This window comes from Phascolarctos cinereus, unplaced genomic scaffold (assembly GCF_003287225.1).
Source record: "Phascolarctos cinereus isolate Bilbo 61053 unplaced genomic scaffold, phaCin_HiC Scaffold_5;HRSCAF=322, whole genome shotgun sequence".
Lineage (NCBI taxonomy): Eukaryota > Metazoa > Chordata > Mammalia > Diprotodontia > Phascolarctidae > Phascolarctos > Phascolarctos cinereus.
In genome coordinates this window covers 151,481,405-151,600,038 of record NW_027555958.1, presented here as the reverse complement: position 1 = coordinate 151,600,038, position 118,634 = coordinate 151,481,405, and the positions used below count along the sequence as shown (strand labels likewise).

Genomic DNA, 118,634 nt, shown 5'->3' with positions numbered 1-118,634 from the left:
TGAGGCTTCTGACTTTGGGCCCAATGATCTATCCACTGAGCTACCTAATTGCTCTATTTTTCCACATCCTCTCCAACATCTGTCATTTTCTTTTTCTGTCATGTTAGCCAATCTGAGAGGTGTGAGGTGGTATCTCAGAGTTGTTTTCATTTCTCTAATCAATAGTGACTTGCAGCGATTTGTGTGTGTGTGTGTGTGTGTGTGTGTGTGTGTGTATGTGTCTCCATCACTTTCTTAAGTCTAGGTGTAAATGCTCATACTAAAACTTTAATAATCAGCTCTTAGGAGCTAGTTTGAGCTGTCTGTAGCACACCTCTAGTATGTTGGCCTAACTTATACTGCTTGGTTGTTAGAGTTCATTAAGGTTATGGAACTTCTCTTCTCTGGTGTCTGTGCTCTCTCCATTTGCTTTTCAGTAAGTTGTGGAACAGAGAGACTTTGCTTACAATCAGGGCAGGTATGTCTTTGCATGAACCTTGGTGACAGTCTTTTTCCACATAAGGAGGGTATTATTTTCCCCTCTTGAAGGAAAAAGAAATCTTTCTTCCTCTTTATAAACATCCAGTTCCTTTTTTTGCTTAGACAGTTGGAATTAAGTGATTTGCCCAGGGTCACACAGCTAGTAAGTGTCAAGTGTCTGAGGCTGCATTTGAACTCAGGTCCTCCTGACTCCAATACCAGAGCTCTCTCCATTGCACCATCTAGCTGCCCCAAGCATACAGTTCTTACCTATCATGTTTACTAATTAGTCTTAAATAAGATGGTGCTCCTTATTGGGAAGCAGCTAGGCATAATGGAGAGAATACTAGACTTGGGATGGGAATGAGTGGATTTCAGGTTTGACTCAACTACTTACTATTAATCAATGATCGATAAAAAAAAAATACTTATTAAGTTCTTACTACATTCCAGGCACTGTGCTGGGAAGCAAGAAACAAAAACAAAAATAAAACAGTGCTTGCCCTCAAAGAACTTACATTCTATTAGTAGACATGTGACCATAGTCAACTCACAACTTCTCTGAGCTGGTTTTCTCATCTGAGATAATAGCAGACCTGTTTTATGGGGATACTGGGAGAAAAGGGAGACGTGGATTAGAATTTGACCTTAGATATTCCCTAACTGCATGACTCTGAGTAAGTCACAACTACTTCCTTTCCTCCCTCTCACCTTCCCTTCCTCCCTCCCTTCCTCCCTCCTTCCTTCCTTTTTTCCTTCCTTAACTTTCTAGTCATGTACCTTATTCTCTGCCACACACTTTTACTCTCCTCCAGTGCTTATTATCACTGGCCTCATTGCTGTTCCTCTCATGTAACACTCCATCTTCTCCCAACTCTCCTGAGCATTTTCATTGGCTGTCCCCCATATCTAGAACATTTTCCTCCCTCATCTCCTTTTCCTCTTCATTTCTACCTCCCAGTTTCCTTCAAGTCTTAGTCAAAGTCTCATCTTATACAAGGAAGCCCTTCCCAATCCTTTATCTTAGTGCCTTCCCTCTGAGACTACCCTCGATTCTCTCTCTCTCTCTCTCTCTCTCTCTCTCTCTCTCTCTCTCTCTCTCTCACACACACACACACACACATACACACACATACACACACATCTACATATTATGTAATATATTATCATTATAGATTTTATTTATATATTATATATTACATATTATCATGATAGCTTTATCTGTATGTATCTCATTTTTACCTAGTTGTTTTCATACTGTCTCCCCCATTGGACTGCAAGCTCCTTGATACAAAGCTTTCTTTGTATCCCTATCCCTTAGCATAGTGCCTAGCACATAGGTGCTTAGTAAATGTTAGCTGGCTAGCAGTAAATGTAGATAGGCAAATACCCTACTAATTTATATAATGTATAATATATAATATAATAAAATAGCACAATATATAATAACTTCTAATTTTAACCCATATGTGGTATGTGTCAGAAATGGGTCTTCAGTGTGAGTTTTCCTGATTTCTGGTTCAACCCTCTATGTGCCATATTATCTCTCTGCTTTATATGTAGTAATAAAGAAAATGAATTGGGGTCCTTTACAAATTTATCAAGTAAAATAAGCACATTTGAATAAAGAAATCATTAGTAAATTAGACAAAAATGCACAAGTGAGTTGGTAAGAATCTTTTGGTGCTTAGTTGTTATACCAATGGATTTATCAGTTATTTTTCTGTCTCTGTGCTCCCTCCTTCCTCTGGGGGAAGTACCCTCTGGGGACTTGGTTTGACCAGACTGATTCAGTTTCTCTTTCTCAGTTTCTGAAGCAACAAATTAGTTTCTATTTCTTCTGCCTCCACACCCAGAAATCTTCCTGAAGGGCCCAGCGTTCATTATTACAAAATAATCTCCTGCCTTGACTGAATTCTAAGTTTCTCAGTTAAAAAATAAGACAGAAATTTATTTTTTTTTTAAATTTTCTTTTTACTCATGCTTCTGTGTTTCCCGATTCCCTCTGCCCTGACATTTTCATCCATGGCTGAATTTCTTGGCCATCCATAGTCAGCACATTTCAAATTGACACAAATCCTCCAATCATGATCCTCATGATCTAATTAAAAACATGCTCTAATTTCTAAAAGTGTTAAGCTTTTTGTTTTACTACTATTGTGCTATGCATAAAACGTGAAAGAGAAATACAGGACAATCTTATAAAAGGATTTCTTGTTTTGAATGCAACTCTTCTTTGTTGAGAGGCAAGATGTAGAAAAGACTTGTCAGAGGCTATGCGGCAGGGGACTGTTTCTTTTCATCCTCAGAGGTTAACATGGTGCCTCTTGAGTAGTAGGTGTTAATAAACACTTGTGGACTTGACTCAACCATGATAACTCTCTTAAGACTAGGGGACTGCAGTCTGAATCACCGGTGGGACCCGCCATTTTTTGAAATCATAAATCCTTGAAATATTGAAGTAAGGAGGAATTAACTGAGAGAAAGAAACAAAAAAGAATGTGAAAACAGTTAACTTGGGGCCTCATTTCCAGCATTGCTCCCATTTCTATAGCCCTTTATAGCTTACAAAGTGCTTTATAGAGAACTTCATATAGATTAATCCATTTGAGCCTTGAATTTTGTAAAGTGGTTAGCAGCCTTTTACAGATAAGGAAATTGAGGCTCAGAGAGCTAAAAAGACTTGTCCAAGTTCATGTGGGGCAAAGCTGGGATTTGAGCCCAGATGCTTTGACTTAAGAGATTTTTCCACTGTACAAGGATATGCATGCTGACCACCATGGGTGGGGGGTGAGGTGGTGGGAGGGAGGATGGAGGGCTCAGTTAATGTCTATTGATGATACTTTTCCGGTAGGGTGGTGACTTCTGGGATTGTAGTCATTCTAGGCTGGTTCCTGAGGCGTGATGTCTCAGAAGTGGAGAGAGATCATTTATTCGCATTAATATTCTAGATTTGCTCTAATAGGCAAGCTTTAATCATTTGACAGGTAAGCTCCACATCTTAGCTGATGCTGGCTCATAAAGCCTCTGAGGCTGGGGGTGCACACAAAAGGAAGATGCTGACGAAAGAGCCAGAGGGCAACTCAACCTCAGAAATGACTGAGATGCATTGGTGAAGCTGACAGGTGATGTGAGTCTTCAAGGACACAGGAGGCTGGGAGAGGAACAGCACTTCGGAACTGTTCTATTTCATTAACGCCATTGTTTTCTCTCAGGATAGGGGAAGAGCAGCTGGGTGATGCAGTCGATAGAATGCTGGGCTCACAGTTAGGAAGACCTAAAGCAAAATCTGGCCTCAGACGCTTCCTATGTAACCCTAAACAAGTCACTTAACCTCAGTTTCCTCAGCTATATAATAGGGATGATAATGATAACAGCACTTACCTCTCAGGGTTTTTGTGAGGATCATATGAGATATTTGTAAAGTGCTCAGCACAGTGTCTCACACATATAAGTTGCTTAATAAAGGCTTATTTTAAAAAAAAGATGGGGGAACAGAGGGCTAAACAATGAAACTGTGGCTTTCTTAAACTCTGAATTGAGGATAGTCAGAGCCTGAGAGAGGCATAGCTATGTGGTGGCTAAAAGCTGAAGAAAGAGAGCAAGAAAGAGAGAGAGAGAGAGAGAGAGAAAGAAATATCTGCTCACTTATCCCCTTACCTCTTCAAGGAAAGTATATTTATTTATTTATTTCATGCCTGAGGACAAGTTTGGTTATTAAAATTACATAGCATTCAGTTTAAAAAGAGAAAGAAAGAAAGAATATAATTCTTCCTCTCTCTCCCCTCCATTAATGTAGTCACAGGATTTAGAAACAGTTGATGAGGTTTTAACAAAAGGTGTTCAACTAACTATAAAATTGTTCCCTTACTTAATGATCCCTTTATAAGGTGTAAGCACTTTTCTGATTGAGTGGGAAGGGAACTGATTGGGTAAAGAAAAATTAACCCCACCCCTGGAAGCTTTAAATAGCTAAACTCTAGAGAATTCAGGGAGGTAGAGGTTGAGAGTGGTTGTGGAGTGAGATTGTTGCAGGGGGGTTGAGGAGGGAATTTTCTCCTCCTCCTCCTTCCCCATCAGTTATGGTATCTAACAGGTACTTGCCAAGAGGGAGACACATCATCCAGATGTTAGAGAATTTGTCAGTTTGAGAGAGTTCAAGGAACAACTAAAAGAGCAGATCACAGTTTAGATAAATGTAGAAAAATTAGTCACTTGTGGAAGGAAGCTGGCCCTGGGAACTTGGAAGCAGAGAAGAGAGCCAATTGCCTCTAGTTCTGCCAGTCAAAAATTGAGCTGTGGAGAGGAGCAGACCCTGGAACACAGCGGAGCAACCTGCACAGTCAAGACACTGTACCTAAGGAAAGCTATGGGAAGACCCTATGAAGAAAGAGAGGATTTCTAGGCTTTGCAGTAGGAGCTGTGGGTTGCCTTTGTCATACACATATACTATACTTGTGCCTCACTGTCACTCTTCTGTGCCCACTTTTTCCATGGATGCTATACATGGTTGTAGGAGAGTATATCACAGGATTATGGAAGGAATACTGTTGAAATTTCTATTTTACTATGACATTTGGTAAATGCCTTTGCTAAAAAAAGAGCCAGTTGTGCCCACTGGCTAATTATTAATGGGAAAGAGACAAGTTGGGGTTTATGAACAATATAGTTTTAGACGTATAAACCCAAGGGATTACACCTAGAACCTTGATATTGTCACCCTATTGGGGAACCAATTTGCAAACCCATGAGTTCTAAATTGGACAGAGTATCCCAGAGGAGATATTACATAGATTTTATTTCTTTTGTTGATTTTTTTTTGCCTATGAATTAAAACTTTATAGTGGCATGTAATTCTGCTTCTTGTGTGGCTGATTTCATTATACCCTGTTCAAGTGACTAAGGTTCAATGAAATTCAGCAGATTGAGGGAGAAGGGAGAAATTTCGCTGGGATTGAGAGTTATTCTGATTGAATAAAACTGCATTGACTAGATTCCTTAGAGCAGTGTTTCCCATTTAGTGTTCTTGACCCTTTTGGAGGTTCACAATGATGGTTCACGAGTGAAGCTAAAAATTCGTTAATGGCACCTTAAGCAGTAAATAATCGCTTAATTATATTGCGAATATGTTTTCCCTCTGTGACAAACAGCAGATGCATATTTGAAGCATCATAGGATGCTCCTACAGCAATTTGGAGTGATTGGATGTGCGAAAATCATCTTAGTTATCATAAGAAATTGATGAATAAATCTAAAATAATACTATAAATAGTATATTAAATTTCTCTGGGGTTTATAACACATTTTTGTTGTTGAAAGGGGTTCATGGAACAAAGAAAACATTGGGAACTATTACCTTACTAAGTGGAGCCAAGTGCCGCCATTCAGAAAGTGGCAGAGTTGGGAGAAAGAGATTATCAGTACCAAGGGATTCGTGGGAACCGTATGTCCCTATGGTACACATGGGCATCATAAAAATTAGCACTTTCTGAGAGCTCCCTCTGGAGGAGCACGTAACTGCTGTTTCACATGGGACTTCCTGGTGCCTGGTTCTTAGACTGAATACTATCAGATTGGGACATCATTGCCCCCTGGTGGCTAAAATATGATTTAATTCCATTATGTGTTAATGGATAACCTATTGTTTAAAAGCTAAGACTACAAAACCTTAGTTAAGAAATCTTTGAATCAAGGGAGGGCAGATTAGGGGAAGGGGTATACAGAACGCATGCCTTCTTGGGGTGGGGGGAGGGATGAGATGGGGAGAAAATTTGGAACTCAAAATCTTGTGGAAGTGAATGTTGAAAACTAAAAATAAATTTAAATTTTCAAAAAAAAATCTTAAAAAAAAGAAAAGAAAGAGAAAAAAAATCTTCGAAACTAAAGGGATGCAACTTTCATTCATTTGTCAGATTGGTCAGTCATTGCTACAAAGTAGTTTGTACTTGGTGACAACAAAACTTGAAGAATGGATGGAAATTGAACTGGAATTTTAAACGTTCAGTTGAGAATTATCTCAAACCCTCAAAAAAATCAATTTCAGTTAAGCTGCCACAAAGTCTTCAAAGCATGCATGTACAATGGAAAGAGCACCTGCCCTTGAGTCAGAAGACTCTGGTCTTAGCCTCCTTGCAGCTTATTTTCCTCATCTGTAAAATGGGGGTGATAGACTGTATGGCCTCTGTGATCCTGTCTAGCTCTAGCCCTTCTAGTCTTCTACCTTATCCTAGTAATATATAAGCCACCAGAAGGTAGTACACAATATATTATTATGAGGGAGGGAAAAGTCTCTTCCTCCCCCTCCCCACCAACACAGTAACTAAACATTAATTAGAATTTGGGAAATTTGTAATCATCTGTAAATCATTAGAATCCTTTTCATATTTATAAATTTTTTTCAGAAATTAACATTGAGATATTTGGGGGAGCTTAGGAAAATTATAGAACCTTTTAATTTGAAATTATCTTGGGCTCATGAGAAATATTTTCCTATCAATAAAACATATTCCTTAGTAGGTACCCCTGAGTTCAAGATTTTGTGTTTTAAAAACTAATTTCTCCAAATTGCACAGAAAAATCATTACAAGAGAGAAATTTTACTCTGGGTGTTTCTAATGGTCACGTGAACTGTTTTTCACTCATAATAACCAATAGCTAAAGGTTCTATACAGAAAGAACGGATAAAATTGGGCTGATACTAAGGAAGAGGAGGCTGTCACAGCTGTACTGCATACTGGATATTGTGTTAAAGCGGCCAAGTAATTGGCTTCAAGTATCGTTTTACCTGGGCAAATTCATTAGTCCATTCATAACAAAAAATATGCTTAATGTCGGGTACATTCTCCAGTGACAAGTTTTTTTCTGCCATTGATGAATCATACCAAGAGCACTACAAAATATCAATTTTTATAAATAACATACTTTTTTTAGGGATGGCTTAGGGATCTCCTCTTAACTGAGCTAATTCTAAGTATAAGCAAACATTGGAAGACTCTCCCCTGGAGCTAAAGAAGCCATTAACTGAATGCATTTCTTCCATATGGTTGTATACTGCCATGTTTCTCTTTCATTTAAGCTTAATAAAGGTAAGTTCAACGTGAACACAAATGACAGAATGCTTTATTTACTTAGGGTGAATATTTTAGGATTCCAAAATAAATTGGGCTCCCAGTTTTTTTTTCCAAAATCATTTATTGAAATCTAGATAGAGATAATAAGAAAAGTAATAGTAAACTAGAGAAGGAAATCTTGGTCTTTATGTTATCAGCGATAATTACCACAGTCGATAATTCTACAAGTATATACTGGTCTTTCGTTCAGTGTGTCCACTACTTCCAGTATTTGAAGAACTCTTGTTCCTTCAATCAGTTGCCTATAGAGAAAAAAAATGGTAAAAATCAGTTAAACCACAAAGTTTCATCACTGATTTACTCTTATGGTCCTTTACCATGCCATTCAACTTAACTCGTTCAATTCAATTAGCATTGTATTGACACCATGTGCCAGGTACTATGCTAGAGACACAGGCCAGTTCTCAGAGAGCTTATATTCTCTTGAGGGGATATAACGTGTACAGAGATAAGTAAATTAAAAATGTATACAAAATTAATACAATTTCTCTAGCGCAGAGCAAGGCATTAAAGGGGAGAGAGAGAGACCTGGTATAAGAGTTGGCACTTCAGCCAAGCCTTTAAGGAAGCTTGGAAGCCCAAGAGGTAGAAGGGAGGAAAAGAGAATTTTAGGGATAGGAGAGAGCTGGTACAAAAAAAAGGAGGCAGGGCACAGCCTTGCTTGAGCTCTTCCCCAAACCCCTACAAATACCTGTAAAAAATGGCTCTAAACAAATTCTAAAGCAGTAGAACCCACAAAAAGATGGAGTGAAACAAAAGCAAGGAGGCGGGACATAGAATGTCGTTCATGGAGAACAGCCAGTGGACCTTTGTTTTTGTTTTTAAGATGATTTATATTTTAATCAGCCAAATATACAAATTTAATTTCTTGAGTGGATTTTGCCTGGGCTTTTATTAATAAATGAAGATTTTTTTCTTTAAGCAGAAGATAGGGTTAAAAATGGACACTAGAAAGAGGTGGAGGTGAGGAAAAAAATAAGAAGAGAGCAGAAGAGAGAGGGAGGGATGGAATGAATGAAGGAGGGCCACCCGTCCAAGAACACACAGGAGAATGGGCTCCCAGACATTTATTACTACACTCAGACTGCAGAGATTTCACGAGAAAATGTGCAGATGAATGCCATCAATACAGACCAGGGATTTTCATTAAGATCCTTCTATGGGTCACCCCTGGTCTGAGGTGGAATGATATGAAATTCGTTGGGAAAGGTAGGCTGGACCTAGAGTGTGAAGGATTTTTTAAATGAGGAGCTTATATTTTATCCTAGAGGCAAGAAGGAGTCATGTAAAGTTAGCAAGCAGAGGAGTGACACGATCTGGCCTGTGTTTGAGTACTATATGAGACACAGAGTGGGTGCAGTGGATACCTTATTGAACTTGGGAGCCAGGAAAACCAGGATCCACATTGCACCTCACATACATGCTACCTGTGTGACTATGGGCAAGTCAGTTAACTCGCCTAAGGTTTTTGTATGTGTTTTATTTATTCTATTTTTAATTTATAGAATAAAACAAGCATTTCCATAACATAGTATAACAAAAAAGATGATTGCACATGAAACTGCAAGTCTATTATGTACAACTTGCTATTCCTTTTAAATATATAATAGTTATGTAAATTTCTTTTTTCCCTCCCCCCTCTCCCCAGAGATGGCTACCATTAGACACAAATAGGTGTATATATGTAAAATTATCCTACACATACATCTATTCATCAGTTCTTTCTCTGAATGCAGATAGTATCTTTTTTCATATGCTCTTTATAGTTAATTTGGGTTTTTATAATGGTCAAAATGTTGACAGACAATGGGGTTAAATGACTTGCCCATGGTCACACAGCTAGTGAGTGTTTTATGTCTGAGGCTGGATTTGAACTCAGGTCCTCCTGAGTCCAGGGCCAGTGCTCTATCCACTGTGCCACCTAGCTGCTCCTAAAGTCATTCTTAAAACAATGTTACTGTTACTATATACAATATTCTCTTGGTTCTGCTCATTTCACTCTTCATTATTTCGTGCAAGTCTTTCCATGTTTTTCTACGACCACTGAGCTCATCAATTCTTATAGAACATGAGTATTCCATCACAATCAAATACCATAACTTGTTCAGCCATTCTCCAATTGATGGCATCCTTGCAATTTCCAGTTCTTTGCCACCACAAAAAGCTGCTATAAACATTTTAGAACATAAAGGTTCTTTTCCTTTTTCCCTAATCATCTTTGGAAATAGACCTACTACTGATATTGCTGAGTCAAAGTTTCCTCATCTGTAAAATCAAGGGGATCTGATGACCATTAGGGCCTCTCCCAGCTCTAAATCTACAGTCCTATGATATCAAGTTTACAACTGTGTGCAGAATGCATTGGAGAGAGGAGAAAATGGAAAGCAAGAACTATTTATCGAAGGTTACTGCAATAGTCCAGTGAGAGTTAATGAAGCTCTAAACCAGGACAGTGATTGTGTGAGTGGAAAGAAGGGACTGGTTGGGGGAGATGTTATAGAGACTGACAAAACTTGGTAACTGACTATGGGGGTGATAAGCTGAGTCAAGGGTGTCTCCACAGCCTGGGTGATGAGAAGGATGTATCAATCAATCAATCAATGAACATATATATTCACTTCCTCCTGGGCACTGCAGATACAAATGCAAAAAAAAAAAAAAGAAAAAAGAAACAATCTCTACTCTCGGAGCCGACATTCTTTCTTGAGATACGCTCAGATTCCTGAGTGAGTAAATAATGAATAAATGCAAAATGAATATAATAGGGAACTGGAAGGGTTAAGAAGAGCTTTCTAGAACAATTGGTGCTTTGCTTCATTTTGAAGGAAAAGAGGGAGTATGCAAAGCATGGATTCAGAGGAGAGAGTACATTCCAAGAACAAGTGAGAGAAGGAATGCAGTGGGTGAGAACAGAGATAAGGCCAAGGCCAGCTAGTCTGGATGACAGTGTGCAGAAAGGGAAGCAATCACAAAAGCTGGAAAGATGGGTTGGGGCCAGGCTGTAAAGGGCTTTACATAAAGAGGCCTTTATATTTTATTCTAGAGGTAGTAGGGAGCCACTGGAGTTTACCAACATAGATCATTGTTTAAGGGAAATCACCCTGACAGCAGTGTGAAGAATGGACTGGAGAGGGGAGAAGTGTGAGGTATGAAAACTAGGTGAATCACCTTTCAGTTGTGTTTCACTCTTTGTGACCCCATTTGGGGTTCTTATGGCAAAGATAATGGAGTGGTTTGTCATTTCCTTCTCCAGCCCCTTTTACACATGAGGAAACAGACAAACAAGGTTAAGTGACTCACCCGGGGTCACACAGCTAGTAAGTGTCTGAGGTCAAATTTGAACTCAGGTCCTCCTGACTTCAGGGCCAGTCCTCTATCCACTACACCACCTAGTTGCCCTCCCCAACATAGGCAGCTAAGTGGCACGGTATATAGAGTACCAGGCCTGAAGTTAGGAAGACTCATCTTCTTGAGTTCAAATCTAGCTCCAGATACATACTAGCTGTTAGACCCCGGGCAAGTAATTTAACCCTGTTTGCCTCAGTTTCCTCATCTGTAAAATAAGCTGGAGAAGGAAATGGCAAGCCATTCCAGTATCTTTGCCAAGAAAATCCCAAATGAGGTCATGAAGAGTACAATACAAATGAAGACTAGCTAGAAGTCATTAAAACAGTCTTGGCAAGAGGATTTTAGGGACTGTGCTAATGTGCTAAGGTGTTGGTTTATGTGAATAGAAAGGGTTAGATGTGAGCGATGTTGTAGATGTAGAAATGAAAAGATCTGGCAGCTGATCTGATATGTGGGGTAATCTCTTAACTGAAGGGATAGTCTCAGTTTGTTGAATGAGAAAAAGCTTTTTGGAAACAGCCAATGTGTGGGTTTGTTTTGCTTAACTACATGTATTTGGTGTTTTTTTTTTTAAAGTTTTGTCTTTCCTTTAAAAAAAAAACTGGGGACAAGCAATAATATATGTGCGTGTGTGTGTGTGTGTATATATATACACACACATATATATATACACACACACACACACATATATATATGTATATATATATATGTATATATATATATTATATATATATATATGAACAGGGTCATTGAAGTATTTAAAACTCATAGATAGGAGGAGAAGGAAGTTTAGAAGGAAACAGATTAACAGGACAGTTTTGAGTTTACTGCATTGAATTTACCATATATGTAAAAGAAAGCAAGCTGTATATAATAGAGATTCACAGTATATATACCGTCCACATTATCTGGTCTGCTTTGCATATGGGAATTCTCATTTTATTTGGTGTTGAATTCAAAATAAAAAAATGAAAGGCCAGATGAGATGGATATTGTGAAGTAGATGATAACACAAAGGTTATGAATCTAGAATACTTGAAGAATGGGGGGTGGAAAGGGAAATTTGATAAATGGATGGGTTTTGGAGAAAAGATAATGAATTCTGCTTTTGACATGTTGAGTTTGAGGTGTCTTTGGGACACGTCTGGTTTGAAATATTCAATAGGCAGTTGGTGAATTGGGATTGAAGCTCAGGGGGAAGACTAGAGTTAGATATATTGATTTGCATAGAGATGATAATTAAACCCATGGAGCTGATGAAGTTATCGTGAAAGAATATAAAGAGAGAACAGAAGATGATGATGGTACCCTCAGTAGGAACAGGAAATTTAGAAAGAAGGGTTGACTTGGAGGAAAAGATAAGGAATTCTGTTTTGGACTTGTTGAATTTGGAATGTCTGTGAGACATCCAAAAGGAGGTGTTTAGCAGGCAGTCAATGATAAGTGCCTGGAGCTCAACATATCTGAGGCTTGTTCCCTCAAACTAAGCTCAGTGAGCATTACCCAAGATCAAAGTGATGTTCATTTGCCTGGCTCTACAACCTCAAAAGAGTCTTTGGGGAGTGACTTAAAGTTTCTCCATTGCAAAGATTTCACACTAATCCTAAAGTGTGCCAAAGACCATCATTTACTGGATTAACAGGGCCAAAATTTTAGAATAGCTTAGGCCAGGGGTGAGGAAGCTGCTCCCCTGAGGCCACATGTGGCCTTCTAGATCCTTAAGTGGGGCCTTTCAACCAAATCCAAATTGTACAGAAGAAATCTTTGGATTTGAGGCTGGTACTAGGTAATCTGTTGTCCTGTGGAGATACTGACTGGCTGCTTATCTTCTCCTATCCCCTGTTAAAGACTGAGTTACATCAATGACCAAGAATGGAGTAGGGGGAGAAGAGAGACCACCACCCCATGACTATACTACTTTGGTAATGAGATGAGAGAGCATTTATACCTCCATCATCTCTCAGCTGTTGATCTTTCCTAAGCGGCAGCTGCTTGGCTCAGTGGATAGAGCCCTGGGCCTGGCGTCAAGAAGACCTGAGTTCAAATACAGCCTCTTATGCTTATTAGCCATGGGACACTGGGCAAGTCACTTTGCCTGTTTGCCTCAGTTTCCTCAACTGTAAAAAGAGGATAATAATTGCACCTACCTCCCAGGGCTGTTGTGAGGATTAAATGAGATATTTGTTAAAAATGCTTAGTATAATGACTGGCACATAGTAGGCATTACGGAAAAGTTTATTCCCTTCTTTCCATTCCCTTGCCTGACCTGTATCATGGCATGCTGCTTACATAAGTTGCATCTACTGAAACAAAATAGAACATTTTGCCAGCTTCTGGATTCCAGCTTTGCCAACCACACCAGAAACTTCTGTGGTCCACAGGGACATGGTATTTGGCCAGTAAGGGCTAGGGGTTTTTTTGTTTGTTTTTGTTTTTTGTGAGGCAATTGGGGTGAAGTGACTTGCCCAGGGTACACAGCCAGTAAGTGTCAAGTGTCTGAGGCCGAATTTGAACTCAGGTCCCCCTGACTCCAAGACCAGAGCTCTTTCCACTGAGCCACCTAGCTGCCCCTAATAAGGGCTAGTTTTGCATAAAAAGGTTAAGAAGCTTATTGGTGTTAAATGTTAGCTGCTTAGGTACCCAAGCCAATTTTGGACATGCATTTTCAAAGATCTGGAATATCTTAAGAGCAGGTAAGGTCAGAGACAACAAATACTCAGTAATGCATTAAGATAAAATGTTCTTTTCTGGCTGCAATCATGGCAGATGTGGAAGAAGATGCTGCTAGCTGCTCCAGAATCCCTTCTGAAAAGATGAAAGGCCTTTGCAGAACTGAAGGCCAAACACATGACGTGACCACTAAAAAAGAAAATCTTCAGAAGAAGGAGGAGGGTTATTCAAGAAGGAGCTAAAGCTTACCTACCATAAGGGATACAGGTGGGTGTACATTAGTGGTTTGACTGAAGAGAATAAAGTGAAAACATGGCAACTACATGTACTTGCTGAACCCAAATCAGCTTTTGTGATTAGAGTTAGAGATATCAATGGTGTCAGCCTAGAGGTCCATAAAGCATTGCAGGGTCTTTGCCAAATCTTCAGCAGTACTTTTGTTAAACTCAACCAATTTTAATTAACATGTGGAGGATTTTGGAACCTTAACCTTTGAGTAATCCTAGGCAATACATTGCTTGGGGTTACCCAAATCTGAGGAGAAAGAAGAATTTATGTACACCTACTATGTGCCAGGTACTGTGGTAAGAGCTTTTGCAAATATTATTTCGTACAATCCTCCAAACAACCTTGCATATAGGTACTATTATTATCTCCATTTTACAGTTGAAGAAATTGAGGCAAACAGAGGCGAAGGGACTTGCCCACAGTCACACTGCTAGTAAGTGTCTGAGGCCGGATTTGAAGTCATGTCTTCCTGATTCCAGGCCTAAGGCTCTGTCCACTATGACACTAGCTGTCTGACTTGAACTGAAGTGGCTATAAATTAAGAAAAAAAAGGTTGTCCTGGGGGCATCTAGGTGGCGCAGTGGATAGAGCACCAGCCCTGAAGTCAGGACAACCTGAGTTCAAATACAGCCTCAGACCAAACACTTGACACGTACTAGCTGTGTGACCCTGGGCAAGTCACTTAACCCCAACTACCTTAAAAAAAAAAAAAGGTTGTCCTGCATGGTGATGCCCTTATTGCAAAAATCTGTTGGCAAATATGGAATTATCTACATGGAGGACCTGATCCAAGAGAAGTAACAAAGGCTTCCAAGTTAACAACTTCCCTTTCTATTCCCTCCCTTCAATTATCTTTTCTGTGGGGTGGAATGAATTAAAAAAAGAAAAAGGCTCTGTTTTGTGGAAGGTGGAGATGATGGTAACAAGGAAGAGCAGATAACAGGCTCATTAAACAATAAACTAACAATAATAATATATAACAATATATAATATAAATGAATATAATAAATAATACAATATCAGTAATAACATATAACAATAATATATTGGAACAATAAACTAAAGGTGTCTAGCATGATTATTTTTTTCTAATGGTCTATTAATAGAAAATGCCCGTGATTTTAGGAAAAGGATAAAGGCTCTCTTGGGCTAGAAGAGTCTTTCTCAATTTGTTTCATCCCTGAAGTATCACAGCAGCCTTGGAATTTTGCAGGAAGATCTGTGACCAAGCTCAAGAATAAAACAGAAATACCTTCACATCCAGAAGAACTGTGTTATATACTGTGTTTTTTATAATGGGCTCCAAGCTTTCACTATTCATTCAGCAAAATTTTACCATTTTGCATCTCACCAAATATTTATTGAGTACCTACTATGTTCAAGATGTTGTAGGAAGCAGGCAAGAAAAATAAAGGATCATACCTCCTTCTCAGATAGTTGATAATTTAACCAGTTGAAAATAAGATACACATAAATAAGTATGACATGAATTTAGAATCTGAAAAGTTACACAGAGAGCGGAAAAAGTGCCATGAAAATTCAGAGGAGGAAGACCTCAGTATAGGGTAAGGCAATCAGGAGAGGGTTTACGGAAGGAGTAATACCTGAGAAAGGCAAGGGCATGGAAATGGGAAAGGGTAGGACAAGTTAAATTTTACTATATACAAGGTATACATATACTATATGCATATATTTATAAAGCCCTATAGAATGTTGTAAAATATATTAACAATCTATTTTAGGTCTAAGTGCCTAGTATGTTGCTATTGAACTCCTTATAATTGTTATTCGAGATATTTCAGTATTTATCATCACTCTTTGGCAACTTAATGTTACTGCAACCTGGATAGTTTGATCTCCTTATTGAAGTTAATGAGTTGTTATAAGAATGACTTCACTTAATGAGCAGAACCAGGAGACCATTGTACACAGTAACAGCAACATTGTACAATCTGCCTTCTCAGCAATACAATGATCTAAGACAAATGCAAAAGACTCATGATGGAAAATGCTATCCACATCCATGATAAAGTCTGAATGCATAGCAAAGCATATTATTTTCACTTTATTTTTTTCATGTTTTTTTTCCTTTTGTCTGTTTCTTCTTTCACTACATGACTAATATGGAAATATGTTTTACATGATTACACATATATAACCTAAATAACATTGCTTGCCATCTTAGGAAGGAGGGAAAGTAAAAATTTGGGACTCAAAATTTTATTTTAAAAAATGAACATTAAAAATTGCCTTTACATGTAATTGGAAAAAATAAAATACTATTTAAAAGAGAAAAAAAGAGAATGATTTCACTTTAAGGATTTTACCTTCACAAAGTTCTAGATTTAGTGATTCTAATCTAAACAATAGCTATTATAGAGCATATCACAGTAATTTAAGGCTGATTATTCACGGTGGCAGATTGAAGTGTGCCTTAGATTCATTGCAAAGGTAGTGCTCAAATGGTTTCAATAGTTTAAAAAGTTCATTTATACAAAAAACTTCATGCCTTTAGAAATGTGTTTCTTTTATTACTTTTTTCCAAATGTCACTTTTATCTACCTTATAGGTTATTACTGACTTTTTGAGTATTCATTTAAAATTGTAAATAGATAAACCTGTTATACATACCCAAAAGCTACATATTTTCGATCCAGATAAGGAGCTTTCTGTAGTGTGATATAGAATTGTGACCCATTGGTGTGCCGTCCCTTGTTGGCCATACCAAGAACCCCTCTTTTATCATGTGGCACTGCAAAGTTTTCATCTAGAAAAGATCAGTAGGTCGTGTAAATGCTGCTTTTAAATTAATTCACCACATTGTCTGTATTGGTAGCAACATATAATGAACAAAAAGAACATCACATATATTCTCATTTGTGTTTGTGAGTATATTGCCAAATTTTAAACATCTGATTCATTTCCATATTCTTTCCATTTTTCCAAATCGCCTCTAAGAAAAATAGATGTAAAATCTCATTAATATGGACTCTACTATTTTTGATATAAGGTGAAGTTAACCTAAATATTAATGGTAAAAAAGATGTTTGCTTATAAAATTAAGAGTGAAAAGAGAAAAGCTTAAGCTACTTAAGAATAAAGGTCAACAAACTTTTTATTTTCCCAGCACCACTTTAGTGGCAGTGTTTAAATTCAACCAGTCACCCTGCTGATTAAACATGATTCTTATCTAATGAAAGTATTTACAAGCTAAGCTAAGATTTATAATTGGTTCCTCTCTTCCCTTATCCCTGTCTGTAGTACTTTTATATGTAGTTTAAAGAAATACAACTTCATTTCCTTGGAGAATGTTTTATAAGTCATATTTTTTTTATGGTTTGGGCACTCCCTTCATTGATTACAATAGTCTTCAGAAAGTAATGATGGCAATAATAATATAATAATAATAATAATAATAATAATAATAATAACATTAACAGTAACTTGCTGGCCAGTCTTTGGGCTCAGCCTCTTGGAACTTAGCTTAGCTAGTCTTTTAAGTGAGTATTATCTGTTCCTGGATTCATACTCGGAAGCCTTTTCAAACTTTAGGAGGCCTGACAGACCTTGACGTTCCATTGGTTTAAGAACTTCATGAGGCAGTAGAGTAAGACTTTAGCTGAGGATGCTTTATTTTAGCATTTTTTTAAAAGGTTCTCTTTTTTTTTTTTAAGGTCATAACCTCATGGTCAGGCTAAGATCTCATGCTTCTGGTGCGTGGGTTAAAAGAAGTGGAGAGTAATGTCTTGTGTCCATCATACTTCTGTACATAATACACGTTCTTGCCAGATAGTAATTGCCTTTGTGCAAATAAGTCAGGCAATCTGAAATGGAGTGGGCTCCAGATTAACCAAAACAGGGGCCTGGCAGAAGGCTGAGACTGGCAAAGAATGCAGACATAATAGAGGAGGCTAAAGGTCATAAATGGGTAGATGGGAAGTGAAGATATGACCTAGACAGAAATAATACACAGAATTAATACCAGTCAGACTCTGTTAGAAGAAAAAGAGATTAAAAACCTCAGTAAAAAAAAAAATGCAGGGGCAGCTAGGTGGCGCAGTAGATAGAGCACCGGCCCTGAAGTCAGGAGGACCTGAGTTCAAATCCGGACCCAGACCAAACACTTGACACTTACTAGCTGTGTGACCCTGGGCAAGTCACTTAACCCCAATTGCCTAAAAGCAAAAAAAAAAATGCAATTGCAAACAAAAATGCTAACTTTAAATAAAAATTGGTGAAAGCTAAAATATTTGGGTCAAGAATAACTGAGTGGTTGTCTGCATATAACTTCAAAATATAAAATGAAGATTTCAAAAGATAATCCTAACATGATAAATGTAAAGCAGATGAAATTCACTTTTGAAAAAATTAATGAAAATGAAATAAATAACATTCTAAAGATATCAGGTTTCTTGGTGGTGGCAAAGTATTATGTCAATGAAAAGTAACTCAAGAGAAGTATTTAAGGAAGGTTTTAACTGGATTTTTAAAAAATCACCACAATATTCTGTAATCATAGAGAAATTTTTAGTGTAAGTAAGCATTTATTTTTTTCCTCTCTCCAAGTAATTTGTAATTGGTAATGAAACTTTACTTTTTATACTGTATTCAATCAGGGATTATTTGGAATATGATTGCTCATTTGTTAAGTAAGAATATCCAATGAAAACATGAGAAGGGAACAGAAAGGCTTTTAAATACAGTTATCCTCAGCAGATCACATCTTTAAAATCACAAAATTAACAGAAAAGTGCCAATAAAGAACATTCCACCCCAATTATTGTTGATTTACAAAAATTTCACTTGTTACAAAAATCTTATTTTGTTCATTACAAAAGGGCATTTGACTCAGTTGCCCCAAGAAAAGCCCCAAAGGCCATCATCTAATGCCTTATCTCTTATGCCTTTGTTAAGCTCCTACAAGATACCTGGATAAATGTAACTACAGAGATAATTCTAAGTCTCCTAATATTATTAAGCCAGGCATAAAAGCAAAGCAGTATATGCTCAACAATGGTGTTTGCCTCTATAATGGAGGATATGTTGTGCAAGGTCCAAATAGAAAAGATATTTCTTATAGATAGTAACAATGATAGATATTGTACTGATGGCATCAAACTCCAGGACATTATAGAGCTATGTGGATTTCAAACTTCTTCTGCTAACTGTAGGATTGTTTTTTGTTTGTTTGTTTGTTTTTGCCATGAACACTGTCACAGGAGAGTACTCAGGATACTCACTAATGGTACTCAGGATACTCACTAATGCAAATGCAAGTGTAAGTTCTGTAGCCTCTTATTAGCAAGGGGAATAATGGGAAGTGGTTTTCTTAGCTGGAAGGGGGGTCAGAAGGAAGTGTGCAAAGAAGGGAGGGATCAGGGGGGCTCTGTGAATGTGCCAACTGATTTCAAGTGAAGGATAGTGCTACCCTGAATTGAATGTGATTGTGAGCAGATGAAGCCTTGCCTAGCTCACTGACTTTGCTTCCTACTGATCTCCTAGACAGAATTTTGTGGCTTCCCAGATTGTTGCTGCTACTGGGACCTGGTGAATTTATCCTCTCTTTGCTTCCTCTCCCTGACTGGCAAACAGGCATATGGCCTCCTGGAGAATTTCTTGGTAGTTTTTTTTTAATTTTGTTTACTTGCTGTATATACTTTTTTAATGGGTTTGTCTCTAGACTTCAGATGAAGATGAGCTGGTTTTTATTTCATTATGAGCCAGTGGTTTCTATAAAAGAGTAAACCAGACAATGAGGAAGAAAAGGGGGGAACCCACAGATAGACTTGAGTCTATATTGAAATTTCTCTCTGGAGACACAAAGAGGGACTTTCAGTTCCATACAGTTCATGGCATACCTAGGTGAGGCACACCCTGAGCCTCTTTAATTATGTTTATTTAAAAGACACCAGAAGAAATCACCTTACAATCCACACAGGAAAAGCTAAATGGATGAAAAATGCTTTATGTCCAGTATATGACCTACAGTTAGAAGGCTATATTGGGGGAGATAAAATGTACATTAAGTATATACAAAATACGGGGAGAGGAACTGGGACCTGACTTGTGATTTCACTGGTATAGGGAACTCTGTGGGGAAGAAACAGCCTCCACCAATGCAGGCTGGCGCATTTTCTGCAAGTTATAGTTTTGGGAAAGTTGCCTACTGCAATGAGATGTTAGATGACTTACCCAGGAGTCATATGGGCGGGTCAGTCTTTCTGACTTTGAGACTGGCTCCCTATCACACTATTAAATGATGCTGCATCTCATGCAAAATAAATACAAGGCATGGTCTTTCTTATTTAGTTATCACAGTATACTTTATGCATTTATCATCCCACATTTACTAGTTCCATAGATAATTGAGCTGACTTTCAACCCAAATATAATGTTAGGTTCTCTAAAATTCTGGGTGGAAATTGTCAGTAGGGTTTATTTAAAGTTTTTGAAGTAAATGAACTTTTTAAGGGATGAGACAGGGAACAGAACAAACATTTATATAGCACCTAACACCTAGCAGGCATGTTACAATTATTATCACATTTGATCCTCACAGCACTTCTGGGAGGTAGGTGCTATTATTATCCCCATTTGAGAAAACTGAGGCAAACAGAAGCTAAATGACTTGCCCAGGGTCACATAGTACATATCTGAGGCTGGATTTGAATTCAGGTGTTCCTCAATTCACTGTGCCATCAGCTGCCTCTAACAGTTATAACTAAAATGGTTACTTTTTAAATGTTGACTTAAGAACTAAAGACCATCAGGTTCTTACTGGAAGTTTTTCGTCTGAATTGCAAAATGACACTTTAGTTTAAATGGCTTTCCGTAACTGTGTTAATTCCTAGACATTTCAGTAGAACATAAAAACATTCCATTCACTTTACAGAATACTGCAGTGAGTGGAGATCTGCCAGAAGTAAATATTAACATCTAAAAGTGGTATCTGTCACTGCTCTTAGGCAGTATGATTATTATTTTTTTCAATTCTGTTTAAGAAGAATCATTGTTACATTTAAATTTTTCTCATAATTTTGCTGCCTATGATTTTTCCCCTTCCATTCCTTGTGTATTAAAAGGAAAATCAACTGATTTCTAAAAGGTATAAATAGGTTGGGCTGTTGGTTAGAATTTTGTACTGGAGATAGTCATGGGGCATAAAAAAAATTATGCAAGCAGGAATCATTCCCTCTTTCTTTTCATCCATATTAGTGGCTGACTGAGCTGTCATACAGTATCAGATCAGCAAATGGATTGCAATTAATCTTTATACAATACTGGCTGACCCCAGGCAGACTGATAGTTGTGTCCTCCCAGTGCCAGGGGATAATGGAACAAGGTGGGCAGGGAGACTGGCTGTAGCTATTTCTTCTCTTTATTGACTTAACACAGATCGAGCCTAAACAGTAGTTTGAGTAATTTGCTGCTCTGAGTACACTGGGATAACAGCCACTGCTATGATTCCTCAGCCACTGCTGACAGCCTTTCAAAGGGAAGTGTTTCAGGTGGTAACCGAGCACCCTTTCCTCATCCTTCCTCCCTCCAATTCCTCAGTATTAGCACAGCACTTGAAATGGAGCAATCATCCTTTTTCTCTTTAATCTCCAATCTTTCCCTTATCTACTGGTTCCTTCCCAGATGCTTAAAACATGCACCCAAATTGTTTATATCCTTAAAAATACCCGATTTGATCCTACCATCCCCTCAAGCTACTGTCCCCTTTCTCAAAGTTTTAGAAAAAGTTATCTACAACCATTAGGTCCACTTCCTCTGCTCATTCACTTCTTAATTCTTTGTAATCTGGCTTGTGGCATCACCATCTGAAATTGCTCTCTCCAAAGTTATCGATGATCTCTCTCTTTTTTAAAAAACAAATTATTTTCAATAAACAAAAATCTATTTCTCTCTGTTACCAATGATTTCATCATTGGCGTTTCTGATAGCCTTTTCTCAGTCTTCCTACTTCTTGTCTCTTCTTGACACAGTTGACCACCCTCTCCTCTTTGACACTTTTCATTCTTTTCCTGCCTGACTGTTCCTTTTCAATCTATTCTGTTGACTCATCCCCATCACAACACTTAACTGTGGGTATGTCCTAGGGCTCTGTCCTGGGTCCTATTCTCTTCTTTACACACACTCTTATTTGGTGACTTCATCAGCTACCATGGGTTTAGTTATGGTCTCTATATAGAATCTCTCATAGCTATATAACCAGCTCCAGATTCTCACCTGAACTCTAGGCTTCCTTCATCAACCGTCTACTGGACATTTAAAACTAGATGTCTCACAGGCATCTCCAAACTCAACATTTCTTTTTTTTCCCCTCCACAAGGCAATCCAGGTTAAGTGACTTGCCCAGGATCACACAGCTAGTGAGTATCATGTATCTGAAGCCGGATTTGAATCCAGGTCCTCCTGACTCCAGGGCCGGTGCTCTATCCACTGCACCACCTAGCTGCCCCCCAACTCAGCTTTTCTAAAACAGAACTCATTCTCTTTGTCCTAAGACCTATCCCTCTTTGATACTTCACAATATCTACTGAGGATATCATCAAACTTCCAGTTTCCTAGTTTCACAACCTCAGGTCACAATCTTTGACCCCTTACTATCCCTCACCTCATATAACCAATCAGTTGCTGAATCTGCCTCTTGCTTCCACAAAATTTCTTGCATCCATCCCTTTCTTACTATTCCTATAGTCACCATCTTGACTCAGAATCTCTCACCTGGACTATTTTAACAGCTTCCTTTTTGCTCTTCCTGGCCCAAGTCTCTCCCCACTCCAATCCTTCCTTTATGGAGCTGTCAAAGTGATTTGCCTTAAGTGCTGATCTGACCATGTCACTTCCCTACACAATAAACTCCCTACTGCCTCCAGAAGAAAATCCAAACTCCTGCTTGGCTTTTATAGCCCTTCACACAATGGCCCCAACCTATCTTTTCCTGCCTCATTATATAGTAATTCCCTTCTTGGCTCTATGGTCTGGCCAAACTGGCATTCTTGCTGTTCTTTCTAAAGGGCTTTCCATTTCTTTAGCTTTGCACTGGCTGTTCTCTGAGCCTGGAGCATTCTTCCCTCTGTCTCTAAGAACCCATTCCTTTAAGCACTCTTTTCTATGAGAAGCTTTTCCGATATCCCCAATTGCTGGTGTCCTTGCTCCCTAAACTATCGTGTATTGATTTTATATTATTCTATATATTTTACATGTCATAGATGTATATGAACACATTGTTTCTCAGATAAAAATATATGCTTCTTCAGAGCAGAGAAGCATATATTGTTTTTTTATCCCCTACCTATTCTACTTCCCTCCCCAATATCTTTCAAGTTAATATGCAGAACAATATAATAAACACATATAAGAGAGGGCAGCAGAGCATAGTGACTTTTAGGAATGATTCTAAATTGTTTTCCAGAAGGATTAGACCAATTCACAGCTCCACCAAGTGTATCAGCCTGCTAGTCTTTCAATAAAGCCTCCATGCTGGCCCTGAAGCTAGGAAGAGGTGGATGCCTCTTGACACATAATGGCTGTGTGACCCTGGGCAAGTCACTTACTTAACCTGGGCAACCTTCTAAGACTATAAATTGCAGAGAAGGTGCCAACCTGCATTGGTAGGAGGAGTTTCCTCACTGGGAAATTTCCTATACTAATGAAATCACAGGTCTTGACCCTGTTCCTACCACTAATTCAAATGTATGATTATTTGAAGTTTAAAGATAAATATCATTTATTATGCAGAATGAAAGAACTGATCCATAAGTTCCTATGTTAAGTCAATCAATAAACATGTATCAAGCATCTCTGTTCAACCCTATCGTACTGTTTGTAACCTATGGAAAAGTCACTGAATGTTTTTATACTATAGAGCTAGACAACTTCCAGGGGCTCTCCTAGCTCCAAAATCTAGGAATGACTTATTGTATAATGGGAGGTGTATCCAAGGGACTTGGGGGTCCAACCTCTCCTGTGGCTTAGTGCCAGCTGCTCCTCTTCTGCTGGGAATGGCAGGCAGGCTTCAACTGGCACAACATGGCAGCAATACCTTACTCTGCAAGGGTGGAGTACGTCATCCTGACTGTCTGACTCTTCATAACCCCATTTGGGGTTTTCTTGGCAAAGCTAGAGTGGTCTGCCATTTCCTTCTCCAGCTCATTTTGTAGAGGAGAAAACTGAAGCAAACAGGGTTAAGTGACTTTCCCAGAGTGACAGAGTTACTAAGTATCTGAGACCAGATTTGAACTTGGGAAAGTGAGTCTTCCTGACTTCAGGTCTGGTACTCTATCCACTGTACCACCTAGCAGGGCAGCCTCAGAAATACCTACACTAGGAAGCTACATTTCCCAAGAACTGGGAAGTTTTTTCCTGCCTTCTTCCATTTATTCAATAAAAAAATGTCAAGGCAGCTAGGTGGTGCAGTGGATAGAGCACCAGCCCTGGAGTCAGGAGGACCTGACTTCAGATCTGACACATAACACTCATTAGCTGTGTGACTCTAATCAAGTCACTTAACCCCAACTGCCTCACCAAAATAATAATAATAATAATAATAATAATAAATAAAATAATTAAAATAAATGTCAATAGTAGAGTGCTGGGCTAAATAATGGAGGAGATAGTTTAAGTAAGATCTAGCTTTATAGTTTGCAATTATTTTCTTGAAAACCATTCATAAACATTGAATGAACTGAATCAACAAGTTTTTCAACAACAATAGGACACAGGCTACCCAGTGGCGCCATGGGCACAGGTGGCAAAATCAGAAGGAGGTGCCTGTTGAGGGGTGAGAGTGAACTCTTTCGTCTTTCTGTTACGCAGGCTTTACCTAGAGAGCTATGACATTGATTCTTTAGCCCGACTACAACTTGCACTCAGGGAGCAGAGAATACCAGAATAGTCAATTAACATTTTTTAAACACTTACAATGAGCCAGACACTGTGCTAAGCACTAGGGATACAAAAAGAGCAAAAGACTATCCCTGCCCTCAAGGAGCTTACAATCTAATTGAGGAGACAACAAACAAACAAATATATACAAACAAGCTACATATAGGATAAATAGGAAATAATCAAATGAGGCAGTAGCATCCAGAGGGATTGGAAGGCTTCCTGTTGGGAATTTTAGTTGAGACTGGAAGGAAGCCAGAAAAGGCAGTAGTAGGGAGGAGATGAAGAATGAAAGCATCCTCAATATGCTTCACTCCTTAATGACCTAGCAGGCCTAACATAGGAATTTTCTGCTTCCATATGTATCTTGATGGTTCTATGATTAGATAACCTAAGGAACCTCAAGTTACATAACAATAAATCTTCAGATAGAGCCATTTCATGGCATACATACGGTAATCAGACTAGGCCAGGGAGGAAGATTAGTAATGACACTACATGAGATAGGGTTCCTTTTTAAAAGAGCCCATTCCCCATGCATGCTCCAAGGGATAGCCTCTTCTATACAGTTTAAATCCTACTTTCTCTGTTAATCATTCCCTAAATTCTGTCTTATAATTTTTTTAATGTTGACAAATTATTTTTGAATTGTTCAATCTGCTAAATAATCGGTGATAAAGATTTAGAAAATGAATGTTCAGATACTGGGATAAATCAGCACAATAATGACATCTCTGTTTTATAATCAGGGTGAGTAATAAAAGTGAAAAGTGAAAGAAACTTTAAGGACATTTATAAGCTATGGTAGAAATTCAAAACCCTATTATTATATTTTCCATGATTCATAAGTTCCTGCCAGCATTTGCTACTTTACAACTGGATGTTACTGTTGTAGGTATTACTCTCTGGTTAAAACTGGTGGTATTTCTTACATACAACTCTATGTAAAAATTTAGCCTTTTTTGGTTTCTATCAAAAACCTTCATTTACATGATGAAAAATCACTTTTTCATTTTCATTAGGACCATCCTTAATTCCTGTATTTTGATGAGCTTTGCATGTTTATTTGATACATATGTAGACTGAACCAAAATGGAGTGAATATCCAGTCACAAAAATTGTAATTAGGCAATTTGGATATATATAATTTTCTCCATGTGGTTACATAAAATAACATGAAGGAAAAAAAACACTTATTGAGCAATGACTATATGCAAAGTATAACCTTTATTTCCTTAACCTACTACTCCTCAGAAGGGTATGATTAAATCAATTTGCAGATGCTGTTCCCTGGTATTAGTTATCTGCTATTTTTACATGATCTAATAATTCACAGAATATTGATTAGGATTGTACTCTTCAGGCCTGGACCTACTCTAAGTTACTTTGTAATTTTCCAATTCTTCGAACTTTTTTTTTCAATATTTTAAAAATGTCTTTATTTTTATTCTCTGGGTCTACTCCTCAAATTAGCAGATCCCTCTGAGTTTCTTGTTTAGAAAACATTACAATAAAGATCAGTTCAGTCATGTCTGACTATTTGTGACCTCATTTGGGGTTTTCTTGTCAAACATACTACAGTGGTTTACCATTTCCTTCTTTAGCTCATTTGACAGATGAGGAAACTGAGGCAGAGTTAAGTGACTTGCCCAGGGTCACACAGATCATAAGGGTCTAAGGCTGTATTTGGACTCAGAAAGATGAGTCTTCCTGACTTCAGGCCTTGCACTCTAGCCACTGGACCATCTAGCTGCCCCACAATAAAGATTAAATATATCAATTTTTATTTTTAAAGTAATGACAGCATAAATGTATGTTTAGCAAATCAATATGGGTAGACTAATCAATAATCTAAACTAAACCTTAAATAATAATCTAAACTAAATCTTAAATATCAATGTGCCTTTTTAAGTAACATTGTTTATACTAATTAAGAAAAATCAGCCGCTATGCAACTATCACAAAAACTATTTTAGATTTGCTGTTTTAATAAAATAAATATTAGAAATTAAGGGGGGGAAAGGGAAAAGGACCTACATGTATAAAACATTTATAGCAGCTCTTTTTGTGGCAGCAAAAAATTAGAAATTGAGGGGATACCCATCAACTGGGGAATGGCTGAACAAGCTGCGGAGTATGAATGTAATGGAATGCTATTGTGCTATAAGAAATGATGGGCAGGATGATTTCTGAAAAACGTGGAAAGACTTACAGTGGCTAGAGCACTGGCCCTGGAGTCAGGAGGACCCAAGTTCAAATCCTGCCTCAGACACTTGACACTTCCAGCTGTGTGACCCTAGACAAGTCACTTAACCCCAACTGCCACACACACACACACACACACACACAAAGACTTACTTGAACTGACGTATAGCGAAGTGAGCAGAACCAGGAGAATATTGTACACAGTAATAGCAACGTTGCATGATGATCAATTATGATTGACTTACCAAGACAATTCGAAAAAACTCATGATGAAAAATGTTATCCACATCCAGAGAAAGATTTGATGAAGTCGGAATGCAAATCAAAGCATACTATTTTCACTTTGTTTTTTTCAAGGTTTTTTTCTGGTTTTTTTTTGGTTGGTTTCTTCTTTCAAGCATGACTTATATGGAAATGTTTTACATGATCGTATATATGTAATCTATATCAAATTGCTTACCATATTTTGGGAAGGAGTAGGGGAAGAAGGGAGGGAAAAAAATTTGAAACTCAAAAATGTTTTAAAATGAATGTTAAAAATTATCTTTACGTGTAATTGGAAAAAATAAAATACTATTAAAAAAGAAATTAAGATGCTTAATAGTTTAATGACTACTAAAAATAAAGAGTTATGTTTATATTTAAGGGAGAGCCAACATTTGGAGACGCAAAGTTAATATACCTGAAATATTTATGAATTAATCTTAAATCCCACATACCGAAACTGGCCAATTTGAAAATGGGTCAGTCCATTTGCAAATTAGCAGGCAAAATGAGAAGCTTGATTCATGACTGTAAAAATTACTGAGTTTGTTGTTTTAAAAAAAGCTGAATTAAGAATCATTAGAGACTTTTAAATTTTCCTCATTTTTAGTTATATTAAAATTGAGGTTCTTTATCAATTATTTTGGACATAAATTTTCAATTCAATAGGGAGAGGGACTATATCTGTGATTCCATAGTATAAGGAACTACAAGGTGAAGAAACTCCCTCTATCAATCAAAGTTGCCACTTTCTTTGCAATTAATTGTCCTAGAGAGTTGCCAAGAGCACGTGACGTTTAAATGAAACTTGTACAGGGTCACATAACTATTCTGTCAGAGGCAGGACTTGAACCCAGGTCCTTCTGGCTTTAAGGCCTCTTTTCTATCCACTACAACACACTTCCTCTCATTTCAACTTAATTGTCTCAAATTACCTTCATTTAAAATAAGCCAGTTTCCGTATACAGTCTATAACATACACATATAGGACTTAAGTACCTGACTGTGGTCAACTATAGACTGCTGATAAAATGTAAAATACTAAAGCTAACTGGCATTTCCTAATTGTGGGTGTGCATGCTATTTCTGGGCAGCTAGGAGGCGCAATGGATAGAGTACTGGATCTGGGGTCAGAAGGCTCATCTTCCTTAGTTCAAATCTAGCTTCAAACACTTACTAGCTATGTGACCCTGGGCAAGTCACTTAACCCTGTTTGCCTCAATTTCCTCATCTGTAAAATGAGCTGAAGAAGGAAATGGTAAACCACTCCAGTATCTTCGCCAAGAAAACCCCAAATAAGATCATGAAGAATTGGACATGACTAAACAATGACAGACTATTTTTAAATGCAAAGTAAAGACACTTTAGAAAATCAGCATCCATTTGTTGGTTAGGAGTTTGGCTTAGGGCTACTATGTATTTGTATTTGTATATGACATTTACTTTTGCTAATATCAAAATATCAATATGATAGGTAATATAGATTGATATTGGCAATAAGTAGACTGGTAATATTTTAAAGACACACTATGTACCTTCGAATACTGGTCCATAAATTGACTCACCACCATTTCCTTTCCCATGTTGATATCTGAATAATGGAGATAAATTAAAAAAAAATTATGTGAATGTAAGTCAGTCACATAGTTCTTAAATGCCTACTCTCTGGCAGGCATTATGCTAAATAATGAGAATGCAAAGACAAAAATGAAACAGATTTTGTGTTTACATTTTATCAGTGGAAACTATGTACTCTTATAAGTGAACACAAAACATTTACAGAGTAAATCCAAGGTGACTTTTTTTTTTGGTGGGGAGGAGAGGAGGTGCTGGCAGCTGGGGGAAAATCGGGAAGGGCCTCATATAGGTGGTGGCATTCATTTTGCAGGAAGCCATGGATACAAAGACTTGGAGGAGGGAAGAAGATACATTGTAAGCATGGGGATAGGCTTCTGCAAGGACACTGAGATAGGAGCTGGAAGATTGTGTATAAGGAACATCATGAAAAAGGCCAGTTTGGTTGGATTGTCAGGGGACTAAAGGCGATGTGTGTAACAAACGTGGAAAAGCTGGTTGAAGCCATGTTGCAAAGAGCTTTCAGTGACAGAGGAGTTTGTATTTGGTCCTAGAAGCAGCAGAGCACCATGGAATTTACTGAGCATGCTTTAATATTGTCACTTTGGCAGCTGTATGGAGGATAAATTGCACAGTGAAGAGATGGAGAAGGGAGACCAATTAGGAAACTATTGCAATAGTCCAGGGGAGAGGCGACGAGGCCCAGTAGTAGGGTGGTGTGGAAAGGAGGCAGATGCATGAGGTCCCATGGAGGTGCAAATGACAAAAGCCTGCAATTGGCTTGGATTTGTGGCTTGACAGACAGGGATGGATGTCAGATTAGGGGAGCTCCCTTCACCAAGGTAGTCTGTAACTTAGTAGCTAAATCCTAGGGATTTGACTGGGTCATAGAGAAGTTGCCAAGGATTACACAACTAGTAACTCTCAGAACTGGCACTGAACCCAGGTTTTCTTGACTCCAAGCCCAGAGCTTGAGTCATTATGTCCTCTTTATCATTGTGCCTCTTCAAATAAGAGAGTAAGATACAGAATAAAAAATACAAATAAAAGATTAGGATATAGAAAATGAATGTACACTCCATAGGTCAAAATATAATAATTACAGATGGGAATTTTGTTGTAAATTTGATTCTAGCTGCGACAGTAACATCATCATCATCATCATGACTGCTAATATTTATATAATGTCTATTATGTGCCAGGCACTGTGCAAATGTTTTACAAATTATTTATAAATTTACAAATACTTTATAAATACTATCTTATTTGATCCTCACTACAATGTTGGGAGGTAGACTCTATTATTATCCCCCATTTTATGGATAAAAAAACTAAGAGATTAGGTGATTTTCCCAGAGTCACATGACTAGCAAGTGTCGATTTAACATTCAATCAGTTACAAAGTAAGAAATAGCTGGTAGGCTTATCAAATTTCAGATTGAAACAAAGTTGTGAGAAATAGCTAAATGGTAGGGTAACAAATGGGAGAGAAAAAGAAAACTTCTTAAATAACTTAAATGAAGGATGAATCTAATAATAAGAAATCCAATAGAGTTCTAGATAAATTACTGCACGTAGGTTAAAATAATCAATTGCACAAGCATTTCTTTTTTGAACCAGATTTGTGATGATTTCATTAATATAGGGAATTCCCAGTGAGGAAATGCCCTCTTACAAATGCAGATCAGGACCTGCTCTCCAACCTGTAGTAGTAGTAGCTATACATTTTAGAGAGTTGTCTGCACATGTATAGCGTAGAGCACCCACCCGAAGTCAGAAGGACCTGAGTTCAAATGTGACCCCAGATACTTACTAGCTGTGTGACCCTTGCCAAGTCTAACTGCTTCAAAAAAAAAAAGTAATTCCACAGAATCAGACTATTGTTATAGAATGAGATGTCATTTGATACAAGCGCCTCATTAAACAGGTTAAGGAAACTGAGGCCCAGAGAACTGAAATGTCTTTACCCTTTTCCATTAATAAATGGCAGTGTCAAAATATAAACTGTGGTCTATCGAGTCCAAGTCCAGAGCTCCCTCTACAATGCCATGCTGTCTTATTTCCTCCTCCCTATATTGCTGTGAAATGGGCAGAATTAGAATATAAATTCTTTAGAATTCTAAAGCAATAAATAATTGTGTTAAAATTAGAGTCGAATTACAAAAAGATAAACTGTCTAGTTCACAATTTTGTCTACTCCCGTTTTTCATGTAAATAAATGGAAACTACTAATATTCTTATTTTCATTATGTCTTATACTCTAACTACCCTCTAGCAAGGGTAAACTTTTATTTAGAATGCAGACACCACTCACGTTTAAAAAGCAGAGACAGATTTTTTTGTTTGTTTATTTGAGGCAATTGGGGTTAAGTGACTTGCCCAGGGTCACACAGCTAGTAAGTGTAAAGTGTTGGTCTGAGGGCATATTTGAACTCAGGTCCTCCTGACTTCAGGGTCAGTGCTCTATCCACGCCACTGAGCTGTCCCCAGAGACAGATATTAAAGGCAGTTTGTGAACTCTACACAGGAGAAGTTTGTGCATTATCTTTATTGGAGGAAAAGAATATCACATGATCTAATTTGATGTGACAAGTATAAAAATCAGGCTGTTGACTTAATTAACAGATCAGGAGGGCCCTCATTTATTTCCCTAATTCCTCCCAAATGTATTCTTACTGTGAAGTCTCCTGACTGGTGGCCATATGAGGGTGTAAATTTTTAAGAGGGCCATGCAGCTAATTACTGGATGATCAGGAAGATGAACAAAACAAAGTCTGAGGATGGCTGCTTGCTCTGCATTTATTGGCCCTCAGTCTCTTTTTAAAAAGCTCAAAATTATATGGGGAGGGGAAACATAAAAGGGAAGGAAAGTTAAATATAATTTCTTTAAGTACCTGCCAATATCATCAAATGTAAGCAAATATTTCTCCATGAAAAGCCAATTATATTTAAATTACTCAGATTAGTGGTAGATAGCACTGCCTACCGAGTGCTACTGATGGGAAGTCATCTATCTAGAAGTTTTCAAATTTTCATCTTATTATTATTGTTACTAAGGCACTCGGTTTGTAGAGTGACAAAATAAAGGCTTAGGAAAAATAAATAAAACAATTAGAGAATGGAAGAATCTTGAAGGGAGAAGGAAGGAGCCTCAGGTACCATCTAGTTCAACCAGTGCTTGAACAAGAACTCCTTCTATAAATATCTCCAAGGGCCATCCAACCTTCAATTCAAGACATCTAAGGAGGCAGAACTCCCTTCCTCCTGAGGCGGCCCATTCCATTTTTAGAGAGGCAGGAATTTAGACTTACATCAAGCTGAAATCTGACTGCCACTTTTAACCCACCGCTCCTAATTCTGCCCTCCTTGGCCAAGTAGGACATCTTATCCCTTTTCCATATAACAATCCATCAAGTACTCAGAGTGCTATCATGTCTCCCCTAAGTCTTTTCTTCAAGGTTAAACGCCCCCAATTCTTGTAAGGCATGGTCTCGAGGTCCATCATCATGCTAGTCCCCCTCCTCTGGGTTTTCTCCAGTTGCTGATGTCCTTCCTAAAATGTGCTCTCCACAGATAAACATAGTTTTCCAGATGTAGTCTGAAGAGGGCAGAGTACAGCAAGACGGCCACCTCCTTTGTCCTGGGGGATAGGATGTTCCAACTGACGTAATGTACAACTGTTAGTTTTGGGGTTCTGATGTCTCCTGCTATTGCTTTCTATTCAGCTAAAATCAACACATCTTTGTCACTCATATTTCACGTAGTCATATGTGGCAGCTTGTACTTGGGAAGCTGATTTTTTTTTAAGCCCATGTGTAGGATTTTACATTTTTCTCTGTCAGATTTTATTTTATTAGATTTGGTCCACTGATTTAGCCTATCAAGACATTTTTTGGATCCTGCCTGTCATCTAACATGTTGTCTGTCACTATTAGATTTGTGTCAGGGGCAGATATGTGGCGCAGTGGGTAGAGCTCTGGCCTTGGAGGCAGGAGGACCTGAGTTCAAATCCGACCTCAGACACTTGACACTTCCTAGCTGTGTGACCCTGGGCAAGTCACTTAACCCCACTGTCTCACCAAAAAAAAAAAGTTGCTGAGATTTGTGTCATCTGCAAACTGGATAAGCATACCATTTATGCTTTAAACCTAGTCATTAATAAAGACACTGAACAGCATGGGGTCAAGGACAGATCCCTGAGGCACTCCCCTAGAGATCTGGTAGTATACTTTTGACATGTTTCCCACTGATAATTATTCAAAAAAGGAAAACCTCTTCTTTCACTACTCATTTTAAAAAGCTTTACCACACAATTCAAATACTAATTTCACATAGTTCAATAAAATAATATTTTGGATATGCTGATTTATTGGTACAACTTAAATTTATTTAAAAAACAACTTACCTCCTCCTTGTAACCAACCATTTTTTACTAATCTATGGAAAATGGTATGTTTGTAATGCAATTTTAAACCACTTTGAGAAAACCCTGCATTCCCCGTGCATAAGCTCTGAAAGTTCTGACAAGTTTTGGGGCACAGATCAGCATAGAGCTAAAAAACAAAAGATAATTTGCAAAATTAAATTCTCAAATTTCAGATTTGGAGGGGAAAGGGGTAATTTAAAAATTATCTCTTACCTCAAATATCAATCTTCCAATGGACTGTTCATTTATTGAAATTTCCAAGAAGACCATGGGACGCTATTAATTTAGGAAATAAACAAAGAAAAAAAAAGATCAAAGTCAAATAATGCAGTCATAGCAATGACCAAACAAAATAGCATAAATTTTCAACTTATCTGGAAGGGAAATTCATCCTGACTTGGTGATACTCTACCAAAAACACTTCTTGAGGCAGCATAGCTTCAAATGCTGTTGCCTCCATCTTGACGTAGATTTGACACCTTTTTTTTCCTTATGCTGACAACACACAACTGAGGCAAATTATCTGAGCCCTTGGAAGGACATCCACAAACAGAAGAATACTATAGTGTTGTTGTTGTTGCCATTGTCGTTTTTAAGGAAAAAACATTTCAATCAACAAGCATTTTTAAAGCACTTACTATGAACCAAGTACTATATAGAGCATATAAAACCAAAAATAAAGTACAATCCCTGTTTACATTCTCAAGGTGTTTACATTCTACTGAATTTCAAATTCAATTTTTAAGTTAATTTCAAATCAGCTATGATTCTTATTTTTTAAAATAACTTTATTTGCCCTGATTAGCACAAAATGAAGTAAAACATAAATTACTTCTTTGAAAATGTCTATTTTTTATTCATAGCAGCTCTTTTTGTGGTGGCAAAGAATTGGAAATTGAGAGGATGCCCATCAATTGGGGAATGGCTGAGCAAGCTGTGGTATATGAATGTAATGGAATACTATTGTGCTATAAGAAATGATGAACAGGCTGACTTCAGAGAACCCTGGAAAGACTTGTATGGTCTGATGCTGAGTGAAGTGAGCAGAACCAAGAGGACTTTGTACACAGTAACAGCCACATTATGAGATGACTAATATTGTTAAACTGAACCCTTCTCAGCATTACAAGGATCTAAGACATCTCCAGAAGCCTTGGGATGGAAAATGCTGTCCACATCTAAAGAAAGAACTATGGAAGTTGAATTGCTATCACTTATTTTTACCTTCTGTTGAGTTTTGTTTCATCTTTCTGATGGTTCCTCCTATTGGTTTTAATTTTTACTTACAACTTCACTAATGTGAAAATATGTTTAATAGGAATGTAAATGTAAAGCCTATATCAGATTGTGCGCCGTCTTGGGGAGGGTGGGGTGGAAGGGGGAGAAAAACTTTCAACTCAAAAGCATATGGAAGTGATTGTTGATAAATCAAAATAAATTAATAAAATTTTTTAAAAATTTAAAAAACAGCATTTGCCACCAAAAAAATGTCTATTTTTATTACATGCATTTTTATTTTTAGAAATCAAATACTAGTTGTTATTATCCAATAGCCTTAAATGAAAATTATTATATGAATACAAATTATGATTAAGTTTATATGCCTCCAAATTTATATAAATCCTTAATTATAAAAGTTAAGAGTAATGATATCACTCAAGAGAAAACATTATGTAGAAAACAGAATAGGAAATGACCTGGATCAAATCACTTAAGCTCCCTATGCATCATAGATTATAACTCTATATATGTACATATATACATTGGTATTTACAAATTTTATTCATCTTCATATGTGTTACCTATGTAATTCCTAGCTTTGAGCAGGGTGCTTTCCAAAAAATAAATGCTTAATAAATTGGAGGAAATATGAGTGGATTAGCTTCTTAAAACTTTTAGACAAGGGTTCATAACCAGGAGTCTGTGAACTTGTTTTGTAAAATATTTTGATAACTGCATTTCAACAGTTTTCTTGGAAATCCTATGTATTTTATTTTAGGCTTTTAAAAACATTATTCTGGGGGCAGCTAGGTGGCACAGTGGATAGAGCACTGGCCCTGAAGTCAGGAAGACCTAGGTTCAAATCTGGCCTCAGACCAAACACTTGACACTACCTGTGTGACCCTGGGCAAGTCACTTAACCCTGATTGCCAAAAACAAACAAACAAAAACATTATTCTGATAAAGGATCCACAGAGGAAGCTTCATTAGACTGTTAAGGGAATTCATGACACACAAAAGGTTAAGAACTCCTGCTTCAGGTTAATGATTTAACAATCTTCATCTATCTGTCTTCCCTGAGACATTTTGTTTTTCCTAACTTACAGTGGACAATAGTTCAGAAGAAGGTGGATAGGACTATTATAAAGTCTCACTGAGAAGTGAGCAATAAAGACTGGAAAAACTAGAAAGCGGAGAGTTGTCTCGGGTAATCAGTTACTAGATAAATAATCAGCACTAGATAAAAATTAGCTGCTATTATTATTAAAACAAAATAGCCCCTATCTTCAAGGAACTTATTGCCATGAAGACACAGCAAGTTTGAGGTGACATTAAGACATCTAATTGAAAATGATCAAAGTGGGACTGGCTAGCAGATGAAAGGACAGGATCAAATAAATGTTTTGAAGATGCCAGCATGAAGGTAATAGGCAAAACTATGAATATAGATAAGTTTAACTAGACAAAAAGGGTCAGTGATTAGGCCTTGAAAAATGCCCCCATTTTATGATGGGAGTAGAAAGAAGACTGGTGAAGGAAGAGGCTTCTTTAACTATGGTGATGAAGTCAACAAAAAAGCATGATGGTGACCTGTCATGAAGGCCACTGGGAGATTAATTAACAGGGTTCAATGCAATATATGGTCAAGTAGAATGAATACAAAACTAACTTTGGGAGACCACCAAGCTTCGACCACAAGGGCTGGAAGTACTACATCCTCTCCCCATTCTGTACCCATGCAAATGGTTTGGACTGTTCTCAGTTCTGGAGGGAACTTTCCTCTAATGAATAGACTTCCATATGGTCCCGTAGAACCAGGAAGTGATTCTGAGTTTGTGCCACGGGATGTCCCTCAGTACACAAAGAAAACAACTATAACATGTTCAGAGATAGAACTGTTCCTCTGAAGGTATGTGGATAAAGGGAAAAATAAGATAAAGACAGGTCAAGGGTTAGATTGGGGCAAAAGGGGTTGAGATTCCTCACAAATAGAGTAGGTAGGAGAGAGTTCCTATGAAGGAATCAAGGTGGAGAACAGGCCAATGAACTGGGTTAGCACTGGAGAAACCAAGAAAGTGGGAAGGCCAGGGCTGGGCTAATATAACAGAATCTCCAGTGTCAGGTAGGAAGGTCTTTTTTCAAAGGAGTTCCTGTGGCAAATGCTTCCTCGTGCCAGGAGGGGCAGAGCTTTCCAGATAGTCCTAGCCTTTAGCAGAGAGCATTTCATGCCAGCTGATTTCCTTTGGACTTAGACTCCAAGAAACCTAATTTATTTGATCCTGTCCTTTCATTTGCTAGCTAGTCCCACTTTGATCATTTTCAATTAGATGTCTTAATATCACCTCAAACTTTCTGTGTCTTCATGGCAATAAGTTCTTTGAAGACAGGGGCTATTTTGTTTTAATAATAATAGCAGCTAATTTTTATCTAGTGCTGACTACATGCCAGGCACTGTGCTAAGCACTTTACAATGATTATCTCATTTGATACCCACAATAATCCTGGGAGGTAGGTGTTTTTATTATTGTCATTTTACAGATGTGAAAACTGAGGCAAACAAAGGAAAAGCAACTTGAGCAGGGTCACAAAGACAATAGTGGTGTAGGCCCAATTTGAACTCCCAATTTGGAGTCTTGCTCACTCCAGGTCCAGTGGCTATCCCAGTGCTAGTACTTTGGGAAGAATGTAAGCTTCTTGAGGGCAGAGAGTGTTTGAATTTTTGTCTCTGGATCCCTAGGAGTGCCTGGTACATAAGAAAAACTTTGTTTATTCAACTGAATTAAGAGAAACACAGGCAATCCTCAACATTTGTGTGTTTAGCATTTATGTGATTTTCTTAGTAACTTCATTTTCACTTTCATGTTGGCAATCAAGTACATTTGTGGCTATGAGGAGCAGAGAGAAAAAAATGAGAAGCGTGATGGTTTATATATGCAAAAAAGGAGGAAAGAATTTGTAAAAGTATTCATGAATCTGCTCCAGAAAGTGCTAAAGTAACCTCGTGAGTGCTCATGAGGGAATTGAAAAAATGGAAAAGCAGCTAAGTTTGTGGGTAAATGAGGTGGTGGTCACGCTCACCTCTTCAAGAAGATCCTACCCACTGTCCATCCACTGGCATGACACAGATGTAGCCTGACCCCACAACAGGACAACCACAGCAGCCGAAAGGGAAAACAGATATGGCAGGATGCCTTTTCCTTTTTTTACCTGGGGCTCTTCTGACATCACTAACTCTGCCCCTCCCTCTCCCATCTTGCTTTTCTTCTCCACTGCATGGATTATGGGTTATTTCATGGTTACTGTGCTAGGAAAAGTACATATTATCAGAGTTAATGTTTTGTTATGAAGAACTGTATGTAGAAAAGTGTATTTTCAGCAATGTCAAATGAAAGATTACAGATTTTGGGTGGTTGCACAAACCTAAACCCGTATTTTCCATAGGCTCACTATGTCAACATTCTTCTTTTTGACTTTTGCACATTTTCTAGGAACGTTACCCCCGGGAGAGTTGCGGATTGACTCTCCATATAGGGGCATGGCATGGGGCAGTATAGATTGTGAGAAGATAGCTCCCATGACATATTGGATGCATTGATCTCTACAATAAATGTTTCGATGGCTTCAGAAAGATCAAGATGAATACTGAAATAAACCGGATATCAAGATTGCAAGTTCTGTCTTTTAGGTCCAGTATCCTGGAAGACATTGAGGGGTGCTATAACTGTGTCCTCCAAAGCCAAGGAACTTTTGCAAAACTCTTGCTATGATGGGGGACTCACTCTAGTAGGGCCTCCACTTTATATGGATCCACATTTATATAATGCTAACCCATTAAGTATTTCAAAAAATTCATCTTTTCCTTGAATTGATGTTTCTGCAACTATACAAATAACCAGTGTTGACCTAAGTACTAAGGGATGGCCTACATCAGTACAGCACACTTAATAAGGTCCAAAGACTAAATGAGAATATATTTAAGAGATAACTTGTACCCTTATTGAGTCTGTTAGGAGGTCTTAAAATGTCCAGTTTTTGAACCTTGTAAAAATTATGGAGCCAAATTACATAAACCAAAGGCCAGAATTACATAAAGTGAAAGGAAAATTGAAATGGTAGAATGTTAAAGGGGAAGGTTCAAACAGATCAAGTGAACTGTCCAGGGTAATTCAGCCAATAAAGGTAGATCTGGAATTTGAAGGCAGGTCTCCTGACTAGGCTGGACGACATATACTTTGGGCCATCTTCCATTCATCTCCTCATTTCTACATCAGATGGTATGACCCTGGAAGGTCCAACTGGGTGATTCACACCATCCATGCCAGTTGGGTCAACAGGTTGTTTATTGAAGACACAGGATACCAGTCCTGGATGGTAACCGCATTCAGTTTCTATGATTATGACATAGCTATTCCTTCCCACTCTTCTGAAACAGAGTAAGTGCCCTGGTAGGGGAGGTAGAGAGCTAGATGAACCTTTTTTCTGCTGGTTCTATTTCAGAAACTCCTACAGGAACAGTTTCTATGCTCTTCATAAAGCAGATCTGACCAATGGAAACTGTGGGGAGGGAGTACTTAAAGGGCTGTTGTTTGGAAAAGGGTAATATCAATGAGATGTGTTTCCATTTGGCCCCAGAAAACAGAATCAGGATCAATGGTTAGAAGTTGTAAGGAAGTAAATTTAAGCTTGATAGAAGGAAAAACATCTTAATAATTCTAGTTATCCAAAAGTGGAATTGGCTATACTGCTAGAGTTCTCTTTGTAGAAGCCGAATGTCGGATTGTTGGATATGGTACGGTGGGGAATTCCTTCTTTGGGTATGAGTTGAATTAGGCAGCCACTGAGGTCCCTACTTGGTAAAATTTTGTGATTCTATAGAGTTTCCTCACCCAGAGTAGTGGGTAGGCTGGTTCATGGATGGGCTCTGTCTAGGGTAGTATTTAGAGCCAGGGTGGCAGGGGCTGTTAGGCCATAAAGAAATGTGCTACAGCAGGCAGACCTAGAAAATGTTAAGAGGAACAGCTACAGCTTTGGACATGATTGAAAGCAGAACTTGATTCAAGCACATCACCAGCCATATCAACATGACTAAGTCTAGTGCTACCTACATCTGCCTTACTCATCCCCAAAAGGAGCAGCTAAACCCATCTAAGAAGTTACTAATCAGAGCTGAGATATTCTAGAACAAATCATATTTTGGGGTTTGAAAGGAGATACCATAGTCTATAGCAATCTTTTGCCCCTGCCTGAGGTAGTGAATCTATCAGGTGACAATTTTGGATCAAAGAAAGTAAGATTCATGAAGCTCTGGTAGAAACTCTTCCACATTATCAAACAGGAATCTATTTTCCATGAAGTAGAGGTGACCCAGTAAGCAGCCTGTTCTGTCAGGTGGGATATGACAAGGGCCATCTTGGTCTGTACCACGGGGAGTTTCAGAGGTAACATGAAGATTGCACATTGGGCCACAAACCCTGGAAGGTTCCCCACACCATCAAGAAAAGAAATCTGGAGGACTTGCTCTGTGGCTGGGAGGCAAAGCTACTGACTCTACCCTCTTCTTGGAGTCCATCCTTCATGTCTAAAAAGACCATGAAATCTTCCCTCCCAGCCCCTGAAAGGAAGAGTGGAGCCAAGATGGCAAAGAGAAGGCAGGGACTCACCTGAGCTCCCCCAATTTCCCCTCCAAACAACATTAAGTGATGCTTCAAAACAAATGCTGGAGTGGCAGAACCCACAAAAGGATGGGGTGAAACAACTTTCCAGCCCAAGACAACTTAGAGGGAAAGGTCTGTCACACCAAGATGAGGTTGGAGTGCACTTCAATGCAGACTGTGCCAGTATCGGCCACAGCACAGCACAGCACAGCACACCACACCAACAGCAGGCCTTAGGGGTGACTGAATCAGTGGCTGTAGGGAACTTCTGGAACTCTCAGCCCATAGACATTAAGGGGGTTAGACGGCTGGTCAGAAGGAGATTACAGGGGCCTCTTTGTTGGCACTGGGGGCAGGACTCTGTTGCATTGCCCATACTTGGATCTGGGTCATGGTCCCAGAGTGAAGAGGAGTAATAGCACCCCAGAGCTTGTAGCTGCAGGGAAGTGGGGACCCTAGTCACAGTTCCAGGGCAGAAAAGAGTACCTGTGGTCACTCACAGACTACAGCACAGGCCAGGAGAGTGGTAAACACACCTCTTCTTAGATCATACCACCTTGGAAGAACTAAAAGCTTATAGAACCCCAGCTCTGAAAACAGCTTCACAAAAACACAAAACAGTGCCCCCTCCACTCCAGGAGCAGAACCCAACTGTGACATAAAGATAAAAGTCAAGAAATAGGCTGGAAAAATGAGCAAACAACAAAAAAAGATCCTGACCACAGAAAGTTACTATGGTAACAGGTAAGATCAAAGCATAAACTCAGAAGAAGACAACAAACTGAAAACTGCTATATCCAAATATGAGAATATGAATTGGTTTCAGACACAAAAAGAATTCCCAGAAGAGCTCAAAAAGGATTTTAAAAATCAAATGTAGGTGACAGCTAGGTGGCGCAGTGGATAGAGCACTAACCCTGGAGTCAGGAGGACCTGAGTTCAAATCCAGCCTCCCACACTTGACACCAGCTGTGTGATCCTGGGCAAATCACTTGACCTGATTGCCTAGCCAAAACAAACCCCAAAAAATCAAATTTAAAAACTGGAGGAAAATTTGGGAAAGAAATGACAGTGATTCAAAAAACTCATTAAAAAAAGAGTCAACAGCTTGGTAAAAGAGGCACAAAAAAATACTGAAGAAAATAACACTTTAAAGAACAGAATTGGCCAAACAGAAAAAGAGGCACAAAAATTCATTGAAGAAAGAATTCCTTAAAAAGTAGAATTGGCCAAACGGAAAAGAGGTACAAAAGCTCAATGAAAAAAATAATTCTTTAATTATTAGATTGGATTCTAATTAAAATTAGAACTGGACAAGTGGAAACTAATGACTCCATGAGATATCAAGAAGCAATCAAACAAAATTAAAAGAATGGAAAAAATAGAAGAAAATGTGAAATATCTCATTGAAAAAACAACTGACCTGGAAAACAGAGTGAAGAGAAATGATTTAAGAATTACTGGATCACTTGAAAGCCATGATAAAAAAAAAAAAGAGTTTAGACATCATCTTTCAAGAAACTATCACAGAAAACTGCCTTGATATGCTAGAACCAGAGAGTAAAAAATAAATTAAAAGAATCTACTGATCACCTCCTGAAAGAGATACCAAAATGAAAACTACCAGGAATATTATTGACCAATGCCAGAGCTCCCAGGTCAAGGAGAAAATATTGCAAACAGCCAGAAAGAAATAATTCAAGCCCTGATTCATAGTGTGTGTCAAAATTTCCAGGGTGCAGATGCTGACACAGAAAATTTAACAATGGCTGGCACTTCCCAGGGCAAATCCATTAAGATAGCAGGAAATAATTTAAATTTTGTTTATTCTTTGTTAGTTTGAGTTCAATCTCATCTTAGTAGGATGCCCATTTTAGATAACATTATTTGTATATGTAACAATGTTTGCTCATTTAAGACAAAGTGTCCCTATTTTGCCTGGGCTGTACCTGAAATAACCACCAGCCTCAGGCATTCCAAGAGCTTACCATCAAACTGGTAACTTGGTTAAGAGAAATTCTAGATTACATTAAATGGAGGTTACAGTGGGAGAGGAGACATCAAAGATAACATGGTGGTATACACCTGTAATTCCTGCCAAGGGAGAAGGGGAATTGGGGTGGGGGCAAGAGGAGAGACTGAGGCTGATGGATTGCTCCTGGAGTTCTCTGCTATAGATGGCTAAATGCACGTCCAGATGTCCACATTAAGTACAATACGGTGAGTCCCTAGGAGTGGGGATTACCAGGCTGCCTAAGAAGGAGAAAAAATATCCTAAGCTGGAAATGGAGCAAGTCAAAGCTTCTTTGCCCATCAGCCTTGAGATTGGGCTTTGCGAGCTTCCAGCCTGGTTAAGGTAGGGAGACTCAGCCTCACAAAAAAAAAAAATCAGTCAAAGATGCATATATGCTTTTATATTAACTTAAATGTGTAAGTTTAAATTAATAAGTGAAAAGCAAAAGGAAAAACACTGGCATATTTTATATTCCAGCACTTTATAGGAAAAATAGATAGAATATGAGAATTCCATAGAAACAGAACACTATATATATTATACTATACTACATTTTTATTACTATGCTAAATTATACTATACTATAATTTTTAAGATAAAGAGTCCCAGTTTCCTTCCTCTAGACTCCTCAAATCCACCTTTTATGGGATTTTATTTGGCTTCCATCCTATCCAGTAAAAATGGGGTTTTACTGTAAACTGCTGCAGCATATTGAGAGCATTAAAGAGGCTATTTAGGAGTTGCTACTAGGAGGGCCTAAGCAAAGTTATTAAGTAGGCGGCTTGACTTTGGTGTACTCCCATACCCCACTTTGTACATTTCTCCCACTTTCGAAAACCCCCTTTTTTTTCTTGTCTCTAGTGATTCAAAGACCCTTGCAGAAGCAGCCTGTCTGTGCAGTCCCCAATGCTCCCAAAGTGCCCTTTTTTTTCCACCCCCAATCATTCAGTCACATATTTAATAAATATTTATTAAGTGACTTTATAAATCATCCATTCTTTAGTGCTTTTGTCCTCTGATAGATGTTAGGAGGAAAGCAATTGACTTAAAGTAACCCCTACTAGAACGGCCAGCAGGCCTACTCTGGCCCCTGGGGATATCTGACTCTCACTCTAACACAGCAGAAGAATAAGAGCCAGGAGCTTGACACTTCAATTCTGAAAGGCTGGATGGGGCAGTGTGGTGCTAGCTCTAACACTTATAGCCAATGTGACCTTGGAAAAGAATAATAGTAATAATAGCTAACATTTATGTAGCACTTTCATGATTATCGTCTCATTTGATTCTCACAATAATCCTGGGAGGTAGGTGCTATTATACCCCCATTCTTCAAGGGAGGAAACTGAGGCAAACAGAAGTTAAGTGACTTGCTCAGGGTCACATAGTGAGTTAAATGTCTGAGGTCAAATTTGAATTCAGATCTTCCTGACTCCAGGCCTAGTGGAAAAGTTAGTAACCTCTTTCTGCCTCAGTTTCCTCATTTGCAACTTGGGGGGAGGGGAGTTGAATTAGATGATCTTGAAAGTTCCTTCTACCTTTGACCCAGCAATAGTACTTCTAGGGCTGTATCCCAAAGAGACCATAAAAATGGGAAAGGGACCCACATGTACAAAAATATTCATAGCAGCTCTTCCTGTGGTGGCAAAGAATTGGAAATTGAGAGGATGCCCATCAATTGGGGAACAGCTGAACAAGTTATGGTATATGAATGTAATGGAATACTATTGGCTATAAGAAATGATGAGCAAGCAGACTTCAGAAAAACCTGGAAAGACTTGTATGGACTGATGCTGAGTGAAGTGAGCAGAACCAGAACACTGTACACAGTAACAGACACATTGTGTGATGACTAATTTAGACTTAACTCTTCTCAGCAATGCAAGGATCTAAGACAACCCCAAAAGTCTCATGACGGAAAATGCTATCCACATCCAGAGAAAGAACTATGGAGTTTGAATGCAGATTGAAGCATATTATTTGCTCTTTTTTTCTTGTTTTGTTTTGTTTCGTCTTTTTTGTGGATCCTCCTTCTTGTGGTTCTAATTCTTTACAACATGACTAATGTGAAAATATATTTAGAAGGAATGTATATGTACAGCCTATATTGGATTGCATGGTGTCTTGGGGAAGGAGAGGGAGAAATTTAAAACTCAAAAGCTTATGGAACTGATTGTTGAGAAATAAAAATAATTAATTAGTTTTTAAAAAGTTCCTTCTAAATTTATGACCTAGTTATTTTTACAACTCAGTTTTAAGCTTTTCAAGGGCAAGGGATGTCCTTTATCTGCTCTTTTCTATTCTCTACTGCAGAACTTCTTAAACATTTTCCACTCGCAACCCATAGTTTAAGAAGCTCTGCTCACCTGTTAATGTACATATAGCAGGCATTCAATAAATGTTTCTGCATTAATGATGAATGAATATCAATGATCCAGGACTCCATTATTCCTTTAGAAAAATAAGCATAACCTGCCTTGGAATGTTTCAAGTAATCTGCCACATAATCCGAAGTAAGAGCTTCATAAAGCGGCATGGGCTTAAAATCCTTTTGACCCCATTTCTTATAAGCCCATTTCTGCAGACAGCCTTCATTGCCCAAAAGCTGATCATTAATAAAACACATCACAGTGGAAGGGTATTGCCATGTTTCACCCTTCAGTTCCTATAATGGAAAAGAAAAATAAAAAATATTCGTTTGAAAAAGCATTAGATCTTTAAAACTAGAATCTATGATTAGCTGAAGGATAATTTAATTTAGTCCCTATCCACAAAATCTTTTGTTTTTTGTGTTCTGAAATTCTGCTCTGTTGAAGAAAAAAAAATTAATATGCAGGGCCATTTTAAGTATATTTACATGAAACCATTTTATTTTGTATAATTCTAAATCAGAACCATTTCTTTTTTTTTTTTAATTTTAATTTTTTTGCTTTTAGGCAATTGGGGTTAAGTGACTTGCCCAGGATCACACAGCTAGTAAGTGTTAGTAAGTGTTAAGTGTTTGGTCTGAGACCGGATTTGAACTCAGGTCCTCCTGACTTCAGGGCCGGTGCTCTATCCATTGTGCCACCTAGCTGCCCAGAACCATTTCTAACTTAGAAAAATGTCCAAAGTAGAATAGCCCACCCATGCCCTTGTACATTTCTCTCTATTTCAAGATTTGAGGTAAATTTACAGGAATCCTGAATAAAGAAAATTTATTTATTTTATAGCTATATTTATATATTTGTTAATTATATATATAAAAAAAGAAAAATGTTAAAATGCAATTTGGGGTTAACACTCTAGAATGGTTAACTACTCAGTTCCTTCTTTGTCCACTTCCCTCAGGGATTGCAGGGCCCCTTCAGAAAGAGACTTTTCTTAATGGAGAATGGTGAGTCATAGCCTAGTCCCTTTAGGGGGATAGTAGAAGGCTAGGGTCTTAACCAGACTAGAGGTATTCTTTTTTCAAAGTTTAGTTTCTACCCTTAACACCTATTTCTGTAAGAAAGGTGTTTCTTCTTTTTACCCTGGACTTATTAGTCATCCTTCTAAGGAGAGAAAGGAGGAACCATTTCTGGAGAGGCCCTTTAGAACAGAGAAATATTAATATTTTCAGGTAAAATAAAAAGGTTTGTAATATGCTTCCACAGATCTTGGCAGTAGTTTTAAAAACACTGTCAAGAGTTTTGCCTAATAGGGTTGAATATTTAACAGCATAGCTAGACATTTTACTCACCTTCTGTAATGCTGTATAACATTGAAGTTTGAGTGGTATATCTAGTCCACACATAACATTCTTGTTATATTAACTACTTATATTTCATTCATCATATTATTTTGAAAACAAAATGAAGTCACCAACAATTTCTGAAGTCAGAAATTTTAACTATTTCACGTTTTGGAAGGGGTTAAAGGGTAGTTCCTTTGATAAAGGCAGGAAACAGGCCTAGGGAAAGGAGGTCCCATTTTAGAGGGAAACTTATAATTTTTTTTTTCAATTAGGCAACTGGGGTTAAGTGACTTGCCCAGGGTCACACAGCTAGTAAGTGGCAAGTGTTTGGTCTGAGGCCAGATTTGAACTCAGGTCCTCCTGACTTCAGAGCTGGTATTCTATGCACTGTGCCACCTAGCTGCCCCTAGAGGGAAAATTATTAACAGGCTCTGCTATCATTGTGTTCAGGAAAATAATTAACACTGGAGACTAAAACATTTCTTGAAGATGATACTATACAAATCCAAAATGTCAGTGAATGATACTCTTAGAAGTACCAAATACAGTCCCTTGTAATTAATTAGGTAGCTCATGGATAGAGTGCCAACCCTGAAGTCAGGAAGGCTCCTCTTTCTGTGTTCACATCCAGCCTCAGACACTTAATAGCTGTGTGACCCTGGGCAAGTCACTTCATCCAGTCTGCCTCAGCTGGAGAAGGAAATGGCAAACCACTCCAGTATCTTGATGCAGTTTCATGGTGTGTTGTGGTGGAACCTCTCAAAGAATTCAGTCAGACCGCCTCTAATCCAAGTATAAGCATTTACTGAGACTGACGCCTCTCATGAAGTAGGCTAAGTTCCAAGAGGAACCAGCAACTTAGTAAGACAAGACAGGCAAATTTATAGTATAATGATGCTGATCACACAACAGAAATGATGAACATTAAAAAGGCAGGAGGGGTTTGTCAAGGAATTAGGTAATGGGAAAGGGGTTCCAGCCTCGGTAGAACTGCATATACGATTACCCACGATGCATACAGAAAAACCTACGGCCATGGGGCAGGTATGTATGATAATGCTATTATAACAAGCCTCTCTATACATCCTAAGTTCACCTAGGCAGTTTTTGCTATTACTGCACAGGTGCCTACTTAGGAGAAGTGCCTGCTCTTGTGTTGGGGTCCACATCCTGTTCGGGCATACTGGTGGGGCTGCTTTCTGACTGCTGACTGTTGTGGTCCTGTCTGAGATCAGAAGGCTGTGTTTGTGGTTAAGTGCATGGACACACCTGCTGTTTGTGTGGGAAATATAAGGTATGGGTCTGGGAGCGGTGGCTAGCTAGAGACAATGCCTGGGATCCCATCACATGGACACGCTTACTGTTTCTGTGAGAAATATGAGTTCATGGACACAGGTGTTGTTCCAGTGAGCAGTGAAGAGTATATGAGGAACTTAGGATATTGAGCTGGAGGGGGAGTGGCTAGGTAGGGGCAGTGGCTCTATTGAGTCTGGGGGCCTGTGGTGTGGTTAAATCAGGACATGCTGGTTCAGTGCGGCCCATAAGGAAGTTAGAATATTGGGATTGGGGGCAGCTTTATTAGGATTCCATCAGTCTTTGCCAAGAAAACCCCAAATGGGATCAAGGAGAGTTGCACATAACTGAAACAAACCACAGCCCCAGCATTTAGCACAGTGCCTGGCACACATCAAGTACTAAATAAATGTTTGTTGACTGACAGACCAAGCACTGAGAATACAAAGAAAGACAAAAACAATACAAAACAAAAACAAAACATCCTGTCTCTCTTTTCTAGGAGCTCACAGTCTACAAGAAATACACAGGATAAATTGGGGGGAGTCTTTCCCTGGTGTGAAGGGCTGTTAAGGGATCTCCTGAATGTGTCTTTTTAAGTTGCCATGCTTTCCAGAAACACTGGACCCAGAGCAGGCAGGAGGCCCTGAATGTTTCAAGGAAGAAGCCCCCATCCCACCAGATATAATTTGTTGTTTGTACCCTAATCTGGATTTCCTGTGTATCCTCGGAAGGCAAGGCAGCACCAGCCAGCCTGTGCCAGGCTGGGAAAGATGCTTATGCAGCTGGGTCCTTTGCAGATAAGCAGACCCTCCTATCTTCATAGTCCAGCAGTCAAGGGAAAAGAATGCAGCTCTTGCAATCGCTTGCACCTCCCCTGGGGAGGGATTACTACACCTTTCTCCTGCCATGCCATGCCCCTTCCTATTTTCTCCTTTTGGTTGTACTATCATAAATGTGCAAACTTCTGTAAGGACTACGAAGTCATTGGGTTCCACATGTGTGCTCATTTCTCTTCTAATAAATGTGGTTTTTATATAAGCCTTGTGACATTGTGATTGCCTGTTGACAGGGGAGGTACTAAGATTAAGGAAGATGAATGAGAAAGGCTTTGTATAGAAGACAGGACTTTAACCAGACTTGAAGGAAACAAAAAGCTGGAGGTGAAGGAGAGTGTTCCAGGCACTGGGAACAACCAGGGAAAACTCTCTTATCAGAGAACCTTGTTTGTGGAACAGCAAGGAGCCTGGTGTCACTGATCATTGGGTATGATATAGAGGAGCATAAGAAGGAAGAAGACTGGAAAGATAGGAAGAGGCCACCTTATGAAGGGCTGCAAAATCCAAACAGAGGATTTTCTATTTGATCCTGGGGTAACAGGGGACCACTGGAGTTTTCTGAAGTGGGGGTGACATGGTCAGACCTTTTGCTGTTGTTTAGTTGTTTCAGTTGTGTTCAACTCTCCATGACCTCATTTGGGGTTTTCTTGGCAGAGATACTTAGAGTAGTTTGCCATTTCCTTCTCCAGTTCATTTTAAAGATGTGGAAACTGAGGCAAAAAGGGTTAAGTGACTTGCCCAGGGTCACACAGCAAGTGAGTATCTGAGGCCAGATTTGAACTCCAAGCCTAGCACTCCATCCACCGAGCCACCTAGCTGTACTTGGCACATAGTTAAGTGCCTAATAAATGCTTTTTGACTGAAGAGAAAGAGAACAAAGGAGCTAGTGAGATTCTTGCTGCAAAGGGGTACCAGGGATGAAGGAGCGGTTTTCTCTGTGTGCTCTTGGGCTCTATTGAGGCTCCACTCTTGCAAGAAGGAAAACCAATGGGAGAAGGGAAGGGAATAAGCATTTATAGAGTGCCTACTAAGTGCCAGGTACTGTGCTAAGCTCTTTTTATAAATATTGTTTCATTTGATTCCTCACTACGACCCTGCAAGAGAGGTGTGATGTGTAGACTGACTCTGCGTGCTCTAAATCTACTACTAGCACAAGGGAATATGGGTAGAGAAAACAAAGGGCATGATATAAGCCATGATCCAAACTAGTGGCTCCTCAAATGTAATCAATGCAGAGTGCTCACAGTCTTGAAAAGGGAGTCCATTTCTCCTCCACGCTTCTCCCCAAGTGACTCCATGCCGGGAAAATAATCTTTCTTCTCTTCTATCTTTTAGAATCTCTAGTTTCCTTGCAGGTTCTCCTCAGGTACCACCTTCTACAGGAGATCGTTCCAAATTGCCCCCAGCTGCTCATACTTTCTTCTTCCCTCCCCCATAACCATCCTAGCACTTTTGTAAATGGTTGTATATGTCATGCAAATTGTCTCCTCCATCAGGGAGAGAATGTCTCTTTTTTGTCACCATATCCCCAGTATTTGGCCCAGTATGGCTTTGTACATAGTAGGCCCTTAATAAATGCTTGACTGATTGATAAAACAGATAAATCTCACACCCAGGGGGGCAGTAAGGCCTGTGTAAATGAAAGCTCATCTGGTGACTGGTGGTATATAGCCAAGTCCTTTTCTCACTCATCTGCATAAGAGGCTTGCTACTATATTTATTAAATGTTACAAAGGCTTGCCACAGCAAATACCCTAAAATACTATGGAACTAAGGGCTTTAGAGCTCCTTACGAGTGCATCAAGACTGAGTGGAAGTTGCAGACCAGACCCAGGCCTTCTCAGTCCATTACACATCCTGGCAGGGTTCAAAGAAGAGCTAGTGACTATTTTGCCTCCTTTGATGTGGATATGCCATGCTGGACAGTCCTGTGCCAGTGTCTCCATGTCTCCCAATCTATGGTCCAAGGGTAGAGAACCTGCAGCCTCGAGGCCACATGTGCTTGGGTGTGGCCTTTGGACTGAGTCCAAGTTTTACAAAACAAATCATTTTATTAAGGGGATCTGTTCTGTGAAGTTTGGATTCAGTCAAAGGGCCACACTTGAGGATCTAGAGGGCCACATGTGGCCTCGAGGCCATAGGTTCCCCACCTCTGATTATACCAAAGTTCTCTATGAGCAAAACAATTACAGTAGTTCAAAAGAAATGTGAGATGTGAAGAATTTAGAGACATCTCCAGCCCAAATGTTTGTATGGATTATTTGTGCCCAACCTGTGATAAAGCCTTCCAAGCTTGTATTGATCTGATCGGCCACAGTAGGACACACCGTACCTTGACCCCAACATAGTAATGTCATATGGGTGCTCTCTGAATATAAAGGACAACAGCAAACAAACAAGTTAACTATAATTCTTATCAAAGCAGTATGATTACTACCGTAAACAATTATAATCATTATCATCAATTAACATTCACTGACATCCCATTACTACGCTGAGAAGTACTACACAGAACACAAGCCTGTCAAGTCTTACCTTTATTAGGCTGTCCCCAGACCAAAGGCCCACAAGTATTTCACTTTTTCACATCAGCCTGATGGAAATAACTTGAAAAGCATATGAACTAACAAATAACATGCACGTATGAAAAAGGCTACCCTTTCACACTTCAGTCAACTCTAAACAGAAATAATTAAGATAAAACTTCATTGTTTAAAAAAAAAGTTTAAAAAGTACCCTTTTCGTCTCTTGTAGAAATTCATGCCATGCAAATTCATGAAGAGGAACCATTATAGGGTCTTTAAATTTGTCTGGATGAGCCCTCTTCAGACACTAGATTGTAAAATGAAAACAAAAAAATTTCAGTGACTTTGCTCTTAAGATAAACTTATTCCACCTTTATTTTATACTATTTCACGTAGGTCTTGCATAATTTCTAGTCTGCCTAGGCATATTCATTACAGGTTCATATTAGTAGTTTTATGATTTGTTCATGTTCTTTTAGTGCAAATTTCCCCTTAATTACCATTGAACTTATTCTATATGCACTTGTAACAAGACAACATGAACGAAAAATTTTTAGAAATCACTGTTAAACCTGGTAAGTCATCAAATGGTGCAGATCAAACTTTTTTAGTGGGTTTTCTGGAATTCTAGAAGTATGTCTACATTGATGATTTCTGCCCAGAGATATAAAATGTCTAGGTATTTTAAAGTCAGGGGGTATTAAAAAAACAACAACAAGCAAATAAACAAAAAAACCCACACCCATTTTTCTCCCTAAGACCTTTTTCTCCTCCCAGCAAAATTTGGAAGTTGGGAAGTAGGGGATGGAAATTGAAATATATTAATTACTTTAAGCCATTCTTTGAAAGTTCTATTTATAGATAAGCTTTGTTAGTTGAAGAACATATAAATTTATTTTTTGAAACTTAGTTTTCTTATAAACATATATAGATCAATTCAACAAACATTTATGAAGCACATAGTTATGTGTAAGGCTCTATGTGAGCCTCTAGGTCTACAAAGTTAAAATAAATCAGTCCCTGATTTCAAGGAGCTTACAGTTTAAGAGGAGGGAAGAATGACATTAAAAGACCATTAGTTTATTTAGACAATACACATTTGTTAAATGATTTTATTTTTTACAGATCTTAATTTCTGTTATAAATGGAGGTACAAGTAGATGAAATTCAAGGAAATAGCTTTTCATATGCTAGAAGAAAACTCACAAACATGAAAAATCAACACTGTAGTAAAATAAAGTTATTGTTTCTTTGAGTCAGTATCTTCTTCAATGTCTAGCAATTATAGAAAAGCCTCGCTTTGAGAAAATAACAAAAAAGTGGAGGAAGCCCCAAACTGAATGAACATAACCTTGTGCTACATGTAGGACTATAATCCCTCTCTCCACCGGCTTCTCCCCACCTGCTTACAAACACACTTAGATCCCTCTGATTTCAAAAATTCCATCTGTCTCCACCGTTTTGTGTTGGTTGTCCTTCATTCTAGAAGAGGACCACAACCTTAGGGAGATGATGACATGACTTGCAATTGACTTTGTTTGGAGTAAGGGAGGAGTGTGCAAAGTCACCTGTCTCACTTTCTCCTCCAGAGCCATCTGGGTCCAGGGGCCAGATATTCATCAGGATGACTGGAGATGGCCCAGGATGCAATGGGAGACCCTGGCCTTTTTAAGCTAAGGTCTTTTCAGGTTCTCACTTTGAGTGAGGCAACACCCATTCAGTGAATAGGCCTCTTTAAGAAGTGAGTTAAGGGATGGCCCCTTTAATAAAAAAAAAAAATCAAACTGGGAGGGGAATACCCTCAGGGTTGCTGCCCAAAAGAGAAATAGTTACTATAAATACTATAAATAGTAATTCCTTGACTTATGAGTTTTACAAATAGAATATTCCTAAAATGTTTCTTCTAAGAGAATTTTTTACAAAAAGCCAAGGAAGTAAATTGATTATTTTTGGTTATCACTTTTTTCTAACTTTAGTAAAATGTAAAGGAGAAAAATCATCAAAATCCTACTATATATATTTATGTATTTAGATCTTAGGTCAAGTAGAAGTACCTTCAAAAGGACATAGATACACCTTTCAGTTATACCTTTTAATGTTAGTTCTCAGGTGCTACATATGTCTCAGAAATATTTTACACAAATATTTTATAATCAATATTTAAACAACATCAAATTTCATCATAAGTAAATTTTACTTGTATTTGTTTTGGTATCCACTGATCAAGGTTGACTGACTTGACCCTGGATCTATGAACACCAAGATTTCTGTGAATTCCAGCACATTGAACGCGAATAAATATGCCAATATTCCAGGATGCCATCGTGGACCAAGAACCATAGGGTATATCTGTGTTGTCTATGTAGGTCACATGCATCCAACATGTCCAAAACTGAATTTCTTATCTTTCCCCCCAAACCTTCCTATCTTCCAAATTTCCCTATTACTGACAAGTATACCACTATCTTCCAGGTCACCCAGGCCCACAACCTCGGCATCATCCCAACTTCTCATTCTCCCCTTCCATATCCAATCTGCTGCCAAGTCCTGCAGATTTCATTTTCATAACATTTCTGTATATGCTCCCTTCTCTCCTCTGACAATGCCAGGATCCTAGTGCAGGCCTGGATTATTACACTAACCTGATACGGGAGTGAATGAGCTGGTCTTCTGTTGGTTGGTTTCTCAACCTCAATGCAGAGACTGGGAAGGTCTATGACTTGCTCAGGATTAGATAGTAATCAATGACTAAGCTGAAATTTGAACTCATATCCTGAAGACTCTAAATGCAACACTCTTACTCCCATACAATGTTGCCCCTCTTTAAAAAGTTGTCTAAGCCCAATTTTACTGTTTCCTTAATAAGTATTTCAAGCTACTAAATCTACCAAAAATGATCCCTTAAATACCAAATCTACCAGCATCTTTTCATATCTCAGCATTATCAGATACTGCCAATTATCCCCCCAGGAAATAGTTACACTCCTACTTAAATAGATATTGTCTTACTCTTTACTTCAGAACTGCTACACTTTGAGGGGCAGCTAGGTAGCATGGTAGATAGAGCACCGGCCCTGAAGTCAGGAGGACCTGAGTTCAAATCTAACTCAGACCAAACACTTGACACTTACTAGCTGTGTGACCTTGGGCAAGTCACTTAACCCCAACTGCCTAAAAATTTAAAAAAAACTGCTATACTTTGCTGGTTCTCTTCTTATTCCTCCGTACTTTCCTCTGTCTTCCCCTCATCTTCACACACTATGTGAGTATTCCTCAAAGTTCTGTCCTGGATCCTCCTCTCTTCCTACTCTACTTTTGTATCCCTAATAAACTCATTCACTCCTATGACTTCAACAATCACCTCTATTCAAATGGCTCTCACATCCATAATATAATGATATCCTTCTATAGTACTCCACTAAAGGCCTACTCCCATGACTCATCATAGTGCAGAGGTGACCCTGAATTCTTAAAGACTATGGTGGCAAAGATCAAAGTTTGGCTAGAAAGTCTTGGAAACATAGGCCTAACATGTCTATTGTTTGAGGATGAATCTAGGTAAGTTCATAGAGGCTCATCACCAGGTTGGTGGTAAGGGTAATAAATTATTTTTGGACATAGCAACTCTCTAAGATGACCAGCTAAGTTATAAAGCAGGGAGTACCTACACTAATGAAGTCACAGGCCCTTTAAGTTCTGAAGTTAATAATGACAGATAATATTTACTTTCTTAAAGCTTACAGAGCCCCTTACATACACCATTCCACTGGATCATCACAGCAACCATTAGGGACCACAGATATCATTTCTGCCTTATTGATAAAGGAAAGGGGATTCTGGGAAGTCAAATGGCTTGGTGAATTAAGGTATTGTCCTGAGTCTCAGTTACCCATTTGATTTTGTCAATTGTTTAACAAAGTGGAAAGTCATTATTGCCCCACAGATAAGCCTTATTCTAACACTGATGATATCTCTAGATGAGGTACAAATTCCTTACCTTTTCCTGGATACAATTTGCCCCAATTTATAGCACACTGCTTCTGATGATTGATGGGTCTTCAGCTAGTTTATCCATTTGAGTTAAAATGAATCCTTGGGGTTGGCCTTTAAAAGGGGCTATAGAAGGACTTAGGGAGACCTGGAGGGATGGGTTGCTAGGTTCTCTAGCAAATATGAAGATGCAGAGAACTGGTAGCATCAGAAGGGAATTCTTTCACGTCCCCCCCCCCGGAAGACAGAAGCTGGAAAGAAAAGGAAGGGAAGACTTTTAAAAATTATTTATGTGCTTTAGATGAGTTCTTTCTGTGGTAACATGTTTTTTTCAGATTAAATAAAACCTGTCTTATATTTAATGTTGTAATAACCTGACCCCCTGACCCTTTTTCTTTTGCTGTGGAGACCTAGACTCTGATGTTCCCAGAGGTAACCTAGATGGGGACGTGAGCCAGGACCAGCAAGAGACAATCGAGAAGCTGACAACATCGACTCCCTTCTTCTTAAACTCAGAACTTCAGACTGAGGCATTGCTCACTGGCAGAGATCAGATGCTGCAAATGATTTGGGGCCAAATAGCAAAGGAGTGGCTGCGTGCCTGAGACTTAGGGGGCACAAAGCTGACTGTTTGCTATTTCTTGGGGTCATTGAAGAGTGTTAGGAAGTAGCAAGGAGACTGGTGTTGGTGGCTTTTAGATATTAGAAAATGCCTTGGGTGTAATGAAGGAAGACATTTGGACAGAGAGCTAGCTTTTGTGTTGAATGCTTAGTAGCCTGTGAGTTGGCGTCTTGTGGGAACTTGGAATGAATGAAGAGAGAATTTGTTATATACAGGAGAGAGAAAAAGTGAGATAAGTGGGATGGCACATGTCCAAGCTGGTGGACCTGATCCGAAAGTGGGAATGTGAATGTGAGAGTCTCAGTCCTAGTGTACCCCCTATTTAATGAAATAAACTAGCCGGAAAGAGGAGTAAGAGGCTGTTTGTCACATTTAGTCTTGGACCACTTAATTGAATTATGCATTTTTGAGCTCCTCCTGGCTTCCCCCCACACCAATTATGAAGCATTTATTTTTTTTCTCTCTCTTACCTCCCCTCCCCACTACCAGAAAAGCGAAACAAAACAAAAACCGTTATAACAAATATGCATAGTTAAGTAAAACAAATAACCACATTGGAAAAAATATGTGACTCATTCTGCAAATTCATCTTCCTCTATCTGGAGACAGGGAGCATTCTTCATCATTCCTCTGGAATTATGGTTGGTCATTTTGTTAAACAGAAGTCTTAAGCCTTTCAAAGTGCTTCGTTTTTACAGTGTTGACATATGGTATTGTTTTCTGCTCATTTCACTAGGAATCACAGGAGTCTTCCAAGTTTTCTCTAAACCTCTCTTTCTTCACTATTTATAGCATAATAGTATCTATTACATTCATCTACCATTTTGTTGACTGACTGATACCCCTTTAGTTTTCAGTTCTTTGCCACTACAAAGAATTGCCATAAATTGTTTTATCTATAGGAGTTTTTACCTTTTCTTTGATCACTTTGAGGAATAAGACTCATAGTGGCATTGCTGTATATATACATAATTGGTGACTTTTTTGTTAAGGCAGTGGGGGTTAAGTGACTTGCCCAGGGTCACACAGCTGGTGTCAAGTGTTTGGTCTGAGGCCGCATTTGAACTCAGGTCCTCCTGACTTTAGGGCTGGTGCTCAATCTACTGCACCACCTAGCTGCCCCAGTTGGTAACTTTTGAGGCATAATTTCAAGTTGCTTTCTAAGATCACTGCACCAACCTAAACTCTGTTAACAGTGCATCAATATGCCTTTTTTCACATAGTTTCTCCATGACACTTGTCGTTTTTCTTTTCTTGTCAACTCTGCCAGTCTATTGAGGATGAGACAGAACCTCACAACTGCTTTAATTTGCTTTTCTCTAGTTAGTGATTTAGACCATTTTTTCATATGGCTACAAACAGCTTGATTTTGGCCTTTGATATCATAAGTTGGAGAATGGCTCTTACCCTTATAAATTTGAGGTGGCAGCTAGGTGGTGCAGTGGATGGAGCACTGGCCCTGGAGTCAGGAGGACCTGAGTCCAAATCTGACCTCAGACACCTAACACTTACTAGCTGTGTGACCCTGGGCAACTCACTTAACCTCAATTTGAATCAGTTCCTTAGATATCTTGCAAATGAAGTCTTTATCAGAGAAACTCACAGCAAAGATGTTTTCCCCAGTTTACTATTTCCCTTCTCACATTAATTGCACTGATTTGTTTGTGCAAAAAATTTTACGTTGTATATATTCAAAACTATGATCCTTTTTATCTTTTGTTTAGTCATGAACTCCTCTCTATCCATAGATATGAAAGATAATTTCTTCCTTGTTCCTCTCATTTATGATGTAAACTTCTGTATGTAGGTAATTAGTTGGGCTTTTATCCAGATTAAGGAGACAAAACTCAGGACAAAGAGAATTAAAAGTAGTTTATTATAAGTACATCAAAGTAGCAATCCCTTGATAAGCTAATCATTGGAGATCAGAGATGGTTTCAAGGTGGAGGGGTCAGCTTTTATTGGTTACTTTCATAACAAGATAAAGACAATTCCATAATTAAAAGAGGTTGGGCCTTGGCATCTCAGTTCCCCCTTTCAACACCTCCCCCAGCAAGGTGACAAAAAACAGGTAATGCAAAAAATCTTGATGTCGCCTTTCCCCAGCACAAGCAGGGCTGGGAACAATTGGTTACTGAATGAACCTGACTTTCAATAAGCCATATATCTATTTGGAGCTTATCTTGGTATATGGTGAAAGGTATTTATAATAAACCTAATTTCTGTCAATCTGCTGTCCATTTTTTCTTAGCAGTTTTTGTAAAATAGTGAGTTCTCAACTTGTTAGCTATGACCTTTGAGTTTACTGAACATTAGGCTACAAGGTTTATTTGCTTCTGTATATTATGTACATAATCTATTCCACTGATCAACTTCTCAATTTTTAAAATTTGTACTAAAGCATTCTGATGGTTACTACTACTATACAGTTTGAGATATGGTACTGGTAGGCCTCTTTCTTTCACATTTTTTCATTATTTCCCTTGAATCAATCAATCAACATGTATTATACTCCTACTACGTGCCAGGCACAGTGCTGAACACTGGGGATAAAAACACAGGCAAAAGACAGTTCTTGCCCTCAAGGGGCTTACAACAAACATAATGACTTTTTTGTTCTCCCTGACAAATCTGTTTTACACTTTTTATAGTTATTTCAATAGAACAGTTAGAAATTCTCTATCTTTTCCTGCTGGATTTGTTGGTGATATACAGAAATGGTAATGACTTACTTGGATTTATTTTATATCCTGCAACTTTGTTTTTGTTTCTATTAATTTTTAGGTTGAGTCTTCTGGGTTTTCTAAGTATACAGTCATAGAATCTGCAAAAAGTGATGATTTCTTTTTTGCCTGTGCTTATTTTTTAAATTTCTTTTTCTCGTCTTATTGTTTATTGCTAGACTTCCAGCACTATACGATATAGTGATGTGACAATGACATCTTCCTTATATCCCTATTCTTACTGGAAAGGACTCTATTTTATCCCCATTACATATGCTAGCTCTTGGTTTTAGATGTATACTATTTATCATATTAAGGAAGGACCATTTGTTTTCTAGTGTTTTTAACAGAAATGGGTGCTGTATTTGGTCAAAGCCTTTTTCTATATCTGTTGACATAATCACATAGTTGTTGTGGTTATTAACATGATGAATTGTGTTTATTGTTGTTTTCAGTGATGTCTAACTCTGTGACCCCTTTTGAGGTTTTCTTGGCAAAGACACTAGAGACAGATGAGGAAACTGAGGCAAACAGGATGAAGTGACTTGCCCATAGTTACACAGCCAATGAGTATATGAGGCCTGATTTGAACTCAAGGTCTTCCTGACTCTAGGCCTGGAGATCTAATCCACTGCACCACCTCACTGCCCAATTATGTGTATAGTTGCTCTCAAATTGAACCAACCCTGCATTCTTAGTACAAATTCAACCTGGCCATAGTGTATAACATTTGTAGTATATCACTGTGGCCTCTTGGCTAACATTTTATTTAAAATTTTTGTATCAATGTTCATTAGGGCTATTAATCTATAGTTTTATTTCTGTTTTCACTTGCCCTAGTTTAGGTATGAAGACAATGTTTTTTTCTTAGAATTTGGTAGGATCTCTTCTTTTACTATTTTTGCAGTTTGTGTAATAGAGTTGTTCTTCGAGTGTTTGATAGAATACATGTGTAAACCATCTGTTCTTCGGATTTTGTGCTTTGAGAATTAATTTACGGCTTATTCAATTTTTTTTTTTCTGAGATGAGGTTGTTTAAATGCTCTATTTCTTGTTCCATCAATCTGGGTAGTTTATATTTTGCAAACATTCATCATAATATCCTTGATTTCTTCATTTTTAATAAATTTTACTTCTCTGTTTTTTGATACTGGTAATTTGGTTTTCCTTTGTAAAAAATAAATTAGCTGGGGCAGGTGGGTGGTGTAGTGGATACAGCACCGTTCCTGGAGTCAGGAGGACCTGAATTCAAATCTGGCCTCAGACATACAACACTTACTAGCTACGTGACTCTGGGCAAGTCACTTAACCCCAACTGCCTTGCCCAAAAAATCTTTTTTTTTTAATTAGCTAATAGTTTATTTTTTAAGCAGCTCTTGGTTTTATTTTTTAATTAAATGATTACCTTTAAATTTTGTTAGACTAATAAAAGATTCTTCTTTGATTTTAAGGATTTCTGTTTTAAGGATTTTCTATTTAGATTATGAGCTCCTTGAGAGCAGAGGCTGTCTTTTGCCTTTTGTATGCAATGTATCCCCAGCACTTAGCACAATGCCTGGCACATAATAGCTGATTAATAAATGCTTACTGACTGGCTATTTGGAACTTTTAAAAAATTGTTGACTTTCTATTTTTTTAGTTGCTTGCCCATGTGTTTGTTCTTTCTACTTTTGTTAATAAAAGTGTTTAGAGATGCAAAATTTCCCCTAGCTTTGGTTACACTGCAAAAATGTTAGGATGTTGTTTCATTGTTGTGATTATCTTTAATGAAATTAACTACTGTTTCTATTACCTGTTCTTTGATCCACTAATTCTTTGGGATTAAGTTGTTGAGTCTCCAGTTAATGTTTAACAGTCTTTTCAATAGCTCTTTATTAAATGTAATTCTTATTGCATTTTGACCAGCAATGGATATGTTTAATATTTCTGCTTCTCTGAATTTTGAGGAGGTTGTATTCCTTAATACATGGTCTTTTTTTTTTTTTGCAAAAATGCCATGCACAGCTGAGACATATGTAAGCTTTTTTATTTCTATTCAACAGTGGCCAGAAATCTAGAATATTTAACTTTTTCTAAAATTCTATTTAGTTCCTTAACTTCTTTGTTGTTTGCTTAGATTTGGTTAGATTTGTCTAGCTCTGAAACAATAATATTGAGATAGTGTTGGATCCTACTTTCTAATTTATTTTGCTATCCTCTTCTATTTTATGGGTGAATCCATCACCTTCACTTTTATGGTTCAATTACGCATTTCCCTCTACCCTATTATCTCAGACCTTTTCCTCTCTTTGCTCCTCATCCTCTCTTTACAAAGAAAGTCTTATGACATGAGGGCACATTCAGCACCAATGCTCTACGTTTAATGGAATCCATTCCTCTGCCCCTCTCCCCTTCCCTTCACCTAGGCCCAATCGCAAGTTCTCACCCATTCACAGGGTGCCTTAGGCCAGGGAGCTGCCTCTTTGAGTGCTTTCTATGTGATCTGATCAAGGGCGTGGTTTGATCTTTGCCCTCCTGTGATTCTTGGGCTACAGACCCCAGTTTGGTTGTAGGGTACATAGCTGGAGGCTTGCCCCATAGTTGATAGCTGCTGACTCCAGCCTCCTCTGTCAGGGTGCTGGAAGGCTCAGCAGATTCAGAGGCAATGATGCCTGTCTGGGGTTCTGAGTCCCCCATTAGCTTTGGGGTCAGAGCAATAGCACTGCTGGCTTAATCCTGTTCAGAGCTGAGTCCTTGCTCTGGCGTCAAAGAGGACTGAGTCCAAGGCCTTAGAGTGGCCAACAATGATCTCTTCATTGCTAAATCTTATGGTCTTTTGTGGCCTCTGCTTGGTGATCTCAACAATTCCTATGGGTTCAATTACCTCCACCCAGATGACTCACAAATTTGTATGTCCAGCTTTAATCTCTCTCCTGAACACCAAAAGTAAATCACCAACTTCCCACTGGACATTTCCACCAGGATAACTCAAGGTATCCAAAATGGTAGTACCATCTTTCTCCCCAAGTCACCTTTCCTTGAAACCTCCACATCTGTTGAGGGCTTTAGCATCTTCCCCAGCCAGCCGAGCTCACAATGTCAGTTTTTCTTGATCCTTACCTCTCCCTCACACCTCATATCCAATCGGCTGACAAATCTTGTTCATTCTGCCTTCATACTATCTTGTCCATTCACCTCCTTCTCACTACTCACGTGACCACCATCCTAGCTTGGGCTCTGGACTATTATAAGAACCTTCTAGTTGGTCTTGCTGCTTCCATTTTCTTCCTTTTCTAATTCATTTATCACATAGCTGCCAAAATAATCTTACCAAGGCATAGGTCTGACCAGATGTATCACTGTACTACTGCTCAAAAACCATCAATGGCTCCCTATTTCCTCTAGGAAATTTCAATTTCCTTGGCCCAGCATTTAAGGCCTTCCAGAATATACCTTCCACCTATTTTTTCAGTTATATTTCATATTACCACCCTTTTGTATATAATATGTTCTAGCAAAGCTGTACTATAATAACTACTATGTGTTCCCCAGACATACAGTCCATTAAACACCATACCTCTGCATAAGTCATTCCCAACGACTAGAACATACTCTTTCCTATATTTTGTCTCAAAGCTTCTTCATCTTCCTTCCAGGCTCCCTCCCACTCAGGTACTTCTTCCTCTGTGAAATCATTCCTGATCCCCCCAGTTAGTAATGTCATCTTCTTCTTCAAACTACTTTGTATTTACTTATTTGTTATTTCCCCTAGTAGAATGTAAGTACCTTGAGGGCAGTGACTTTTAGTTTTGTCATACTTCTAATATTTTGCACATTTTTTTGAAAAGCAGGGATCCCAGAACTGTGATTTCATTACTGCAGAGAACTTCTAATGAAGATATTTCCTCTACCAATGCAGCCTGATAACTATTCTGCAATTTTCAGGCAAAATAGAGGTGGGGGGGCATTAAGTGGTTAAATGACTTGTCCAGGGTCACACAGCTAAGGCTGGATGTTGGGACAAAGACCAAAGTCATCCTGATTTAAGAAACCATCTATCTCCTTCTCCCTCACTTGCAGAGATAGCACGGAAGAGGAACTTACTGTTGATTGCACTGAATTTCTCCCTAAACCTGTGGTTCCTCTCTCTGTGTTCACTATCTCTTACCTGTGGCATCTAGTCTCCCGCTTTCAAAATGTTGATGATCTCTTCGGCTCCACCCTCACCTCTCACTTTCAATCACTTATCAAGTCTTACTGATTCTATGGCCATTACATAAGATCCTACATCTAGCCCCTCTATTCTCACTGCCACCACTATAGTTCAGGCTCTCACTCATATGGATTATAAAAACAACCTCCTAATAATAAATGTGCATTTATTAAGGATCTACTATGTGCCAGGCATTGTGCTAGGAAGGACAAACAGGTAATAGTCCATTTCCTGAAAAAGCATCCCTTCTATCTGGGGAGATATGTACATAAATAAGCACATCCCAAATATATACACAATAAATATGTAACTTTGAGATAACTTTGAGAGGAAGGCAGTAGCAGCTCAGGACCAGCACAGGCCTCATATAAAAGAAAGACAATTTTCTACAGTATAAACAGAATCAGAAGACTTAGATTCAAATCCTATCTCTTTCATTTATTACCCTTGCAATCTTAGCTAAATCACTTAATCTAGGGACTCAGTTTTCCCTGAATATAAAATAGGGGGTTGGATTAGATGGCCTAAAGTCCTTAGAGCTCTAAATCTATGATTCCAGGATCTTTCCCCTGCATTCTCCCTGCTACCCCTCCCCCACATCCTTTATAGAAACATCAGGCTGCACCTTAAACATTTATCTGATCATGACATTCCACTTAAAAAATCTTCAGTATCTCCCTATTAGTCACAGCTGCCCTAATCTTACTTCCCTCCAGTGTACTCTACATTGTAGCCTAATTGTACCCTGAATACACGCTATACTTTTCCACATTGTTCTTGTTGATTCCTACGCCAGTAATGTCTTCCCTCAACCCTCTGCACCAGGTGAATTATCCTTCCTTTAAAAGTCCTTTTCAGATGCTCCTCTGTGATACCTTTGATCCACCCCACTCACATATCACAATAATTTTGCCTAGGGCTTCATATACCACTCTGTTTTGCACCTCTAATGCACTTATAATTGTGATACACAATAATATAGGAAATGTCTTATCGCACTCTGGTCTATAAAATGTATCTCTTGGAGTGACACCTCATCTCACTCAAAACAGATGCCTGCATTGGCCATGTTAAAAAATGTTTGTCTTATTCTACATGTTGAGTCCCTCATCTATCAGTAGGTGGGTCACAGGCTTTGTCTTTGGTCCCACTGCACTAATCAGATAGATTTCAAAGTAGCTTGTGTTTTCAATGTTATCGTATAAATTGTTCTCTTGCCTCTCTGCTCCTTCACTGTGTATCACTTCAAAAAAGTTTCCGACGTTTCTCTGAAACTATCCTTTTTGACATTTTTTACATCACAATAGTATTCTATAACATTCACATACCATAATTTGCTCCACAACTGATGGGCATCCCTTATTTTCCACTACATAAAAATGGTACTACAAATTTTGTACAAAGGCAGTTAAGATGGCATAGGGGATCAAGTGATGGATTTGGAGTCAGAAAAACCTGTTCAAAATCACCCTCAGATGCTAGCTTTGTAATCACAGACAAGTCATTGAACCTCTATAAGCCTCAGTTTCCTCATCTGTAAAATGGGGATAATACTTTATAGGATTGTTATGAGGACCAAAGAATATAATAAACATGAAGCAGTCTGCAAACTTAAAACCTTATTTAAACACTAGGTCCTTTCCCTCTCTTTGAGGTATAGAGGTAGGCCTAGTTAGGGGTATCTGGGTAAGTATAGTTTTGCAACCTTTGGGGGCAGGGCATAGCTGTAAAGTGCTTTCCAGAATATCTGGACCAATTCACAGCTCCAATATCAATGGTCCTGTTTTCCTGAAGTTCTTCCAATCTTTGTCATTCTTTTTTTTTTTTTGGTCATCCTAGCCAATGTGATGGCTATGAGGTAGAAGCCTAGAGTTGCTTTAATTTGCATTTCTCTAATTATTATCAATTTGGAGCATTTTGCTGGCCTTTAAAACTCATCTTAAATTCAACCCCTTGAGATTTCCCTTTCCCCAAGCTGCTAATGATTTCCCTCTGGCATTACCTCAGTCTAAGAGTATTTGCCTCATACTTATTTCCAGCTTATCTCCCCCATTAGATTAGGATCTCTTTGAAGGTAGGAACTGTTTTTGCCTTTTTTTTTTTGTTATCTTTAGGGCTCAGCCAGCCATAGCTTTGTGAGTAGGAAGTATTCGATAAATGCTTGTGGACTGCATATCTGTCTCCTACCTGGGACAATGCCCTGCGCACAGGTGCTTAATAAATATTTGAACTAAACGTCTATTTAACGCAACTTGATACAGTTTACTGCTCCTTTTGATGTTTTGCTTTTTATTATTTTCACAAATATCTGAAGACAGCAACTTTGCCAGACTGCAACCACCCTTCATATGTCTGCTTCTTGATTTGGTCTGTTTCCAGACATACACTTCCCATCCCCTCTAGGTACCACAGAAGACAGAGGAATTTGAAACAGGCAAGAAGTAGTTTTGCCTTTGAATCCTGGATCCAAGAGAGGTCTAGTTTGTTAACTGTCTCTCACTTTATTTTCTTCTATCCTCAAGAATGAAAATGTGTTTTGTCTCAGAAATAGCTTATTTTAACTGATTTTTTTTGGTAAGAGTGTTTGCTAAAATGTTAATGTCTGATTCAGATGCAGTGATTGCTATAGACTTATTCACATAAAATTCTTCCCCAAAATCACAGTTTTTAGGAATTATTTGGGGGCAGAAAGTTAGATATCGCTATGTGAATATTTTACCTTAAGCATTTCTCTTTTCAAGTTTTTGGAAAATGGGCCTGGTTTAAAATAAAACAAAACCCTCTACCATTCCCACTCCTAACCTCCATCTTTTTTGATCCTTAATAATCCTACTTCAACTCCTTTTAACTAGAGGAAAGAGGAATGGACTGCCAATAATGGGAGAGGGTGAGGTTTGCAATCCCAGTTTTGCTTCTTCATCTGTAAAATGAATGATTATTTAGGGCTGGAAAGGATCTTAGCAATCGCTACAGCTAGATTTAGTTGGAAAGGAGAACTTTCAGTTCAACTCTTCCACTACCACAGTAAAGTGACTTGCCCAAGGTCACACAAAGCAGCAGTAACAGGGGAGGGATTAGAACTTGGATCTTTTAATTCCAAATTAAACATTCTCCAGAATATCACACTGCCCAACATGTTTTATGTTTCATGAACAAGACCCTTCATTTCTCTGCTCCCGACATTCTCTCTGACTGTTCTCCATGCCTGGAACACTCTCCCTCCTCTACTCCAGGTACTGACTTCCCTGGCTTCAGTTAAGTCTCAAATAAAATCCCAAGGTCTTCAGGAAGCTGGCCCCAACCCCTCTTAATTCCAGTGCCTTCTCTGTGTTAATTATCTCTGTGTTAATTTATCCTGTCTATAGTTTGCTTTTTATGTTTGTATATTGTCTTTCCCATTAGATTGTAATACAGAACATTATTTTACCATTTAGGTAGTATGGCCCTTTAAGCCATGGAAAGCAATAGTTGGTGCTTAATCTTGCCCCACACCTCTTTCCTCCTAAATCTAAACAATAGTGAAATGTACTCTTGCATAGCTCAAAATAGCCCATACCTCCAATGCAAATGGATAAGAAAGCTTGCAATATAATTGCGTTATATAATTATGTTTATACCAGAGACCAGGACACCTGGTCTAGTTTGTGTGATCTCTGACCCATAATAATGGGGTGCTCGGGTGCTTGTGCTTGTACTTGTGCCCCAGTTTCTCCCTAGTCTTAGAAACACTGTCTCTAACAACCACTCCCCAGCCCAAGGACACTGTGCCTAGCAGTTATTCATACATGGGCCTCAGCATGACCCTTATCTCTCTCCCTGGTACAGCTACACAGAGCTGGGCTGCTGAGGACCCAGCCCTCAGATCATGTCTCTGGAAGCCTCCCAATTCCTTAGTAAGTTCTTGTGTTGTGAGAAAGCTTTCCCTTGTTGCAGAGCATTCTTTCATCAAGACAGAGGGAGAGGGGTGTCCTTGGCCAGCCCAAGGACTCTTCCTCCTGCCAGACTCCAAAGATCCATCCCCCTCCCTGTCTGGTATACTCCCTGTACTTTCCCATCCATAGCCCCCAAAGACACCTGCACCTTCAGATTACCTCATCAGTGTTCCTGGCATTTCTTTCCTATGCTCTATTCCATATAAACCCTAGCTCGACCCCTTGCAGCCATGCGCTAATAAATCCACAATTTAAATTACGTCTGGGTCTTGCTCGCTGATTTCTCGGTACAACAGTAAGCTTATGAAGGACAGGGACTGTCTTTTGCGTCTTTTTGTATCCCCTCCATTTGCACAGTACCTGACACACAGAAAGTACCAAAGAAATGTTTGCTGATTGACCTATTGTCTCCTAGATGCGGTACTTCCAAAGAGCAGAAGCCTCCCCAGACTAGCTGGGGAGCTGATTATAAAACTTGCAGTGTGAACCTCAAAAGCTACAAATTGGGGCTTGATTTATTGTTGTTGATTGTCTAGACTTAAGAAAATGATGGAGAAAATGTTGTTAATTCAGGTTAAACTTTTAAGTGTGTTGTGCATAGGACATTTTTTTTTTTGTGAGAGCTGGTGTAAGTTTACCAGCACACTCCTGAGCTACTCAAACATTCTGTGATTCTTAACAAGGCAGGTCACTGCTTCCAGAGCTGAACAAAGCTAGAGGCTGTTTGCTTGGCTCAGTGGCTACTTCCTGTTCTTTACTAAGGACACTCTGAACCCAGGGAAGAAAGTAAGGAGCCAGAAAATTGTCCCACGTGCCCAGGAAATCTGCTGCTTTTTGAATTCCGATTCCCGGCTGCTACCTTGTCCCCAAACCCTCCTCCACTGGGGAGTGAAAGAAGAAAGAAAATATCTGCAAGTTGTCATTTGCTACTGGTGTCCAGTGAGAAGCTCACAATAGCACTACAGTGTTAGAGCTGGAAGGCACTTCAGTCAAGTCAACAATCACTTTATTAAGCACCTGTGTGTACCAGGAACTAAGCTAAGCCCTGGGGGATACTCAGGCAAAACCAGTCCTTGCCCTCAAGCAGCTTACAATCTAATGCAAACAACTAGGTGCAAACACTGTATGAAGAATGTTTTTGTTGTTCAGTTGTGTCAGATTCTTCTTGATCCCATCGACCACAGCATATCCTTTACTACCTCACAAAATCTGTCCAAGTTCATGTTCCTTGTTTCTATGACACTATCTAACCATGTCATCCTCTGCCATTCCCTTTTCCTTTTGCCTTCAATGTTTCCCAACATCAGGATCTTTTCCAGTGAGTCCCACCTTCTCATTATGTGGCCAAAGTGTTTAAGCTTCAGCTTCAAAATATACACAGGATGACCCTCGAGTCCAAATCCATTTTACACATGAGGAAACTGGCATCAGGGAGGTAAGGAGCCACTGTTTCTCTCCTCTACAAAAAGATAATGTCTGATTCAGAAGCATTTTTTGCTGTGGATGGCTTCACAGCAAACATTTCCCAACTTCACAATTTTTAATTACAGTAGCTACCTCTCAGGGTTGTTGTGAGGATCAAATGAGATAATACTTATAAAGCGCTTAGCACCGTGCCTGGCACATTTGTAGGCGCTGTATAAACGCTATTATATCATTGGGCTTTTATTATTACTGCTGTTGCTGTGGTTGCTATTGTTATTAAATCATTCCGAAAAAGTAAGGCTGCCTAGGTGGCTCTCTAGTAATACTTTTATCTTAAGCATTATGAACCTTTATCCTAAAAGCAAAATTCAAGATCCAAGTCCCAAGTCGCTATTATTGGACTGCGGGTGGAGTCACACCTAGCCCCGGGCTCCATCGTTTTGTAGATCTACAAGTTGGGGTTCGGATAGCCGGGGCTCGGCCCCTCGCACCTCCCTCCTCAGCCCCCCATTCCGTAGGTGCCCCCCTAGGGCCTCGAGTCTTTTACCTCTGCTGTGCACCTGGCGATCTGAAACGGGATGCCCTTGAACAGCCCCACCACCTTCAGCTGCAGCACCACCTGCGGCGGCTGCTTCACACTGGGGCAGGGGTGAGGCACGGACGGCTGGCCGGTGGGCCGGCTGTCCATGACCCCCTCCCTCGCCGGCGAGCACGCTCTCGCGCAGCCGCCTCTCCGGGCCGAGAGACCAAACAGAGGGCCGTCCCCATGGCAACCGCGGCGCCCGGAGGGGCTGCCCCCTCCACTCGGAAGGGAGGGGGCAGCCCTAGAGCGAGACGGACCCGCAGCTCTTTTCAGTCGCTTCCATCCCACCCCGCAGTGGTCCGAGGCGCCCCGCCCACGCACCCTCACATGACACTTAGGAAGGTCCCCAAGGGGCGTTTATTCACACCGCCAACTTCCTATTTTGTTCGGCCGGTCTCCCTTCCGGCCTGACCGCCGATCGGTTTTCTCACCCGGCGGCGATCCGCACTGCTTTCCCCTGAGAGAGTTGGGGAGGGGGAAGGTTGCGTAGATAGATGGTTGCCTAGGTAACGAGGAGAGGCGAGGGGGCGGGGCCGAGGGGGCCACGCGCGCGGGCCCTCGATGGTGGGGGCGGGGGAAGGAGAATTCGGGGAGCGCGAGCGCGGAGGGGGCGGGGGGAGCCCTGGGCGCGCGCTCTCGGTTCCTCCCTCTCGGGGGCTGGGCTGGGGGCGCCCCTTGCGCGCGCGCCGACGTCTCCACGCCCCCCCCAAGTCTGCGGCAACTCGGCGCGGCCCCGACCAGGCACCGGGTGCGGTGCAGACGCGGAAGGAAGAGGCTCCGAGGGCTCCGGCGGAGAGGGGTTCGCCCAGGTCCCCCTGCCCCATCCCGCGCCGCAGCCCGCTGTGTCTCGTCTAGAAGCTGCCAGAGGTCACTCCTGGAAGGAGATCGGGCTGGGGAGGGAGCATTTCGGTCATCTAAAGGGGGGGGATGGGTGCATGGGGGGACGGGCAGGGTCCTACTGGAGCGGTGGAGGGGGCCACCTGTGTGCTACTCCCGCCCTCCTCCTCCTCCGCAGGCTTGGCAGGGTCCTTGCACGAAGTCGCCGTCCTAAGGGACGTGCAGGGAGATCGAGGCAGCGCAGGTCCTGGGCCCTAGGCATTCTGTCCTGGCAACCATGGAGTCCGAGTCTGGCTCCTCCGTGCGCTTGAAGGTCTTCAACCTCAACTGCTGGTGAGGGACGGGGGATAGGCTGATAGATGTCCTTTGTCCCTAACAGGTGCAAAAGTCTGAGGGTGGGGGATGCATAGGAAGACCTGACGTGTAAATCCTTTGTTTCTGTGGGATGCAAAAGCCTGGAAGGGGGGGTGGGGTGGGACGCGCATAAGAAGACCTGTCAGATATATCTATATCTATATCTATATCTATATCTATATCTATATCTATATCTATATCTATAGATATATATCCTTAAAAACCTGTATGGGGGTGTGGCATAGGAAGACCTGACAGATGTAAATTCTTTGTTTCTTCGAGGTGCAAAAGCTTGGATGGAAATGGGGGGGCATAGGAAGACCTGCCAGATGTATGGTCCTTTGCGGGGTGCAAAAGCCTGGATGGGGGTGGGGTGCATAGGAAGACCTTACAGATGTAAATCCTTTGTCACTTCGAGGTACAAAAGCCTGGATGGAATGGGGGGTGTATAGAAAGACCTGACAGACGTATATCCTTTGTTTCCGTGGAAAGCCTGGATGAGGAAGGCGTGTGTGTGTGTGTGTGTGTGTGTGTGTGTGTGTGTGTGTGTGTGTGTGTGTGTGTATGTGTCGGAGTGGGGGGCTTGGAATAGGATTTGACAAATGTAAGTCTTTTGTCTATACTCGGTGCAAAACCCTGCACTGGGAGGTGGGGGGGGGAAGGAGGACCTGACCCATGTAAATCCTTTGTCTCTGCGGTGCAAAAGCCTGGTGGGGTGGGGTACACAGGAAGACCCGGTAAGATGTATGTCCTTTGTCTGTGCTTGGTGCAGAATCCTGTATGGGGATGGGGAAAGGGAGAGGTGAAGGGCATAGATGTATACTTGATAGACCTATATGGTTTCCGCGTTCTATCAAAGCCCAAATTGGGGTGGAGTTAGACAGGTGTGAGGACATAGGAAGATGTGGACAGATCCATTGTATCTTTGTGGTGCACAAACCTGGATGGGGGGGTTGATGGTGAGAAAAGGGGCACAATGCAAAAAGCCTGCATGGAAGGAAGGGGGCAAGACGGGGTGGCACCCGACTGATGAATATCCTTTGTCTCTGCGCATTGCAAAAACCTGGACGGGTGGTTGGAGGTGGGGTCTGTCTTTCAAGGATGACGTCCTGCCTCCACACACCCGCCCTTCCCTCTCCCCCACCCCCATACCTGGGAGACAGTCTTGTGCAGCAATACTTAGCTTTGGTAGTAATAACAGTAGCTAATGTAGCGCTTTAAGGCTGGCAAAGCCCTTAGACATGATTCATTTGATCTTTACCTATTGGACCTCTTTGACAGCCTGGTGAATCCTAGGGATCCCTTCTCCGAATCATGTTGCAAAACGCTAGAAGGAACAGGCATGTCAATTAATGCAATAAATTGTAATTTTACTTTGAAATAAAAACATTTGCACCCTGCCGGCTCTATTTTCTTTGCCTTGTGGATAAAAAACAAATTGTACTAGAGCAGTTGACACAGCTTGGTCCTTTGGAAGTATTCTTAAATTCTGGTCCATCTGTAGTGTTAAATAATTGAAGGAAATAGCTAAATTTCAGTTACAGGTTAGTGAAAATAAAGATGTGATTTATTTTTCTCCCATCCAAATTCAGAGACCCTCTGAAATCTATCCATAGACTCCAGGTCTGAGATCTAACCCTAATACCCTGCTTCCAGCTTGTGTCATTTTTGGGAAAATGGGCCACTACACAACAAAAAAGACTAAAAGCTACCATCCCCAGCCCCCCATTCACAACCATGTTCTTATCTTTCCCAGGGCTATTCCCTACATAAGCAAGCATCGGCAGGTCAGGGTGCAGCATCTGGGGGACTTACTGAACCAGAAAAACTTTGACCTCGCCTTGTTGCAGGAGGTATGAGTGTGAGGTGGTTGAAGGGAAGGGGTCAGGGAACCTGAGGGTCTGGGGAAAATTGCCCTATGCTAGAGGCCATCTGTGCAGCTGCAGCCAGCATCCTGTCATCCTCAGGTGTGGAGTGAACGGGACTTTGAATCACTAAGACAGAAACTGCTGCCCAACTACACTTGGGCCCACTATTTCCGAAGGTGAGAAGCCCCCAGGGATCTCCCGAGTTCACCATCTCCTTCCTGCCCCCTTTCCTCCCATCCTCCCAGCTTGGTGTGGGAGGGAGTAGAGGAAAAGGAACAGAAGAGTGTTTTCTGCTCATCTTCGCTATCTTATCACCACCTCTGTATTTCCTCCGCCCCCAGGCACAGATCATGGCCTTGAGCTTTGTCCAGGGAGTGTGAGGGGCACCATATTCTAGCACTAGAGGGAGAAAGGGGTGGGAATGGGAGGGGAGCCCCCTTTCCTTGGCCACTAAGGCATGATCTGGCTTTCAGTGGATTCATCGGTAGTGGCCTCTGTGTCTTCTCCAAACATCCAATCCAGGAAATCTTCCAGCATACGTACAGCCTCAACGGCTATCCCTACAAGGTAAGCCTTTTTTCTGATCACTGCACCTCTACCTTTCCTTTCCCCTTTCCCCGAGTTTGGGTGCTTGGAGGGCAACTGAGATAGTTCTTGTGGGCTTAGGCAAGCTCCTTGTATTGTTTCCTACCCCCTGTTTTGCTCCCACCCCATAGGGAACAACAGGATATAAAGAAAAAGCTGTCTTAAATTGGTGGGGGGAGGGAGAAAGGGAAAGGTGAATCTATGTCCTGGATTTAATTATCCTAATTTTTTAATAATGGGAACTGTTCTTACATTTTTGTATTTTCTTGTTTGTCCCTTGGTGGGAGGGGATAAAAGTTAGTTATCTAGTTATTTGATTACGTCTAATTGCGGAGAGAGTAAGTACCACAAGTGCCACTCCTGGTTGGCTGAGAGAACTTGGGACTGGAAGAATGGACCAACATCCTTGGTCCAGAGAGCACAGGTGTATCATTGAAAATGCCACTAGGAAGAAGTAATTGTGGGCAGTATCAGAAGGGGCAGTTTACTTAGGGATCCAGGGGACCTCACAGAAGAGTTTAATAAACAGTAAAAGCAGCCTGTTATAACAAAGGAGGTGCTGGTTTACAAGGCCTGGGTTCAGATGTGGGCTCTTCTCTCACTACCCTGTGTGATCCTTCTTTCACCTTGAGTTCCCTACTTTATAAAATGAGACTAAATTGTCTCTGTGGTAAGAAACCACAGAGCAGGAACTCTGAAATCATTGGGACAAGCCCTATGAAATCTATGGACTCCAGGTTTGAGATCTAACCCAAATACCCTGCACTCAGCTTGTGTCATTTTGGGGAAAGTGGGACTGGTTCTGAGATGAAGCTGAGTATTGGGTAGAGAGCAACACTCCATTTGAAATTACCCTCTTATGCTCCTCCTCCTTCCAGATACATCATGGAGACTGGTTCTGTGGGAAAGCTGTTGGCATGCTGGTTCTGGAGATCTGTGGGATATTGGTCAATGTCTATGTGACTCATGTGAGTAACAACCCCAGAGCAGGGCAGGGCAAGGCAGGGCCAACAATGAAATGCAAAGACTGGTTCCCAGATGCTGTTCCCAGCTCTATGTAGTAGGTTCAGCAACAGAACCTCCTGGGAGGAGAGGATCCCACAGGTTTCTTAGAAAGCTTGTGAGGAGAAGGGTTCTAGCCACATATTTTCCTGTATTTCCTGCCCTCCCAAGAGGACATAGAATAGCTGGACATGGTCTATCTGTCTCTCTCATTCTCTTTCTCTCTCTGGCCCTCAGCTCCACGCTGAGTACAGTCGAGAACATGACTACTACCTTGCCCATCGAGTGGCCCAGGCCTGGGAACTGGCTCAGTTCATCCAGTGTGTGAGCTGTGGTACTTGGACTGAGCAGGATAGAGGAAGCAAGGGTGGAGCCTAGAGGGGGTTGGGCTAATGGGCTTGCTTGCACCCCGAGTTGGAGGGATGGGGAGTCCCAGGGAGTGGTAATTTTTGGACTTGATTAAGCTCTCACCCCTGTGTCCGAGTCTAGAACCTGAGAAGGCCGAAGCATGTCTGGGGGCTCTGAGCTGTAAGGGAGAGGAGTGGAGAGAAGTTCCTCCTTCTCATCATGCTCGGGTTCTCCTAGCCATACTTCCAGAAGAGCCGATGTGGTTCTGTTGTGTGGGGACCTCAACTCACACCCAGGAGACATAGGCTACCGTCTCATAAAGGAGTGGATAGGCCTGGAAGATTCCTACCTTGAGACCCAAGACTTCCAGGTAAGTACTTTGTCCTGATTTTCACTCTCAGTTCCAAATCCTTTTTCTGACCATACCCTGCTGTCCTATGCGTTGTACTCCTCATTCCTTCCCACACTGAGCCAGCTGCACCTGGACACATTATTTCTCTAGGGCTGTGAGGATGGCAGCACCATGGTTCCCAACAACTGCTTTGTGAACCCTCGTGAGATGGAGCATTTTCCCAGGGGAGTCCGCATTGACTATATCCTCTTCAAGGTCAGGCTTCCCTTCTGGCACCAACATTCTCCAAGGCCCCCATCATCCCCAGATTTCTCACCTTCAGATTTCCTGTTTGTCCTCTGTCTTGTCTGTTATCTGGGGTCTAAAGGGCCACCAACTTGCAAGTGAATGGATTTGTTGGGGGATTTTGAGTGGTTTAACTCTAGCTTTTATTTTCTAGGCTATTTCTGGGTTCCGCATCATTTGTGAAACCCTTACGACCACTACAGGCAATGTCTCTGATAACACAACTGGCCGCAGCATTCCCCTCTCTGATCATGAGGCACTGATGGCCACACTGTCTATAAGGCCTGCTCCCATTGAGCAGAATCGTGACTCAGCACGTGGTGAGTCACTCCTGTCCCTTTTGGGTTGTCCATTCCCACTGTGACACATCTCTAGACCAAAGATTTACCTCTCTCCCTCTCCCTCCTTGTACCTCTGACTGATGTCCACTTTATTTCAGATGCAGAAACACAGGCATCATTGATGGGTGTGCTGCACGAGGCATGGACAGAAATGGGGTTGGGCCTGGCTGGAGCCCGCCAGTGGGTTTACTCTACTGGTCACCTGTTTAGCCTGGGGCTGTTGCTGTTGTTTCTGGGAGTGGGGTCTATGTTGTTTGAAGAAATACCCTGGGTGGCTGAGGCCCTCTTTATGATTCTTGGAGCGATAGTGCTTCTAGGGTCAGGTGGGCTATATCTTACATCTCTTCATGAAAGTAAGGCCTTGTATGAGGCCAGGCTGAGATAGAGCTGGCCATGGAAATGGCTAAAGAGGTTCAGCCTGAAGCCGTGGAGCTGAGCTCCACCTCTTCCCTTCTACGTACCTCCATACAGTCAGAATCAAAATAAAACAATAAACAGTTATTATCTGCACTTCTGGCTCTCTCTCTTTATCGGAGGTGGGAGGGGAGGGTAAAGTGGGAGGCTCTTTCTATAAGCCCATGTCCAACCCCAAGCACAACACTGCAGCCAGTATGAATCCTGTGTCCAGTGGACCTTTTTTTATTGTTGACATTGGGTTAGGTATCCTGTGGGGCCCACTTGAGGAATCCAGAATTGGGCACAGCTAAGCTGCATGCAGGAGCCCAGGTGGGACCTTGGAGAAGTCTAGCAGTGAAGGCAGTGGCAAGGACTCCCCTTAGCCTTGGTTCCCAGCCCCCTCCACCAGCTCACTGAGCCGACACTCTTCACGGAAGCGGATCAGCGCATCTCTCTGTTTCACCACATCCAGCAGCTGCTTCAACATTTGTTCTTCAGCCTGCTTCTCCTTGGCTGTCTTCAGGGTCTCTGAAGGAAGCAAAGGAGGTCTTACGAAAGGCTGATGTGAATCACTGCCACCCTCACAATTAGGGCTCCTTCATCCACCAGAAAGGAGCAGCTAACTTGGGATGCCTCCCTCCCCACTTCCTCACCTTCCCTGTCCATGTAGCCTCTCAGCTCCTGGTCCAGCTGCCACTGCTTCTCTTCTAGGCCCAGCTCCTGGACCCTATATGGAGGGTAAGAGAGAGGAAGAGAAAAAGCTACAGGTGCACAAACTGCTTGGGACAAGAGCCAGAGCCCCAGAGCCCACCAGTGTCTCTGTGCTTACGTGATCATGAGATCAGCTTCCTCTGCCACCAAACTGTTCTTCTTTTGAATGAGGTCAAGTAGTTTTTCTACCCATAGTTTCTCCTGTTCTGAAGAGCCTATTTTATGAATTGGGGGGGGGGAGGCGTTGGCAAACTTGGAGAATAGTGGGAAATGACAAAAAACAATATTATCTCAGGAGAAACAGCTTGGGCTGTGAGGTGCAGAGCTCATTTGGAGGCAGGGCTTGCCTGGAAGGGGCAGGCAGAGGATGCAGTAATCACTCCTTGGGTCCCCCTCCCGTCCCCTCCCCTGGCCTCCACTCACAGTTCTGGCTCCTCACAGCTAACTCCAACCTCTTGCCCTCTGCCTCCAGTTCTCGAAGTGTAGCTTCAATCTCATCAAGACGCCGCTGAATAGCCTAATATGAAAGACACGGGAAGGCCAGGCTAAGCCCCAAAGGATAGGGTAGGAATTGGTCCTATTCTTGTTCCCCCATTTCTTTCAGGGCCTTGAGCCCTCTTTCTCAGGACCCTGGGTCCCCATGCATCTCCTCTGTCCCACATAGGTCTCACCTGGGCCTTGCAGAATCTTTTCACCTCTTCTTCTTTGGCTCTGCGCAGCAACGTCCGCCGCCATGTTGGGTACTTCTCCATGGTGCCCGAATTCTTGGCAAAGTTCAATAGGGTCTGTGACAGGGCCAGGCAGGTCAGGAATGGGGCCAGGGACAGACCTGGGATCTATGCCAGATATCCCTAGTGAATGAGTTCTTAAAAGGGGCTAAGGAAAGAGGAGGATGGTGTTTGGAATGGTGAGGGTATAAGATCCGGACTGGACCTTGGGAAGGGGAAGAGGGAGGAATTCTGTATTAGGGCTTGGTAGGGAAGTCTGAAGGTTGAAAGGAGTAAAAAAATATCCTATCTCCACTGAGATAGTCAGTTCCTTGAGGAGTGAAACCATGCCTAATTTTTTTTTTTGCAGGGCATTTGGGGTTAAGTGACTTGCCCAGAGTCACACAGCTAGTAAGTGTTATGTGTCTGAAGCCAGATTTGAATTCAGGTCCTTCTGACTCCAGGGCTGGTGCTCTATGCACTGCGCTACCCAGCTGTCCCTCCTCATTATTTTCTCATTGATATGTAACAGAGGCTCTGGGTCTAGGGGATAGGAAGCCAGCCTCGAAATCAGGAAGACCTGGGTTCAAGTTCTGATTCTGATACATACTGGCTGTGTGACTCCTGGATAGATTACCTAACTTCTTCATTCCCCACTAACTTTCTAGGACTCAAAACTTCAAAGAAGATGCCAATATGTATCAGTAGTGGAAGTCCCTACATTAATGAAGTCAGTCTCATTCTCATGTCACAAGGCTAGGTACTTCCTACTCCTATCACTATTCTCCACTCACCTGCTCTACATCGGAGGTTAAAACCAGGTCTTCTTCCTCTCCTTCTTCTTCCTCACTAGAGGAGGGACCCTCATCTTCCTCCTCCTCCACATTTGAAGCAACTGAGCTCATGAGTTCTGTACAGGGGAAGAGCAGATGAGGCCTGAGAGCTTCATTTTTAACACCACCCTAAAGCTTTTCCTTTTAGGAATTTCAGCCCTGCCCCACTGTGGTTAGCCAGGTACCTGGGGGGAGAAAGCAAGGTTTGCGGTAACCTCTGGACAGGCCCTCCCCAGCCTGTAAAGCTGCCCTCTAGGGCCTGGCGGGCTAAGACAGAACAACTTCGGGGAGGTTTGGGGGGACCCTCCATCTCAGCATCTGGGTTGAAATTAAGTGATGATAGCGACCGGCGTTCAGGGCTGGAGAGTCTGATCAGTTTTCTTGAAGGCAGCTTGGGAGGACCTTCCACCTTGGGAGGAGCTGGGGGTGTCCTGGGGGACGCTGCCTCGGCCTCTTTTTCTTCATTCTTGCCAGGGGGTTCCTGGAAGAGCCAAGATGCATAGATTTAAGACTGGCCTCTCACTCTGTAAAAGCATTAACCTGACCCTCAGCATTGACCCCAGGGACCCTAGGATAGATAGCCTACTGGAAACTTCATATAGTCACCATTTAATATCATCAAAATGCTATCCACCTCCAGAGAGAGAACTGACGAAACTATGAATGCAGGCCGAAGCATACTTTTTTACTTTATTTTTCTTGGGGTTTTTTGGTCTGTGTTGTCTTTTGTAACATGGTTAACATGTAAATATGTTTTGCATGACTTCACATGTACAACTGATATAAAATTGCTTGTCTTCTGAAGAAGGGGGGAAAGGTGGGAGAGAAGTTGGAACTCAAAATTTAAAAAAATGAATGTTAAAATTTTTTATTACATAGAATTGGCAAATATTTAATGAAATAAAAATACACTGGGAAAAAGAAAATAAATATTTGTCCATTCATTCAAAACCATCCCCTGCCCTGAGGTACCCGCCACTCTTACCTGGTCTTTGGGGGCTCCATCACAGACACTTATGCTGACAGATTGAGGGAAGTGTAAGAGGCAGTAGAAGTGGCCTGAGGATGAGAAAGGGTGTGGAGTGTGACCTGACAGAAGTTGGGATCTATCAGTCTAGTTCCTCACCATTCCCATGAGGTCAGGGACCCACAGGCCCCCAAACTTGGGAGTCTTAGTAGGGAGTGGACAACAGAAAGTACTGAGAAAAAAAAATGAGATGGAAACAGTGTTGACTTAGCTCATCATTGAGAAGATTCCACTTTCTGAACTTGTTTCTCCAAATAAGAAACAGAGAATGCTGATCTACTGCCCCAATTCCTCCACATCCCTGGCAAACCCCTCACCATCCCCGGGGTGCTGCCGGTAGCCTTCTGGCCACAGCGGGGCCTCACAGCTGTGGCAGTGGAAACAGCGTCGGTGGAAGAAGCGGCCATCAGCGCAGATTCGCTCCAGGATGTACAGCCGCTCCCCACACAATGAGCACAAGTCACCAGCCTCTGCCTACCCCCCAAGGAAGCAATAAGAACAAAGAGAAGGCAAAGAGTGATGGATTCAGACCCGGCCCTGAGACTCTCCTAGTAACTGGTTCTTCTCTCCCCTCCCACCCCACCCCCACCCTACAACCTGCTTTATGCTTTTATCTAGACCCAGTTACATATGCTACTGGTTCTGTTGTTCAGTTGTGTCTGACTCTTTGTGACCTCATTTGAGATTTCCTTGGCAAAGATACTGGAGTGGTTTGCTATTTCCTTCTTCAGCTCATTTTACAGGTGAGGAAACTGAGGCAAAACAGAATTAAGTGACTTGCCCAGGGTGACACAGCTGGTACGTGTCGGAGGCCAGATTTGAACTCAGGAAGATGAGTCTTCCTATCCACTGTGCCACACAATCGCCCCTTTAGGTCTGTACAGCATACATTATTCACTTTGGGGCCACTACAGATGTTCCTTACCTTTCCAACCCTGCCCAGAAGCCTCAGTGCTCACCTCTTGGTCTGTGGGCAGAGGATTCTGTGGCGTTACTGGCTTTAGGAGGGTGGGTTCAGTAGGACTTGGCATCTTGGACTCAGACTGAAAGAGCATTCAGACATTAGGAGTGAGAGGGAGGGTGGACGGGGCATGAGAGGAGTGAGGGGATAGTGAACAGAAAGAACAAGGTTAAAAGAAGAAAGGGGAGAAGGTTGCTCACTGCCCTGGTCCAACACTTACCTCTAGACGAGGCTTCTTGCCACCACTATCCTCTCCGTTCTCCTGGAAAAATCAACTGGCTTAGGACTGGCTTTTTTACCCTTCCTCCATTCCCAGCACCTTCTGTCCCTTTATCTTCCTCCTGTCCTAAACAGCCCTACCCAAACATGCAGCCTTGAGAAGGTCATTTTTCTTCTCTGCCTCGGTTTCCCATTTATAAAAGAGAGTTTGGTTTGCATGATCTGTAAGGTTCTAACCATTTCAGCTATCACAGTCTATGTTCCCTATTACAGGGAACCCTTGATAGAAGCTACGGGTAGAGGGCAACTGTATATGGCCCCAATCCCTTTCAATTCTGCTCTACCCCAACCCCACAGAGATGCTTCCATAATCCCAACCTGGGAACGGTTCCTCTGCAGCGTCCTCTGCAGTTTGCTAAGGAACAGGACAGCGCTGGCAGTGCCTGTAGACAGGGGGCCAACAGGACCTGAGGAGAAAGACAGATACTGAGGCCACTGGCAAAGAGAACCTACATACTCTATCCCAGCCTGGACCTTGCACCTTGGTCCCTGAAATGGGTCTGGAGAAAGATTCCCTCCTAATATTGTGCCACAACTTTCCTCTCTAGGGTCCTCCGGAAGCATTTAAAATATTTCTTTAGGGGCAGCTATGTGGCACAGTGGATAGTGTACCAGCCCTGGAATCAGGAGGACCTAAGTTCAAATCCCGCCTCAGACACATGATACTCACTAGCTGTGTGACCCTGGGCAAGTCACTTAACCCCAACTGCCTCGCAAAAATAAAAAAAATAAAATAAGAGAAATATTTCTTTACAAGGGCAGCCAGGTAGCACAGTGGATAGAGAGTGCCAGGCCTGAAGTCAAGAAGACTCATCATCATCCAGGGTGGTTGTGAGGGTCCAGTGAAATTAACAGAGGTAAAATGTTTTGTAAACTTTAAAGCACTATATAAATGCTAACTGCTATCATCATCATCATCATCATCATCATCATCATCATCACCATCATCAGTTCTACCAGGCTTGTGTGAAAGCATTATTTGGTGTCTTAGAGGTTGGTGACACCGGCTTATATATGAATCGCAACTTAAGGGTTACAAAAAGCTATGCGAGAAAAATTACCCCCATTTTACAGATAAAGAAATTGAGGTTCAGTGGGGATAAAATAGCCTGACTGATCAGTCCCATGACCATGGGCCCTGCAGAAGTACCTGGGCTGTTTGGAGTCCTTCCAAAGGCACTGTAGAAGTGAGTGAGGTAGGCAATAAGGCCCAGTGGATCAGTCCCAGACACCAGCACCTGTGGAGAGATCACCGGTGCAATTCCCAACTCTTGTTCAGCCAGCTTTACTGCCAAGGCCGTGGTGTCCAGAGCTCCAGCTCCTTGTAGGGTTGAGAAGTCACTAGGGACAAGGGTAAAAGAGAACAAAGAAATAGTAAGGGAATGGAATCATCAAGGCACACAGGGATGACATGGGAAGGAAGAGGAAAAGGCTTATGGGAAGTCAATGATAGGCTGTGGGGCTGGGGGAAGGGGGCATCAACAAAGAGTAGGAAGAGAAGGGCACCGGGATGAGCAGACAAAGTCTCCCCCATTTGGCAGCCCTCAATTGAGTTAAAGACATCAACTCCAGGCAATTAATTAATTTAATTAATCAATTAAGCAGAATAGGGGAGGGAGCACAAAAGGACCTAAGAGTGATTTCAAATTATCAAAGAAGACCATTAATCACTTCCTTCCCCAAGGGTCCACAGCAACTCCTCCCAAATTCCTCTCCACATCCTATTCCCCCATGACGGCCTTCACCCTATCACTTACAGCAGACTGGGTCGGAACCGATGCACCAAAGCGCAAAGTGCCCGACCATCAGCCCAAGAGGATGAGAAGTCTGTGACCTGAACACCTGGATAGCCAGCCGTCTGCTTCTGGCACCAGAGGAGCAGCTCCTCTTGGGTGCCCACCAGTCCTGGAAAGAAGGGGGAAGGTCACCTGTGCTCCTGGAAATCACACCCGACAAGGCTCTACAGGGTCCTAGCACCAGGGACCACTGGCACTGCTCTGAGCATAGGGTAGGCAGCAGATGGACAAAGGACACCTAACATCACCACCATCATCACTCATGTTTGTGCAGCACTTTGTTTTACAAATGCTCTCTTACATGAGGTCTTGTTTCCCAGTTTACAGATGACAAAACTGAGGTACAGAGTAGGTAAGTGATGCTCAGTCATACCTAGGCAGCCAGTTGCTATGGTGGAGAGATCGCTGAACTTGGAGACGGGAGGATCTGAATCCTCAGACACTTACTAGCTGGGTGACCCTGGATTAAGACCCTTAATGTCTCCAAGCCTGAGTTCCTCATCTGTAAGGTGGGGATAATAACAGCACCTATTTCACTGGGTTGCTATCAGGATCAAACAAGATTACGTACATTGACTCGCAAACTCTAAAGCACCATATAAATACTAGCTATCATTGTCATCATTGCTTTCCACACATCTAACAAGGTAGCATAGATCAGACTTAAAACCAGGTCTTCTGACTCCAAATTCACTGGTATTTTCATTCTACCACATAGTCTCTTCTCAATAGCATTATTAGCAATGGTAAGCATTGCTAATTCTTCCCTGAGGCAGGCTAAGGACCCACCTCGTAGGGAACATGGATCACCTTCATGACATCACAAGAACCAGGGTATCAGGAGGGCAAGAATCTCCATCCACCTGAACTGCCTTTGCCATCGGGACTCTCTAAGACTCTGACCACTGGTGGTAGGGGGAGAAGAGGGTTAGGGAAGACTCAACTCAGAGTCCTATCAAGGGCAACAGCTAATTTGGCTGGGCACACAGGGCATCAGGATGTAGAAAGAAAAGGAATGAGGGAAAAGCGGCTTGAAGAAGGAAAGGGATTTTTAAAAAAAATTTAATTTTTACTAATTTTCATATTTATATCTATATCTATCTCTATCTCTCTATATATATATGTAGAGAGAGAGTGGGGAGGGGTAGTTTCTTAAGAGGCGCAGGGCAAAGTTATGGTATCTGGGCCACAGTGTTTTGTAGGGCCACTCACTATTCTTCAGGATAGGGGTAGATCACAAAGGGATTGAGGTAGGGGCAAAGTACTTGGCATTAGAGATAGACAAGAGAGAGCAGGGCCCACTCACCAGGGGCAAGGGGCTTTGAAGAATCAGTCTTGTCATTCTTCTTGCGCTCCAGTTCCTTGCCTCCCATGTCATAAAGATCTCGTACCTAGAATTGGACCCTGCTAATTTTAGATTATTTAAATGATCCTCCTTCCCCCCAGCAACCCAGGTCAACCTAAATCCCTTTCTGTATACGGCTCAGCCCACCATGAACTCGAGCTCAACCGTACTGGGGGACCAAAGGGGCAGGTGATAGATAGGAAGGGGAGGAGGATGACTGACCTGTTGGGGAGTCACAGAACGGAGGTTCAAGTTGGGATATCGAGAAGCGGGGTCTAGGGTATACTGGGCTATATTGCGATGCATGTTTTCAGGGGAGGTCTGTGATAAGAGCTGGTACAAGCTCTCCCTGGGGGTAAGAAAGGGGTGGGCTGTGGTAAGCAGCAGAATGATGAGTATGGAGGAGGTGGGTGAGTTTCCATCACCACTGCTCCCTCCCTACCAATCTCCATTCATTGAAAACCCCACTCCCATTGCCTCTACTCTACAATCTCCACCCCTTCATCAGTCTCTCACAACCTTTCCATCTCCCTCCACCCCCACTGCAGTCCTTAGCCCCATGTTCACCTCTCTGCCAGAACATCCAGGGGCTGAGTACCCCCTGCCCACTGCTTCACCATCCAGGCTGCATCAAAGGCTGCTAAGAAGCCACGGGCCACACCAGTACCCAAGGGCCAAAAGGGCTGGAGGAACATTGAAGTAACAAGAAACAACAAAGCACACAGTGGGTAGGGGGCATTCATTCCCTCCATGTTCCCACCATCTGCTCAGGTCCATGTTTAAAGAGTTACAAAACAAAGAGTTACAAGAACAAGAGAGAGAACGTTCTCCGCTCTCCCCTCCCTCTTCCCTATCCGTAATCACCCTGCAGCTCTCCCTCTGCCCCCTCACCTCCACCAGCCAGCCCTCCCACTGCCCCCATACCTCCCCCAGGCAGTCCTCCAACTGTCCCCTAACCTCCACCAGACACCCCTCTCACTGGCCCCTCACCTCCACCAGGCAGCCCTCCCATTGCCCCCTCACCTCCACCAGGCAGTCGCCCACCAGCTCTAGCAGCACTCGGGCCCCGTGTTTCTCTTGTACCCGTGCGGCGCTCTCTGCCCTTGTCATGCTCGTGAAGTCGAAGGCAGCAACGTCTGGCCGGCCACGGGCATCACAGGCAAACTCCAGGTTGCCAAGCTTGCCATGGGTGGCAAAGTCAGCAGCAGCTCGGGCAAAGCGGTGCAGGGCCTCTGGTACTATGTTGTCACGGCCCAGGAGCTGCTCTGTATTTGCAAAGTCCTGGAGGCCACCAAGGACAGAATCAAAGACCCAGATAATCAGCGAGAAAGTTAGAGTTGGGAGGAATCTTAGAAGTCACCGTGGCCAGTCTGCTCATTCGGCACAGATGGAAATGAATGAGGGTCCAGAGACTTGAAGGGAGCTGTCTGAGACCACACCACCAGAGAGGCAGAGCTCAGGTTTGAACCCAGTTGTCTGTCTCCCAGTCTCAGGCTCTTTCCATGACATCAGCGGCTGTGCTGGGGGGAACCCCTGCTTCCTGCACATTTGCTGTCCAACCTCAGGACCCCAAAGGGACCACTGTCATCTGCTAAAAATCATGCATGGGCATTTGTTGTGGAAGTGGGGTGGGAAACCACTGTGAAAGACTGTTGAACACTGTCCAATCACAGGCAGCTAGGTAGACTTAAAGTTAAGAAGATCTGAGTTTGAGCCCTGCCTCAGATACTTCCTGGTTATGTGGGCAAACCACTTTACCTTTCTCAGCCTCAGTTGCCTCATCTGTGAAATGGGCATAATAACAACACACATACACACACACTCACACCCATCCCCCAGGTTGCTGTGATGATTAAATGAGATAATATATCTCATGCAAAGCATTTCGCAAACATTCAAGTGCTATATAAATGTTAGCTGTTATTACAATGAAGTATATCTCCTGTTTTGGGGAAAGAAGCAAGGCTGGGGAGGGTGGGAGGAGAGAATGGACCAAGAAATTTTTAAATGCCTATATGACAGACATTATACTAAGTGCTTTACAAATAACAGCTAAGATTTAAATAGCACTTACTACGTGCCAGTCACTGTGCTAAGCTCTTCACAAATATTATCTTATTTGATCCTCACAACAGCCCTGGGAGATAGATGTTGTTTATCCCTGTTTTACTGATGAGGATACTGAGACAGAGGTTAGATGACTTGCCCAGGGTCACACAGCTAGTAAGCAAGCGTCTGAGGCAGGCTTTGAATTCAGGTCTTCCCGAGTTCAAGCTCTGCACTCTATCCGCTGCGCCCCCTAGCGGCCTACCAGAGAGATAGGATACACTCATTTTTAGAGCTGGGCAATGTGCTGATTCCTTTTGCCTGCTCATATTTACTTGTTGGAGGGGGAGGGGGGCTTCTATTTATAAGAAAAAATTAGGTGATGAAAAAAAGGAAAGAAAAGATCATTGATAAAACATGAAACAAAAACACAGAAGAAAACTAAATCTCACAAGGGGACCTAAACACAAAAGCCAATTTTGTGAATACCTTAAGTTTAATATACACTTCTTTAAAAATGTACATAAAAAGTTCATGATTTTGTACACAAGCTATTTTTGCACGCCCTGGGATAATGGAATGTTGTTTTTTTTTAATTGATGATTAAGTTCATAATCAAAAAAAAAAGAGATAGTTGAGTAGCATACTGGTTATAATGCCAGAACTGAAGTCAGGAAGACCTAGGTACACCTTGGACAAGTCACTCTGTCTGCCTCTGTTGTTGCTTCTGTTCAGTTGTTTCAATCATGTCCAACTCTTCATGACCCCATTTTGAGGTTTCCTTGGCAAAGATACTGGAGTGATTTGCCATTTCCTTCTCCAGACTGATGAGAAACCAAGGCAAACAGAGTTAAGTGACTTGCCCAGGGTCACACAGCTGGCAAGTGTTTGAGGCCAGATTTGAACTCAGGAGGATGAGTCTTCCTGATTCCAGAGTGTTATACTATCCACTGTACCACCTAACTGCCTGTCTACCTCAGTTATCCTCATTTCTCAACTGGCTGCCCTTTGGGACCTTTTTCACCCACTTCTCCACCCTGTCCCACCTGTAAGCTCATTATTGAGATGACCTCATCATTCTGAAAGATCTCATCAGACTTGATACTCCACCCCATTACTACCCTCTTGTACTTCTGATTGGAAGGTGAAACCATGAACTCCAAACATCCATTTAAGCCTTGGGCTTCTCCACCATTCCCTCTCCTCCCTGTGCCTGCCCCCCACCCCCACCCCAATCCCACCATAGCTTTGCAGATTCCTTTGTCTTTCCCCATAGATTGTAAACTCCTTAGGGGTACAGACTATCTCTCTTTTTTCATTTAGCAAGTGCCTGGTATATAACTGATGCTTAATAAATATTGATTGATTGTAAAGGGTTATTGTAAGGACCAAATAAGATATTTGTAAAGAGCTTTGCAAACATTAAAGCACTTTATAAATACTAGCTATTATTAGTTGGAAAGAAAACTTTTTTAAAAGAAATGTTTGAAGCCTGGGGAACTGGTGGGATTGGTAGTAGGAGACAAAAGCTCTAAGAGTCCATGTATTCCAAGATCCCAGCATGCATGCTCTGCACTCAGCTCCATCCTTGATTACTCAGCGGCAGCCCCAGCAGCACAGCTATCTCCTTTGGTCTGGTAATTCCCCACCACATCCAGGCTCCCGACCTGTCCATTCTCCTACCTGACGAAGCACTCCCAGCCGAAGTAGACTCTGCTTCTTTGCAGTCATCACAAAGTAATGGGTGTCATCCTTGTAGTAAACAATGTTTTCCAGGTCAATGCCTGTAAGGGACGAGGAAGAAGAGCACAATTTCTGAGTGGTGAGAGTCTCAGGACTGAGGCTTCCTATCTTCAGATCTCTCCTCAACTCATTACCAGTTGGAGTTAAAGGAGAACAGATTTTGGAAAAGGTTGCATACTGTTGTCTTGTTAAAAAAAATTAACCTGGCATATGTCTTGGTCTTATCTCAATGGCTAGACAGGGAGAGATCAGTTGAGGACCAGGTATTAGAGGGAGAAGAGATCAGTCACAACAACTAGACTGCAAGTCCCATAAGAGCAGGGATGTGATGCTGGGTCCATAGTAAGGGGGCTTCAGAAAAGCCCCTACCTGATTCCAGGACTAGGGCTCTATCTGTTGTGTTACCTGAATGAATGACCATTGCTAGACTCCAGGTAGGCAGAGAATAACTAAGAAAGGGTCTGCTCTCTCAATCATTACACACACACATATACACACACACACTTCACACTTGTAGCCATGGGATAGACCTTGGGAATAGGAGGCCCATGGAAGAACTGGCCTAATGCAGGTAGAGGGATGGAAGGAACACCCAGGCAGTACTCCAATGGATGAAAGGGGCCCTAACCTGTGGCCTTGAATAGGTTCTGGAAGAAGCTCTGATTGTAGATTCTAGCCACACCACTGATCTCCGGCACCTGAGTTTCAGCCACTGTTCGTCCATTCACAAAGTTGGCCGTGATGCCAATGGCCAGTTTGCCTCTCATTTCTCTGACTGAGAAACCTGGGAATTGGTAAGAGATATGGGACGAGATGTGGACAAAGGAAAATGAATAGGAGTGACCCTGTTGTTTAGTCGTATCCAACTCTTCATGACCCCATTTGGGGTTTTCTTGGCAAAGATACTGGAGTGGTCTGCCATTTCTTTCTCCAGTTACAGATGAGGACACTGAGGCAAACAAAGGTAAGTCATTTGCCCAGGGCCACACAGATAGTTAAGTATCTGAAGCCAGATATGAACTCAGGAAGGAGAGTCTTCCTGACTCGAGGGCTAGCACCACCTAAGTTTCCTATGGAGTGACCCTGTAAGGTCATTAGGAGTGGTATGTGTGTGAAGCTCAGAAATTAGGCACTTGGGAGCTTGGGAGGGGCTGGCCAAGAAATACTTAGGGTAAGGGAGTTACTCACCTTCAGGTACGAATTTACTGCCAGCCGCAGAGATGAGAACATCAAATTCATACTGGGCCAGTTGGTCAGGGGGGCTGGGCTGCAGCTGTGCTCTCCAGCCAACCCCTGAGGAGGACAGGAGGATGAGAGGGGACAGAAAATAAGGGATGGGAGTTAGAAGGGGCAGTCCAAAAAGGGAGAAGACAGGATCGAACCCTCCCTCCTCTGAGGCCAGAGCCAACATATCCACTGAATGGAGGGAAAGAAGACAATTCAGACGGGTACTTACCCTTGTGAGATGGGGGCAGGAGGCCTGTGAAGGTGACCCCCCAATGAATCTCCACCCCTAGCAGTAATGCCACCTTCAGGAGGAGCAGCTGAAGCTGCCTAATACCTGGAGAACAGGAGGAAAGGGTTGGTATATACAATAAGTGCTTTTAAAATAGAAATAAAGGGGCAGCTAGGTGTCCCAGTGGATAGAGCACTGGCCCTGGAGTCAGGAGGATGTGAGTTCAAATCCGGCTTCAGACACATAATACTTCCTAGCTGTGTGACTCTGGGCAAATCACTTAACCCCAACTGCCTCACTAAAATGGAAATGAATTGAGAGGGTTGGGGGGTGGGGTGGGGCAGAAGCCCTCCCTCCTATAATACCCGCCAGGGAGGAGCCATGGCTACCTCCAAACCTCAACCCAGTCATTAGGGACCCAGCGTTGTACTCTGCCCTCCTTACTCACTGATGTGGTCCAGGGTGCCTGTGCAGAAGCGCCCGTAGAACTTCTTGGCACCAAGCCCCCGAAGGTCGTGGATAGTAAAAGGCCAGAGGTGGAGAACATTGTGGCGTGAGAACTTGGTACGCTTCTCCACGAGCACCACTCGGGCACCCAGTAGGGCCAGTTCTACAGCTGTTCGAAGTCCACAGGGCCCTGCTCCTACGACCAGGCACTGCCGGGAAGTGGAGAGGAGCAGTGTGGGGACAGGAGCGCATTCTGACTCTCTGCTCCCTGACCCCAAATCTCTCCTCCCCCCACTTTGTGGCTCTCCCAGCTTCCATGTCTTGATCCAGGCCCCCTCCATCCTATCCCCACCTGCCCACCTGGGTGTTGGCACAGGCCTTCCCCTGCTCATAAACGGAATGGGAGGCCCGCTTATCCAGCTTGGCCCACAGGCTCTTGGCATTCCAGTAGTTGAGCTCAGCCTTGAGCTTGTGATACAAGGACAGCCTCCCACCAGGCTCCAGGCCCAGACACATGCAGAGGTCTTGGAAACTGCTGAGCACATCCTTGCACAGCTGTGCCTGCAGAAAGGTCTCAAAGAGTCCATGGGCAGGATTCTGGGAAGCAGCAGCTGCCATGGGGGCAGCCAACAGGGGCCCTAGGGGAAGGCGGAACAACTGGCGTGAGAGAGAGAGACAGTCAGACACACACACACACACACACACACACACACACACACACATACATACACACACACACACACACACACCAGCTTCTGGAGGAGGGGAGAAACCAAATGGGAGGAGAGGGGACAGAGGAGTGATCCTAGCCCTGATTGGCCCCTTGGAGCCAGTCAATACCATCAGTGCCTCTTCCCCTCCTCTCACAACTGTCCAGATCTCTAAAAACAGAGTTCAGCTTCCTGTGATTCTAAGCAGCATGCCAAATTTGGAAATGAAAAATCAGCAGTCCTGGGCACAGTGGGCACTACTCATCCCTAGGCTCAAAAGAGACCGCTTGTTTTTCACACCCACTCCCCAACTAAGGCCTCAAGATCAGGACTCCATCTCAAGGATGCCCACGGACCTGACAAATACAATCAATCCTAATTATGTGTGTAGATTCTAAGGGGTAAGAGCTCTCAGTTCTTCTCTATAATGGGACTTGGGAAAATAGGTTTACATTTCCAAGGATAATAAAAGGATCTAGGGCAGAGGAAACAGGCATAAGAGGGACAAAGGGCAAGGGGTGGGAAGCAAAAATTCCCAGGCATTACGATTTTACAAATATGCATATTTATCCCACCTCCAGAGCACTCAGACATCATAGCATCACAGATACCCCAGCACTATGCTGGGCAGTAGATCACTAGTAACAGGAGAAGAAGTTAGGTCCAAATTGCCTCTGTAATAGGTACTTCCCTGCATCAGGCTCCACCTACAACCCCCCAAACCACTTCAAGAATCTAACAGCCCAGAGGAAGCCAGAGAGAGAAAGAGTTCGTGACTAAGTATCTATCTGCCTGCCTGGTTCTGTTTTCTGATATACTGTGGTCATGATACTTCCCTCCTGTTAACTTGAGGCTCTTCTGAGGGCCCCTGGAAGAGGGCAGGGATGTAAGTCTTTTGCCTTTTCTCGCCAGTCTTCCTCTCCTTTGCTCTGGCACTCCACTGAAACCCCACCTCTGGAATCTTCCCAGCACAAGATATCCCTTTATTTCTCCACTTCACTAGGGGTAGCTTGGGAAGGAGTAAGCTTCAAGGCTGGGAAGATTCGTTGGGCCAAGGTTGGAGACAGAGGATACAAACAGAACTAGGCTGAGACCTTAATTCTTTCCTGGCTGTACCACCACCAGACTCTTTGGGCATAAATTTTCTTATCAGACTGAGGAATTTGGACTGAATAATCTCAGGTTACTTCAAGCTCTGACAGTCCCTTCCAGTAGTTGAGGGGATTGACTTGGAGAAGAAAGTCCATGTGAAGGAACTCTCAGGGAATCTACTCCTCTCTATCTTGGGAACTGTGTAGGCAGTTGCAACCCCAGCAGCAAGCAGATGCAGGTAAAGCACTCCTGCCTCCAGACACCTGGGCTCACAGCTGTCACTAGGAAGGCCAAAGGTTGCTGTTAGGGTGGAGAAAAAGGAGGGTGAAGAAGAGACAAAGGTAGGCAGAGAATAATATAAAGCACCAAGAGCCCTCCAAAGTGGCCATCCTTGGGTGGACTGGGTGTGGGGGTGGGGGAAACGACTAAACTCAGAATAAGTCAAAGTCCTAACAGATGGGGACACAGTGTAAGTGACCCCCTTCAACTCTTTGGGAGAATGGACCCCCCGGCTCTGTGTCCTCCCCAGAGCCCAAAGAACCTCCCTTTCCACTGGGGTTACAGCTTTCAGAGGGAGAGGGTACACTTATGCATACCCACATAGCCCTAGTTCTGGCCCCGGAGGGGTTCGGTGACTCAAAGACATCTCCAGAGGTACAGCTGTCTAGTGGGTACAACTAGCTCCGCTGCTGGGCACGTACCGGGAGCCGCCTAGCCCTCCTCCCTCACCTGGGGGCCCTTGATCTCTCTCATAGGTGAGATGCAGAGGGACAGGGACAGGGACAGGGACGGGGCGGGCAGGGGAGGCGCACATCTGGCACCGCTGGTACACTTACCCGAGCAGAAGCACGCTAGAGCCGGGATGGAGGGGCGCAGGCAGGCTGGGGAGGGGCCAGACGAAGGAACCGCTTCCTGCTGTAGCCGGAGCAGCAGAGTTGGGGCGGGGTTGGGGGGGGTGGGGCCCAGAGGGAAGGGAAAGGCGGAGGAAGCAAGGAGGAAACAGCGAAGGGAAGCCCGGCGAGTGCTGAGCAGCTCTGAGGGCTTCTCCTAGTCACCCTTCAACCAGGCTGCGTTGAGTGTTGGGCCGGTGACTGTCGTCTGGATCCTAGCTCAGGGAGTGGCCACCCCCATGCCTTTATTATCACTACATTAAGCATCTCATGACTTAAAAGAGCCCAGGCAGGCCAATCTCAAGGTCCGCCCCCCACTCCACTGACTGCCAGGGCTGGGTGGGGTGGACGAGGACACAGGCTGACTTGGATTCCCCCTGAAGCGGGGGAAGGCAGAGGCTGGCTTTGAGCTCGGGATCCCTGGAGGGTGGGGTGGGAATTGGCATTTGGTCCCGAGAGGAAATAGCTCATACTTACTTCAAGCTTTAGAAACTTTTCCACGCAACAAATCCCGTGATGTGGGAAGGGCAAATATTAGGCTGTTGCTTCCGATGATTGAAGGACATTGAGAGGAAAGGAGTGGAGGGGACCCACACGTCCCAGCTTTACCTTCTTCCCCACCCCACCCTCAAAGGTTCCATTCAGTTGGATAGAGGTTATTACCAACTCGTATTTTTCTTTCCTTAAAACAACCATGTAATTCCAACTATTACACCCATTTTTGAAGATAAGGAGACCAATTTTCAATCACTTACTTGTCCATGGTCACACAGCTGAGAATCATCTGAAACCTTATTTGAACCTTTTTTCCACACGAGGATACCAAAAAGTCCCCAAAACAAAACAAAAACAAACTACATGTCCCAAAAGTCTCACTGCGGTTTTAAGCTTTAATAAGCTTAATTTCAACCCTAGCTCTTAATTTTAGTATGAACTGAGCAAGTATCAAACTGAGTCCCCAGTTCCACTACCTCTAAAATGGGGTGATAATGTTTACACTATCTATCTCGTAGGAAAAATCATAGAAAAGCAAAATGCGAATTATTACAGCTCCTCTCTCCAAATCATTATGGAGGTCTTTCCTATCAGGATATTTGGGCAACTTTTCATCCCCTAGAGAAGGCTGTGTGTGGCCTCCTCATGGTCTCTTCTGCCCTTATAGGTGGATTGAGCCAACAAGGGCAATCATTCCCTGAAGCCTTGGGCCCAGGTGTTCCCTAGCCTGGTCCGCTATCAGGTAGCTGAGTAAGCATCTCTTCACTGCTCCACGGAAGGTGGGCTTTAAGAGAACATCCACCCCGGGGGATAACAGAACAAAGACTCCAAATTGGAGTTTGAAGATGGAGTTCCAGCTTTGCCATAAGACTTTAGGCACGTTAACAACCTGGATTTCAGTTTCCTCGTTTATAAAATTAGAACACTATGGTGTGTACTATCATGAAAGTCAGATAACAACTGTGAAGTGCTTCGTAAACCTTAAAGTGATCTACCAATGACACCTATCTTTACAAGTAGGGTGAATGTCACAGAGTAAACAGCTTTGAATGTCAGGTGAAGTTTGGTTTTAGAGTCTTGGAATGTTACTGCTGAGAAAAAAAAAAAAGATCTAGTCCTGTCGTCTTATTTTATAGATGGGAAAACTAAGCCCCAGAAAGGCTGAATGTCTTGTTTAAGATGTAAGGCAGGGCTAGAACTGGAATTTACATCTCTTGACTATACAGTCCAATGCTCTTTCCATTCTGACAATAGGGGCCATAAAATCTCTTGCATCTTTATCTAAAACTGTGGACACTGTCATATGATAAATATGAATATCACAAGGCCAGTGGGCCATGACTCACACTTGCAGAGCCAGGGCTTCGTGGGAGTTACTTGCTTTGTGACTCTCACAAAGCACACACTCTTTGGTCTGCCAAGTGAAGGCAGCTTTGCTTAATTTAGTGTTGAAGGGAAGGGAGCAGGGGAGGGGGAGGAGGGTAGGAGAGGAGGGAGTGGAAAAGCCCCATTACCAGTCTGAAGGGTGTTAAAGGAGGAGTTAAGCAGGGGCCCAAGTGGGGAAAAACTAGATAGCTCTCCTGGCTCCATCTTAAAGGCTAGGTTAGTCCTTTATAGTTTCATGACTTTGTTTGAAATGAATTCCCAGAGCATTAGGCACACCCATATAAATTCGGTTTAAAAACAAAGCCCAAAGTCTCACAATAATAATAGCTTATTGGCCATTTTGTGTTATCCATCTCATCTCTTTTTCAGAACTGATTATTCAGTGGTAGCAGGTAAGTGAATAACACAAGAGTTTTGGGCTCATAACTTAGTCTGACCATGTGCAAGTTGTTCCCATGTTTGCTGCCCGTGTTTTGTGGACCAGTAAAACAAAATTAAAACCAAACCAAACCAAGTTGTCTTCTATTTGGCATTTAAAGCCATTGGGAGTCTGACTCCAACCCATCTTTCTAGGTCGATTGCAGGCTACTTCCCCTCACACACTTAATGCTTCACCAACCAAACTGGTCCACTGGCTGTTTCCTGTCCATGACACCCCTTCTTCCTACTCCTACTCTGCTGCCTTTGCATAGGCCATCCCCCCAGGCCTAGAATGTTCTCCCTCTTGGAGTCAGTCTTAAGCTTCCTTTGAGGTTGAGCTCCAGAACTACATTCTCACAGTTGTGACTCCACACAATACCTGGTATTTATTTTTATATATTAATTTGTGAACATGTTGAAAGCTTCCTAGGAGTTCCAGGAGGCCCAGGGGCTTGTCTTGATTTTGTCTTTCTCTCTCTAGTGTGTGGCACATGGTAGATGATTTAATAGATGCTTGTTGACTGAGTGATAGAATAAATTGAGGCAGCCAGGTGTGAGGGAGGGGAGGGAATATTTTTATAGTACCTACTATATGCCAGGCATTGTGCTAAGTGCTTTGAAAATATTATCTCATTTGATCCTCACAACAACCTTGCATGGTAGGGACTATTATTATCTCCATTTTACAGATGAGGAAACATTTACACAGAGGTTGTGACTTGCCCAGGGTCACACAGCTGGTGAGTGTATGAGGCCAAATCTGAACTCAGGTCTTCCTGACTCCAGGCCCAGTGCTCTATCTACTGCGCCACTAGCTGCCTAGCTGTGCCAGATGGCACAGTGGATACAGTGTTAGAGTCGGGTGAGTCAGCATAAATGCTAGTTATTGTTTTACTTATCCCAATTTGTAAAAGATCTCTAAAATAGTTAACTTAACAAATGTATACAACTGGCATCCACACAGCACCTTAAAGTTTGCAAAGTGCTTTCAGTTCAGAGATTTAAAGCTGGATGGAACCTCTGAGATTATCTAACCCAATCCCTCATTTTATATATGAGGATAAAAATTAAATCTCTCAGAATTATACAAAAAGAAATCATCCTCCATTCAAAACTGAGCATTTCGTTTTCTGGTATGTGGCATTGCAGGGTACTATGTGTGATCCCCAGTCACAGATTTAGGTTCCCTGGGTGCCCATCAATTGGGGAATAGCTGAATAAATTGTAGTATTTAAATATAATCTAATACTAGCGTGCCATAAGAAATGAAGGGATAGCTTCAGAGAAGCCTGGGAAGAGTTGTATGAACTGATACAAAATGAAGTAAATAGGACCAGAACATTTTGTATGTTGACTTTCTAAAGACAGATGACTGTGAAAGACTTTGGAATTCTGATCAACACAATGAACAACCATGATGGCAGAGAACTGATGAGGAAGCATGCTACCATCATCTTAATAGAGATGATGGACTGGATACAAAATGAGATTTTTGGGGGGGACATAGCCAATGTGGGAATTTGTTTTACATGACTAACGCATATTTATCACAATCCCCCCCCTTTTTTCAGTGGGTGATAGGAAGGTGGCAGGGGAAGTAAATGCTAACTGAAAATAATAATTTTTTTTAACAGCAAATATAGGTCCCCAGAAGGAACCTTAAGGGTCATCCAAGCCCAATCTCTTCATTTTATAGAGGAAAATGAGAACCAGCCCTTCTTTTTTTCCTAGTATCCAGAGTAGGACAATTGCTGGGGGGAAGGGGGGAAGAGGCCTCTAGCCTTCTCCCATCCATAGCTGGGTAGCCAGAACTGGCATGAGGCTGCTAGTGACTGACCCTGTTGTTGCTGAGAGAGGTCCCACTAGTGCCTGAGGCCTACTCTCCCTACTCCGGTCCACGTGAAGTCATAGATTTGTATTAGAGGTGGAATACTTCAAAAGATTGAGAACCACTAGAGCTCCAAGAGCTAAAGTTGAGGCCACAGTTTGTGGCTGGCCACGCCTGGCCTACTAACACAGTCCCAAGGCGCAACCAAGGCTCAGCCCAACTGACCTGAAGTTATGATATCTGGTCCTACTAAGAGAAGAAACTTACCAAGTGGCTATGTTAAATTCAGAAGTGAACTTGGCTGAGCAAATGCATTGCAAAAACTGCATTATATTTGAACTCACTCCCTCTACTGACCAAAGTGGTATAGAAGAGACTCTGGCCTGGGTGTTGGAGAGACTAGTCTGAACTCCTGTTCTTGCTCTATCTTCTTAGTAAATATTCCTTTATAAAAGTTAAAAACAAAAAAAGGAAAAAGAAATTAGGTCCTGGGAGAGTGACTTGTCAAGGTTATACAAATATTGCAGTGACAAGAGCCAAGATCTGAACCCAAATCCTGACTCCAAATCTAGCACTCTTTCCATGACTCTTCTGTTTGATGTTCACACATCTAAGAATCAAAGGCATCTATTTCTCTTTCAAGCAAGAAAGCAAAATGAGCACATTCAGTATTTGTAAATATCTACTTAATTTTCATCAAATTTGAGTGCTGCTCGTCTACAGTATACCAGAAAAATATTTATAGAATAAAATATAAATAATAAATAAAATATAAAAAGTAATAAAATCAGCCTATGTGATATCTTGCAACAGATTTCTATTCATTCCGCACCATGTTTTGATGCTTCTGTAAATACCACACTTACCTATGCCAATCATAGCCAATGTTAAACATCTGGGGTCATCAGAAAGAGTCAATAACCCTCTCTCCAAAAGCCATTTTTCTGTCCCAAAACCTCTCTTTGTTAATTGAAATCAGCGTAAAAGTCCATGTACATTTCAGGTAACTTCTTAGCTTCACTTCTGATGAGCTCTTCTACTTTTCAATCCCAAATTACAATTTGGGGCTCTTATTTTTTGGGTATCTTTCCTCTGCATGGTTCTCGTCCTCATTCAAGATTAGTTTCTGGAAAACTCACCTTAGTACATGACAGTGCAGTAAAATATCACTTGAACAGGTGCCTTTTTGATATGGAGCACACTTCCCTGAAAACAGAGATGAATCACTTCTTGATAATGAATCCATGGATCCAAAATGAAAGCAAAGGAATTCAAAGTGGATTTTTTTATGCCATAAGTAAAAAAATTATTTAACTTAATCCTGGTTTGTGAAGGTGCTTCCATGCTGCTAGCACTGTGACTGGGGGAGTAAATAAACACAGGCAATATAACCTCAGCTATATGCAAACTGCCTATGTGATCAGACTTATTTTTATTTTTAAATCTGGAATTAGCAAAAGAACCTCAATGTACAAAAAGCAACTAAAGTGAGCAATTTTCCTCAGTTATCTTATATATTAGCCATTGATAAAGAAAATAGACAAAACCAAAATCCTGTTAAGGCATAATAAATATTTCTAAGCAATTAAAATGCTACCTTGTATTTCAGGTAGGGTCAGTAACAAATAATTGAAAATACTCTATGAATGCTATTAAGATAGTACTTTGTTAAGTCATTTTTTCAGTTATGTCCAACTCTTCATGACCCCATTTGGGGTTTTCTTGAGAAAGAGACTGGAGTGGTTTGCCATTTCCTTCTCCAGCTCATTTTACATTTAAGGAAACCGAAGCAAACAAAGTGAAGTGACTTGCCCAGGGTCAGGCAGCTAGTAAGTGTCTGAGGCCAGATCTGAACTCAGGAAGATGTCTTCCTGCCTCCAGGCCTAGCATTCTATCCACTTCAGTCACCTACCTGACAAAAGATGATATAAAGACCATCCTCAAACTGTCTACAAACAGATTATATTCTAACAGTTTATAAGTTAGGTTCTTTGTAATTTGAAATGCATTTTCCTGTACACTGTGGTATGGCTTCTTTCCAGCTGTAAAGCCAGTTCATTAAAGACTGATTTATTTAACCTATACCGTAGCTTACATATATATAGTAGCTTACATAGCTACTACTATTTACACTTACATAGTGATTTAGTTTCCCAAGGACTTTACACACAAAAATCAGTATTCAATAATCTCCACTTTACAAATGAGTAAACTGAGGCAGAAAGGCTCACTCAATCAAGTATTTAATAAACACTGTGTTCCAAACATTGATGATACAAATAAAAAAGCTGAAGTAGGCCCTGTCCCAAGTCACATGAGTAATAAGTCAGATTTGAAGTCCACTGACCTTTGTACAACAATATTAAGAATAACAGCACAAATAACCGAATCATGATTAATATTTCTATAGGAACATGTGTGCTAACACATTCCATTAGACTCTAAACTCCTTAAGGCCAGGGATTGTTTTAGTCCTTGTACTTATATTCCCAGTGCCTTAACAGTGCTTGGTGCTAACTAGGTACTTAAGAAACACTTGACTGATTTAGCAGGATTGGGGGCATCCTACCCATTTCCAACCTACTGCTGAGTGCTCAGAGGCATGGACAAAAATATTGCCAAATTTATATCTTGGTCAACTACCAGTACTTATTTTCAGACATGGCTATGTTGTAATGCTTACATTCTAGGCAAATTATGCCTTTAGAAAATGAAATTTCTTCTGTTATTAGCTGTACCTTATAAAAAGGGAAGGAACCTTTTACTTCACAAAAAAAATGCAATGAAAGGAAATAAGCTATAAAACCAAAAATAGCTTAAAGTTTCACATCACTTGGCTTGAGACATTTCTAGTTTACTTTTGCAAAAGCAACAGAGTTTAGTGGAAAGTAGAGTCCTGCAGAGAGTACAGCTCTGCCATGAACTAGCTAGGTGACTTCAGACAGATCACTTCAACCCTTTGGGCCTCAATTTCTTTATCTGTCAAATAAAGGGGTTGGACTAGATCGGGGTGGGGAATCTGAGGCCTCGAGGCCACATGTGGCTCTATAGGTCCTCAAGTGGGGCCCTTTGACTGAATCCAAACTTCACAGAACAAATCCCCTCAATAAATCAAAAGGCTGCACCCAAAGCCACTAGAAGGTTACATGTGTCTTTGAAGCTGCAGGTTCTCCAGCCCTGGGCTAGATGACCCCTAAGTTCCTCTTCTTAGCTTTGAAATTCTATGATTTTGTACTAGACTCATTTGGAAAAGCCAAACCGAACTGTGGAAGCAGAAATGGAAGAACTTTTAGGCTTTTTATAAGCAAAAGCCTTTATAACTAAGTCATTTTTAAAGAAGCTTGTCTTTCCAATGATTAGCCCCTCACTTCATGATAATCTTTTAGTCTAATTTTATAAATGACAGAAACCAGTAAACTTCCTATCAAAAGGTAGTAGCACACTGACTCAACCATGAACCTTAAGTATAAAAAAATTAAGAGCTTCTCCCCCAGAAGGCACCTTTGTACCTCTTACATTCAAGAATACTTAAAGTTGTTACCATACAATTCATCATAAATTCAAGACTTATTTCAAAATTAATTTGGGCTGAAACTGTTTCTGTGAAACACTGTGCAATCTATACCATGAGGTATATAATACCACCTCAAATTTCATCAAATTTTACCACGTCTATAATTGGAAATTTTGCATCAGTTATAGCTCCCTTCCTAGGTCACTTCACTTTTTTTTTTCTGAGGGGGAGGCATGCCTACATTAAGAGTTTTCATTTAAAAGTGATAGAATATGTGTAGGGGCAAAGGGAAAGCTAGAGTTAGAAAGAGCAGGTTCTTTCTTCCCCTTTAGTAAGGGGTCTCATAATTACAAATGATCATCCAATCTTCACATCAGAAGGCATTTAAGATGAATTCATTCAGAAAGCTCAACAACTATCTGACAAAGAGGTACGTAGCCTCAAGTTAAAAGACTCCCCCTTGTGGGGAACTCACTACCTCAGTTCATTCCACTTTCAGAGAATTGTTACCAGTTAGAATGGTGTTCCACTTGTTGCACTTCCACCCACTGGTCCTGGCTTTAAAGAAATGAAGATGGATGATATGTCTCCTCCCAAGTTTTCTCTTTTCCAGGCAAAAAAATAAGGGAAGATCCCTTTTCTACATACAGGACAAAGAAGGCTCTCAAGCTGCTTACATTTTCATAAAGTTTATGAAACTAGATTTATAAATTATCATCACTTTCTCATTTTCCCCCAAGAAGTAACTATGCCAGATGAAGTTATAAACAAAATTCTGATTTTACTACTTATAGAACTTCTGGAGAAAATGAAGGTTTGAAAATGTTTATGAGTTAATAATTATTTTACATTTATTTATAAGGTTAAGCTATATAGGGCAGAACACAAAATGATACTTTGTCTACAACTCTGTTTATAAAACTTTAGCTTCTACCTTTGGCCTAGTTAGAATTCATATAATGTTTCTTTTTTCATTTTATATATAAAATAGATTACTCTGGAAATTGAGTTCCATATAACAAAAATACAGCACATCAAATATGTAAAAAGGAACTGTGATTCTTCAACAAACCTGAAGAACACTATTACTTCAACCTGCAAATCATATATTTGAAGGCTAGAAATCAGGGGTACTTAAAAAACTAGTAATGCAAAAGCCACCCCAAATGAACTATGCCCAGTCTGGTACTCCTAGTCTATCCCACAATTATATAAATTGTAAACAACCAAATTATGTCCTTGGAATTTCTCAAGAACCCTTAATTAGTTATCTGACAGAAAAGTATAGCTAAAATACATAGCACTAAAAATTATACTCAACACAATTTAATATTTCTATTATGACTCAACTGTAAAATGATTAAAAGTACAAAGTGGTTACTAATTCTGTAAGCCTTAGTAGGGGTCGAAAGAAATCTGCTCTTTTAATCATTAAAAGCCATTTTAAAAAATTATGCCTAACTTTTCTGTGAATTTTCCTTTAGTCTAAATTGGACTGGAGTTAGTACTGGCTACGGTAGATTCAATTTTCAGAGAATTAGAATGTAGTAATATTCTGGATTTAAGATTACCTTTCCAATGATTTGGAAGACCCTTCAAGAATATCAAGTATCATCGTAGAGTAATGAAGATGAAAAACATTAGGCTGAAATCTCTACTCACCCCTGTGGCATTCTCTGAACATTACTTTTAAGAAACACTTATAAGATACAGTTGCTTTTCTCATGTAAGTAGAGTTCAGAATATGTTCCCTCTGTATATGTAAACATATGTTCTTTCAGTTTTCTGATTGCTTGGATCCTGAATAAAGGGCTTTACCACATATTCTTACTTCTCAAGTACAATGCAGTAGACTTACAGAATCATGAAATAATTCAAGTACAAGACTGTTACTAATTCTTTGGTGTCAGAGGGTCAAACACTGTACTCCTTAACATATTATGAAGGCTTGGCATTTTTTAAGCTTTTAGTGGCAATACTGTATTCATCAGTAACAAGGAGGCAAAACCAACAAACATGTCAAATTTAAACTAACACATGACTGACTTTTGTAGTTCATCAAAGACCCAAAATACACTTAGCAGAACTGTCATCCTCAAGATTGGAAATATAACACAAGGGTGTGAATTTCAACTCTTACATAAAAGTCATAATTGCCTTCATTATAATAGAGCACCTGAGTGAAAAATCTAAGACCTAAGAGATGGAATAAAAGTGAAAGTTTTTCACCAATATTACCAAACAGGTCAGTTCAAGTCACATGATAGTTCAAATCAGACAAGTTCAAGCCACTTTACAGCTTTGAATGTAAAGCATTATAAATATTAATTTACTAGTATCTGAAAGGATGAAAACAACTCTGCATATTAGAACCAACAAATCATCATCAGAAAGCTGGACTTCAAGTGTCATTAATCACAGCATGGTCAGCTTATGGACAAACAACACAGAATTACACTTTTGTTGAACTGTTCATTAAACTGTGTGGGCTGGGCCACACAGTGTCTCCTGGCTTGTCAGCTTGACTCTTGTGTCTGCTGTATGTGCTGAGCTGAGCGTGAAGGCGCCACTTCTAAGTTCCTCAGCTGGTTCTCAGTGAGCATGAAGATGCTCCAGGGTTTCCTTGGACAGGGTGATTATATGCACCTGTTCAGTCGGTGAGGTGTGCATCTGGCTGTCCATCACACTGAGACTCTGGATGTGCTCCGTTTGGTCATGCTGAGCTGAAAGAATCAAACCCTGCAGGTGTTCTGGCTGCTGAGTGAGCACTGTAAGGTCAGCAGCTTGGTCTGCTGCCATGGTCTGGGTGCCTTCTGCTGTGACAATGCTGATTCCTTGACTATGACTAGGCATGAAATTGATGTTATGGACTGAGTCTGTTACTAGGAGTTGAATTTCTTGCTCTCCAGAGGTGGAAAGCTGATACTGCTGGAGATGGAGAATATTCCTAACTTCCTCTGGGTTGCTGCTGCTGGGAGCATTAGGAGCTTCTGGAAAGGGTTTTTCTTTGCTATGGATTTTTAAGTGAGCCTTCAAGTTGTCTAAGCGTGCAAACTGCAAATTACACTCGGGGCAGGAAAAAGGCTTTTTGCCTGTGTGTAATATACAGTGTCTCCTCTTAGCACTGGAATCAGAGAAGGATTTCCCACATATGCCACAAGAATATGGCTTTTCTCCTCTGTAAAGAAAATTAAACACAAAATTTACATTTTAAAAAATGTTTCTCATAACTGAGTTTAAATTTTTGGGATGGCAACGTGCTGTAGCCCCAACAGTACTTGACTAGGAGGCAGGAGGCACAAGCTCTAGTCTTGGCTCTGCCACTGTGTCACTTTGGACAACTCTCTTAACTTCTCTCAGGCTCCTCATTTCTAAAAATTAAGTACATTGGATGAGATCATCTCCTTACTGCTAAAACGTTACAGGAAATGCAACATCATGTCCTTAATTCATAGAGAAAATCCATGTGTTTATATAACTGCATGAATGATTAATGTTACTATAATAAAAAAGCATTCAAGCAATCCCCAAATATGTATATTTAAAAAATGACAGTGATCCAGTCTAAGACTAATTTGAATGAATAAAAATATTCTATGCATCCTTAATTTTTTTATTGTAGATTTAAGTTCTGAACTAATCATCAGTATTTCTGCAAACAAAATTTAGGATTTCATTGTTGAAAAGAGAGAACATGGTATTAAAGTGCTTGATGAAAAATCCTATTGGAGTAATATTTTCAGGAGAAGGCTTCTATATATGATAAATATCTGAAAAAAACATACCGATGTATTCTGATGTGTGTCTGAAGAGAACTTTTTGCAGTAAAAGACTTGCCACAGATTTCACAAGTAAATGGCTTTTCACCTTTAAGAAAAAAGAGAGAGAAATATTGTGAAATACACTTATAGCCCAAGCAACTTTATTATCAAGAATAAAAAGATTTTGCAAAAGGCCAACAAACTTCAACAAGCTTTCATTAAAAACATTCATTAAGTATTGTAGGTGCTGTGGAGGATACAAGATAATTACAACATAGAGATAGGATTCCTGCTCATGAAAGTACTAGTTGAAGAGACTAATATGTACATGACAACTCATGACAATATACAGTGTCCCAAAAGTCTTACTGCAGTTAAGTTTAATAGCTTAAAGCTGTAGGGTATAACTGATTCGATTTTCAGATCTCTCTTTTCACACTTAATGACAAGTAGGAAAAATACTTTTCCCCTCCTTGTCAGGGTGTTTTTGTTAATGGCCACAGCACTGAATAACTGAAGGCAGTAAAATCTAAGCAGGGATAATCTTGAATCCACAATTTCATGCCTAACACTTGAACAAATTCTGGAAATATTTACTCACTTGTATTATCAAAAGGGTCATTTGTTATTTCTTCTATTTTGGAAGACAAAAAGTTAATCCTATTTCATTTGGGCTTTGTTAATATTGGCAATGTATTTTCCCCCCACAGTTTTATTTTTTAAGTAAATTTTCATTGATATGTTTTGTTTTTACATCACTTTTATTTCCCAATGTATACCCTTCTCCTCCCCTCTCCCAGAGAACCATCCTTTACAACAAAGGAAAAAAAAAGCAGCTCAGTAAAACTATCATGTTGAAAGAGTCTGACATCATATGCAGCCTTCATTCAGTCTTCCACCTGCACAAAAAAGGCAGGGGTAGAGAAAGAAAGCACCTTCTTATTTCTCTTCTTTGGGGCTAAATTTGGTCATTAAAGTTTCATCACATTCAGTTTCAATTGTTTTGTTGCTGTGTTTTGTTACTACCATCATTGTTTATAATGCTTTCCTGGTTCTGCTTACTTTTACTTTGTATCCATTCATATGTCTTCTATCTATCTATCTATCTATCTATCTATCTATCTATCTATCTATCTATCTATCTATCTATCTATCTATCTAATCTATCTATCTATATTCTGACCATGCAGCAATATTCAATAACATTCACATATCATAACCTGTTTAGCTATTACCAGACTCATGTTCACTTACTCTGTTTTCAATTCTTTGCTATTACAAAAAGTGCTGCTGTAAATATTCTGGTGATTATGAGATCTTTCTTTGTTTTGCTGACCTCCTCTAGGCCTAGAAGCAGCTCTGAGTCAAACGGTATGGACATTTTAGTCACTTAATTAGCATAATTCCAAACTGCTTTCCAGAATGGCTAGAACAGTTTGCAGTTCAACCAACACTACGTTAGTGTTTCTGTCTTTCCATATCCCCTCCAACGTGGGCTATTCCCACCTTTTGTCATCTTTGGTAATCTGGAACAGACTAGATAAGGGAGAATCAGAAATAATGGAAATCAATAATCCAATGATCAAAAACCTGAAAACATAAATTACTTAGGAAAAAACCCCTAATTATTAAAAAGAAAGGCTCCACATGTATGTGTGTGTGTGTGTGTACGTATGTATATATACACATACACATACCAAAATTTTCATAGTGGCATGTTTTGTGCTAACAAAGAACTGGAAACAAAGTAGATGCTCATCAACTGGGAAATGGCTAAATACATTTTGAAACATGAACGTAATGGAATATTACTGTGTTGTAAAAAATTATGAATCTGATGACTACGATTAGCAGCAAAGACTTATATTAACTGATGTAAAGTGAAGTAAGCAAAGCCAAGAAAGCAATATACATGATGACTACAGCAACGTAAATGAAAGAACCACTACCATAAAACAATAAAAATTAATGCTGCAGAATTTTCAAGAACAAGATTGGCTTCAAAGAAGAGCTATGAGAAGATACCTCCCCATACTCCTTTGTATAGTAGAAAGGGAGTGGGTCACACAGGTATGTAAGACTGTATATAATGTCATAATTTTTCAATGTATTCATCAGTTTTGCTGAATATTCTCTTTTTCCTCTTTCTTTTAAAAAAATATGTATTATAAGAGATGACTGGGGGGAAGGGCAACAAAAACAGTAAAATTAGGGTATATAAAACAAAATGTAGCAAGCAAAATTTATTTTAAAAGAAAGAAAAATGGACTGGCTTCACCAAGCTATTTTAATAATACTGATTTTTTAAAAATTGAGTTCCAAATTCTCTCCCTCCTTCCCCCCTCCCCAATCTATTTAAAAAACAAACAGCCACAAAAATGGGGAAAAAATAACTACCAGTGTCATTTAGAATACTGCTTAATACTGCTGGTGGCACAAAGTGGCAAAGCAAAATTGACTGTTGACGAAAACTAAAACCTAAATTTTTAGACAAGAATGGCATCACCAAGGTGGGGAAAATCATTCAATTATCTACAATTATCTACAATTATCAACACACCTACAGTGTGCAAAATACTGCACTAGATACTTGGGGGTGATATGGGGAAAGGGGATAATAAATAGTACATACAATATCTACTCTCACAGAGCTTATACTCCAGCAGGAATTATTAGTATCAGTTCATACACTGCACTAAACAAAGACTTTCCCTGCCCTTTAAGAATTTTGATCTTAAGGAAACAACTCTGATGCTCCTTAATTATTCATAGAATTACAAAATTTAAGTAGTTGCGAATAAAATATTTGGAATAAAATAGTTAACACTTTAACATACATTAAACATACTTTCAGTCAAGGTGAAAAACAGGGACAACTGGCTAATCTTTCTTTTCAACACATTTCTGTGGTTTTGCATGGTTTCACACGTATAGTTGATATCATACTACTTGTCTTCTCAGTGGGTGGGGAAGGGCAAGAGGGAGGGAAAGAATTCGGAACTCAAAATTTTAAAAGAACAAAAAAGGCTAAAAATAAATAAATATTACATTAAAAACAATACATTTCTGTGAGGGTTCAGGCTAAACATTTTCCCATGTAGTTCAGGCAGAGGAGGTTTTTCCTAATTAAATCTGCATTATCCATTCATTACTCCCTTGGTTCATACTAGGGTCCTGCACCTTTCTCTTTTCAGTTTCACAGGGCCAGAACTGAATGTCAGATTGGGCTACCTATGATTTCTAGTCTCCTTTTCCCTAGGCCCTGAGATTGAATTCTTTCTCAGTTTCTTAAACACAGAAAGCAATCATCCTCTTCCCTTAATCCATACATATGGTTTGTAGGTCATAGTTTTAAGTATTTAAAAATTCTATTCAGTTTTTTGAGATATATTCTTCTTTCCGACATGTGTTTTATCTAGTCAAATCAATTTGGATGCAAATATATGAGAAGAAAATCTTCTATTACACAACGGAACTAGAAGAGGAAAAATGTTCAGAATATAAGAAAACTAGCGGATTTTTTTTTCTCTTCAGTGGCTGAGCGCTAATTGCACTCACTTGAGTCATGTAGTGAGTAATATCCTTTAGATGGTGCTTTCTTGATAGGAAGAGGAAAAGAGACATGTGAAAACCAAATTCTTCTACTCTATGTAAAATCATGAAGGATTTCCCTACACCATAACACGCAGAATGCAGAGCTAAATAATGATATTGCTCTGAATTCACTGATGTGTGAATTAATAAGCAATTTCTGGGCAACTACTTTGTGCTTAACACTGTACTAGATACTGAGGGGTTGTAAATGAACCCAGATATCCTTAGTCTTCAGTTTACATTTCTGCTGGAAAGAGAAGATACACACATGAAAGATTTAAGTAATAACACAAGAGAGTATGTGACAAAATCAAAATGTGTGGTATAGACAATAGGTACTAGAGGGAAGAAACATCAAAGTGAGCTGAAAATATCTGAATAAGAAGAAAAACTTGACATCAGGAATAAGCATGAAGTCTGGAAGATAGTGAAAGAGAAAAGGAGGAATCATATGGGAAGTGACAATCAATCAACATGTGTTTATAAAGTGCCTATTATGTGCCAGTCACTATACTAAGCACTGGGGATACTATTACCAAGTATGAAACACAATCGTTACTCAAAATAATCATATATTTCAATGGGAGAGATAAGTATATATAAAAAGTACATATAACATAAAGTTAATAAATAAAAATAAATACTAAGTAATTGAATAAAAGGCAATTTGGGAGGCAGGGTGGTAGTTGGGGGGTAGAAGGCAGAAATCAGGAAAGGCTTCATGCAGAAGATGCTGCCTGAGCTCTGTCTTATAGCAAGAAAAAGGTTCTGTGAGGTGGAGGTAAGGAGAGAGTGTTGCTTAAGATCTCTGCCAGCTCTAGATCTGTGATCCTATGGTCTATTATCCTAAATAATATTTGAAGGTCTGTCATGTGGAAAAAGAACATACTTGTTCTGTGTGGCCTTAGAAGGGAGAACTAGGTCCCATGGGTCAAAGCTGCAGAGACAGGTTTAGGTTTTATATAAACAGTCACTTATTAAGTAGATTGTATAGGGAATTAGTTATACTCAACAACTCTTGAGGTCACTTCCGACTCAGATTCTGAGAATTCTGTGCTAAATCTGGACTTTATCCTGTGAGGAATGGGGAGCCAGTGGCAATTTAATTTTATTTTTTTTAACAAGGGAGTGACATAACAAATGACATATAGCACTAAATCTTCACTCAATTCACAACTCTGGGATTACTTCTCCTTCCGCATTTTATTAATCTATAATGGATTGGATTGGTTGCACCTAGGGTGGCACAGTTTATAAAATGTTAGAACTGGAAGGGAACTTTGAGATCATCTAGTCCAAACTCATCATTTTAAAGATAATGAAACTGAAGGGGATCCAGAGAACTGACTTGCTCAAAGTTATATGAGTATTTGAGCTAGGATTAAGATCTAGCAAAGACCAGTGCTCCCTCCACCCCCTACCATACTATACCATACCATAACCTACTCCCCCAAAAAACAAAACAAAACAAAAAAACAACAACCCAGTGTCTTCGGAAGAGCATATGATATCAGCATGCGGTATGGAACAGAGAGTTAAAAGGTTGTAAGCAAAATTCAAGTCAGGAGGCTGCTATGGTAGTACAAGTTTGAGATGAGGTAGGTCTGTGTTAGAGTTGCAGCAGTAGGAATAGAGAAAAGATGGAGACATGATGCATTTTCAAAGGTTCAATAGGACTTGGGATCAAATTAAGATACCAAATCTGTTTGTTATTTTTTTTTAAAAGATCAGTCAGTGCCAAATGAGTGCCATCCCAAATTGAGAACATTTTCTATTAGAAATCCGACATCAATACATCAGTTACCCTGCCCCAAAAGTTATAAAGCCCAACACTTTTACTTTGCTTACCTTAACATAAAAGGCTTTGAGTTTCCTTTATCACTCCTATCGCCTTTTGCTGCCCAAAGCTGACTTTCCTGGAGGTGGTAGTGCTCAACTATTGAGTAACAAGTGTTGTTTCTAGGGGGAAAAATTATTTGAGCGATTCTTACTGCCTAAGCTAACTTTGATAGTCAGCTGTATTTTCCCTCTTCTCTCCCAATTATCTTGGTAACCATGTCAAATGTGGAAAGTGCTCTAAATGGGACAATGACTTGGCCATGATTTGTACTATCTTGTGGCCTTCAGGCCTCCATTAAAGTCCTATTTTTAACATCTCATCCAGGTGTTAAGATGACTTGACCATGGGCCTCTCAAAGGCTGCAGAGCAGAGAACAAGTTCTGGCAGGTCTTACATGGCTGAATAGACGCTGAACGTGTGCCTTTGAACAAGGACTTTGAACATGCCTATCTGCTACCTAAGAACCAGCTTAACTAGATTTAAAGATACTCATCTACCAGAAGGCTGGCCATGAGGTGATGAATTTTTTTTGACTATAGGAAATCACAAAGATCATCTACTAAGAGTCATTTTTCTGGATGAAGGGAGTTACAATACCCAAACAGATAAAATCACAAATCTATAAAGGAGGCAGTCTAAATTCAATATGTATATTAAAATAAACTATTCAATAAAAATGATGACTAAAGTAAATATATTCTTAGGGGACGACTAATTTTACAGAAGACCAAACAAAACCTCACCCTTTCCTATAGACAGGGTTGTCAGAATTTTGGCAGTTTGTCAAGGCTGGATGTTTGAACCTGTAGCTCCATAGTATAGGTATTATGCCTATTTTAGGGAGGGGGAAACTGGGGATTAAGACTAAGTGGAGGGGCAGCTAGGTAGTGCAGTGGATAGAGCACTGGCCCTGAAGTCAAGAGGACCTGAGTTCAAATCTGGCCTCAGACCAAACACTTGACACTTACTAGCTGTGTGACCCTGGGCAAGTCACTTAACTCCAAGTGCCCCCCCCCAAAAGACTAAGTGGTCTGTCCCTGGTCAGACTACATTACTACTTGAACCTAAGTCTTCTTGACTCCAAGTGCAGAGCCCTATCCACTAGACAAGGCTGATGATCTACTCCAACAAAACACATCATACGTTCACATTACCTGTGTGTGTTCTCAGATGTTTCTTTAACTGAGATACATCCATGAATTTGCGATGACAGTGGTTACATTCCGGTAATGAATGGCCTTGTCGCAATAATAAAAAAAGTGTCAGTGCATGTATGTTTCCCCTCTATTTCTTCAGTGATCTGTGTTAAAGCACTTCCCTGCAAAATAACCACTTTAATATAATACTTTAACAAAACAATGGTTTTCACTGATTATTTCTGCAATAATTTCTATTTATTTATTTCAGTTAAATCATGCTGAGTTCACTAATGTTCCAAGCTGAGCTGCCCTTTACTCTGCCTTAAATGAACTTCTTCTACCTTTCCTCTCTGAAATTTGGGAGTGACCTAGGCCAATGATCTCTTCATTCTCAACCCTTTGCTTTCTCTGCTGTTGGCAGATGAATGTGGGTGGGAAATAAGAAACAAATAAATCAAGGACAGAAACTATAGGAGCTAAGAGCTACAGGGGACTCCTTTGGAAGTTACTATTTGTCTGCCTCTGCCCTGTATTATTTTTCCTCATTTCACCAATCCAGACTTCCCCCGAAATCCTTGTACCTGTATGGACTCGGTAATGACTCTTTAGCTGTCTTTTCTGGCTGAAATACTTTCCACACTGATCACAGGTAAAAGACTTCTGTCCTGGGTAGGGGTGAGAGGGGAAAGGTAAGGGAAGAGGGAGGGAGGTAAAAAAAAAAAAGGAAAATTAACTTTGTCTAAGCAATAAAATTCAGGAAAGAAATGGAAAATATACAATCTCAACACTGGGGAAAGCCCATTTCATCTAATAGGGAAAGTGATTTTCAATTACAACCTCATGCTCAACGTCAGGCAGAATTTATGGAAGCTTAAAACTGAAAACTTTTTTTTTGGTAAAGCTTGGGGTTGGAAAATACAGATAGTTTTAATTCTGATAAAGAAATGGATAGCTTTTTGGTATCAGTTTGATTTGCCCTGAATACAGTTAGTTACCTGTGTGTAGGCTCATGTGCTCCAGTAGAGAATGCTTTGTAGTTAAAGCCTTACTGCAAACAGTACAGGAATATGGCCGTTCCCCTGTGTGCATCCTTGTGTGAACTTGCAATGAGTGCTTCTGGGCAAAACCTTTTCCACACTCATTACATTTGAAAGGTCGTTCCCCTACAGCAAGTCCAAAAATAGGAGAAAATAAAAAATTAAATCCAAACATGTATTTAAGTATCCACCAGGCACAAGACACCCTGCTAAGTATTGGGAATACAAAAATGGGGAAAAAAAATGAAACAAAAGAAAAAACACCCAGACCAAGCCTTAGGGAGCTTACTCTAGCAGGCTGATAAAAGCATATTAACTATATAACTAACAAGTACATTAACTATAAAAGATTGGAGGGGCCAGGAAATGTCAAACAGAGTTGTAAGAAACAGAACAAAAGAAGAGACCACTTGTAGCTGAGGGCTCTGGGAAGATATGAGGGAGAGAGCACCTTCGAGGGGCCTTGAAGAACAAGAGCAGCAATTGTCAAAGAAGGGTAAGGAGCATTTAATGGGAATGGGGAGGTAGCATTGTAGTGGAAAGATTGTTCAATTTGGAGCTATTATGTTATGAAATGAAGAATAGTTGAGAAGAAAAAGTAAGATGAGTAAGCAGCTAGTAACACAGTAGGTTTGCACATATAAGTGTGCAAGGTGAACAAATGGAGAGTGGAATAGAACCAAAAACCACTTTTCCTAATGATGAAAATAACATAAAAGAAAATTCTGAAAGACTTCAAAATTTGATCAATGCAGGGACCAATTATGCTGTCAAAAGGGAAGAGGTTTCATTAAGAGATGCAATTATAAGTTCCTGGATCTCAAAGGTCCTATCCTACTTTGATACTAAGTGATGACTGAAGCTATGGAAATTGATGAAATTGTTGAGAGAGAGAATATATACGGAGATGAGGGCTTACAGCCTTCAGAGAAGCCCACACTTGGAAACAGAAAGAAGACAAGAGACTAATAACAGAAACTAAGATATTCTATCATGATAGAATATGGGAAAAAACTGTCAGGGGTAGGGTGATTAGTAGGATTAAAATAGTGCAGAAAGGTGAAGGAAGATGGGGACTAAGAAGTGCTTACTGGGGCTCACTGGTTATCTCTGTCAGAACACTTTATAGGAGGGGCTGAGGAATGAGTGGGTGATAATGTGGTAGAAGAAGTAAACGAAAACTTTTTTCTAGAGCTTAGCAGTGAAGGGGAAGAGACAGATGGTGGTAGCTTCAATGGTTGTCAGGGTTAAACAACAAAATTCAACAAAAAATGTATTAAGTGCCTAACACATAAGGTATCATGCCCTCGAGAAGCCTATATCCTACTGAAGATCAAAGGATGAATCTTTTAGGATACAGAGACCTAAGAATGTATATACACGCCTATGCAAGGGAAGGTATCAGAGATATTGCAGGTGTCAGACAGGATGACTGATACAACATAGTCCCAGAGTTAGCCTTCAACACAAAGGGGTTAGCTTTGGCAAAAACAAAGTTTCTCACATTCTCAACTAATCAGTCAAAATTTCAACATACCAAGAAAGCATTATACCTGTATGACTTCTCTGATGGATTGCTAAAAAGTGATTGTACTTAAACACTTTGCCACATTCTTTACAGCGAGCCTCAGAACCAGGGCGTCTTCTTCTTCCAGATATTCTCTTGGCTGAATACTGATCATCTTCATCCCCAACAAGTTTATAATCTTTAAGTTTAACAGATCTCTGAATTCTACGCTTGCTGTAGCGACTCTGACTGCCTTGTACATCCTGGGTCTTAGGATCACAGTTCTCATCTTCTTCTGTTGGCATTTCCACAGCGCCTGACCCACAAGCACGCTCAGATTCTTCCACTTCTCTTACTGGGATCTGTTCATTTGTTATACTATTGCTTCCTTCTACTGTTTTTGCCATAGAGTTTTGTTTATTTTGAACAGAATTATTCTCTCTGAGCTGGATGTCTTCAACTGAAGCCATTTCTGGTTTTACCACTTGCAAATTTTTTACTTTTCTTGGTCTCCCTCGTTTTCGCTTTGGAGGATCATCATTTTTCTTATTGGAAATAACCACTACTGGAGCTCCACCAGTAGCCAAAGAGGTTGGATTTGTTGAGCTATGATTACTTTGGTAGTCAGTGTAAGCATTTACTAAGTCATACACTTTTAAAAATTGAGCAGTAGCCAATATTTGTTCTGTACTTTTTTCACTAGCATGAAGATAACCTGTATAGATGAATTCCAGCAGTATACCAAATGTGTCTGCCAACATACCTTCCAGCATATAAATTGACTGGCCTATCTCCCCTTCTTCTGCAAACATCATTGAGAAATACTCACTACTGGCAGCAAGTAAAGCTTTGTGGGCCCGGAAATGTACGTTTTCCACTATTAGAGTTATATCACAGAGAAAGCCTCTTTTCCTCTGTTCCTCAAAATTAGCCAGAATGGTACCACTGTGAGCCTCTGAATGTACAATGAGCTTCTCAGAAGACACTGGAGGTTCTTCTGCCATCTTTGTTCCAAGCCAAAAAAGGTCTAAACCTATAGAAAGAAAAAGATGCTTTAAAAATAACATATAGGCTTTGGTAAACTTCCCAGAAGGCAAAAATGAAATGGTCATATTTTCTCTGTACAACAGCATGAAACAAGACTATGTAAACATGCAAATCTGTGATTTTGTCATCCTGAGAAATTCCTAGAGTGAAACTTCCTCCATTAATGCAGATTATGACTGGGCTTACATAGACCAAGTTTAGCCCTGGAGATCTCTCAAAAATCATCTCTCTGGCTCAACTGGCCCCAATATGGTGTTTCTTCTCGGAACCTCACAATATAGCTTAATGTAAGTCTTTACTGATGTAGGTAAAAGGGACTCCTGTTCCTATGCAACAGTTCAATCTAACAAAGCAAAATGAAAACAGAACAGACTTTATTTTACCCCACAGAAAGCATGTAAAAACTCAAAGGTGCTCATGAATAACCAATACAATTTTTTTCTCAAACAAACCCTGACATTCTGGTGACAGACACCCAGTCTCCAGTCTTATATTACTACCCTAACAATTTGGATTCCTGTGGAAGGGAAATGAACTTGATGTTTCTAAAGAGGCTTCCTAACCCTTAAATGTCATAATGAATATCACCATAGTAGGTAAATCCTAGGAAGTTGCCTGAGGCACACAGAAGTGATTAGCTCAGGGTTATACAGGTAGTAAATGTCAGAAGTGGTATTTGATCCCAGGTGAACATTGCTCTAAACTCAATACTCTTAACTCCTAAGACGTAGTTTATAGCACAGTGGATAGAAACCTGGATTTGAAATCCAGTTAAAATGTTTTTGCAGATTCTTATTTAGCAACATAGTTACTGACAAATCATAACTTCTTAATCCTAGTTTCATCATGTGTAAAATAGGGATAACACTTAAATTACCTGCCTCATAGGGTTGTTGTGAGGAAAGTGCTTTTCAAACTAAACATTTCATGCAAGATGCAAGACTGAACATTTTTAAAAAGCATTAACATTTCATTTTCAAACGTCTATGTGTAAGGAACACCAAAAGTCAGAAGACAGTGTCCTGTTCTAGTCCTGGTTCTGCCATTAACTTAGCTGGGTGACTCTGGGTAAATCATTTAATCCCTGTGCTTCAGTTTCCTTAGTAAAATTACAGGGGTGAATAAGACGACTTCATGATCTCTTCTAGTTCTATCAATCATTGCAATAAGGGTTATATAACTCTAGTTCTTCAGTTCCCTATTATAAACATGCCAATCATCCTGTTTGAAGGATAACAGTCTGGTAGGGCAAGGATAAGGAGCTCGAAAGGTACACAACTTCACTTTAAAAACAAATGTAAAAAAAACACAGGATTTTTGGCTTAACTCCACCTATGATCTCATCAGTATAGGAACCTCAGGAAGAGGCATTCCCTCTATCAAAGCAGATACATACCTGCTCTACATCTTAAGAATCTTTTAAGAATTGCTTGGAGATTAAGCAATTTGCTCAAAGTCACAGAGCCAGTGTGTGTCAGAGACAGAATTTGAATTCACATCTTTCTTTTTACACAGCTGAATTGGGGGAATATAATATAATATAAAGAGCTGGAGATGACTTTAAAGAACATCTGGTCCAAGGGTTCTTAACCTTTTTTTGGTATAATGGACTCCTTTGGCAGTCTGATATGCCACAGGATTCCCTTTTTAAAATGTTATCTCAATACCTCAGAATCTCAAAATATTTGTTAAATGCCTAAAATAAAACATATAGGATTACAAAGAATGCCAATTATGGCGGAATACAGTTAATAATTTTTTTTTTTAAAGTTCAGGAACCTCAGGTTAGGAAAACAGTACAGCTCCATAATTTTACAGTTGAAAATGACAAGGTGGTTGGTACAGCAGAAAGAGCCTGACGCAGCAGTCAGAAGTCTTGGGTTCAAATGCTACTTTAGTGCCTGTGTGATCTCACTTAATCTCGGCCTCAGTTTTCCTCATTAAGAAAACGAGATGGCCTTATGTCCCTTGCCACTTTGGCTATATGCCCGACCCCGAGAATGTATCCGAGTACCTGATGGTGATGCCTGGTACTTTATACAAATAACTAAGGATTTCCATAACTACAAGACTCAGAAAAGTGGGGGTGGGAAGGGAGAGAGAGGGGGTCAGGCTGACGTCACCCGCGCTGGGCCCCGCTCACTGACAGCTTCCAAGCCCCGGGCGCAGGTGTCGGTCGCCAGGAGGGCCGGCAGGGACTGAGGGGCCGGAGGAGGAGGAGGAGGCAGAGGCGGCCGGGGTGAGCAGGTTACCTTGGCTGGGGCAGCGGGGCTCCCGCGGATCACCCGGACGAGGCCCGAGGCCGGGGTCCGGACCGTTGCCTCCCCGAGAATGAGGAGGGGGAAACTAGTCCAGCCGGGGCCCGCCCCCCCCCCGCCCCGCAGCGGGGACCCCGGTCAAAGGGCAGCCAGGGCAGGCCCCGACCCCGGGTCACCCCGAGCCTCAAATTCTCCGCCTCCCCGACAGCCACTCAGCCGGCCAGAGAACCAGCGTCCCGGCTTCACAACCCCGGAAGTGGCGGTGCCTCCCTCCCTCCCTCGAGCGTGCGTGCGTCATGACGCCCCAGCGCGAGCACGTAGCCCACCCCCAGTGGAAAAGGCCGGAGTCTCCCGAGCCTGGCTCTGGCTCCGAGAGGGGTGGGGCCGGCGTCGGGAGCGCGCGATGGGCTCCCTGGGCGCATGCGCGGAGAGCCTCTCGTTAACCCGTTGGGCATGTTTGTTAAGGATACGTACCCAAGCTGGGGACAGTAAGCTAGCTAATTGAGTGTCATGTGGTCGCTCTGGAGTGACAGGAGGCCTTAGAGATCATCATAGACTTGGGGGTAGGGTGGGACTGGACCTGTGATTTCATTAATCTAAGGTACTTCCATGTGAGGAAACTCCCTGTACCTGTGCTGGCCGGTGGACATCTGTGTTATAGTCCTAAGCATGGCTAGTTTGAGTGACTTGGCCAAGGTCACCCAGACAGGACTTGAACACAGTCGATTCAATTTCAATTCAATTAAATATTAATATATCAAGCGCCTACTGTGTGGCAAGCCAGCTTAGCTGAATCAGCAAGACATCTTGAAGGAGAGACACGGGCTAGCATGTGTCTAGCTAGCTAAACCACCATCACCACTTTGACCTTCAGACACCGATGGAGACAACCGAGGATGCTGTCCCCCAAAGCCCTGGGAATAAATAGCCTTGCTTCCAGCCCAGTGCCCTCACCTATCATCTTGGGAAGCAACAGATATGGAACAGCAGCCTGGCTACTGTTCCCTTAGGTCATACAGAGTGCTGAAGAGCCAGAAAGAAAAGTTCTTGCCACCAAAAGCCTTGGCATTGTCAAATGGTTGGGCATCAGAAGCTGATGTGATTTAATCCGTTGAAATGTCATTAAAGAAGAAGCATTAACATCTGCTTTGCCATGGCATCCTAGGGACTGTGGGGCCTTTCCATTTGACTTGCAGCTGAAACTTTTGATATGTATTGTCTCACCTATTAGAATGGGAATTTCTTGAGAACTTGTACTATTTTACTATTTGATCCTATCCTTTAATTCTTAGCACAGTACTTGGCACATAGTGCTATAAAATGCTGATTCTCTACCCCTCTCCTCCCCTCTGGTACTTTGCCATTGCCACTCAGAGATCATCTTACTGTAGAGAAAACAGATCTAGGGAAGGTAATTGATTTATTCATGCACACAGGGTAAATCAGGGAGCTGGGGTGAGAAATCCAGCTCTTTCTCATCCCAAGACCCCTGTTCTTTCCACAGTAGAGTGCTGCCAGACTCCTTTTGATGGATTTAAGGAGAAAAAGGACATCAACAACTTTTTGTTTGTAGAGAACCTTTCTACCAAAGAACTCAAAGTACTTAACTCCCAACAATATTAGTTAATTAGCCTCTGTGACCTGGGAGAGCCCTTCCCTAGCATAGGAAGACTGAAGGAAAAAGCCACCTCTTTTGCTTCACAAAATGTAGTAACACTTTGAACCATACTATGGATGGATCTGTTTGCAGATAAATTACATAAAATAAAATTAACCAATTTAGAATAATTTTCAGAAATCTCATTCTAGCAAAAACATATATTTGTAACACAGATGACACAATTTTTTTAAAAAAACATTTCGATCACATCACAGATCAAAATAAATGAAGGTAAAGGGACAGAAAAAACAATTCTATTTTCTCAGTTTTCCACCCCCCCACACTTAACTCTTTGCCCATAATTTTACTCATCTATTAAGTTAGAGGATCTTGCTTCTAGTGGGCACTTATCATTCCAGGAAGGAAGACTTTAGCAAGACTTGAAAGTGACAGACTTTCACATGACTAGGAGCAGAAGATAGATACATGCCAAAGATTACCTTGACAGAGTGTTCATCAGTTTGATCCCTGTCTTCAGCCTAGCAATTAGCAATAAGTCACTGCCTTTTCATCTTATCCCATTCTTTCCCTTGTCCTCCTTTTCTGGAGGCCTACCTTGAGATCTTTCAATATTCCTTGGGTTAGTGGCTGCCCCTACCATTAATGGCTAAGGATTAGTGACCTATTTTAGCCCCCCAACTATTTACTTTGACTCCATTTCTTATTCTAAACAACTTTACTTCTCCCATATAAATTTCTACCCTCTACTTCCCTAATTCCTGTAACTGAGGGTGAAATTCTACTAAGATAGGAAAATTTTCCCTTGATGGAAATATGGCACTCAGAAGGAACACAATATTTTAGATGATATCTGCCCATTGTAGAATGCAAAATATTATAAATTTACTAGTTACTGATACCATGCCTCCATTTTCAAATTAATTTTTTTTAATCAGCAAAAAAGTCTTTTCTCCCTCCTACTTTCCATTCTCTCCAATTGAGAAAGAAAAGAAAAGAAAACTGTTACAAGCATGTACAGTCAAGCAAAACAAATTCCCTCACTGGTCATACTAAAAAGCACACTAAAACAAAATAAAACAAACAACTCTCTCAATATGCACTCCTTCAGCTTCCTATTGTGAGGGAGGCAGCATAACCATGAGTCTTCTGGAATCATTGTGCTGATCAGAGTTCCTAAATCTTTCCGAGTTTTTCTTTATAATATTTTTGTCACTGTATAAGTTGTTCTCCTGATTCTGTTTATTTTAATTCTACATTAATTCATATATGTCTTCCCAGGTTTCTCTAAAATCATCCCCTTCATAACTTTAAAAATGATTTAATGTTTTATTTTTCCCCAATTACATGTAAAAACAATTTTTAACATTCATTTAAAAAAATTTTTGAGTTCCAAATTCCCTCCCTCCCCCTCATTGAGAAGGCAAGCAATTTGATCTATATCATACTGTGTGGTCATGGAAAACAAATTTCCATATTAGTCTTGTTGCGAAAGAAAACAGAATAAAAAACAAGAAAAATAAAGTAAAGGAAAAGTATGTGTCAGTCTGTATTTAGATTCCATTAATTCTTTCTCTGGAGATAGAAAGCATTTTTCATCATTAAGTCCTCTGGAACTGTCTTGGATCGCTGTATTGCTGAGAATAGCTAAGCCATGCAAAGTTGATCATCTTACAATATTGCTGTTACGATGTACACTGTTCTCCCGGTTCTGCTCATTTCACTTTGCATCAATTCATGCAAATCTTTGCATGTTTTTCTGAGGCAAATTGCAGTTAAGTGACTTGCCCAGGGTCACACAGCTAGTAAATGTCGGAGACCAGATATGAACTAAAGTCTTCCTGACTCCAAGCCTAGAGTTCCAGGCCCTGGCATGGCCTGTACTAGATTGTACTCCAATCTTACCTTGGTGAGATAAATATTTCCTGACAGCCTTCTAAGTTGTTTTTGGATATAAAGTTGCTTCATCCCATCCTTTTGTGGGTTCTACCACTCCAGAATTTGTAGTGAAGCATTATTTAAAGGTATTTGGAGGTAAATTTGGGAGAGCTCAGGCAAGTCCCTGCCTTTTCTCTGCCATCTTGGCTCTATGCCCACCCCACCCCATAACTTTCTTCCAGCATGATAGCATTCCCTCATATTTATATGCCATAACTTGTTTAGCTATTCCGTAATTGATGAGCAACCTCTCAATTTCCAGTTCTTTGCCACTTATAGTGAAAGAATTTCTATAAACATTTTTGTATATCCTTAGAGTTTGTTTTGCTTAGAACTAAGCCTTCTTTTAATCTATCCTCCCTTTTTCTTATCAGCCCTTCTCCCTTTTTCCTTTCCTTCTTTTCCTGTTGAGTGTTTTTTCCTCAATCCATTTCCAAAGTCAGGTTTTTTTTGCTACCTTACATTTCCAATTTTTTTCAATCTTTTGACTTTTTAAAAAAATATATTTCTTGTTAACTGGGGGAATCAGCTTCTTTTGTTCCATTCTAATTTTTAGAGAGTCTGTTGGTTGGGAAAGTTTTTGTATCTCTTGTGCTATGCTACTAATTCTCTTTCCAATTCTCTTGCACAGCTATAATTTCTTTTCCAATTTTTCCTCCAGTGCTTTCATATCACTTAAGATAAAGCAAGAGTTTAAAAATTAAACCTTCTTTTAAACTCTTGCTTTATCTTATCCTGGAATTCTATTTAAACTTGTGCCCAAGTGTCTTGAGCATTACTGTCACCATTTTTTTTTGGTGGAATTCTTTTTTATTTGCACATTCTTCCAGCCTGCTTCCTGACTTTGGACTTTATATT

The 118,634-nt window shown here is 40.9% G+C and overlaps 4 protein-coding genes across 13 annotated transcripts; 1 reads left to right on the top strand and 3 right to left on the bottom strand.

Annotated features, from left to right (window-relative positions):
• Positions 1 to 7,556: 7,556 nt before the first annotated feature.
• PPIL6 (peptidylprolyl isomerase like 6) lies at positions 7,557 to 68,315 on the bottom strand. 4 transcript variants are annotated; one of them, XM_021008174.2, is made up of 8 exons: positions 67,948 to 68,306; positions 50,728 to 50,823; positions 44,621 to 44,809; positions 33,472 to 33,534; positions 33,238 to 33,385; positions 28,793 to 28,848; positions 16,527 to 16,662; positions 7,742 to 7,831 (listed from the first exon to the last, which is right to left on the bottom strand). In XM_021008174.2, exons 1-7 carry the CDS (start codon positions 68,086 to 68,088, stop codon positions 16,534 to 16,536), a joined length of 822 nt encoding a protein of 273 aa, XP_020863833.1. In that variant the 5' UTR covers positions 68,089 to 68,306; the 3' UTR covers positions 7,742 to 7,831; positions 16,527 to 16,533. The 4 variants fall into 4 exon arrangements, with proteins under 4 accessions (XP_020863834.1, XP_078011325.1, XP_078011324.1 ...); XM_021008175.2 differs by lacking the exon at positions 28,793 to 28,848 and having other exon boundaries at positions 7,557 to 7,831; positions 67,948 to 68,307; XM_078155199.1 differs by lacking the exons at positions 28,793 to 28,848; positions 44,621 to 44,809 and having other exon boundaries at positions 7,557 to 7,831; positions 67,948 to 68,315.
• A 249-nt stretch (positions 68,316 to 68,564) lies between these two features.
• On the top strand, positions 68,565 to 74,465 carry SMPD2 (sphingomyelin phosphodiesterase 2). Its single transcript, XM_021008173.2, is given in 12 exon segments — positions 68,565 to 68,850; positions 68,999 to 69,153; positions 70,931 to 71,027; positions 71,142 to 71,218; positions 71,516 to 71,609; positions 72,506 to 72,595; positions 72,867 to 72,949; positions 73,215 to 73,347; positions 73,480 to 73,584; positions 73,769 to 73,934; positions 74,054 to 74,323; positions 74,326 to 74,465. Coding segments are annotated over 11 exon segments (1,287 nt in total). The 5' UTR covers positions 68,565 to 68,850; positions 68,999 to 69,097; the 3' UTR covers positions 74,442 to 74,465.
• A 102-nt stretch (positions 74,466 to 74,567) lies between these two features.
• On the bottom strand, positions 74,568 to 90,630 carry MICAL1 (microtubule associated monooxygenase, calponin and LIM domain containing 1). 3 transcript variants are annotated; one of them, XM_078155197.1, is made up of 25 exons: positions 90,341 to 90,614; positions 88,063 to 88,340; positions 87,704 to 87,911; positions 87,256 to 87,360; positions 86,988 to 87,092; positions 86,428 to 86,583; positions 85,740 to 85,840; positions 83,034 to 83,291; positions 82,578 to 82,693; positions 82,233 to 82,359; positions 81,972 to 82,056; positions 80,627 to 80,774; positions 80,020 to 80,210; positions 79,188 to 79,276; positions 78,811 to 78,852; positions 78,589 to 78,672; positions 77,947 to 78,103; positions 77,588 to 77,661; positions 76,788 to 77,083; positions 76,564 to 76,705; positions 75,734 to 75,847; positions 75,486 to 75,579; positions 75,181 to 75,277; positions 75,005 to 75,078; positions 74,568 to 74,879 (listed from the first exon to the last, which is right to left on the bottom strand). In XM_078155197.1, exons 2-25 carry the CDS (start codon positions 88,318 to 88,320, stop codon positions 74,731 to 74,733), a joined length of 3,270 nt encoding a protein of 1,089 aa, XP_078011323.1. In that variant the 5' UTR covers positions 88,321 to 88,340; positions 90,341 to 90,614; the 3' UTR covers positions 74,568 to 74,730. The 3 variants fall into 3 exon arrangements, with proteins under 3 accessions (XP_078011323.1, XP_020863830.2, XP_020863831.2); XM_021008171.2 differs by lacking the exons at positions 74,568 to 74,879; positions 75,005 to 75,078; positions 75,181 to 75,277; ... (1 more) ...; positions 75,734 to 75,847; positions 76,564 to 76,705 and adding an exon at positions 89,507 to 89,804 and having other exon boundaries at positions 76,706 to 77,083; positions 90,341 to 90,625; XM_021008172.2 differs by lacking the exons at positions 74,568 to 74,879; positions 75,005 to 75,078; positions 75,181 to 75,277; ... (1 more) ...; positions 75,734 to 75,847; positions 76,564 to 76,705 and having other exon boundaries at positions 76,706 to 77,083; positions 78,811 to 78,849; positions 90,341 to 90,630.
• A 6,120-nt stretch (positions 90,631 to 96,750) lies between these two features.
• Positions 96,751 to 114,458, bottom strand: ZBTB24 (zinc finger and BTB domain containing 24). 5 transcript variants are annotated; one of them, XM_078155196.1, is made up of 9 exons: positions 114,215 to 114,458; positions 110,962 to 111,948; positions 109,367 to 109,534; positions 108,953 to 109,036; positions 108,387 to 108,470; positions 107,241 to 107,349; positions 102,558 to 102,607; positions 101,823 to 101,904; positions 96,751 to 101,215 (listed from the first exon to the last, which is right to left on the bottom strand). In XM_078155196.1, exons 2-9 carry the CDS (start codon positions 111,917 to 111,919, stop codon positions 100,630 to 100,632), a joined length of 2,121 nt encoding a protein of 706 aa, XP_078011322.1. In that variant the 5' UTR covers positions 111,920 to 111,948; positions 114,215 to 114,458; the 3' UTR covers positions 96,751 to 100,629. The 5 variants fall into 5 exon arrangements, with proteins under 5 accessions (XP_078011322.1, XP_020863801.1, XP_078011320.1 ...); XM_021008142.2 differs by lacking the exons at positions 102,558 to 102,607; positions 107,241 to 107,349; XM_078155194.1 differs by lacking the exons at positions 96,751 to 101,215; positions 101,823 to 101,904; positions 102,558 to 102,607 and having other exon boundaries at positions 107,242 to 107,351.
• Positions 114,459 to 118,634: the final 4,176 nt, after the last annotated feature.

Coding starts and splice junctions, on each gene's coding strand:
- PPIL6 (XM_021008175.2), bottom strand. CDS start 68,088: ATGGACAGCCGGCCCACCGGCCAGCCGTCCGTGCCTCACCCCTGCCCC. Junction 44,810..50,727: donor TTCTACAAGAGACGAAAAGG/GTACTTTTTAAA, acceptor TTTCCATTATAG/GAACTGAAGGGTGAAACATG. Junction 7,832..16,526: donor CGAAAATATGTAGCTTTTGG/GTATGTATAACA, acceptor TTTTCTCTATAG/GCAACTGATTGAAGGAACAA.
- MICAL1 (XM_078155197.1), bottom strand. CDS start 88,320: ATGGCAGCTGCTGCTTCCCAGAATCCTGCCCATGGACTCTTTGAGACC. Junction 87,093..87,255: donor CCTGCCCCCATCTCACAAGG/GTAAGTACCCGT, acceptor TGTCCTCCTCAG/GGGTTGGCTGGAGAGCACAG. Junction 82,360..82,577: donor CTGGATGTTCTGGCAGAGAG/GTGAACATGGGG, acceptor TCTTACCCCCAG/GGAGAGCTTGTACCAGCTCT.
- ZBTB24 (XM_078155196.1), bottom strand. CDS start 111,919: ATGGCAGAAGAACCTCCAGTGTCTTCTGAGAAGCTCATTGTACATTCA. Junction 109,535..110,961: donor CCATCAGAGAAGTCATACAG/GTATAATGCTTT, acceptor GACTTGCTGTAG/GGGAACGACCTTTCAAATGT. Junction 108,471..108,952: donor TCATTACCGAGTCCATACAG/GTACAAGGATTT, acceptor TATTGCGACAAG/GCCATTCATTACCGGAATGT.